The sequence below is a fragment of the Seriola dumerili genome, unplaced genomic scaffold (genome assembly GCF_002260705.1).
Source record: "Seriola dumerili isolate Sdu_G_001 unplaced genomic scaffold, Sdu_1.0 BDQW01000531.1, whole genome shotgun sequence".
In the NCBI taxonomy this organism is placed as follows: domain Eukaryota; kingdom Metazoa; phylum Chordata; class Actinopteri; order Carangiformes; family Carangidae; genus Seriola; species Seriola dumerili.
Genome location: NW_019174786.1, coordinates 141 through 101,197, shown reverse-complemented (window position 1 = coordinate 101,197; position 101,057 = coordinate 141). Strand labels below are relative to the sequence as shown.

General features: G+C 40.9%; 3 protein-coding genes across 4 annotated transcripts; 2 read left to right on the top strand and 1 right to left on the bottom strand.

Annotated features, from left to right (window-relative positions):
* Positions 1-4,264: 4,264 nt before the first annotated feature.
* Positions 4,265-46,456, top strand: rbpj (recombination signal binding protein for immunoglobulin kappa J region). Its single transcript, XM_022764178.1, has 11 exons — positions 4,265-4,400; positions 28,838-28,876; positions 35,878-35,973; positions 38,909-39,074; positions 39,359-39,533; positions 40,197-40,334; positions 40,658-40,770; positions 41,439-41,579; positions 42,023-42,178; positions 42,320-42,423; positions 43,724-46,456. Exons 1-11 carry the CDS (start codon positions 4,381-4,383, stop codon positions 44,046-44,048), a joined length of 1,473 nt encoding a protein of 490 aa, XP_022619899.1. The 5' UTR covers positions 4,265-4,380; the 3' UTR covers positions 44,049-46,456.
* A 3,061-nt stretch (positions 46,457-49,517) lies between these two features.
* Positions 49,518-56,280, bottom strand: cckar (cholecystokinin A receptor). The gene is made up of 5 exons (XM_022764103.1): positions 55,915-56,280; positions 54,990-55,241; positions 51,734-51,995; positions 51,313-51,440; positions 49,518-50,796 (listed from the first exon to the last, which is right to left on the bottom strand). The coding sequence occupies exons 1-5, from the start codon at positions 56,039-56,041 to the stop codon at positions 50,189-50,191; spliced, it is 1,377 nt and encodes a 458-aa protein (XP_022619824.1). The 5' UTR covers positions 56,042-56,280; the 3' UTR covers positions 49,518-50,188.
* A 1,577-nt stretch (positions 56,281-57,857) lies between these two features.
* tbc1d19 (TBC1 domain family member 19) lies at positions 57,858-76,071 on the top strand. Of its 2 annotated transcripts, XM_022764101.1 has the most exons (21): positions 57,858-58,058; positions 58,223-58,295; positions 58,427-58,472; positions 60,071-60,146; positions 60,349-60,423; positions 60,851-60,914; positions 61,979-62,025; positions 62,123-62,233; positions 62,450-62,522; positions 63,607-63,645; positions 66,459-66,571; positions 68,035-68,109; positions 68,298-68,360; positions 71,302-71,386; positions 71,551-71,595; positions 71,896-71,928; positions 72,049-72,158; positions 72,246-72,337; positions 72,916-73,031; positions 73,272-73,342; positions 74,448-76,071. In XM_022764101.1, the coding sequence occupies exons 1-21, from the start codon at positions 57,963-57,965 to the stop codon at positions 74,520-74,522; spliced, it is 1,578 nt and encodes a 525-aa protein (XP_022619822.1). In that variant the 5' UTR covers positions 57,858-57,962; the 3' UTR covers positions 74,523-76,071. The 2 variants fall into 2 exon arrangements, with proteins under 2 accessions (XP_022619822.1, XP_022619823.1); XM_022764102.1 differs by lacking the exon at positions 63,607-63,645 and having other exon boundaries at positions 74,448-76,070.
* The last annotated feature ends 24,986 nt before the right edge of the window (positions 76,072-101,057 follow it).

Here is a 101,057-nt window from a genome sequence, read left to right as displayed (position 1 = left end):
GTCCGCCCAGACGGGGACTCGTATAACTTTTTATGAAAAGGCTTCCCTCTAGTGAAAAGGAGAATGAAATCTGCCGTGCGCAATCCTCAGCAGAATGATTTGAAAAGTGCTATGGTTGCAGAGCTGACATCTCTCCTCGAGTAACAGAGGAAACATGCTGGATTTTGATTTTTCTATCTATCTGTGCTTGTTGTTTCTGCTGATAACCATCACAGTAATGGATTTATGGGCCCTTGTAGCCGTGTCATGCTTGTGAAAGCCCATAATCTAGCTCTATTACAACAATATGAAAGGCTGTAAAAAAAGACTTGCTGTTGATTGATTGCTCTTCATTATAAATTGGGGCTGTTATCAGTTATCAGATGTACTGAGCAGATCATAAAGGCTTTCACTAAACCATAAAGTGCCAGATTTTTTTTTCTAAAGGTAGATGCTACAAAGCCACTGGAGTATAAGTCAATCATATCATATTGCTTATTTTCCAATGTCATACGCAGGCTATGTCAGAGCTGCCAAATAGAAATAGCGTGCCTGTGTAGTTCTCACCCCACATACGTTTGGCAGCTTGAACTTGCTGTGAACCGTACTGCACCAGGAAAGGGGAAACGTCTCTTCCCTTATGCCTCTGTTTCAAAAGACTCAGCTTCGAAAACAGACGTTTTAGTTCCCTTGACGGTCTGCAAACTTATCACCCTGTCATTTTTATTTATTTTTTTATTTTTTGTCAAAGCAGTGAGGCCCTGTGATGTCTTTGGGACCTAATTGTAATGGAAGTCATCTGATGAAAGTGGGAGGCTTTGAACAGAGGGTGAGAGGGGAGTAAAGGTGTGCCCCTCCTGGACTCATCGTCCTCTCCATTTGTCAAACTGTCTGCCCTCATCCACCCCTGGGTTTTCCCATGTGGCCCAACAACAAGACGGATGGATATAATGGACGGATGGACAGAAATGGACGCCCTTCCCTCTGCTGTGAACTCAGACTCACACGAGCCAGAGATGATTAATTTGTGACTTTTAGTCTTGTGATATTTCTCTGGGGGGAATATGATATTATCAAGTGGCTGTGATTGCTGCTAAGCTTGAAAAGTTAGGTTTGTTTACTGCAGTAAATGTATAAGCTGCCAAATTCCCAATTTCCCGTCTCTGTCTGGCACCCAGCCCATTATTTGTGTACACATTTATCAGCTTGTCTGTCTGCTCACCAGTCTAACATTTGACCCAGTGTCTCTCGACCCACCTTGCTCTGTCTGTCACTGGTTCTCAATCTGACTGTACTTCAGTGCGTCTGCTCATTTCAGGAAGTTTCACCACACTCCGGCTGTATCGAATGACTTCGTGTCAAAGAGCTGCTAATCAGGAAGCTCAAGCTGCACTTCCTTAATTGGCTCACTTTCTCCCTTGTTCTGTTTTCACTCCTCAAATCTGAAGATAAAAATAATTCCCCCCCCCCACCCCTTTATTTTTATAATAAGTGCTTGAAGTGTTTCATCTTAGCGGGATAAGCTGGATGTGAAAACTTGTTAATTTCACAATTTCAGCTTAGCCTTCAAAAGATAGGAATTATGGGAATCTGCAACACCAGTCACAAAGCTGCTACATTCAGTGACCCCGTAACGTTTTTACAAATGGACACTGTTTGTATGACAGACAATACATTCAACCCATTGACACACATGTAGTTAACAGTATGTAGGTCAAATCTACATAAAGATAACACAGATGGGAAGGATCTACTGATGAGTGGTGTTTCCACATGGGGACAAGGATCTTTCTTTCTTTCTCTCTATCTCAATCTTTCTTTCCTTCTGAGCCACGAGCTTAAGCAGTCAAGTGAGTGGATTTATAGACCTGAGGCTTATGGCTTAGTCATGATTGCTTGACTTGGCTCTGTCTCTATTAAAATAAATGGTTTTTACTCCTAATGAGAGAGTGCAACACGGGGGAAGATTGAGATTTTTTTTTTTTAGGAGAAAAATCAAGAGCAAGCGGCAAAAAGAGACATGAAAGTGACAAGAAAGGGCTGAAGGAAGCCTTGAATCATGTGTATGAGTGGCCTTTAAAACATGTTTTGTGTTTCAACAGCCAAAAAAAGTCAAAGTTCAAATTATCGCTGTTGTTAAATTGGTATTACACCTCCTCTAAATTTAAAAGGTAACATATCTTCAAAAAAGGATATGTTAAAAGGATCTGTTCTTTTTTTTAAGAAAAGTTCTTGCACTTGTGTAGTCTCTCTCTCTCTCTCTCTCTCTCTCTCTCTCTTTTTTTTCTTTTTTTTTTTACTGTGTTCAGCTGTAAAACACATGAGGAAACTTTATGCTTCCCCATTCAACTCTGAGTGTAACTGGAGGTTCTCCGCTGACTATAAAAAAGAGAGGGAAAGGAAAAATGGTTGAGGGCAGGATGAGGTCCTCGTCTCTGTGTCTTCATACTGCGGGCTATGGGCCAGGCACACTCTCATGCAAAACCTCATCCCTGCAACTCTTTTCTTTCTCCCCCTTTTTTTTCTTCTTCTTCTGTCTTTCTGGCAGAACAGTGAAGATCCATAAAAATGAATTATGCATCTGAAAGATATGAAATGTGTAGATTTACACAGTGTACACTGAGGGAGATCGCATCTGCTACTTTCTACAAAGAAACTATTTGGTGTAGTTGTGCACTGACATTGATAGATCATCTGTTATGGATAGAAGTGGGAAAAATATTATTTCAAGCATTTGAATTTCTTGATTAGTTCTTTAGTCATATTTCTAAAAGTGAACAGAATCGTTTGCTATGTTAGGAAACACTCATATTTGCTTTCTTGTTGAGAATTTGATGTGAAGATTGATACCACTCTCATGTGTGTGTATGAATAGGAAGCTGGAGCCAGCAGCCAGCTAGCTTAGCTTAGCACAAACACTGGAAACAGGGGGAAAAACCTAGCATGTCTTTGTCCAAAGGTAAAGCTTAATAATTTCATTTAACTCTCAGCAAGAAAGTGAATAATACTATTTCCAAAAATGTTTAACTATTTTTTACCCATCAGGCCACATATGTCATGAAAAAAATTATACTTGTACTTGAAAATATCAAATGTATTTAAATGCGAAATGTCTGTGTTTTTATTCAGCTACTTTTTCCATACAAAACAACCACAGGCAGATCTCACACACACACACACACACACACACACACACACACACACACACACACACACAAACATCTAACAAATGAGAGCATTGACTTGCCATCAGTGTGGTCTCGGAGGCCTTCACTTTCTCTTTGAAGCTGGAAAAACTCCCACTTGAAGTCAGTTGTAAGGTGAACAAAGATACCAAACACATTTAAATGAAGGCTGTAGAAGACAACAACACACAAGGGGATGGAGACCTACATGAAGGTTTACGGCTCCCTGACCCCTCCCAGACAAACAAGAATGACCTGACCTGTTTGTAGTAGGGATGATATAGCCTAACACAACTTTTGGAGATCCACTGTGGCTGGGGGAGAAACTGAGGCGGACGCAAACAGAAAGGCTAATAAATCTTATGACACTTTTCCAAGTCCAATCATTTGAAATAATAACCTCCCTTGTACTTTGACTGAGGTTTGGACTGTGAGGAGGGTGGTCATGGGACTCCCCAATGTGATGGCAATGCACTAATCTGCCCTGTATGGCCTATTCACATGTGGACACACCATTGTTTCCACATTCTAAATAGGAACTGCAACGTTACCCGGGGGAATTGTAAATTTGGTCTGCAGGAACCCTCCATTAATTTCTCTTTTAATTTAAAGTCTGTGTGTCCTTGCAGTCTCATCACATCTCATGCTTGTTACCTATATACTATTGGGAAGTAGTCTGAAATAATGATATTTTGGCTGTTATTACATGCATCTGTAAATGCTAAATACTACAGAGACGCCATGCGGAGACAGGACGCATACTATTAAATATATGTGAGCCTGGGAAAACCAAGGGTTTCCTCACCACTAGCGTTTTTCCCCCGAACCTATCTGTGCTGTAATTTATTACCCGGTAAACACGTGGGAATAGTATTTCAGCGCCACATGATAAACAACCACTCCACTTCACGCATATCTCGCGATAGGGGACGCTCCCTCTGTGCTCGCCTATTGTGAGAGTTTTCCAACCCTCGCGTGATCTTCGAAGTTTCCCACGCCTGTTGTTGTGGCGTCTGCCCTTTTCGCTCACTCTCTCTCTCTCTGTTGCTGCTACCCGCCGCCTCCCCTTTTTCTCTGTCTTCCTCACCCACCCCCTTTCTCTCCGTCTCCCTCGTCCCTACACCTCCAGTCTGCTTCTGTTGTCTCGGCGGATTGTTGGGCTGTGGGAGAGAAAGGATATCGCGAGTATTGGAGTTTTGGTGAGAGTTTGTGGAAGATGGCGCCTGTTGTGACAGGGTGAGTCTGAGATTCGGGGTTGGCAGTGGGGAGCGGAGTTGAAGAGAATACAAGTTATTGCCATGAAATAGCTTAATTTTAGTCCGTGTGCTTTAGCCTGGGCACACTGCAGTGTTTTTGCCACTGGTCTAGTCGCTAGAAGTGATTTCTTTGTCTCAATGTGTTTGCGTGCGAGTGTTTTTTTCTTTGCCCAGTTAACGTTACTTGCCCGAGCTGACTGTTGCTGCAGTGTTTTGTGAGCTAGCCCCAGCTAAGCGATACTTCACCCTCGGTGGTCTTTTTTCCCAGACAACGGCGAGCTGTTAGCTAGCAGGCTAGCCAGCGAGCTAAACACAACCACCGAGGCATGTTTTTGAAAACAATTTAATGTTGATATGCCGTCTCTTTCGCTCCGACTGGCTTGCGCTGAATTCACTCGTATGATTCCTGGTCCTGCGTTTGTTGTCGAAACGTGCTCACCAGTTAGCCGGGCAGCACGTTTACGAATTTGATTCATGACTTAACACAGCTAGCTGTCCGATAATGGACGTCAGCTAGCGATATCTGACTGAAACACGTTGCGGCTTTGTGAGCAAGGCATCCTCTCTGCCAGTGTTTTTATTATAATCTTGGCTGCATTTGCTGACGCCGTGAGACAGTTTTCGCTTTGCACGGTGTGCTTGCTGTAAATACTACCACACACAGTGAATAGCGTATACTAAAATAACTGCAGCTCCTTAAGTAACGCTAGACGACTGCGTTGGAAATAGTATTTACTACATAAACAGCGATCTGCCTCTGACCTCTGTAAACAGATGGCTATTAAAAATACCATCCTAACACTGGCTATCCATAGATGTGGAGTGCATCTAAGGACAAAATTCACGATAAACACCCACAGCCATGTGTGCTTAACCCTATCATCACTAAAAGATGATTAAGATCTTTCAGTTTGCCCGAGCCATTGATTTAGTTTCTCATTATCAGTCTCAACGCAATGACCATGACTTTTGCTCCTGTAAAGAACTTGACATTATCTTCCCCGATGGTCTCTAAATATCAGCTGTTTAAATACCAAGACTTGAAAAGCACTTTTTTGTCTTTGTCACATTTAAAGTTTTATCTCTGGGATTCTTGCATTTTCTCAGTTTTAAAGACATCATTATGGTTAGTGCACCTCCAGTGATAGCCCCTAGATAATACATGCGTAATAAGAGGCAGTCAAAGCTTTTAATGGGAAACTACTCAATGTTAACATTTTCAAATTGTGCATTGAATTGATTGGTAGACAATGTCAAGGATATATTGCTTAATAAAGTAGAGCAGTGTTGTTTTTTCTTTTTGTTAGTCGTGCCGTCAGTAATGTGACCATATTATACAGCATAAACAGGCTATACCCTGGACCAAGTGTTGTGTTCAAAAATCCATTTGTATTTTTCTGCTTTGGTCAATCTGTGGAGTAAACCTTGATTAAAATTATTTGCCTACAGATGAGCTAGACACAAACCTATTTTTTGCACTGTTCAGGCAATAATCCCCACAGACAGCTCAGTGGGTGACAGACATTTGCTGGGCTTGTTGGAGGTGTGTGTGGTGGTAGGAGAAGGGGAGGTGGATTTGGGGGTGGGGGGGTGGGGGTGGTTTACTGTGCATGTTCATTTGGGGCTTTCCAACAGACCTGAACTGATTTCAGTTGGGAGGGGGGAGGTATAGGGGGAGGAGGCAGAGGGAGGGAGGCAGGGAGGGAGCAAGTAAGAGGGCAGGCGGGTCAGGTCTGGGTGGCTGGCCACCTGTCCAGATGATATCTCCAGATTCATGTGTGTTTGGCTGTGTGTGTTTTTCGCAAGTGGGGAACAGGGAGTGGGGGTCAGTGTGTGAGAGGAAGATGGGGTGGGTGTGTGCTTGGGCGAGAGAGGTTTAACAGAAAATTAAAGTGCCATACGGGGTCTTTTCTCGCTTATAGCAGGCCATGTACACAATAACGGTTGAGGCCATCAGAGAGGCTGACCACAGCCCTGTGCCCCCATGTACTGTTTGAATGATTCTCACTTTACACAGGGTGGGGCTCCTCAACCACAGGCTTGTTAATGGTATTATGACTCTCTTCTAACAGTATAACAGAGAAGCTGTAGTTGTATGTCTTGCTATTGAATTGTTGATTGTAGCATATACTGACTTCACTGTCTCAGTCGCTAATGTTGTAGGCTTCAGAATTTTTAGGGTTTTGTCATAGGCTGTATTTTTGATCTGTGTTGTTGTATTGTCTTTCTGCATAAGTTGAATTGCTGCTTGAAAGCTATCTATCAACAAACAGTACAAGATCGTCAGGTGAACATTATCCTAAATGTCTGATTGATACAGGAAGTGTAGCATTGCAGGTTGTAGTTACTAATTAATCCGAACATTTACAGTGAACTTTTGTTTTTACGAAGTACTGCACTTCAAAGCATAGATCCTTTCATTCAGTGTGCAACTCTTGTAATTGCCAAAGAGCTGGTGCTTCTCAGCTTGGACTGCAAAACACATGACACACAATCCAAAATCTATATTTTAAGTATCAAACGCTCACTCCCTGCAGGTTTGAAAGATGGTTTGTGTGAAGACTTGTAGTTTGCTCCTTCATGAAGAAGAGCGGCTGTGGTCAACTTGAGTTTGTGTTTACAGTGGATTTCATGGCCATTAATAAAGTGGTCTTTGTTAAGGTTTTCTTGCAACATCTCAAGTACATCTGGTCGCATGGGAGAATCTTCGTTTAAGCTAAACATACATTACAGTATTACAAAAACTTTGAGTAGTGAGAAGAACACAGAGATATAGAACTAGGACTGAAACTGCTATTTTTACTTATTGGTGAATTTCTCCATTAATTGCTTAGTTTGTCACATTCAGGCTGCTTGTTTTATCCATCTCCAGAGATCAGCATATGTTCCAGCATTTAGTTTGAAAAATGTCGATGTATGATTAATCAATTATTAAAATAGCTGCTGATTAATTTTCCCTCAGTCGTCTAATCATCTCGGCTCTAGACACAATTTAGTTGCTGTACACCTGTTCATTTTTGGATGCAGTCTCAACACGTGCAAGGGAAACCCCCTATTGCTTACCACAGTACACAAATCTCTCTCTATTGCCATAGCATCCTCAGAACATTGTAGGTTGCCACAATAACACAAATTGGCAAAAACATCACCGTCACTGTCCTTCATGTAAATGAGAGACAAAAAAAGACAGTGTAGCCTTCATAATTTTCTCTCCTTGCCAGTGAGGAAAATGATTGTGATAGCTCAAAGAACAGCACTGTTCACCTGAGATGATAAAAGCATGAATCACTTATTTCAACACTACCCTGCCTTTGCTGTGCCCCTGAGGGACAGGATTCCATTTAGCTCAACCCCCTCCATCCCTCTGCCAAACAAATATATATATATATATATATATGAAAAAGAGGAACGATGGAGTCTTTCAGGCCAAAAGCCAAGTGTCTCTGTGCTGGTGTAATGATACTACTGAGCCTTTGTTTGAGACACAGACCTTGTGTTCTTGTATTCGTTAGTATGAGTGTATGGTTTGAGCTCTGCGTCTGTGTTGTTGCTGGTCAAGTGAGTGTGTGTGTGTGTGTGTGGAGGAGAGTGAGTGTACCTAGACATAAAAGTTGATCTGTGTGTTTATGTGTGTGTGTGTGCGTGTGTGTGCGTGTGTGTACGTGCGTGTGCGTGCATCCACTCCCCAGGGTCCTCTCCTCTTCCCTGCTTCCCTTTATGAAAGGAGAGGTTCAGAGAGAGCAGCAGATGTCGAAGCCCTGACCTTTATGGTGGCAAAAGCTTAGGCTAGAGTTAAAAGACATGCCGAGTTGCCCCACCCCCCGACCCTCAAAGCAGCCGCCCCATGTCCACACACACACACACACACACACACTTATACACACAATCTGCTACCTTAGCTGCAGCACTGATGGATAGGTTAACGATGGAGATGATACAAGCTACCTGATCTGTGTGTCACCTCAGGATCCTGCAGCCTCCAAAGCTGCCCTATATCCACCCAGAGCTGTGAAAATCTTCAAAGTGTGTGGCGTGTGGGGGTTACAAGCCAGGGGGGAGCTGTACAGAAGTCACAGGCAAAGCACCAAAGCGAATGTGCCCCCGCCAGACATCTTTAGGGGGATTTATTCTCATTCGTACAGTAGCCTATTGTTTTGGAAGTTCATGCATATCCATTACTTCACATGATTGAAATATCCCCCGAAGCCTATAGTTTCATTCAGGGTTCAGATTCAACTTGTTTGGTTGAGCGATGATGGGCCTCTTAAAGCAACACACGCCCTAGTTGACTCAGTGTCTTCATTCTCTTGTTTCCCTCTTCAGCCTGTTTGTGTCTATCTGTCTCAGGGGAACAACCACAGGAGACACCCAGGGGGATAGAAATGCACATTTTTGCGTAATTTGGCTTGGATTGGCGCCAGTTTGGCACTCCTTATTCTTGGTCGTCAGCCACGTGCTCAAGTGTGCAGATACCAACGTAGTATGTCCCTGTACTTTTACTTTCCTCCTGCTCATTCATAGCAAGCAGCTCTCTTTATTGATAATGCATTTTAGTGACCTTTCTCATGTAGAGGCGGTGTTGGAGGGGGGGGGGGTTGTGTTACCTAATTTCTCCCAGCCTGGGGCCTGATAAGGGGGTGAGATGTCTCATACAACAGCCGCGACAAGGGGCCATTTATTTACTTGTGCAAGGCTTGGAATGCATTAGTCTGAGGTCATACTTTTTTAATCTCTGGCTTTTCAAAAAAAACTAGCTGCTGTTTGCCTCGGAGAGGATGGGACGGAACATTCTGATGTAAATCTAAAGCCAGTGTGGTTTTGAAAACAGCCTTGGCGTCATGTTTGATAGAGGCCCAAGTCCTCTTGGTGTTGTTGTTGGCATCGGCTGCACCGCTTAGCTAAGACAGGCGAGCGGACGGGAGAGACAGAAAGCTAACACGAGACAAACGCGACAGGCGGAGGAAATGCGTACCTCTCCGCTGACTCTTGTTTTGGAGCGGCTCGTTGTCTTTCTCGCATTCACTCTCCTCTTCCAAGAGAATTTCCTCAGCCCCAGTGTTCGCCTTTCCCTGCCCCTGTTCCTTTGCTGTTTGTAGTGATTACAGCTTCGCCAAGGGAATGGTGGTTTCTACTGTGTCAGCAGTTTTTGCCCCCGCTGTCCCTCCACATTCAGGATGTTTCATTCAGAAAACATGAGCTGATTCCTCCTGTCTGACTCCTGTTTGCTTTCATTCAACTTCAGTGAACAAACTCTTACCTACTTCCTATGTTGGAGCAGCTGAAATCAAGAGGAAAAAATATTAAACACAGCACCGATGACTCTTGTGTGTTTGTTCCACTCTCCCTTTTGTTTGTCTTTATGTAAAAAAAAAAATCTCCTCAGGGATCACAGAGGGGGATCTTTATTTTTGAAGTTGTCTTTTAAATAGCAGACTCATGCCAGGCCTCTGATATACTGCATAAAACTAGAATATGCTGCTCTAAGCTTTCAGGAGAATCCACCAGAGAGCCACGCTTATGAGAAAAGCTTTATTTTCTTATTCTATTGGCCCTGATAATTACCTTGTTATTCTCAGCCGTGGCAGTGAGGGCTGAGAAGCATTGTTCATGTGTCTCGTTCTGTCTGTTCGCCGACAGCCACACCGGACTGGTTCATCCATTCAGAGGAAGGTTACAAATATACACAGGATCTCCCGTGTTGGGAAAGCCCCTAACAACGCCACCTCCTACGGCTGTAAGCAACTGCCACTAATACTGTATTAGATAAGAAGGGAGTGGCAGGCAGTAAGCCAGCAGTAACCCATTCCTGAAAGAGATGTTGTTGTAGCCTCGGGACTGTTAGTGGCATCATATAAAGGTTGCTGATAGCCACAGAGCAGTATCTCACTCCCATCCTCTGTAGGTAAATGGCTCATGACTCTGCTGTGCTGCTGATGGATCCGTGAGAGGCTTTGAATTGACGTTTTTACAGCGCTATCCTAACTGAGGAGGTTGAGGAATAAGGTTCTATCATACAGATTCTCTGTAATATTTGTCTTTTCATGCAAATCATTTAGCTTATTTTGGAGCAAAGTTGTATCATTACCCTCCAAACCTCGCAGTGCATGACATTCAGAGTGCGTCTTTCATGTTTTCAAACCCAAACGCTGCATATCTGCTCCTGATTTTTGCAAGCTATCCTCCAGGGACATCACTGCTGGCATTTGCCCAGGCAAGTGATGGCAGCCCTGCGGATACAAGCAGCAGCACCCCCCCACCCCACCCCACCCCTTTTTGCAAGAGAGAGAGAGAGAGAGAGAGAGAACAAGAAGGGCACAAGAAGGAGTTATCAAGTGTCAGGAAGATATTCAAGGAAAAGAACAGAGAGTGAGGTTCCAGGAAAGGCAAACTGTTATCTCCAAATGTTTCTTTGCATTGTCTGGTTGTTTAACTAAGGCTGCCGGAGAGTTTCACTGAAGAATCCGCCTGGTGGCATTCCTGTGGCTGTTGACGTCAGGAGGTTTTGGCCTTTGCTTAGAATCACAATGAAGTAATAGACATGTGTGTCATTTTGTGGAACAGTCTATTGATTGTGGTTGAGCAAACAATGCTTTTTTTTTTCTTTCTTTTTTTTTAATTCTCGAAGAGGGGTTTGTTCATGTTGCGGCTGATCATCGTTGCACTTGTGGCTGCAGTTTGATGTTCTCTAGTGTTGCCATCATTTTGGACGCACTGCTGAAGAATGTACGTGAGGTTTCACATGAGCTCATGGAAGGAAACTAACTTGCTTTTTGAAAATATCCAATGGTTTATCCTAAAAAGTCACCAGCAAGGTTTCTCTATTTATCACCCCACTGGATTTATTAGAAATGGACCTCAAGTATTTCAACCTCAACCGCAACTCGCCAAAGTGTCTGGTAGACAAATGAACATGGCTTCGCTTTAATTTACCAGCAGTCAACTAGCGCTCATTATTCACCGAGCTGCAGGAGAATCTTTGTGTTTCATAGCAAATCAGTGTGTGCTTGGTTAAGATTTACCACCTTAAGGACAGAGTAAACTATTTTGGAAAGATAGGGTGTTTTGAAGAGGAACAAGTAGCAGGAACAACAACCCCCTTCCCCATTGTGACAACAACACTGAAACCAGACAGCAGTCTTGAGCTGGCAAAGTCCTTACTAAACTGCACACATACACTCGAGCGTGCAGCAGTCTCTACATTTGGTTTGGTTTGTTGAGGATCATCTCACAGCATGTGGGCTAAAGGTCGTGCCTCACTCTCCCTCTCTCTGTCTCTGCCAGGAATTCTATTTTTTTTTCTCTTGATGCAGCGCAGTCAGTCCTTTGGGTGGTTTTGAGGCAAGGGCAGGGCAAGACAGTGGTTAGTTTGCCTGAGCTGACAGATGTCCAGAGAGACTGGGCTTTATTTTGGACTGTCCCATCTCATAAGAGGCTTGTACACTGGATAGATAGAATCTCATGGCTGTCGAGCTCAAATGATTAGTTAATGAGAAGAAAATTAATTGGCAACTATTTAATTAATTGTCTAAGTTTATTTTTCAGCAAAAATACCAAATATCAAATATTTGATGTTTTCAGCTTCTCAAATGTGAGATTTTGCTGCCCGCATTTTTGTGGTCTTGCATTCTGGTGAATCAAATATTGGAGTTTTATATTGTTGATTGGACATTTAATCCACTACTTGAGAAAATAATCTATGGATAAATCGATTATGAAAATCATTGTTTGTTCCAGTGGTTGTGGCAACCACTTCCTGGTTACAGCTTCTTCAACATGAGTATGTGCTGAAGACATTTGAGGGTGATGCTTTGAGCTCTGAAAAAACTTGATGTGAAATTTTTTCACTGCTTTTGACATTTCATTGACTTAAACAGCTGATTGATTTATTGAGAAAAGAGACGGCAGTTTAATCAATAAGTGGTCATTAGCTGCAGCCATACACTGTTGCATCTGTTGGTAATCATTCTGTTTGTTACACCCACGCTTGTGCCGATATAAGATATTTCTTTTCTATGTATATTTGTAGTAAGAAGCTGCACTGTTGCCGTACATGAGTGCAGAGCAAGCTTGTGATGCTTTAGCCAAAATAGCCAATGCACTGGTTATGTTATGGGGGAAAGTTCCTACTTTGTAAACCCTCCCAAAAAAGAAAAAAAAACATATTCAGTATTCAACTAACGTCATGCTATAAAACACCTGGCTGCTCCGTGGTTGTCATTGGCTTCAGTGAGAAATGCTGACACCTCTGGGTTGTTTTTAGTTTTGGTTAATCAAGACAAAATTACAGGAACTCTTCTGTGAACTGTGATTAATGGCTGGTGAAGATGAATGAGAATGAAACTCAGTAAGGACGCAACTTGGTGGCATAGTTAGTAATAGGGTTTTTCCGCTAGTCTGTGTTACTCTACGCCAAGCCTTGATAGCATGTGTTTCTACTACAGCCTCAGAGCAGAGAAGAGCCTCGCCAGGCCGCTGTCCTGCTAGGTAGCAGGACCAGTCATGGACCAACCGGTGCCCGTCCCCTTCTCTGTCCTCAGTGGCTAAACTGTGCTGTATGGCTGTAACTTGCTAAGTCTCTCTGTGCTTAGCTCCGACACTTTTGTAGCCTCTGCCTGAATCTTCTGTGGTCTGGAGTTAAGTTTCACTCTGTGTTCCTGTTTCTACATCGAGATATCAGCTTCATTTGACCATTTATTGATTGCTTTAAGTTGTATCAGAGCTGTGTTAAATTACTACTAATACCAGTCCTTTACTGCTGTGACTTTTTCACGCTAAAATTTCCACTGGTGAGCTGGTGAATGCTTTTATTGTGAAAAAGTTATAAGAAAGGCAAAGTATAAGCAGAGTTAGCAGGTTAATTTTTTAACTTGCACTATACAGTGCAGTGGAAAAGCACTTGCACTGAGCTAGCACAGCTGAACTGATTGTGGACCCTTATGGTATAGCTCAGCACGACTAACTCCCCACAGTGGAAAAACCCTATAAGACAATCACTTCCCAACAAGCAGACCTGTGATGTCGAGCACCTGCCCTGCTGGAGCTCTCAAACTCCACAAGCTTCAGTGTAGCCCAGCCTGAGTTAGGAAATAGTTTCCATACTAACTTATGTGTATATACTGGTTTTACCATACAGGTGCACCGAACTGTGCCACGAGATTCAGGTGTTTATCAATCTAACACAGTTCAATAAGAATTTGATAGCGAAGGTCTACTACTTACATATCTACTACTACACATCCTTAGTCAGAACTGTGTTTCTGCAGCTATATCTTCACGCAGGCTAACACGGCAGCCGTGTGGTTATCGTCTCCTTTGCTAGAACAACTATCTGCTCCCTCACTGAAGGCTGTTCTGCACAAGCTTCAGTAGTGTTTCTGTGGTCGATCTCGGCTCTTTACAATCCTTCCCCCTGGGTTCCCGCTGCAGCATTGAGTCATCAGCTCAGTAGAAAGTGAGAAGGAGGAGAGGGGAGCGGGAAAGGGTGGTTCATTCAGGGTTCAAGGCTCCCTCGCCTCGTCCCCTCTCTTCTCATTCCTGACAGTTTCCCCCGAGCACATGACCTGTCTCAACCCTAAACCCAGCCGTTCTTGTGGGTCTTTGGCTACAGTCACACTTGTCACTTCACTGCAGTTTTTTGATCATGAATGTCTAATTTTGTGAGATCACATTGCAGGATGTCTTTGCACTTTCTGTTCTCCGTCTCCTGTGGCTGTATTTACTTAAAATGGCTTTGTACAGCTCTTATGTCTTTTTACACTGCTACATTAATGTGAGTGAGCGGGCTTGCAATCACTGCGCTGTTTCCACATTTCCACCAGGTACTTTAGTGTGATTTGTCCTAAAAGGAAATACAGTTGTGGTTGGATTGTGACCCGATTATATATGTTTCCACTCCAATATAAACTAACCACTTCCATTTTTGTGACCTCAGACATGTTTTAACTGCAACCTCACAAGATAGGACAGTAAAAAACATGTTGAATTTAGCATTGACTTATTAGCGAGATTGTGCAAGTAGCAGTAAAGTTTTGTGATCCAAAGATCTGTTCAAGGCTTTTGTTTTCTACACAGTAGCAACAATATTTTTCCTTGACTTAATTACTAAATTGAAATAGGATATCGAATGAGGTTTCTTACTTGCCAAAGCTGTGGGTGAAGAAAGACAAATTTAAGTGGAAAATTCTATTTCCACATGAACCACACAGTTGTTTTTTTTGGCTATATTTGGTATCTTACTGAGAAGAGGAGATCTTCTTCTGTCCGTCTATGTAAACCTGCCTGAGGTGTGATAATGCGGTGCTCTACAGCTTTTAACTGTTTCCTCTATCATCTGTCTGCCTGAACAGAGAACAACAAGCCCACTCATGAATTTTCTCTACCAAAACGCTGTATCCTCGACCAGTTTCATTTTTCTCTCTCTGGGTGAAGTGGTTTAACCTTGTGTTCAGTAATACCACGCTCTCTATTGAATTTTTTTTAAATTGAGGCACATCATTTCAGGGATGACATCTTTGTAGATCCACTGCGACTGGTCAGAAGTCTTAATTTAGGACACTTGTTATCTGAGGACTGAATGGAGCCAGGTGGCAGGCGGTAAAGAGAAAACAGAGTCAGAGCTGCGGGATTCACAAAGGAGACTTCATTAAAGATAGAGCAAGCATCAAGGGGTGTGTATGTGTGTGTGTGTATGTGTGTGTGTGCGTGCGCGTGTGCAAGTCCAGGTTGGCTCCACAGCACACACTGGAAACTTCATTACTTCGTGTTCAGGACATATTATATGTGCACAAGTAATGGAGTATGCACTTGCTCAGTATGTTCCAGCCTCTCCGCCAGATTACACTCGTTAATGTGTACAGCAAGTGAGTGTACGTCTAGATGTCTATTTGATTGTGTGCCAGGCCAAGACGAGTTTTAAAAAGTCTGTCCAGAGAGCTCCATATGGAGCATTGATGTTGGAGAGTGCGGTCAAGAGGGAGCGAGGTGGAGGGAAGGAAAATGAAAGGAGAGAGAGAGAGGGAGAGAAAGAGAGAGAGAGAGAGAACGAGGAGGCCTTTTCTTTGGCTTTTCAACCTCTGTCATTAAGCTCTCCCATGTCAAAGACAGATGGAGCTGGTGCCCTGTGTATGTGTGTGTTTATGTGTGTATATGTGTATGCAGGCACTTGCAAGTGCAGACTGATGTGACCCACCCAACTCTATACACACACACACACACACACACACCCACACACACCATTGAGCCCTGCCCTTGATTCTGCCCCCAGCGGGGCGTCTCAGGGCAGCTACCAGACCTCTGCCATCTGCAGTCAGTCAGCCTTGAGGGTCGGACAACTCATCAGAAGTCAGTTAACTTAGTCAACTGAGTTCTCTGGGTTCCTCCTTGCAACATTAAACTTTTATTTCTTATAAAAGATCATTTTCTGGCCTTTTGTGATTCTGATCACATCGCCCTTCATTCTTTTGTTTCATCTTGCCCTTGTCTCATTTCGACTTGTAAGCTGGCAGCCAGGGTGGATTAATGTGAGGGGAAATGGCCGAAAGTAGATTTAGGGGAAATGTTCTTAATATACTCATACAGTGACATATGACTCAGTTTTGTTCCGCGGTTTGCCACGACAACCTCAAAACAGAGAAATCTCAATGTTTCATCACATTTCAGAGTCTTGCAAGGTCAAGTCCACCAATGATAAAGTTTCAAGTTTTGACTCTGATGAGGTTGACAACTTGTAACAATAACAGTGTGGTAGATAGTCAAGGTATTACTATTGCTCACTTTTGAAGCAGGAAAGACTATTAACAGGTTCCACTAAAGGCACATTGAAAGATTGAGGCTGGATGATTAACTGTTATTAATCATGAGTGCTTTTTAAATCTAGGTTGGAGTCAATTTCTTTGCATCAGGAGCTACCACTGTTACTACTATTATGTGTTTTTATCATATGTAAATCATATTTTCTTTTGGACTGGTCCTTTGTTTCTTCACATCCATATTCTCTCTCTCTTGTGGGCAGTTGTGGATGGTTCGTAGAAACTTTGCTAACTGGCAGGACTGTGAGAATATTCGTAGTGACCCTGCCCTCACCACTCTTGACTGCCTGCAGCGATTGTTGGCGTGCATGGTGGCACATGCCAGGCAGCGGTGCCAAGCACAGAGCGAGCCTCCAACTCCAGCCACGTCTCTCCGTTTTCTTGCTTGCTGTCTTGAAGGCTTTCTGTCCATTCCTTGTCCTCTATTTACGTCTTTCTCATTGTCCTTCTCGCCTACACACACACACACACACACACACCCCAACACTTTTCCAGGGTCGACTTAGGATACGAGTTTATTGCCCAAACTTGGCTGCCTTCACTCGTGACAGTTTTTTCTCAATGATTAAATATGTGCTTGAAAGATGTGTGCGTGATACCCATGCTGCAGGCCACACACAGCATGGCACAATGCTGCGGAGGAAGTGAGTGTGTATTAAAGGAAAAGGCCTGATGTTTGTGCTTGGTGTGTGTATGTGTGTGTATGTGTGTTGGGGCCGTGACATCAGTATGCAGGTATTTTTCAATAGGCTGCCAGGGCTAATGTAGCCAGCAGGCTCAAATTTCCAAATTTCTCCCACTTAGCCTGAAGTCCCCTTCACACAAACACATTCACTTGCTTGGTGAGACATGTTTTTTTTTCCACCCATTTTTCTCTGTCTGGTCTTGAAAGTTTTGAAAACACGTCACACACAGGTAACTCTCAAGGAGCACAATGTCTCAATCCGAGCATGCTTTTGTCTTTCATATCATGCTGATTTTTTGGCACAGCTTCACTGAGTAAGGCATGAAGGCATGCCCTTTAACAGGTTAACCTGGCAACACCAGCACATGAATTCACTTCACTTACTGTGTCTGGAAAATACCAAAAGCTTGTTGACAGATGTCAGTTTATGCTATATGATAGATGGCTCAGTCCTCTTGTTCTCACACATTAACATGAACCTCTCATGCACCTGATTGGATGAATGCACCACTTGCTAGACTGCCATAAGTCTTTGTTTATAAAAAAATATGGCTGCAACTGATAATTTGCATTATTGATTAATCTGCCAGTTATTTTTGCGATTAATCGGTTTATTGTTTGGTCTGTAAAACGTATAAAAAACAATGAAAAATGTATATTGTGGCTTCTCAGTCTCCCAAGGAGACATCTTCCGTTGTCTTGTGTTGTCCGAAATTCAAAGATAGTCATTTTACTATAATGTAAGGTAAAGAAAATCAGCAAAGTCTCACACTTACAACCTGTGATTTAGATTTAATCATAAGCAACTTTGGTTTATCTGTTAGTTCAGTGTTATAGCCACTGATGGTACAGTTGTAGACAAATTGCTCCACATATGTTTAACAGAGAGTAAATAAATTTGCCGACGAGTTTTCTCTTGTAACTCTGTGTATAAGCATGTTGTTTTCAGCTATGGTTAGAGCAGGGTTCATATATTTGGTGTCACTGAGGCGGCCCTTGGCTACAGAGGCCAGTGGAAGCTGCGAGGGAGCATGGTGTTGATAATAAGGTGTACAGCCACTCCGAGGAGTTGTGATATCTGCTATCAGCCCTCAGGCAGGGAAACCAGACACCTTTTTACAGGCCTAATCCCTCATCCCATCCCTCCTCTTTCTCTCACGCTGCTGTTTGTGTGCACTGTCCTGGAGCTCTACTGTATGTGTGTGTGTGTCTGAGAGAGAGAGAGACGAGTGTGTACGTGTCAAATCCATACACGCAGTCAGATATGTGACCTCATATTCACACTTAGCCTGTGTCAGAGTACAGATGACCCACCATGGGTGACAGATGTGTGAAAAAGGGTTTAATTAGACACAGATTGACGCTTACAGTTTTCTTGAGGTTATAACGAGTGTATTTCAAGCGCACTGTGAAAAAAGATCTGCTTTGGACGATCAGAGATAATGACACTGAAGTGGCTTACTTTTTAAAATTAAAGTTAAAATGTATTTTAAAACAAAATAAATGTCTTTTCTTGAATTATAGAGTTATATGATCTAAATCGGCACCCATGCTTTTTATAGACAGAGTTGGCGGATGGAGCTTTTTGCATCTTCTTAAGGACCTAATGAACATATAAGTGATTTCTCCATCAAAAATAAATGATGGTTCTGGTACTGTTGTTTATTGTCAGAACTAGCCTTAGCCCTGTTTGTATGTTAGTATGATCTGTTTCAGGCCACATTCATATGCACACTGGTGCATGAACACACTGCCTGCTAGTTGACCCCAGAGGTCAACCCCTAACCCTTGACCTTGAGCATATGAATGATGGCGTCTGGCGTCTGTGTGTTGTGTTTCAGTCCCCTGGGAATCCCTAGCTCTACAAAGGATAGGTGTGTGTGTGTGTGTGTGTGTGTGTGTGTGTGTGTGTGTCCATGTATGTTTGTCTATCTGCAATCTAGACAAAACATGAAAGTGCTCAGCCAAAGGTGTCACATATTATCATTTCCACAGCATCAGAGATCAAGTTTGAATTATGCTGCCAAAAGGTTTTTGTATGTGAGCTCATTTTGGAGAAACGAATATTTCTGAAGTTGCATATTTCACCAGATTCCAGTGAGCCCTTTACTGTTTTAGCTCTTACTCTACAGTGAAATGTCAAGTTTTTGATCTATCACATGCATTTCCTTTGATCGCTCGCATATTTTGAAATCTAATGGATTATATTTCGCAAATATTACACACCCACTGTGTTCGTTAGAAGTCGATTCTTGAGCAACACAGGAAAGCTCAGTCACTGTACACCAGCTTGGATAAGAGCATCAGCTACAGTAAATGCTTTTATTTAAATTACATTTGTAGTGCAGGCAGTTAGGTTCAACTGTGATCAATCTCAATTTAAAGAACAATTATTTTAATCCACTTAAAACATTTCTTACATTCATATACTACATAAACTTCATGAACTGATGTAGCAGTCACAGGACGAGCTTCTGTGCCTCTTTCTCAACTTTGCCTCTAAAAATGGAAACATGGCCTGCAGTTTCTATGCTGAAGTTGTCGCTGATGTTACAGTGTCTCCATTCCTGTGAGGGCAGACATTATTTCCTGCACAGTGCCTCTCAGTTCCCATGAAAAGGAGTGGTTCCTGTTGTGTTTTTGTATAGCGTTTGGTATTCAATATAGTGTCTATGGACAGATGAGTTGAGGGATTTATGCTCCTCCATCAGGATGGTGTGGTACTAACACACAGCGGCTCTGTATCATTCTCCGATTTTCCCAGCACCTCCTTTTAAAAATGTCAGAACTATGATAAGCCTTGGCTGCTCTCTGTTTTTCCCTGTGTCTGCTGCTGGCAGTGCATGTTGATGGTGAAATAAGCATGAAGGAGGTTGTACAAAGGCTCATTAATCTCCCTTTTAATTATGCAGGGAAAATTTTAATTTCGCAATATTTCAAAGCTATTCTCAGTCCTCCTGCTCACCACAGTTATCGCTCTCCATCGGTATGAAATGCAGTACTTCTATGGCTCAGTTCCTACTAAGGATGCATATTTTAAGCAGTTTATTAACTTAATTGTTGACCACATCAATGGTCAAACAAAGTATTGGTAGTAAAACCATCTGCCCTGCAGAATATGGCCTCGTAAAGTTGATATTGTTAGATAACCATATCTGATCTGACCATATTGTTGCAACCCTGCTGTACATGTGTTACCACAGCATGCCAAAGTTTGAGAAAAGTTAACTTTGCTCCTGTTGATTTATTAGATTTATCAGACATACGCTGGAGCAACAGAGCAAGTGTTTGTGCACTTTTGCATTAGTGTATGTGTCTTTTCAGTCTGGCACAGTGCTGAGGACATGTCAGGGTGTGTATTTTTGGTCTCTTCTGAGCCTTCGGGTGTTCATGTGTGTTTTTTCCTCGGCACCGTTTGGACTGTCAGTCACAGCTGTCAAACACATCCCCGTATGAGCGTCAGGCTGCGTTCACACTCCCTCAATCAACCCCCCTCCCCCGTTGCATTCGCCTGTGTTGACGTGTGTTACATGTGTTTGTGTGTTAGCATGTGGAGGTGGGTGGTCGATGCTCTATTCATAGCAACTGCCACCCCTCTCTGTCACCAATACCTCATATGTCATACTAGGTGTCAAAGAATGATGAGAGAACCCACCCTGTTTTCCCGCCACGCTGCATCCGGAGGTTAATTTTATTCATTCTCCAGCATATCATTGCACTGCAGATGCACTCGCAAAATATACTTATTTTTGAATAGACATCTGAGAAGCAACATTTAATGCCCATAAGTATTTATTCCTGGAGCATGGATGTATAAAATAATAAAGTTTGGATTTCTGCCATAGAGGTGGGTGTGTGTGAGATTAAACTAGAGGCACAGTTGTGAGGAGTAATGTTTTTGTACCAGGTGGTTTTAGAAACTTGACGAACCTTTAAACATGTGCCAACATACAAAGCGAAGGTGGAGTTGGTGTTTAAACTAAAACCGAACATGTTTTTTTGTCATCATCAAACATAGATCTATTGGAAACTAGCTGCTGCCTGATAGCCTGAGTATCCATTTTTGTTTTTGTTCCTATTTTGGAAAGTTGTTGAATTGTTTTGCTAAAATGCCTGTTATAATTCCCTCTGTCCAAAGGTTACATATCCAAATTGCTTGTTGTTGTCCAACCAAGTGTCCAAAATCCAAAGATAATTAGTTTTAGATCATATATAACAAAGGGAAAAACATTTGAGCAACTAGAACCTGAAATCTTTGATTGGAAAATACTTGATTATCAGAAATCACCAGTATCAAAAACAGGGTTCCTGTGCAGATCATTCCAGCACAATAGGAAAAAAAGTGTTTTGAAAAAAGGTTATAAGGCTGCATGCACGTGTGAATTGTTCACGTACCCATGAATTGTTGTTGTCATATTGCTGGCTGTTGCTAACATGTGAAAATGCTTGCCAAAATCTCAAGATCAAATAAAGACATGAGGCCTAAATATGGTGCTGAAAAGGAGAATGTTTATTAATGCTGGCAAACTGAAAATGAAAAGCGTCTTCACCCAGTTCCACACACTCTTCTGGACCACTGGATATCTGTGCCTTGCCATCATCCAGCTCTGGCCCAGATTTGATTAATCTTTTTTTTTTTATTCTAAAAGATGCTTGTCAGACTTGAGCATTTGCGGTTGCATGTGTAGTCTGTGAAACAGGCCTGAGGGCAGGTTGGGTGTGGAGTTTTGCTGTGTGTGCGTTTGAGTCGTATCTGCTGTTGGTTAGAGGTGTTGGGTTTAATAAGCTACCACAAAAATATGCTCCGTCACCCTGTGGCTGCTCTTGTGCTCAGCCTCTGAGAAATTAAAGTGTCAGTGTAGTGTCAGTCTGCACATTTTTGTGTGTGTGTGTGTGTGTGTGTGTGTGTGTGTGTGTACTCTAAAGCAGCCAATATAATAGGAATTGTATTTTTTAAGGGTTTAGTAGGTAAAATTATAAAGATAAACTAATATTGAAAACATCTTTCATATGTTAAATATATCTTGGGAATGCTGGTAATAATGACGATCATTCTTTTGGACTGGTTACATCTCCTGAATGATAAGAATCAATATATTTCAATATTAACATATTAATGCCTCATACTTCCAGTAACATTACAAGCATTTCATTTCTCCCTCAGAATATTGTTGTTGGCAGGATGGAGGAGCTTTTATCAATTTTCCCATGACTCTCAGGTTTCAGTTTTGTTCCAAACAGCATCCAGAACAGTTCGGCTGATGAGGGTAAACCACTGCTGTGAAAGTGTGAGCTGACAGCTTGGGTTTGCAAAATGGAAATATCAGCCACTACTCCTTTACACTGTGAAACACTGTCTCAGATTAATATGTGCATTCCGGTAAACAAAGAGGTGACATGACAGGAATGACTGTTTTACTTTCACGTTGTTCACGTCCCTCTGAATTTTCTGCGTCTTAAAACTTTGAGCCAGTAGTTAACACGCTCGGCGGTTCTGTTGGGACCCTCATTCTGTCAGTCACAAGCCAGCTGAGCTAACAGACGGCGCAAAGAAAGGCGCTTGTGCCAGCCACAGTCTTTAAAATTAAATGGAGAAAAATCGCTGACTTCAGACGGTTGCTGTTTAAAATCTTGTCTTTACTGGGAATGTCGAGTTATACTGAGCCTGTCTTTAAAATATGATGGTAATTAAAACAGTTAACTGCTGTTTACACACTATTGTGGTTGCTTTAAGATAATTAATTGTAGCTTTACATAAATTGACATCTATAAGGGATGATATATACAGAATAAATCATCCTCCATTAACCCTTGAACAGGAGCAGAACTCTTCAGACATTCACGATGAGATGATGAGATCAGATGATAATTATCATTTTAAAATCATAGTAAAATTGAAAATAAAAACACAATGGCAGACATGCTTACTGTTTATTTTTTACTTAAGGCTGCAACTGACAATATTTTGTCATTATCGATTAATCTGCTGATTAATTTTCTTGATTAATCATTAAATTTTTTGTCTATGAAATGTCAGAAAATAGCGACAAAACCCTATGAAATGTAAAAGCATCACATTGTCACATTTGAAGATCTGGAAGCAGCAAATGTTTGTTTGTTTGTTTGTTTGTTTTTGCTTGAAAAAGGACCTTCTGCAGATTATTGTTTTGTTGATTGACTACTTGATTAATTGACTGATCATTGCAGCTGATCCTGCAGTGATCCTGAATTAGTCTGTCTGTCTTGCGGTGGCGTTATGCCACAGCCTCAGCTTTCCTTATCTTGGCTCAGTTTGCTTTGATATTCACCAAATAGCACGTTAACAAGAGTCTCTATTAGAAAATCTCGAGGCCTAAGTGCCAGTCTTTTGCAATGATGGACACATGCATTACACAACAGCCACTCTCAGCGCACCTCTGTAAGCCAACGGTGACGTCACTCTCACTTCCCAGTGAAAGCACCGAGTCAGGACATCCTCTTCCACCACTCACATGTAAATGGAACAACAGTTTGTCCCATCTTCTACCAGCTCACTGGCCTTGGCACACTTTTAATGGCTACACACCATTAGTAACTGTGCCAGGGTAAGCTAACAGTCAGTTGGCTTAGCAGTTTAATGGGCCTATCAGGTTCCTAATAGGAGATTGCCAAAGTAAAAAAAAGAAAAAGAAAAAAGCCCCATTACAGGGTTCATAAACAGACCTGAAAGGGATGAGAAAAGTATGGGAAATTAGTTTTCTAGTTTACAAGTTGTGAATGCAGAGCGGCTGAGGTTTGTGAAGAGGGAGGTGGTTTTGTCTCTGTTTATATTGTCAATCTCTAGAGAACATGAAGAGCACTGCTGCTGAAATTGCACAATAATGAAATTTAGATGTGCTGTAACAACTGGAATGCTTTATCCTGTTGGGTTGATGTGACTGCTATTTGGACGCAGTTGTGTTGGTACAGAAATATTTACCAGTAATGCAGTAATTTTTTTTATTGTTTTATTGTTTTTGGGTTTTTAAAAAAGGCAGAGAAAGTGAAGAATTCATACAGCCAGCAGTTCATTGTGGTGCATCTGAATGTAAAAAAAGATGAGGGTGAGGGAGAAGAGATGATGTTACAGAGTGTGTGCAAGTTGTGCTTCATACAAAAAGACCAGCATAGCCCCATAGAAAGCGCAGCTGAACTTTAAAATGCTTAATACACATAATCGTGTATGGAAAAATAATGCTTCCCCATATTCTCCTTTTGTGGGTTTGGTGACAGAATTTCAGTCAGTTCAACAGTTTTGCATCATGTAAAAAAAAAAAGAATAAAAAGTGCAGTTGTATGCAATGCTAAATGAAAAAGTTTCCAGCTGTGTCATATTATGCTTGTCACAGATATTATGATGAAACATTGCTGTCATGATTGTCACTGTCAAACTAGCAAACTCTTAAAATTTGGTGCTTAGGCTTTTGTTTCCTCGGGTGATTTTTCTTTTTTTCTTTGTTACAAAACTGCATTTAAATAAATATATTTAAAAAAAAAACATTAGCTCTATATCCCTTTGTCAGTCTATCTGTGTCACTCCACCCATTGAAAATGATAAGAGAGACCTGTTGTGAGCTTAATGCACTTGTGACCCCTGTTGCCATCTGTCTTATTATAGGGATATTGTCACTTGTTTTCTCGCTGCTGTCAGGCCACAGTGTCTCTCACCCTCATTGTGTCCAGCGGAATAAGTGATAGTAAGCAGGAGATGAGGAGGAGGAGGAGAAGGAAGGAAGGAGGGAAGGGAGAGTAGTCATAGCGGATGGAGAGCAAATCAGATGAAACTCCTCTTTACACAGAGCTTCCTTTTCCTCCGCCGACCCCCTGGCCTGCATTCACAGACTGTCTGTGTTTGCATTAGGTGCAAAGAAACATCAGTTTTAGTGGCTGCAGTTGCCTGTGTTCGGTGCTGCAGTACACGTCAGAGGTGCAAAGGAAAAAGATGAGACACATTTTGTTTTCAGGCATGAATTTAAGCACGACCCATGTAGCACTTTTGCAGAGATTGAGCTCTCGTTGCTTCACAAGAAAAATGATTAAAAGGATGAAACAAAGTTAGGCAAAATAATAGAACAAAAATCATAAAGTCATTTAAAAAGCATTGCAAAATGATGTTGAAATACAAAAACAAGTACTCTGGGCTTAGGTTACCTTTTGTTTTTAAGTCATTTTGATATTGAATGCAACTTATGACGATTGAAGTAAATCTGAATATAAAACAAAGTCAAAAAAAAAAATCAGAAATTGAACTGTGATGAACTATTTCATGAAAAGTTGCATTTCACTGTCAAGTCCCTGAAAAACTGCAGATGCAACAGTCAGCTTTCTTTTGCCTTTGCAACTCTACCTTTTGCGGTTTCCTGTGTTTGGTCGTCTTCTCTTTTTGGTGTTTTGTATCTACGCTGAGTGTGTTTTTAAAGTGAGCTCATGGAGGTGAGAGGAAACGTGGACCGTGGTTTTTCACAGAACTTGCAAACCCACCTCCTTAACACCTCTGACCGCCTCCACCATTCTCTGTATGCAGCACGACTTCACATGAATTTGGATGTATGCATGTTTTAAATACACACACAAACGCATGTATTCTTAGAAAAAGCGTCTATCATGCGTGGGAATGAATTTTGCTTTGATTTTATTTTTATTTTTTATGATGGATGTTTCAGAATGTTTAAAAAATAGCAAGTAAATGCTGCTATGACTGATTCATGCTCCTTGTGTGCAGACATGGCTCCTTGTTCTCTGACTCCCCCTATTTCACTTGCCTTTTCTCTCTGTGTATCCACCACTAAATCATCGCACTTCATCTCTGCGTAGATCGCATTCTCCCTCTTCTCCACAACACGCCATCTATTCCTTCTTGCCCCGCCTCGCCTCGCCTTTAATCTCACACTACACTTTTCCCTGCAGTATCCCTTCCTCCATTGCTCCCTGTTTGCAGTGGAGGGGGTGAGGTTTAGAAGGGGAGGAGGAGGGGAGGGAGAAAGAGGGAGAGCCGTCTGGAATCCATTAGCCATTTGAGGCATCAGTGTTTCACTGTGGGAACCTTATTGATTGCCCTCCTTTATAATTATTCCACCTCCACTCCCTCCTTCTGGGTCTTGCACCAATCATGTTTTCAGTTTCACTCGCTTTCTCCTGCCCTTTATTCCCCCTTTGCCTCTTTCTTTTGCTTTTTTGTTTGTTATTTTCATCCCTCAACTTGTGTTTGCGTGCTCCTTTTTTTAATTTCACACTGTGCCTTCCAAAACCTCCAATCAACCGAGTCACACACTGAGTGTTTATTGATGTATTGACATGCAAAGCTACCATATCCTACACAAGGAGAAAATCTGACTTATTCACACTGTATCCTTCTTGCAGACACACACACACACACACACACAACCCCTCTATACAATCACCTCTGCATGCTACCTCCTCTTTATCCCAGCCGTGTGTTATGAGCCGTTTGTTACTGTGGTGGTATAATAGACACTGTGACGAACATACAGTACACAAGATTCATGATTCAATGACTAACGTGGTTTTAGGGTCGGCGTTGAGTATGTTTGTGTCACATGAGTTTGAAAAGCGTTAACTCTGCACAGTCCGTACACTCAGTAAAGAGCTTTAAAGGAAATTTCCAGTATTGTTTTAACCTCACTACAAACCTATGTGCACTGAAGTAACATTGGAGTGATGCTCAGGGAATGTGTCGTCTATGAGCGAGTATTGTCACATAACTGTCACATAATCTCACGATTTGATTTAGAGCTGCAGCAAATACTTTATTAGCAGATTAATCGATAATAAATAATTGTTATTTGAAGCTTTAATGAAATCAAAACGATAAAAAACTGGCACAACTTCCTGGCTCTTCAGGGCACTAGGTGTCAAACATGGATGTTTTACAAGCCATTCGCTCATGTTTTGAATCAACATAACTGGCTTTGATACTTAAATAGCAAAAGAGCATGTGGGAGTATGACACCTTTTTTCTATTTGAGACTAATAAGACTTTAATTGTGTGGTTCATACTGAGCCGAGGGTCATTTACTGAATGGCTCATGACAAACATAAGGTGTGTACTCTTAACACCTGCACTGATGACAGAGAACCTGTAGAAAGGAATAGGCAAAAAGTTGCTATTACATTCACAACTCTCACTAACATTTCACCCTTCTTTTCTCCACTCTTCCGCTTGTATCAGTGGCACATCAACACTGTTTTTTTGTTTTTTTATTTGCACTTTAATGAAACATATAAATTTAAATTTCAGCGCTTTGGTCTTGCTTTACTGTCCCTTTTTATTGCCCTCTAACAGCTTTTACAGGTATTCTTATATTACCTTTTGTGGATATTTTGTGTGTTAGTGCGCTTGTGTGTTCAAGGAAGGCAGATCAGACCATATTTCTTGTAACATATTGTACATGTCAGTTTTTTTACAGACAAAAAAAAAAAGTTGACCAGAAAACAGTCATCCTCAGCTGTGACATGTTGCAAGTTTACAGCCTTTCTCTCTACATCTCTAGGCTGTGGTTTCCTTGTTACATACAACATATGACTAAGAGCTCTCCGCTATGAGTCAACCGCAGTTTACTGATTCATCAGGCTTCCAGCAGGCTGAATTTTTCTGTAAGTTGTCTGTCCACTCTTAGGACAGAATCTTTATGGCAAGTGACAGTATATGGTGCTGTCATGATAATGGAAATTCATCATTAATTGACTGTAATGTCATGAAGATATGAAGCAGAAAGATCCAGAGTTGAGGGGAGAAGACGTCGCAGAAATGTATTAATTCTTGAAAAGTGAAATGAGCCATTATGCACGTGTCTTCCTCCCTTGCTGTATTAATTAAGCATATTAATTGCCCTTGATATTGCAAGATGTGCCACTTTTTTTTTGGTAGTCTCACTTTTAGACAAAATGAATCATTTTCAAACATTTTCATTTTGTATATTTTGCCACACTTCACCGTGACTTTGCATACAAATCCCAGTTAATTAGTTTACTTGTTGTGTAAGAGTCACACCACCCACTGGTCATTTATAAAGACCGGTGACGTGATGAAATTAGTCATATCTTTTAGAACACGGATGCATTTACCGTGTTATATCCCAGCGATCTGGTTTTCAGAAAGGCTGCATGTTGCCTCAGATCGAGTGAAGTTTACCCTCCACTATTACGCACCATTGAACTGGAAGCTGCGTCAGGAAATTATCAAGTCAGATGCACTTGTTCCATTTTTGCAATTCAGATCAGGCACACATGAAGCCTGAAAGCTGTTGCTGTAGTGTCTGCCTGCTACACTCTTAATCACCTTCCACCTGAATGGATCTACTATCATATAGTCAAACAGTGAGGTCACAACCACGTCTACAGTTTATTAGACGTTTAAAGCTGTAAGTTGCAAAAACCTCAATAACCAAGATAAGTGTGTGTAGCTTTCCTCTGAGGCCTCTGTGATCTCAAGGTGTCCAGGCTGCATAGTTGGGGTTCATGTGGTTTGTCGTGTATGAGTTGTCGACTCGTCTGTTGCACTCGACTTCCTGAAATATAATATTAATAGTGTCATATTTTAGTGAAATCTGAAACAAGAGCAGCTGCTCTTCTTTTTTTTTCTGTTAATGCACAACCTGTTTTGACATGCCGTTGATGGGAATTAATCTGAATAAAGTTCAGTGTCTGTACTCTTGCTTTAACCTGCCTGCGGCCATGAAAACAAGAAAATACACATCCTGTCACTTGCCTCTGCACAGAGTCACTACACACTGTCAGGGCCACAGTGTTTGTGTGTGTGTGTGTGTGTACACGTACGTGTTTGTGTTTGTATACGTGCACCATTGTGTAATGCAGTGTTTACTCTGCGTGTGTTTGTGGTCGATAACCAGCCCACTCATGTTTTCTTCTCACTTTGTGTCTTTGCAGGAAGTTCGGGGAGCGCCCTCAGCCACAGCGCCTAACAAGGTGAGTGTGCGTGCACACACGTCCACACAACATAATCTTCCCTTAAGACCTTGTTGGTTGTCACAGTGGTATTTGTATGTCTACCTGTGTGTAGTGTAGACACATTCTGGTGAATACAGTAACAGCACATCTCCCCTAGTAAATAAATGAGCTCCCTTTTTCAAAACCCTTTAAAAGCAGTTGACTATAATGGGTCAAAAAAACGACAAACTCCTCCTTTTATACTTTATAGTATTTAGATGATATTAATACCTCAATTGAACATATTCATGTTGACATCAAAATATTTTTCAATACAATTTCCACCTCCACCTTCATAATCCGACAGGGATTATGAATTTTCTAGCTGTACACAAGGTGTCTTGAAAGGTTATAATCAGAAAAAGGTGTATTACCTTTCATATTTGGTCAATGGGCACATGGCCTTTGGAAAAAAAAAACAAAAAAAAAACATATGCGCAAATCAGAAAGAAATGCAAAGGCATCAACTTCACTCTTGGCCGACCTGTCAGCGTTGAGGAGATCATTTGCGGTGGTGATTTCCAGAAGAGGGTTGATGCAGATTAAGTTAGACATGCATCTGCAAAAACCACAGAATAAAATAGAGCACCGCATGGCTGCATGTTGCAGCAGCAACGCCGACGACAATGCATGTGTAGTTTTAGTCCTTTGCAAGATCGTCCGTACTTTTAGAGTCGAACAGCTGGTATCTGTTGACCCCTGCCACATTACATCATATTTGTTATGCTGTTGATTGTTTATTCGTTAGGTCTCTGTGTAGTTGTTCACTCCAGAATCCTCTGAGACGTTGCTTTAATACGTTTGTGTGGAAATAAACCTCCATGTATTGCAATTGTTTGTAGAGAAACATGCCAGAAAGGCAATAATTCACCCTTCCAGAGGACTCGCAGTCTAAACTTGCACTCCGTGTGCACCGTGCTGAGCCTTGCATTCAGCAGAATTTGGTCGAGCAGCGCTGCAAGTTTTTGATTACTCTGTTCCTCTCAAGTTTGTTCCAAGTCATTTGGAGGAACATTTGGGTGAACAGAGAATGTTGATGGATGTTGTGGCTTGCTTCTGGAGGCTTGTGTGTGAGTGTGTGTGTTTTTTATGGGGTAAATGGGTGTGTGTGTGTGTGTGTGCGTGTATATGCACTTGTTTGCTTGTTGGTGTTTCTCTTTGTTACTGGGAGCGGGCATGGGTTTGCCCGTGTGTGTGTATGTGCTCGTCTTCTGCGTGTGGCGCTCAGCGGGGAAAATGAGGGGTTGCATATTGCCTGGAACAGCCGAGCTTGGTTTTGGAAAAAGGGGCCCCAGCACCTTTTGATGTGTCCCCCTCTTCATTCATGTGCTGCCAGTGCGCTGGCTTGCACTGGCCCCTCCATTTGTCTGATGGTTTCGATGGCCAGAAATATGACGGACACAAAACACTCTTTACCCAAGAGCTGAAAGGCACAACTCCTTAACTGTGTGTGTCTTTGTACCCATGTGTATCGTGGTGTTTTGTTCTTTGTGTTTTTCTCCATAGATCTGCCTCAGTGTCCTCATGTCTGCATGTTCACTCACACCCACCCACTTGTCCCCCTTCCTGCAGCAACAACAGCCCCACGGTTTTCTGTCATGCAGCAGCACAGACGACTAAAATGGTGCGCCGTCCTGCAGGGGCTTTTTAGGGCAGCTAAAGCTCCGGGTCCTGCAGGGCCGCCCTGTCAGGAAGGCTACTCGACTGGAAATACAATACGTGACACACATACACTGGAAACGAGCGCACGCAGACACGCACTCGCGTACACACACACACACACACACACATCTCAGATTCAGACAGATACACATGCACAAATCTACACACAAACCGACACAACACATGAGCATACAGGCTGGATAAGCTGCCTCTTCTGTTCGGGGAGCCGCCCCTTCAAGGGCTTATTCTCCCAAACAACGGAGGAAGGGCCAGCTCTGCAGAATCCATCGCCTCAGATGGAAACGCTCTATAGAAACTGTTTTTTGGTTATCTGCTTCTTTCTCAAAAACTGTAAAATTCAGACAGAGATAAAACCCCAATGACAATTGATTTGGCCCAGGCCATTGTTTGGTCTGAAATCACATGCTTGCATTAAAATTTTCTTGTTCTTGAATTATTTTCTTTTGCATGTTTTCCCTCTTATCTTATTAATATGAAGCGTGCGATTGGTTCAAAAGTGCACCTTCGGTCTCAAATCAACTTAATCTGCCATTCAGCTTTCATTGTATAGACTTTCTAAACGTTTGTTTTTTTTACCTCATTGGTTGTTGATGCTGCAGGCTATTAGACAACCCACACCTTTGCCACTGTGACAGAATGTGCTAGATTTTGTTCTTGTACTCTTTTCAAATAGTAAGATATCAGAGCTGAGATCTTGTAAACGTTGCTGCAAGATTGCAAGATCCTGTTGTTCTGGACAACTTCCTAACAGTATTTTAGAGGCTCACAGGGGATTTCTGGAGGTCAGACGTCAAACATTGAACCGGCACTTTTCTGTTGGTCACTTCATAAATGGAGAAAACCTTTTTGAAGGAGGCTGAGCAGCCTGAAGTGGCTGATGGTAAATGTCTTAACCCAAGCCACGGACCCAAGACACAACGGATGTGTGTAATCTACCTTTTGTGATGCACAAAGGCGCACACTAATTGCAGTCTGATCATCTTAATTGAGCTATTTCACAGTACACGTGTGTATTAGCATGCCTCGCCACTCTGTGTGTGTGAGAGTGTGTGTGTGTGTGTGTGTCTGTGTGTTCACAGGGGGTCTTGTGACGGCTCCACTCTGCTGTAGACGCTGTGGCAGATGTACAGGACAGATGCCTGTCTGCTCCGCTGCATCTGTAGCCTGGCTTAACCTAGCCCCTCCTCTCTCTCTCTCTCTCTCTCTCACACAGACACACACACACACACACACACACTCAGCCGACCCCCGTCGTGCCTGCAGTCGAATATGTCTCTTTTTGTAAATCTGTCTGGCACATTTTTGTCTCACTTGTCAAGTATTTCATTTTGGTTTTCTCTGTTATTCTTTGTTATCTCTCTTCTTTCTCTCTATCTGTACCTCTGTCATCCTTTCTTCTTCTCCTTCTCCTTCTCCTCTTCATTGCGTGATGCTCATTAGCAAAATTTCTCAATCGAAATAAAGCACTACAGAGATGAACCTGCCACTTACATGAAGTTCTCATATCATTTGCTTCTTGTCTATCTTTGTCTGACTCAGTTCCTTTTCTCTTTTATTACCTGCATGTTGCATATATGGCCTGAATAAGCATCTTGTTAGTAAACAGCCACCATCTACAACACAAATCTGCTTGGATTGCAGTAGCTGCTAAACCGCTAGTTTTTTTTTTTTTTTCCTGCTCTGATGCATGGCTGTGATGTCATCGCTCGTCTCTGGTTGCATGCTACTTTTTATATTACATGTGGATGTGGCTTTGTGTGTGTGTGTGCGTGCGCGTGCGTGCGTGCGTGCGTGTGTGTCTTGTTCCGTTAAGATTGAAATGGCCATAACCCTCACTTCCTGCCTCTGATGAAATCAAATGAAATAAGTATTGATTTTCCAGCTTGTATTATTTTGTTAATCACCCTCTAGATATATCCATAATTTGAGTGTTTCAACTTTATCCTATCCTTTTTATTTATATGCATATTTTGATTCTCTTTTATGAGCTTGTTTATATGCATTTGTACGTGTCTGAATTTCTTTCAGCTTGTGTGTCTGCACGCATAGGAAGTTCAGCTGTGCACTGGTCACTGTCTCTCTCACTTCTCCTTCCCGTCTTCAGCGCTCAGGAAGAGATGTAATCTCTATCTGAGAGTGTGCGTGTTCCTGTGTTTCAGTTTGTGTAAGAGATGAGTGATTAGTCAGACGCCCCTGTTATACCCGTCTCTGATCCCTGCTATTATTATGGGTGTCATTGGGTGTGTCATTGCCATTAAGTCATGTTTGGGTAATTGTTTTCCCCCTGTTTTGCATATGTTTTTAATCTCTTGAAATCTTGATTTCTCCCTGATTCTCCCCATCGCTCTTAGATCTGTTGGGAAAAAAAATAAAATCCCCACTGTATGACATGTCGCACCTAAATACTGTGTCTACTTCATCAAATATTTACTTTTATTTTTACACTTATTAAATATTCAAACCCCAATAGCCATGATTTTTAGGGCCGCATCAGATGGAAAGATTTTACATGTCTTGTGCATCATGTTATACACATTTCCCCAAAATGCAGCCGGACATATTTGGTATCTTTGTAAACCTTGGGTTCCCCACTAGAATTTAAAATACAATCCTGTGGGTTTGAACAATGCTTGGCTGCACAACACACATTTGTAAAGAAGGACCCACCACTGGGGTTATGTTATTCATTGGATCACAGGCCATTTGATTATTGCCACATGTTGGGGGCATCTTGGTTATCTTCTCAGAGGTTCTTTTAGTGAACTGTGGTGACTATCAGAACCCCTGTGAGTGATGCACGTCTGTCGTGAGAGGGAATGGTCTTTCCCCGACTCAGCGGCAGTGGGACGGTTTTGCTGAGCTCTGTGACAGTGTTAACCACAAGCTGTCGCACATAACCTTGTGACACGATAGATTCTGGTGTCATAAAGGAACTGTGAGGAAATGTATTTGAATATTTACTTGTGGTTTTTCATCTGAATGTAAAACAACATCGTTCATGAAGCCAGTGGCGTGTGGCTGATTCATCTTTCAACTTCTTTGGGGGGAATTGGCGAATGTGAACAACGTTTGCAAGATGGTGTTGAAATGGGAATGTTAGCAAAAGTGTTTTTTTCACAGCAGCAGCAGTTTAGTTACTTGGTGGTAAATGGGATATATATATATATATATATATAAAATCCTGATTTTGGAAATATACCATTGATATGAATTACAACAGCAATTATTCTCATTATTGGTTAACCCTCCACTCACTGTCTTCATTTCATTTCGTGCTTGTTTTGCTCGATCAGCTGTCTGAAACCCAAAGATGTTCAGCTTACTGTCACATAAGTCAAAGAAAAGCATCGAATTCTCATAACTGGGAATCTGGGGCTATGTAACATTTTTCACATTGGTTAAGATGTACACCAAACAACCATAATATCCCCAGTTTGGTTGATGCCAGGGGCCTTAATTGATCATCATACCTCTGTTTCTACATGTTTCCTGTCTGTATCCCAACTGTTGCTTTCTCATATGACGGAGATGTGGGAAAGATGATCACAGTAGTTGCTGATTAACTTTTTTTTTGTCAATGCTAATATGAATATACGGATACTGATCATGAATAAGAAAGCTTGCGTGTGTGTGTGTGTGTGCGTGCGTGCTGGATGTTACTTTATCTGTGATATCACCTGTAAGACCAGCAGGTCACAGGCACCGTCAGAGATGCCCTGCTGGCCTGCCATCAGCAGGTTTGCACTGTGTGTTCTCAATTTAATCAATGAGAGCAATCAGCTCAGGAGTTTCCCTTGGCTTAGTGTGTGTGTGTGTGTGTGTGTGTGTGTGTGTGTGTGTGTGTGTTGTTCACTTAAGCCCCAGAGAAAGGTTATGTCAATTACTGTAAACAAAAGAAAAACAAGTGAATTAAGCATCCATCAAATATATCAGAAATGTTTTCATCAAACCGCTGCTTTTAAACGAATTTGGCTGAAGTTGCTTTCACCCCTTTCCCTGGCTTGATATAATTTTCTCCATGTGGTGGTTAGATGGTATCAGATTGCATCGGATCAGTTAAATGGCCTCAAATGTTTGGAATTCGAGGATCGTACCTCCATCATGTTCAGTTACAGCTGCTGCCCGTCAGTAATGTAGCAAACACTGAATAAACAACAGAGCATAATTTGCTGTTGCTCTGAGACCTTAATATTCAGAAAAATAATCGTCTCATCACACAGTGAAGTGAGAAATAAAACATTTCCCAGTCCATTATGAAATGGATGAACCGCAAACCCTCTCAGCTACCCCCCCCTCCTCTGTGTGCTCTCCCCCCCCCCCTCTCCCACAGACACACACACTGTGAGGGGCCCCTTGCTTTTCATAACAAAGGCCCTGTCTAACCCGAGCATGCGGACCAGTATTGCGTGGCAGAGTGGAAAGCTGTGTGTGTGTGTGTGTGTGTGTGTGAGAGTGTGTGTGGGAAGCCCTCTGAGCACCCTGGCGTGTCAGGTGTCACCGACATCTGTGCGTGTGCGCAGACTCGGTCGGACTGTGTTAATGTCCGCGCATGTGATGTCTCTTAATTGTGCATCTAAAGCCTGATCTTTGACCCCCGTGCTTCTCAGCTCAGCGTTATCTTCACCGCTCTCCCAAAATATTAAAATACATTTTGGCTTGTTTGTGTAAAGGAGGTGGGGAGTTGTAGGGGAGGCGGGAGGGTTTGGCGGAGTTGACAGAAGTAATTGGAGCGCGGACCTTGCAACATTTTGACACGAGATGAGGAATCTTTGCTGGTGAGCTCAGCTCAGTTGTTTTTGTTTTTTCAGCTCTGGTGTTTTCTTTTCTCTTTTTCTTTCTTTACCTCCCTCTCCCAACCCCTTCTCCTTCTCTGCCTCTCTGTCTCTCCCCTTCTCCCTCGTGTTCCTTTCCCTTGCTTCTCACTGTCCCTATGAGCCGGTCATTAACGGTTCAGCCCACCCCCACCTCAAATGGACCCAGCTGGGGGAGAACATAGCTTTTTGGCTAGCAGGACATGCAAGCTCTGAGGCTTTCCAGAGGTCATTGCAACTGACTGTACTGTGTGTGTGTGTGTGTGTGTGTTTCTAAATGTTCTCATTCCATACTGAACACTTTTCTTTATTTTTTATCCATCTACACTGAAGTGTTGCCTTTTAAAAACCGTCAGGACGATCCGACCCCAGAGGTTTCAACACACACCCAGTGTCACTTCACCTCATCTGCTGGATAACAAAGTGACCTGTTAATGAACCTCTGTCTCTCTCTCTCTTTCTGTCTCCCCTTTTACCATCTCGCAGAGAAGCGATGAGGAATTACCTGAAGGAGCGAGGCGACCAAACTGTCATGATCCTGCACGCGAAAGTTGCACAGAAATCCTATGGCAATGAGAAAAGGTGAGTTGAATATAAACAGCAGCTCCATTTATCAAGGTTTCTCCAGACTCTGCTAATCCTTGGAGGTTCATAGATGGGAAATCGCACAGTTTTACAAGTATCTGAACTCTCTGGATCACTGTCCCATCTGAGATGAACACTGCACAGACTGATTTCTTATTGGTCTTAAAGGAATAGCTCATCATTTTGGGAAATAAAATATTTGCTGTCTTGCTGAGAGTTTGAGAAGGAGATTGATACCACTCATTTCTGTGGGGTAAATAGACTGCAGCTGGTTAGCTTAGCTTAGCATAACTGATTTTTTTGTGCAAATTAAACAAATTTGATACATTTTCAAAGTCTAAAAACAAATTGTTGTTATGTGCCTGACTTGTTCTTGGCCCGGAGCAGGCTGGTAGTTTCCACCTGTTTTACAGTCATAACGCTAAGCTAAACTAACCAGATGCACATACTTTGACATGGAGGGTGTGTGATGTACTACTGTGTGTATTAAGTGCAGCTCTGTCGCTGTGCATATCTTTTGATTGTGCTCTGCCGCAGGGACTGCAGATGAAAATTAGCTTTTCCCATTTAACTCTCAAAATGTTCCTATTATTCTATTCCTTTAAGGTAAAATAAAATGAGGCTTTTTATAATCTAATTTTGACCATTGTCGTGTCTCACTCCGATTAGGATTCTTTGTTGTTTTAACCAAAGTAGAAGTTCAACATCACACGTAATAAAATGTTGATACGATACGACGTTTAATAAGTTTGCCCTCGTCTTCCTTCACCTTTGAGAAGTTGACTCATTCATTGCAAGGATTTATGGTCAGGTTAGTGAGTCAATGAAAAACACACATTCCAGTGTAGGTATCTTGACCCTTCTGACCTCCCATATCATAAGAGGTAAGAGGAGGAAACGAGCGGCGACCCTCGTGTATGAGGCCAGGTTCAGGTGAAGGCCGCAGGGAGCGGGGAAATAGGAGCGATGGCAATACGGGAGATAAATGGCTCCAGGGGCAAAGTCCTGGTGAAACCATGGAGAATTTAGTTGTACAGGTTGAAGGACGAGAGGATACAGGTCTCTGAACTGAACCTGTTGTCTTGCTTTGCTGCAATTTCCATGCGATGGCTATAACAGGTTCTACAGTTCAAAGATGAGTAAAGGGTTATCACTGGCTGTCGCAACCTCTTCTCTTTTCCTCCATCTCTCTCTTCTGCTCTCTTGAACCCTGTCACTCGTCTTTTCTTCCTCAAACCCCTTCCTGTAACTCTGCTCTCACCTTTCTACCTCTCACCAAACTTTTTATAGCCCCCCCCCCCCCACACACACACACACACACACACACACACACACCCCCCCACCTCTTGCTCATTTTGCAACTCTCTTCTGCTCTGTGTTTTCTTGGCCGAGCCGCAGCGCTGCTTGCGATCTCATCAGGGCCCGTCTCTTGGTAAATCAGCTGTTGCAAGCCAACTCACAGACACCTCAGAGACTTGGAGCAGAACGGGAGAAGAAAGACGGAGGGGAGAGAGGCTGAGACTGATACGAATTCCGCAGATAATTTTTTAGCTGTCTTGTGCAGTTAAAGTGACAGCGGTGAGAGGGAGCCCATTCAAACACTCAAGTCACATACGCGTACTTATACAGGATCAGCTCTCAGTGTCGCCGGTTTGTGAGTTGCTCAATGACATGCCAATGCAGGGCTTAAATTTAGGTAAGTATCTGTAGCCAACAGACCATCCAGCCGCACCACAGACAAGTGTCAGAATGAGACTGCTGAGCAAGTCCCAAAGGGATTTCTGCGAGCGTGTTAGTGTTTCAACATCCTTTGGCCTGTAAAACCCCCGCAGAGTTCGCGTGTGTGTGTGCCTGTGTGTGTGTGCGCCTGTGTGTGTGTGCCTGTGTGTGTGTGCCTGTGCCTGTGCCTGTGTCTGTCTCGCACCTTTGATTACTTCAGTCTTATAATAACAGCAGAGCCCAAGAAAGTGGGCGCATGAAGAATGCAAATGTGCCATCTCCCTCCCTTTTTTTTTTTTTCTTTTCTTTTTTTTTTTTTTGTAGCTGCCTTGTTCTGTCTGTGCTGTTTATAGGAGGTGAAAGTAGACAAACACCCACAGAGACAGACACTAGTGTTGCGAAATGGGTCGCTTTCCAGTTCCACACTGACGCACATCGATTTATTTGAAGTGCACTGGTTCACTGATGAGTTGATTTTCACTTTTAACAAGACTGAAGTTGTCATTTCTCTTTCTGGAGTTCTTGTCTTGACATTAGAGACAGAAGCATTTCAAGGGAGAGGGAGAGTCATTGTTAAATGGAAATAAAAAAGTTGCCTTTCCTTTTGAAGTGCTAGTTTATATTTCTCAGCGTATCATTTCCACGCTGGACTGATCACGGTGACATCTGTTAAATTAGGCACGACAGCTTGAGGAAAGAGGGTTTAGTTGAATTGTAATGAACAGTAAGTGGATAAAAGTGTCTGGCTCTTGTTGAAGCTTGGAACAGCTCTGCCCTCTTCTGGTGTAAATGACGAGATGCAAGTTGTTCAGTCTGTGCTATTTAAAGAGGTGTTAAGCCTGTTTTTTGTATTCGTCAAATACAGTGGTTTTGTCCTCTCTCCTCCATTACTGACCAAGAATTTGATTTTCTAGTTAGATAACAAATAATGTATTTTATCCCAAAACCTTCTGAGCATGTTTGCCTGTCATGCAGATGTTTTTCTTTTTCTTTTTCAACCAGGCAAGTGGATTAAAAACATACTTATATTTACAGTAATGGCTGAAAGGTTATATACAGGAGCAAATGAGGTCACAAACATTTGGTATCTCATGTGGCACCTACTTAGCTACTCAGGTGGCTCTACTCAAAATACATAAAACTGCTCGCCTCATTATTACTGAAGGTAAAGAGTGTGGCTTTCAGGGATTTGAATATCTGACCCTGTGTCCAGGTTCTTCTGCCCTCCCCCCTGCGTTTACCTGATGGGCAGCGGATGGAAGAAAAAGAAGGAACAGATGGAGCGAGACGGCTGCTCCGAGCAGGAGTCGCAGCCTTGTGCCTTCATCGGCATCGGCAACAGCGACCAAGAAATGCAACAGCTTAACTTAGAGGGAAAGGTACAACACACACACACACACACACACACACACACACACACTCACTTTCACTCCTTTTATTTACCTTCCTTCACACAGAAACTTACTAGCTACACACCCTGCCTCCAGGCACTTTACGCTAATAATACAGGAAGTCTCTCATATGCCTGCAGTGTGTTTCAAAGTTAATAATTCCAGCTATTTTCTGTCAATGGTGACAAACATGTAACATGTTTAAAAAGCTGCTATTTTTTGACTCTCATCATATATCTCTGTTTTGCTTTTTCTCTGTCATGTCCTCCCAGAATTATTGCACAGCCAAAACCTTGTACATATCCGACTCCGACAAGAGAAAGCACTTCATGTTGTCCGTCAAGATGTTCTACGGCAACAGCGCTGATATCGGTGTCTTCCTCAGCAAGAGGATCAAAGTCATCTCCAAGCCCTCCAAAAAGAAACAGTCCCTCAAAAACGCTGACTGTGAGTTTGTTTTCCCACACATTTTTATCACCTTGTTTTAGACTCATACTGCAAGTCCTGGAGAGCGGAGTCTCTTTCAGAGAGAGCCCCGGCCAAAATGGCGACATAGTTTTGAAACACATCCCAACGCAGACACCTTATCCTAAAGGAAAACCAACATGGAAAGAGCAAAGGATTAAAAGAGGGGAAAAAATGTGAACAGAAAACTGTTAAGAATGGATATAAACGGTATAAAAGCACAAAAGTTTTATAAAAATCTAATCGGATCTTATATTTATAATCTTAATTTGAATTTCAGTCAGAAAGTTTTTGGATATTGCTGATGTATTCACTTATTTCACTTATTTTTTTTAATCTTATATTCTTGTATTAGAGTCTGTCTTTTTTCTAGTTTTGTTAGTATTTTAAATGGACACCAACTCTTTTTCTTTGAAAGGTGCTGGATAAACAGATTAGTAGTAGTATTATTTCCAGCCACTAGAGGGCAGTGTAGCTGCATTTGAGTGTCTGTTAGTTCACATGTAGTACACATGTACTGCGCCCGTCACCTCTAATTTCTCACCTGTTATCACAGTGCTAACACAGCTGACCTGCAAGCAGCATGTCAGCCATGTTTGGGTCATTATGTAAATCTGTCAGTGTCTCGTTCATGTTTGTCCACAGTGTGCATTGCATCAGGGACCAAAGTGGCACTGTTCAACCGGCTGCGGTCCCAAACGGTCAGCACGCGCTATTTACACGTGGAGGGCGGCAACTTTCACGCCAGTTCCCAGCAGTGGGGCGCCTTCTACATCCACCTGTGTAAGTTTTATCCATAAGCACAAACACTAAACAAAAAAGAAAAGAAAATGATTGAATGTATTTAGAGAGGCTTCAAATCATTAAAGAGGTTCAACATGAGTAAAGTGTTGACAATCTGATGACAGCTTGTCAACTTCACGTCTCTCTCTGTCTCTGTTTAATGTAAATATAAATCCCGGCTGTACGTAGTAATTACACAGCTGATTCATCACAGACAAAGAGAGTGATTGATTGACTGAATGTGGGTTTGAGTGTATGGGAAACAGTTGTTGGGCGGCTCGCTGCAGCACTGACTTCTTCTCTCCTGCATCGTGTGTCTCCAGTGGATGACGAGGAGTCAGAAGGAGAAGAGTTCACTGTGAGAGACGGTTACATCCACTACGGCCAGACGGTCAAGCTGGTTTGCTCTGTCACCGGCATGGCCCTGCCCAGACTGGTAAACCAAACGCGCCGTTTGGCATTACACAGATCTACAAGAAATAGAAAGATTACTAAAGGAATAAGATAAAGCTAAAAAAAACATTGTAAATAAGGAGTATTTAAAGGAATAGTTTGACAGTTAGAAAATATAGTATGTGCAGTCCCTGGAAAACCTGCAACTTGTCATTCCTACACGTTTGTTTCTTTAAGGATGAAACAAACAGGATATAACTTGTATAATTTGTGATTGCAGAGGTGCTGGACCTCTGTCTCCTGTCTTTATGTAAAGTGTGTAAGCGTATTTCTGAAAATGTTGAGCTATTCCTTTAACAAAAGGTAACATAAAGACCTTTTTGTTTATCCAGAGAAAGTTCCTCATTTCCATTTATCATTTTAGTCCATTTGCTGTTTCCATTTATTTTAGTCATTAGTTGTTAGAGATTTGATAAAGCAACTATTCAGTTTTCATCTTTCCTTTCTGTCTTGTCTTCATTCCCTCCTTTCCTTCCAACTAATGTGACTTTCTTTTTTCTCTTCCTTCGATTTCTTCCTTGTCTTGTACACTTGTCCTTAACTTCCCCCTGTCCTTCCTCTTGCCTGTTTTTTTTCATACTCCCCTACACACTCTTTCCGTTCCTCCATCTACCTTCGCTAATAGCTGATTTATTGCTCTTTCCCTTTCAGATCATCCGCAAGGTGGACAAGCAGACGGCGTTGCTGGACGCAGACGACCCCGTCTCTCAGCTCCACAAGTGTGCCTTCTACCTGAAGGACACAGAACGCATGTACCTGTGCCTTTCCCAAGAAAGGATCATCCAGTTTCAAGTCAGTGTCTCACCCACACACACTCTACACACTCTCACATCTGCCATCTCTTTTGCTCAATTCGGGGTCGAGGTCATTACTTCCTCAGATCGAGTCAATCTCAGACAGATGATTGAAGATGATTGCTTCAGCATGCTGAAGTAGACAGTGATCTCTGTGAAAGTGAATTTGAGCTCAATTCCTTCATTTATCCTTTGTCTTTATTATTCTGTATGCGGATATTTTAAGATAGTGAGCCATTTTTTCTTTTCTTTGAACAGTGTGTGGTCCACTCTCCTCCAGCGTTTTTTCTTTACTTATTTAGACCGCTGTAAAGTCAAAAGAGTGACACTTGATTGCAGTCCTGAGAAAAGTAGTCATGATTGTGGTGCAATTGTTGGTGGTTATCTCGGCCCCTCATGTGCAATGTAGGTCATATGTAATCATTTCCCCTCTTCTGCTAGGCCACTCCATGCCCAAAGGAACCAAACAAGGAGATGATCAACGACGGCGCCTCCTGGACAATCATCAGCACAGACAAGGCCGAATACACTTTCTACGAGGGCATGGGCCCTGTCCACTCGCCTGTCACCCCCGTGCCTGTGGTAGAGAGCTTACAGGTACACACAGAGAGAGGTGTTAGGATACACAACCCAACAACAGCAGACTTAACCCTTTGTTTTACTTTCGTTGTCCAGTCTGTATCTGTATGTGTGTTTTCTATCAGCACGTTTCCTACAAATTGTCTTCTTTGTGCGCAGCTAAACGGTGGAGGGGATGTCGCCATGTTGGAGCTGACAGGACAGAACTTCACTCCAAATCTTCGGGTCTGGTTTGGCGACGTCGAGGCTGAGACCATGTACAGGTGCGTCTTTCCTCCTGTTTCATGTTTCCTACGGGGTATCTACGACTCAGGTCATTTAATTGCGGTGTGTTGTATTTCTGTCCACCCTCTCTCCTGCGTTTAATGCTCAAAGTGATTTACCAGGGTACTGGAAGGACTTTTCTTTTACCATTTCTTGCGCAAAATAATATAAATAAGAAAATTCCTTTTTTCCCCCATTACCATACAAATTATCCATTACAACTAAAATGAGGATTTATTACATCTTACAGGCATAGAGAGCAATGGGCTTTAGGTTTAAGGAATATAATGGAAATGTGAATAACTTATTGTAATCCAAAGCTTTCAAAATGCCTTGCAGACTTAATGCTGTAGACGCTGTGAATGCGTAATGGGCACAGCCGCCCTAATGCATGTAATAAATACTCATCTCAGCGTTAATGATGTAGCTGGTGCTTAATCATATAAGTCGAAATGTATAATCCTCATTCTCCTTCTCGTCTTCAATGTTTTTGAGTGAGTCAAAAACTTTTTTAAGAGCTAAAATACTTCAGTGTTTCACTTGTAAAATGTCATTATCTTGGTTTTTCCTCTGTCATGCTGAGTTTTATAGCCGAATTAAGTTTTATGTGTTTATCAGTACCACCCACCAAGCAGTAAGTCAGAGACATGGAGGGGAGGACATGAAGGGAGGACACCACAGTGACCAATGACAGTGAAACACTGGGACCTACAGAGATGTTCTGGCCGACGCATGTGTAGACTTATGCGACATATTTCATGTTGTTGTTTTTGTTGGCCTCGCTGACGGTGTAGAGATGAAATGAGACGGAGAGGAATCGGGAATGACTTGCAACAAAGACCCCCCCCCCCAGCCCTACACAAAGTAGGAGCATTAACGGGCACCATGGTGGCGTTACAGTTTATGGTTAATGCCTTAATCCTTAGACAACCAGGGTGGCCAGCACTTCACTTATACAAAATAATTCCCTGTTTTGCTTCGGGATAAATCTGAACTTTTTTATTTTGATGTTAGAATATATTTCAAATGCTGGATTAACCTAAATCAGACTTCACTATCTAGTTCTTTTATGAATAAACCATTTCTCCATTTATTTTCCAGATAATTTACTGTCACCATAATGTTAATTTGTTTAAAAATCACTTATTGCAGCTTTACCTTTTATAAATAATTGAAGACTCATTCTTCAAGTTGAACACAAAAGGAAGCCAGTGACGCTTGTTTTTCATTTTATATCAAAAGCGACTCTCTCAAAGTCTGACATCACTCTTGTTTCTTTCTTCACCAAACGCGGCACAGGTGTGCGGAGAGCATGCTGTGCGTGGTGCCCGATATCTCCGCCTTCCGTGAGGGCTGGCGCTGGGTGCGGCAGCCCGTCCAGGTGCCCGTCACGCTGGTGAGGAATGACGGCATCATCTACTCCACCACACTGACCTTCACCTACACGCCGGAGCCAGGGCCGCGGCCACACTGCAGCGCCGCCGGAGCCATCCTGCGGGCCGGAAACTCCAGCCTGCTGAGCAGCAACAGCCAGGAGGCCGGCTCCGGCGTCTACGGCCCCAACAGCACCTCCAACGCAGGAGTCACATCCTCATCCTCCACCGCCGCAGCTGTGGTCTCCTAACGCACACAGGGGGCCACTCATTACAATATGCCTTGAGAGCAAATATACCAGAAGGTATATAAAGACTATGGGAAATAATAAACAAAAACTGACTCACTCTAAAGTGCTGCGTATTAATTTTGGATACAAAGAAGCTGAAATGGAAAAAATCGGTGGGACAAAGGAGCAAACGCAGGGGAAATCTGAAGGAGTGACATCACAACGTTGTCCGCCAACGGGAATAAGCGAAAGTGCTCCTTGACACGCCCCCTCTCCTGTGGTTACTTTAGGGACCTGCCTATCCAGTTCTGGTGTTTGGAATGAGTGAAGTTCCTGCAGGCTCAGAGCACCAGCACCTTTCTACGGCTGTGAGAATGGAAACCACAACAACAATACATCCACCGTGTACAAAAAAAAAAACAAAAAAAATTGTCTCGAAAGGAAAGTATATTTTTTGCGCTGCCCTGCTCCTCCCCCTCCCCCTTCATTTCCTCCCGCCACTTGTTTTATGATTATTCCTTTTGTGTTTGTGTTATTGTGCATTAATTTGTGGTTTCCTAAAGGGGGCTGGATGTATTGTTGTTGGAGGGAGCGCAAGGATGCAGAGGGACACACATAAAACGTGACGATAACATAGTTTTTATGGACCAAGGATCTTGTATAAGCTTTAGTAAAGGTACATTTTTCTCCATACCTTTTTTGTATTAAACATATAGTACACTTTTGTTACCAAATAGTTTCTATTCTTCCTCTGAGCTTGGGCTTTGTTTTCCCCCTTTGAGGTCCAAAATCCCAACCTGTATGTTATTGCAACCTTACTACAAACGCCTGCTTTTTCAGTCTTTGGATTGAACTTTTGTTTTGATACTCTCACTTTTTCTGTTGGGGAAAATCTGAAGTCTGGGTTTATTTACACAAGCGAAGGTTGTTTTTTTTCTCTTTTTTTTTTTCTTTTTTTCTTTTTTTTTTAAATTGGGGAATAACCTCAGAGGGCCTATTTTTTATCATTGGTTTTTATGAAGTCTTTAAAAAGAAAAGCTTTAAGCAACGCCTCTGCCTTGCCTGCAATACTCTATGTGCGCTATGTCTCCTTTGGAAAATATACACATCAGTACATCTCACATGGAGCCATAGCAATGTTTGCAGAATACATCAAAAAGACTAGACTTCCATGGTTACGAAAACAAGTCGGTTTGTCATTTTCAAACTAATGTAATAAGCGTAGTCATTGACTTAAAAGGATAGCCTTAGTACTGTATATTCTTACTGTGTACACAGTCAAACCAGTCACATATCTAATATCCTGTACCTGTCGCTCTATTGGTCACTGTTAACGTATCAGATAACGTAGTGAAACTTGTCTCTTCAAACTGCACGTAGCAAGGTGTCTTCCAGTGTGTGCTGTAGTTCTGGTGGCATTTAAACTCCAGTGGTTTTCCAAAAAGACGGACACTTTTCAATTTAATGTGGCCTTACTGATAACTTCAGTTACAAAACAAAAAAAAAAAAAAAAAATTCTTCACCTTTTCTCTTATCTGCTGTTTACTCACCTTGGAAGAACCTGTGCGTAGCACAAAAACAAGCTAATGCCTCGCTTCTTATCACAGGAGCTCTGCTGTTTTGAGCTCATTGCTGCGGCTCCAGAACCACCTTGTCGTGCAAAGCAAAGCAGCCTTCTGAAGGATCTCTCAGCCTTCATTTTTGTGGTGTACAAGTACAATAACCCAATTTTTTATTCTCATGCGGTGCCCGGCACCCTTCTCACTTTTGGTACAATGTCTCACGAGCGCTGTAAGCTCCTTCCAGCCTTCTTTTTTAAAAAAAAAAAAAAATCTTGTGTGGTTTATTGTTTTCGCAGAAACAAGCGTGTGTACATTGTAAACTCACTGTCCGAGTAGTTGCACTCATCTGTGTTCATGGCGACCGCGTAAAGGCCTTCTAAATGTGTATTATTGAAGATGTGCATTTCCAAACATAACAGCAATATTGTACAGGTCATTTCATTGTTTTTGTCCGCCTGAGCACTAGTTCACCAGCCAGCAAATATGTGTGCGCGCGCGTGTGTGTGTGTGTATGTGTGTGTGTGTGTGTGTGAGAGTGAGTGAGACTGTCGTATGTAGTTGCTGTAATGGAATATTGAGTCAGACTCGCTCCATTTCAAACCCGCCCTCCAAAAAAAAAAAAAGAAAAAGAAAGAAAACTTGAGATTCATTGGGTTTTTTTTCTGTCTTCCACCGGAATCCAAATGTCTGATAATTGTGGATAAACATTCAGAGGCAATACTTGTGATCTTAGTATTACAGTACAACTGTATACGCTTCCGGGAATAAGAACAACGATACTGTAACTTGAATGTCTGCTTAATGAAGTATTTCAGAATTTTCTTACAAACAAAACCTTGAAATAGGAACAAAAAAGGATTCGCTTGCACCCCCTACAATGTAAAAAAAAAAAAAAAAAAAAAGAAGAAAAAAATTAGTTAGCCCGCCCGTGCGGCTCGCCGCCCGGGCTACCCCATGGCCACCGGTGTGGGTGACCGTATAACTGGCGGGGTGGGGGGGGGTTTCGCACGTGTGTCCGTCATTAATGTTAAATATTTTATATTGTAATATTGATATTTTTTAAATTATTGGTACAAAGTCTCCCCTTGTATTATGTCAAAAAAGAAAAAGAAAAGTGCATTATTGCCCTTGCTGCCTATGTTGGCCTGGGAGTGTATTTTTTTTTTTTTTTTTTTTTTATAAAGAGGCCACTTCCTGTCTGTTCTGGAATCGTGGAGGAGTTGGTGCTGCAGCGGTAGTGTAGCATCAAAACCGAACATTTTGCGCTTCTTCACACTGAACTCGTGACTCGTGACGAGCTGCAGGCCGACCTGAACCCTTTACTCTGCAGGATGGAGGTCACAAAATCTTAACTGTAGATTTTTAACTTGAGTGTTTTTTCTATGTCTACTAGCTCTAAATTCAGCGAGTTTTTAACATAGCCTCTGCATTAGCATCACCCCAACCCCCCAACCTTCCCCTGCCCCCTCGAGCTTGGTTATTTTTGGGTTTTTGTTTACATGTTGAGTCGCCTCTTTTAGGCTAAACAACCCCTGGCTCCTCTTCATCTCCTCATGCGAGTCTGAGCAGAGCAGCTTTGTCACATTTACTCAAGCTAATAAAGGGGGGGTGATGCATGCTTTTTAAAAAAAAAAAAAAAAAATGTGTCGCCTTGACAATCCGAGCTGGTTTACAGTTTATTTTCCTCTTAAAACATCTGGAGTTTTAAGAGATTGGGAGGATACAGTATAACTTGATAACATCCCGTACTCATAAAGGGGATGAACTGTCAAAAGGGTCAAAAAAAATGTTACATGCCTTCTTAACCGCACGCTGTATTAACCTGGCGACAAAGCTTTCAGAGAGAGGGAAAAAAATGCCATCTCATTAGCATTTGCGATGCTTTTACAAAATATCTTAACCGGTTTTCTTTCTCTTTGTGTGTCTGGTCGTAATTGTTTTACTCTTCCAAAAGCAGCTGTTCATCTTCTTCTTTTTTTTTTTTTTTTTTTTTTATAATGAGCTCTGAACAATGTATGTATCCTCTAATATGCCAAATGTCTTTTATAATGTAGTTTTCATGCACTGCTAAACAAAACGGGGCAGAGTGAGAGGCAGCTTTAAACAAATAAAAAAAAAAAAAGGAGTGTGGAGCCCTTCTCTGTCGCACTCAGCCTTACTTCTCCTTAAGACTATTTGGCTGTTTGCACTACAGAGCGCTAACCTTTCTTTTTCTCTCACACATTTCATCCTCACTCTTTATCGTTCATGTTTCTGTATGTACATTTGGAGTTTTCTCACACACCCCTCCCCTTCCTTTTTTTTTTTGTTGTTTTTAACATGCAGCCTGTTGTGCTTAGCTTTGCTACAGTCAGCTCCCTTTTTTTTGTTGTCATCCCCCACCCACCAACCCATCCTCCTCCTCCTCTTCTTCCTCTTCTTCTTCATGTCCTTTTCACTATCTTTCACTCTCACTGTATCTGTGTATTATTCTAGTAAATGGTAAGCAGAGGTGTCATTGTGGTAGTATACTCAGTGCTCAAAGGGTTGCTGATGGTAGAAACCTGTGCCGTTTGTAACATTTAGCAATAACGTCAAAACAAAGGGGACGGTTTTTTGATAACATACGTTAGTTTGTTTTTGTACATATTGCAGCTCCAGATCATGCTCAAATCTGTATGTCATTAAAAGAAGAAAAAAAAACGTGAAAAAAACTTGCAATATTGGCATAAAAATAAGAAATAAAAAAGTGATATAGAATCCGTTTGTGTATGTTTTTAATTGTCATCAGAAGCTGAAGCACGTTGTTGTTTTTTTTACACACTGAAAATGAATAACCTGTTCAGCCATAGTCATCCTTTCCTCCTTCAGGTAAACATCTCCCAGGGGCTGCAGGGTGAAGGCAGGTGGGGCTTTAGGGCATCTACCAAGCCCAAATGGAGCTCTTATCCTTGGGAAGAAGTCCCAGCAGATCCCCCTCCCTTCTGTCTTTCCACCACTTGTCTTGGCTCTAATGCCTTCTGTCCTTCAGATCCACTTTTATTAAAGCCGTTAAAAGCTCCAAGTTGCTCTGCCGCAAGTCTTTGTAGACGCAGTTGCACAGTGGGCATTCGAGGTCTTTATATGGTCAACCAGACATTGGTTACTCATAGATGCATTGTAGGTTTGTAAGAGAACACAATACAATTCCCAGTAGCGCTTTTAGATGTACATAAGAAACCAGTAAACTCGCTGGGATTATGTTTTTACATTCAATTATGTGCCCACGAGTCAAAATACACACAATATCATGCAATCAAACAGAAAACCTAAAAGTAAGAATTTACAGAACAATATTCAGGTCATAGTAACAATGCAACATACAGATACGAAGAAACAAAACAGGAACAAGTTGCTACATTGACGCTGCTATATTTAACAGTATGAATCAGTGGAAATCAGGTGGGTAATGCCGGGAATTCACTCTTTGAAGAAGGGAGGTTACAGGTGGTTAAGGTCCCACAACATGATAAGGCCTCTCCAGTTAGCACACACAGTACAACCCCCCCCCCTTTAGGCACACAGACACACAAACAGTTGGTCAAGGATGAGACAGAACTGTTTGTGCCCCGGGGGGACTGTTTTGAGGACGGTTACGTTGCAGCGAGACAGGCAGCTGCTGCTGAAAGTGCCAAAATGAAAGTTCATGCTTGAGCCGTGACAACTGGACAAACTTCATCTGCTGATTATGATGATGTGATATGACTGAAAAACTGCAGAACGAGGCCCTAAAATGGCCCTTGAGGTGACACTGCTTTGGTAACCGGCGTGACCCCTTTAAGAATATCATCTGGGTCAAGCGTTTTCCTTGAAGCACGATATTGGTATGTAGCCTAATCTTTAAGGGTCCGTTCAACTGAAATCCAAACAGTAAAACAAATATTATATAATAATAATAATAATAATAATAATAAAATAATAATAATAATAATAATAATAGAGTATATTTTCTAATTTCCGTTTAGCTTTGTCGCTCCGATGCAGATATCTATGTTTATATTTGCCCATGTTCTGAGATATCTGCCTTTTGAGATAACGACAATGAGTCTTTCCAGAAACAGCCTTGTTGTGACCAGTTTTTTTTTTTTCTTTCTTTTCTTTCTTTGATTTGCACAGGCTGAACCGTCTGGCACTGATTGGAACGAGTGGAGAGACTGCTGCGTCCCTGTATGGCTGCACTGGAGGTACAATTACAATGTGTTTAAACAGAGTATGAGCAGAACGGTAACCTACATCAATTGTTATTCTGCTTCATGAAAACACTTCCTCTCCATGTCAGACTTGTGGCCCTTCAGGGCTTTATATGATCAGGCATCAGTCAGCCACGCCGGACACTGCAGGCTTTAGGGAAACATCTGGCGCTGTTGATCTGCTGTGACAGCACTGAATGTACACTTCAGCTCCACGGTCATTAACCACTGAGCCCCACGTCATGTCACACTCCAAGCTAAAGCAACATAGCCGCTCATAAACTATAAGCACAGCGAGGGCTTTATGTTAAATCAACACACCACAGATTCCTTACAAGTGTTTGCACTCAGGCTTGTGCTCTCACATACAGACGTACAGGATCAGGCCACTTTAAGTCAGCTCACTCCAAGCTGATGTGCGGATGCCGGTGTAGGTGAAGCGTGTGCTGGCTCCACTTGGCGGGGTATGACCATTCTGCTCAGTGGTCTTGGGCCCCGCTCTTGATCTGCCCGCCTCCCCTTTAGCCGTTCCGCTTCCAGCTGACCTCCCTAAGCCGCCACTTCCTCCACTGCTCCCCCTGAAGCAGCTGCAGCAGCTGAAGGTGGCCAGCATGCCCTGGCGGAAACGCTTGTTCATGAAACAGTAAATGATGGGGTTGACGCAGGCCGAGGTGTAGGACAGTAGGTGGATGAAGGAGATGGGCGCGCCGGTCAGGCGGTGGGCCGAGCGCCGGTCGAAAGCCTGCCACGCGTTGACCACAAAGATGGGAGTCCAGCACAGGAAGAAGAGGAAGACGATGACCAGGAGCATGCGGATCACACGCTTCTTGGCCATCAGGTTGGCTGTAGAGCTGCTGCTGCACACACGGCCCACCATGGGCTTGCTGCTGGAGCTGGGACAGTTGCCTGTACTCATGGTGATGCTCTTCTTTTTAGACGGCTGCACGTAACAGCCGTCACTGTCACCGGGCTTGATGCTGCCAGTGCTGCATTGTCTCTCTGCCAGGGTAGAGAAAATGAAAAAGACTGGAGAGTTAGATGTAATTTCATCAGCAGCATAAAACCGCCGTGACTTTAATAGCTGTGGTGATGTCTCACTCAAAACATAGAAAAATAAAAACTTTGGATATCATAAGTCAAACTTAAAGGATAAGTCTGGTGATATTTTATATTTTTGTTATATTGCCAAAAATCCAATAAAAAGACCAAAACCAAAGGTGACTTATTCCTATTTTTTGAGTCACGATGTTGCTCTAGGTGACATGTTCCTTCATTATGATGAACATTGGCACAGTAGTTTATTTTGAATCCATCTCACACACACTGTCCTGCCAGAAATGATGTGGCATCAAATGCGTATTAATCCACAGCTGAAACTAGTCCCCACCAAAAGCACCACTTACACCTGACTCACATCTGCTAAAAAGTACAGTTCCCAGCAGTTTCAGGAAATTACTCAGCCTGTTTCTTAAAAGTATTTATTTCCAAAGATTTAAGTCCAGTTCATTTTCATACCTCTACTGGATTTCCTGTTGGACAGCTCAAACTTGATGCCCCTGTAGAGCTCCACGGAGATGAGTCCATAGGCTGTCATCATGACGATCCCAGGGATTAGGAAGAGCAGCAACAACAGAGACACATACCTGCAAGGTGCAAATCTTAGGAAGTAAGTCGAGCGTTCATTGTATATATTTTGAATCAATACAAGAATATTTAACCATTGTGTGCTTTTATTTTGAAGGGTCAGATCTGTGCCAGAAGATTTCCCCAAGTGGTCGTCTCTCACCAGCAGCACCAGACTGAGAAAATCAATACAGGGGCCATCTGAAATTAGCAACGGGCTACTTTCACTGCCACACAATCTGAGTGCATCGCACTGTGAACACGCCCTGATGGGAAGGTACGACACTCCCTAATGCACTTATTTTCAGCTCACCAGGACTGCTGGATGATGTCGTTGGGCCACACCAGGCGGCACATGTGCCCAGTGCTGTTGTTCATACGAGTAAAAGGCTTAAGGGTGCTAGAAATGGGGTAGGGCAGCATCATGATGAAGGAAGCCACCCAGGTGGCAGTGATGACCTTGGCAGCGTGGGATTTGGTCTGCCATGTTCTGGAGGTCAGCGGGTTGCAAATGGCACTGTAGCGCTCCAAGGAGATGGCCACCAGGTTGAAAGTGGAAACACTTACTGAGACACCTGCACAGATCAGAAAATCAAAAAAAGAAAAAACATGACCTTCATGTTTAAGTTTCAGTGTTGAGTTGTGATTGGCTGAGATTTTTTGGAAGTTAATGTAAAATACCTTATAAAATTCAAACATACCTGCAACTCTTATTCTGAAACATTTGAACAATAGACAAGTAATAAAAACTGTCAGTTTGAGGAGTATGCTAATTCATGTCCTTACCACTCTCATTAAATATCAAGCTGCAGCCTCTTAGCTTAGCTTAGTGTGAAAAGTATGAAGCTGTAGCCAGCAGCCAGTTAGCTTAGCTTAACCACCACATTGAAAACCACAATGGTTCGTTTGAATTCTTTGATTTTTTTTAATTCAAATTAGACAAATGAGATTTAACATGTCAGCTTTACTTTTGAACCTTTGGACAGAGGCAGGCTAGCTGTTTTTCCCTGTTTCCAGTCATAATACAAAGCTAAGCTAACTGGCTCAGCTTGTTTTGGTATTTCTCTCTCTGCCATAAACTTTATGACATCCAGAATGGTCAACATCCTCACAAAATGTCACTGTGTTTACTGTGATGCTTGTGATGCTATGGCACATTCATGCCACATTGAATTTAACTGCTGAGTAGTGACAGAGCACATCCTGCACTGTCACCAGAATACCGTTAGCACACTCAGCAACAATAACAAGAACTATAAATACATTCATATTATTGCTGTGTACAATCCGAGCGCAGCGACACATAAACAGATAAACACATGGACAAATGAGGTAATAATCTTGGAGGACAGCGCTCTGATCTCACCGAATGGCTAAATGGAGCAACAGGAAGTACGGAGACAAATGAAAATCATATTACCTAGCGGACTTGTAATTGAATGAAAATGAAATATTAGCAAAGGTGCACTGTCTATAATGACTGCACCTTATTACCAAACTCCCAGCAGAGGCTTTTTAGAAGAAGAAACCTGGGGGGGGGGGGGGGGTTATCAAAATCACAAGGAAAGTAAAGCCGGTGAACAGGTGATTCACACCCTCTGACTGAATCACCTCCTTTGAAACTGTCTGTACGGAAGATTTGAAAGGTCGAAATAAATCAAATTAAACAATAAAACAAAGTGAAATACAACACACATTGTCATATGTATTGTGTATATAATCAAATTAAAAACATGTTGCAAGGACAATTATCTAGTATTCAGTCTTTAACAACTGAATGAATTGTTTTCTATTGTGACATAAATTACCTACATTGAAATCATCTCTTTGTTTATTTGTTCTTATTAAGGCACTTTAAATCTGCCATAGGCTGTGACCCATACTACTGACTGTTCAAGAAAATGCTGTGCTGGTAAAAACAAAACAGGTCTGTCCAGTGCCACAAACTCACCTGCTTTCCTCCAATTCAGTTTTCAATTTCGTTTATATAACCCGATCACAAATTTGCCTCAAGAGGCAGTTATAGCTACAGTCTGTACAGCATACACCCTCTATCTTTAAACCCTCGATTCGGCTAAGGAAAAACTCCCCAAATTAACCTTTTAATGGGAAAAATGGAATAAACCCGAGGAAGAGCAGTGACTCGAAAACTCAAGTCTGAGACAAAATATTTCCTGTAGGAGACGAACAGCATGATGGAGCACTTTATGCATCATTTTTTTAAATGCAGGAAGAAGCTTTAAATGAGTCTATTACGACGCAGGAGGAAAGTCAGTGCTGCCTTGTGAAGGTTTAAAGTTTTCTATTTACGCTATAATTGACCACTGAAATGCTGGGCAGCTAATAATAGTTTGATGGTTATGTTTGTGCTTTTTGTCTTTCTCCTCTCCTGAACTGATTTGATTTAGCTTGTCCCTGTTAATAATCCCGTCTAACTCATGGAAGCAGATCAAATTGTGATGTTCACTCGCATTTACATGTGCAGTATTTTACAGATCCCCTCAGGATATGTTTTAGGATACATAAAATACTCAATAATACTCAAAAGAGTTCAATTACAAAGTAAAGATCGATTAAAATTGGTTTCCAAACTAGTTGCAATGTCAAAAACTCTGCACAGTGTAGCTCAAACATGAAATGATCTGTTGAGAGTTCAATTACAAAAATGATTAAAGTTGCATCTCTTTCTTCCTCACTGTAAAGTCCAGACTCTGTTAATATGCAAAGTTTAAAATTTCCACATCTTGTTTGTGTAAGTCAAATATTGGCGATGTCACAACTTTCTGTTTGTATGTATGTCTTCTACAGACTGTATTTTTAATATCCAGTCGGTCATGTCATTCATACTGTACATATTTATGACATTTAGTTGTGGCTTGATCTTTTACACCATCCATCATTGTGACTCAAGACTCAGCTTATACACCCTGTAATTGTTTGTTAATGGGACTTTGAGGATGAATCTACGTTAGAATAGAACAGGAAATTTAAAACATAAAAATCCTAAATACAGCAGCAGGAAAAAACTGGTTCTGCAAATATAGTTTCAGGTAAATCAGCACTTTATGACGATATGCTTTCCTGCGCTGTTTTTAGCTCATTTTTTTAGCTCAAGCTCATTAAAACACCAGGAGCATTTAAACATGCAGGCAAATGAACCTTGCTTGGGACATGGCCTAAGACGACATATAATGCTATTACCAGAGCAATCAAACAAATAATAGTCATCCAGCATGGACGTAGAGACTTGCATCATTTTGCAGCAGGCATGATGGAAGTATTAGGAGATGGAAATGGATTTGGATTAAAGGCCAACAGGGAAACATTGCAGCATCTACTCTACACATTAAACTCAAACATATTTGAGGAATCCTTTACTAATAAGGTTATTGGAAGAAATTAAATATGACATTGTATTACCTTAATCTAAAGTGTTTTCATGGAATATTTAACAACCACTTCTGGGAACTATAAGGGTCATAAAAGTTCTTACTGTAACTGAAGGTTTAAGACCTGAAAAGAAAAGGCTAAAGATGTATCACAATCCTAAAAAATCCTAATCCACTCACCCATGAAGTACATGACCAGCTTGCATATGCCTATACCAAAGATGAAGTCCCTCATGAGGTTGGGGATGAGGGTGAAGGGGATGCAGACCAGGGACACCATCAGGTCGCTGACGGCCAGAGACAGCAGGAAGAGGTTGGTGACGGTCCTCATGCGCCGGTTCCTCACCAGGACGGCGATGATGAGGCTGTTGCCCAGGACACTGAGGAGGAAGATGAGGCTGTAGAGGACGATCCGCACTGTCTGGTTGATATCTGAGAGGAAGGGGACACAGATTGAGGAGACATGCGTAAACTCAGGGTATGTCATTCTTAAAAGGTGACCCAAATATTTTTTGACTCACCCTTTCCCTCTCTTGTTCCCTCACACGCACTGCCTCTGTATTCATGTACACCTTATGAGCAAATACCACTCTAATAGTCCTAATGTAGGCTATACCTAGGGACTTACATACAGTACTTTAATGCTCAGAATTTGCAGGATAGTGTATTTTATCTCCTAATATCACTATAATAATCCTAAATTGAATTTCTTAGGCTGTTGTATCCTTCTTCTTGGGTTTTATGGGCAGGAATGTACAAAGTTTGTGCAATTAAACTCTCTAGAGCCATGAAGTGTAAAATTGCAGTTCCATTCACTTGACATTGGCAGAACTAGTGTGCAGTGACAACATATGTGTCATACTAAGGCACAGCAGAATACATTAGCTTTATGGAGGACCTGAGCCATATGCGTAATGCGCGCTGACGCAAAAAAAAAATGCCCAAAGGAGTCGCTCTTTTGGCACAAATGGCTGCATTTTGATAACATTAGAAATAGCAAGTATCTGAATAAAATCGGCAACTATTCGACTATGATATGTCATAGCATTTGATCGTGATAAAAAAAAAAAACATATCTATAAATATATATATAAACTCGCTGTACCTTTAGGTTCGGGTGAGGGATCCTGCTCGCTCTCGCACTCCGAAATATTCTTGATCCCGAAATTGCACAAAATTCTGTTGAGATCAGTTGAATTTAGGAGAATGTCGTGTATTGTAAACGTCTCCATTTCGCTTTCTCTCCTATAGCCTCAAGTTAAATCAGTCGTATGAACGGCAGTCGTCATGCTCTTGTCAGATGAAAATGTGCCAAAGGACTGAACATATCAAAATTATACATTTACTCTCAGCCGATTTCTTAATTTAAAAAAAGAAAAAAAGAGAAGAAATTAGAGAAATAATAACAACAGTGTTGTCTACAAGTTCCCGTGCGCTCTCTCAGTCTGGTGCGCTTCGCTCCACTAGTGCTCAGTATTTCCAGCTACTGGCCACATGTGGACAGCTCGCATTCTTGAGCGCACAGCCCGCCTTTAGATTCTGTCAGCAGCTCCCTTTTTTTATAAAACACCCGGTCGTAAATCATTGCGGTAATAGAGATGCTGCACAGAGTTAAGTGGGCACTGGATTGGCTGCATTAAGCAGAACCATTCTTCTGGACTCTTTATTAATTTCCTAAATATTTATAATGTCCCGGATCACTTACAAGAGAGGAGGAAATACTGAAGCCAAAATATTCAAGGTGCATGAAGTGGAACTAACATCGTTTCAAATGTTAGGAGCAGTGTTATGTGAAGCATCTTTCTCCATACTTCGCTGCCACGTTTCAAAGCATGGTACTGCCTGCTGTGGCATTTCATGTGAACATGTCAGCAACAATGTGAAAGCTCATTGAATCAAGCTGTAATTGTTCTGATGGCCGGAGAGATACGCTGTCATTAGCGCCCAAGCAACGCCAACTCCAATATGTTCAGAACAAGCACTGAATACTGTCCCACTCCCTGAGAGAGTCAAGCAATAATTATTGTCTTGGAATATATGTTTGATGAAGAAAGGCTTGGGAGTGGTGCTGTGTACATTAAAGAAACATAAAAATACTAATCACTTATGTCAAAAAATATTCATATATTGTCCAAAAAAAGTCAGATCTGTCTGCATCATGTGATTTTTTTCATAAGTGAAATGTGCTCAGACCACATGTGCCTATTATCACATGAATCAGCATTTCACGTCTGAACTCATGTGTGCCAATGTGTGAATGGAAGAGCTATTCAGACACTTTTCTTAAATAAGAGTACCAGAATGTAAACATACTCAAGTAAAAGCCCTTCAAATAAAACCTGAAAATAAAAGGACAAAAGTATTGTCAGCAAAACATAGGCTCCTGAAAGTATCATGAGCAAAAGTAGGTATATGAAAGAGCACTAAAGTAAGATATAGGTTATAATTATACACATTATATTATACACACTGATTCATTTATGTGTAAGTAGCATTTTCATTTTGTAGTGGAGCTAATTGTAACTACTTTATATAATGTTGGGTAGATTAATCTGTAACAATCCATCAAATAATCTGACCACATAAAAATAATATTACTATTGCTGTCAGGTAAAAGTAGTGGATGGAAAAGTAGGCTACAACGTTTCCCTTTTAATGCAGCTGAATAAAAGTAATGGTAATACATAAAGTAAAGCATAAGACTGTGCTTAAATACAATAGTTTTGTAAATGTACTTTGTTACATCCTACCACTGAAATTCGTCCCATGTGAATTGTGTTTCAAATGTGATATTATGTGAGAAATTCATGTATTTTCTTGCATTTAACCTCACAAAAAAAATCACATATTCTTATTAGTTTAACGTGTGGTATTAAAAGAATAATTCTAACCCTTAATTTTTTGGAAGAAATCCAAAATTATGACCCTCTGATTTTGTTCCCGGAACTCATTTTCAGCTCGGAACCGAAGTATCGGGTCCTTGTTTCCCCTGCACGCTCACTGACCGTCCTCAGTTGCTAAGTAACCTCTGCAGAGGAGGGGCGGGGGTGCAGGTGGTGGTGGCTGCTGCTGCATTGCTGGATGCTGCTAGCGCACAGTGAATGAAACTGTGGTGTTTTAGACGCGAAGGTAAACGAACCCTGGGAAAAGAAGATGGACGAGGGCACCGAGTTATCTCTGACCATCGCCCAGATCGTGCAGCGGCTGAAGGGAAGCCATTTACACTCTCAGATAGAGAGCCAAGCCAAAGTGAGTAGGTTAGCATGTGGCTAACGAGCAGGTTGCTGTAAACCTCAGAGTGTCGCGTACACCTGCATTTGTGCTTCTATTTCATCTTAATGCGAGAATACAGCAATGTACATACGTATGAAGTGTCCAGTTTTACTTTGCTTCTTTCCCAATGCAATATTTAGGAGTGTTTACATCAACCTGAGATAAAACTAGAGTCTCTCAAAGAGGACGTACGCAGTTTTCTCAAAACATCAGGTGGGTCATATTTTATTTAGCTCCTGCATCACATTAACAGCCACAGCTCAATCCTCACAGTAATAACAGAAGAAGTGACTTATTATTGTGGTTTTGTCTGTGTGATGATAATGTGTTTCACTGTTTTACAGGCTGGGAAAAAAAGCTGCAGAATGCGGTGTACAGAGAGCTGCACGTGTAAGTTATATCCAGTCTAAAATTGTGTTACACAGACACACTTGTATACGCACAGTAGTGGCACCTATTAGGTTTCAATTCAGTTATTATTGTTGTAACTGGGCCATATCACACTAGTAAATATTACAAATGATGCACGAAATTCTCAACATTTAGTTATTGTAGACTGACATTGTGCACTTAGATCTATAAATACTCTTAGGAATTTTCCCTGTGCATTTCAGGAAACAATAAGAGAGTAAATGCTCACTTCTTTCATTTATTAAGCATGGAAACACTAATCTGCCTCATTAGTCTGTGAGATGCAGAGGAAAAATCTGTCTGTTTTGGCTATTGACCAAATCTTGAACACGTTAATTCAAAGCACAGACACACATCAGCTCACAACCGTGCTCATGCTTCCTCATGCATGTGGAGGAAATTATTTTGATTGAGCTTCCCCTACAACATCTGGGTTAATATGTCTAACACATTTAAGCCCCTTCAAATCTTTTATGCATGTATGTATTTGTGTATGTACACTAAAAGGAAAAAGTATTACGATCCTGATTCATCAAATGTCCACAGAGATGACACATTCCTACTTACCAGCACCATAGCGCTCATCAAGCAACATACTGTATACGAAAAGTATATTAAAAGCTTTTGCACCAACATACGTTCACATACACTCACATCAAGAGATACAACCCAAACTGTGTGATAGAGAGACGACTCAAAACCTCTCTATCATCAAGTAGGAGTTCCCAACAGAGGGGGATATGTGTGTAAGATCTAGGATAAAGCTTATGAAAGTATCGCACATTCTTGGGCGGTGTGTAGAGTTTTTGGTGTTATATGGATCATTTGGATGCAATGTTTTGACAAAAAAACACTGTAATGAAGGCTATGAAGAAATTGTTACCTAGTGATAATCTTTAAACATGGATAATTACACCATAATAATCCAGATTTATGTGGCCTTTTAGGTCGTATCTTTATTAGAATCAAATGGCTAAATAGCTGGAGAACTTGTGTTCCTCAACTACAGTTTCTTACCTTTAAGGGTAACATAACCTCGTTGCTCTCTCGAGGCTCAGACTGAGACATACGATGCTTAATGCTTTGCTGTTAAAAGACGACATATAACACTGACTAATGCCTCGTTTTTGCCATTAGTCAGCCCTATGTGCTCTTATACGTGTTTAGATTAGGTTGGATGTTGTTTAACGCGCTGAGACCTTGAGTCATTCAATATGCCCTGAGCATGCTTAGCGTTGAAAAGACATGAGACAATAGCTGCATTTGGTGGAGACGTGTTGTGACTCATCTGAGCTTCAAGGGCAGGGCACTAATGGTGGCGAACTGCCTTTTTTAAAAAAAAAAAAAAAAGAAGAATAATCAGAACATTTTATTTCCTCTTGGTTTGACAATGTACTTTTATTAAGCACATATCGTTTTGAAAAGCAAGTTGTTTGTGTATGTATTGGCTTCAAACCTTCATATCTGTCAGCCCTTTGGTAAAAACACAGTGGCGTTTTGATGTGTTTACTTGATCAGACCTTCTTCTGTTGTACTGTAATGCTCCTCGCCACCGCTCTTCCATTTGCTTATTCTAGCCAGCTGCCCCCGGGCCATCCCGCGGCTCCTCCAGAGCATCTCAAAGAGCCGCTGGCCTACATGCGCAAGGCACAGGTCAGTCTGTCTCCTCTTATCTCCATCACTCCTCACTTGTTCTTCTTCTACCTCCCCAACTCTTGTCTTTTTTGGCTGCTGAATTCCGTGACGTGGCCTGCTTTTTTTTCTTTTTTTTTTTCTTTTTTTAACAGTTACCTATTTGTTATACAGTGTTTGAAGCCAAATTTGTGTGTGTGTGTGTGTGTGCTTTCTTATACAGGGCAACTGGGAGAAGCGTGTCCTCAAAAGCCTGAACAGCATGAGTACAGAGCTGGGAGTGCCGCTGGCCCGCATGGTAGCTGTCAATCACAGCTTACGTAGCATAATTGCTCTTAATTCAATTAATTCTACTCTTTTATACTGCACAGGGGTTCATAAGATTTGCATTCTTGTCATATTGTGTCATTGTTTTAGCATCATTTTTTGCATAGTGCATCTTAAGCCTGTATCATTTCAGTCCTGCGGCTAAGTTTGACAGCAGCCAAGAGCTAGTTAAGCCCTGTGGAGATAGACTTAGCAATAACCCCTTTAGCTTTAGACTGATAAAAAGCAGGCAGTGCTGTTTGAAATCTGTTTATCAGTATTATTATTCAGTTCTGAGCACATGTGATTTTATTTATGACCAAAGAAGCACATTTCCGATGTGACATTTTCAAGATATGTTCTGTTTTGGCAGTGTGGCATTGGTATGTTGAAATCCGTTCTTTCCGCCCACTCCACAGAGGCCTGCAGTGGAGCAGAAGGAGCTCACCAACAAATGGAATGAGATGGGCACAGATGAACCAGGTCTCAAGACATTACCCAGGGGTTTTGGCCCTGTGCAATCTGCCTTTTATGAAAGATTAGTGTTAATGTGTTGATGTAAACTGCTGCCTCGCTCAGACACTGGTGTATTTAACATTAGCTGATCTCTGAGGGAGATCTACCACTTCATGTTTGCTTAAGCCTGTATATCTTTTGCTCTACTCTGCAACAACATGAAAGGTAGATATTAAATACTAGAGTTTCCACTTGTTGCTCTCTGATTTTTTGTCTATACTGATAGTTACTGGCTTATATTAAGATTCAAATCACAGCCATTGGGCAAGAAAAAAAAAACAATACTTGCTTGGACACACTGATACTAAAACCACAGTGCTAATTATTAGCTGCCTCCTCCAGTGGCGAATTTGATAGTTCTCCTCCCAGCTTAAGTGTATATTAAAAGTAGATTTTAAGGGGAGAGTATGCAGTATATTAATACTTGAACCAACCATTTGCACTTCAAGCCAGCTCATGTACATGGTAATCATGGTGTCCTAACAATGCTATCACAGCACAGCGGTGTATAATAACATTTAGGACTGTGTGCTGTCCCCCGGCTATAAACACTTTGGGCTGTGAATATAGAAGCTGTCCAGACTCCTTGGACGGAGCTGCGATAACGAGCAGGACCCCTCCTTCCGTCCAAAACCTTAACGTGCCCTCGTTCTCAGGATGACACGGCACTTAAATTTACTGCCGTGCTACATAGACGGCAGATGGAAGTCCCACTTAAAGCAGGCTGAATGCGCCTCAGCTGCCCTGTACTTTGCCTTTTTGACTTTTGTAGAAGCTGCCAGCTCTGCCTGCACAAATGGAAGTCAACTGTCATGAATGCATTCAGAAGTAAATCCAAGTTCAAGTTGATGAAATGAACTTCATGGCTGGATACATTTGTGTAGTCTAGATTTTACAGCTGCTAAACCTGTTCCGAAATTGCATATGTAAACACTGACTACATTTGTCATCTGGAGAAGTGTCCTTCGTAAGTGGTGCAATCAACTAATGTTTTATTGAGATGCATTCAAGTGTTTGTGTCTTTTCTGCAGATTTAAGCCGCTTTAGGCCCGTCTATGCCCCCAAAGACTTTCTGGAGGTAAGCAGATTCTTTGCTGCTCACAACATTCAGCACAGTTGCTTGTGTTAAAGAAGAGCAGCGAACTACATGTACTACATTAACGCTTTCTACACAGGTGTTAATCAGTTTACGGAACCCCAACCATGATAGCAGCGAGGACGTGAACGCCAGGAGCCACTGGGGTCTCATCCAGGTTCCCCTCAATGTCAGGGACATCCCACAGCTGGTAGGGATCCCTGTGGATATCTGGTTCAGTTTTATTGCTTGTGTTTGTGTGTGTGTGTGTGTGTGTGTCCATCTGCAGATGTTCTGTCCATTAGCGACCTCACTGTGAGTTCAATGCATATAACAGTATATCCTATTACGCTGCCCCGGAAATGGATGCACAATGGATTTGAAACCTGCCCAAATGTGTTTTTTTTGTTTGTTGTTGAACTCTCAGAGACAGGCCTACTCAGAGCTGAACCTGACCACAGGGCAGTTGGGGATTGATGACCATGCACACATACATCCAGGTATTCACAAAAATACACTTCTTCATGTGTGGTTAAACACAGTTCAAGCACAGTTTAACTACACAGTAGTTAAAGGAATAGTTTTGGGAGCTACACAAATGAGCTTATTCCCCAAAATGTCGAACTATTCCTTTAATAAGTCAGCTAGTTTAGGGGACCAGTGTTCAGGATTGAGGCGGATCTATTGGCAGAAATTGAATATAATATTCATAGGTATGTTTTCATTAGTGTATAATCACCTGAAACTAAGAATCGTTCTGTTTTCATCAGCTCTGAATTATCCATTTGTATCTGCATAGGCAGCAGCACCTCCTCTATGGAGCATGCCATGTTGTACTGCCATCTTTCTACAGTAGCCCAGAAGGGACAAACCAAACATTGGCTCTAGAGACGGCCTTTCGCGTTTTAATGTTACCTGAAGGCCACCGTAGGTTCTCCTACACTGCTAGATGCCACTAAATCCTACACACTGGTCCTTTAATGGTTTCTGCGTACTGTCAAAATCACATGTGGCATGCTGGACATTGCGTCATAGCTGAATAATTGACTGTTGTGATACTGGTTTGGACAGTATATATTTTAAGTGGCCTCTGAAGCTTTTCGAGGACTTTATTCTATTAAATACATATCATGTGACTGGTAATACAATTCCATAAAACAAGTTTGGATCACTGCTTACATCAAACATTCAGCAGCTTTTTAATATCTTTTCATTTGCTTAAAGTGATTACTGAGAAATATTCTGAACTAAATACTACTGAAATAAATGTGTTTACCTAATGAGCACTGCATTTTAATGGTGTTTAAACCACACTGGCCTCGTATCAGCGTGCGCTCCTTTCCTGTGCCAATTGGCTGTCTGGGGTTTCTCAAAACAATATCTCTGTTAAGTTCAGATATTGACATTGTTGCAGTCTGGTGTTTGGGCTTTAAATAGAGTCATATCTACAATCTCTGTGTTTTAAAATCAAAGAGATAACATTAGTTTGAAAAACTGAGCCACCGCCATCCATTAGACCATTACTGATGAATCAGCTTTGTTCTTTCTTTTTTTTTTTTCTTTTTTTTTTTTAACCCTGTGCAGACTTGTTTGAAAACGAGTATGTTCAAATCGGGAAAAAAGGTAAGTGTTTGGTTCTTGGTTTTAAATTGTTGAATTTCTTTCTGTTTGTTCTGATTCTTTAATTGAGGTATTTAAATATATAAATGTGGGCCTCCAAGTACCCGGCACACCTTTGAACCAGAGGCTACCAGGAGTACCATTACTTTATGATTTATCATTATTAATTACTGATCATAAGTATTACTGATTGAGTCAGTATTTGCTCTCTTTAGCTCAGTATTAAGTAGAGGAACCTTAGGCTCCAGTTCCTGCCTTGAGTCTGCCTTGTTTGTAGTTTTATGGTCTATATTTGTATTTAATTTAGACCATTAGAGATCTTGTTTTTATTTTTACATGAAACTTTAGCTTCTTCTCTTCTTTTATTTTAAAAGAATGAAACCTGGAGCTGGTATAAAATGTCAAAAAGTGTGGTGCATGAAAAGATAATCGTATAAAGAGTAGAGGGTATAGAATAGCGGACCCAGTATTCTTAGAAATATAAGTTTGACTCAGTCACTGACCACCACATGTACACAGAAAATACCTAAAGTTAGCTCCTTCCATTAATTAATCCCACTCTTTGCCCTGTCAGGTGCAGTAATCGGTAAGAGGGGCACTATAACTTTTAACTCATTGCTCTGCTATGAACCCAGTGTAAACGCCAACCTCATTATGGACACCAATCAGACATCTATTGACAAGAGTCTGAAAAACACAGGCTGCATTTTATATACACAGCGACAAGTTCCCTGTCCACTATTTCACCCTCGACTGGCTGCGTGTTGGCTTTCAAATGTTGAGCTGTGTTCCAGGCCAAGTGTTAAGTGCACTCAAATAGGAAATTTAAGAGGCGAGGAGTGTGTTCGTTTATGTTATGATTGGCCAGCAAGTCAAGGGCTGTGTGTTTTTGTCTATTGTTGCAAACACAGCTTTAGGGCAGAATGGAGATGTTGAAGAGTTTGCTTCCAGCATGTGCCTGAGTGCTTTTTTGAAAGTTATGTAATAATCCCCATTATGGGAATGTCTATGTTATGATTTTTTAAAAATGTTTATTCATTTTCAGAGGGTAAGATTGAAATTGTGAACGTGTGTTTATGACTGAGCAACGCCGTGAAACCCAAACACATACATGTTAGACTGAGCAACACACCAACGTTTTCAGATTAATATGTGTGTATTAATATGTAGTATTTCTCTCGATTATATGATTTTGCATGTATCAAGCCTCAGCTGAAAGATGTTCTATTTCTGTCCTAATTGATCTTTTCCGAGTCCTCATGTAGAAAACAAACCTCTTCACAGTTTCAGAGTTGAGCCGCCTGCCTGTTGTTTTGCAGTCATTCAAGACATGCAGGTGTTCCTGTTCCCAGGTGATTCAGTTGGCTCTGTACCATTCTGGGTTACTCCTGTCTGTACATATTATGTCATATTGCCAGAAAGTCATGAGACCTTTCTATTGATCGTTGTCGTTCAGATTTCAGATTGGTCCGACTTTTAATTTTCAGGATTTTATATGTTCTTTGCTCCTCTAGATTTTTGTTTTAGCTTCATAGTTTCATACTTTAAATGAGACTGTGTAATTTCTAGACAGTGGTCATGACAATTATGGGATAATGCTAAATGTTAGAATTGTACTTACACAGTAGAACAAGTGGAGTTATAAAGTCAGTAAACTGGCTGAGTAATGTTGCTTAGGCAGCAAAGTTGACCTAATGTTTGCTATCATTAGCTAGCATTTGCCCCGCAAGCCACTGGTCATACCAGGTCAAGCATGACTGTCGTGACAAAACCCCTGAATGTTCTGCATCAAACAATGATGTGTTTAATTGCATATGAATTCAACTTTTTATATGTTATATGTTCTCCTTTCAAAGTCTCATTTTAAGATATAAGGAGAACTGGATATGATGATTATATTTATTATCATTTATTCTGTTGATAACTTTGAAATAATGTATTGTGTCAGAAAAAAAGTGAGTGCCCATTGTAATGTCCCAAAGTGACATGGTCCACAAGGTGATTGCTTTAAATTCAGATTCTAATTAACAGTCAAAAATCCAAAAATATTTAATTTACAATGATGATGAAAACAGAGAAACACAGCAGATCATCAGTAGTGGGAAGCTGAAACCAATAAGTCTTTGGTATCGGTTTAAATAAATAACTTAAAGGAATAGTTCCACATTTCAGGTAATACACTTATTTGCTGAGAGTTAGATGAGAAGATCAACACCACTCATATTCATTCACTAAAAAGATGGAGCCAGCGGCTGGTTAGCTTAGCTTAGCATAGAGACTAGAGACAGGTTAGGTTAGGAACTTTGTTTATGTTATCAGCACCTTTAAAACACATTCACCAACTCTCAGTATCTTGTTTGTTTAATCCGTATGAAGAAGTGAGTATAAAAATGATAAATTGCAGTTTACGGGGGGGGGTTGTGTGCTGGAGTGTTTCTTGGCAAGGAGCAGTGACTTCCTGGAGTCTTGTCATCGCTGTGAGCTTTGCCAGGCAACCAGTGGAGACTCCAGGAAGTCACTGCTCCTGGCAAAGAGTTTGTCCAGCAGACATTGTTACTTTTGGACTGAGCCATGCAAGCTGTCTTCCCCTGCCTCCGGTCTTTATGCTAAGCTAAGCTAAGATATCTATCTCCTGGCTCCAGCTTCATATTTGACGGACAGACATGAGAGTGGTATCGATCTTCTCATCTAAGTCACTGCAAGAAAGCGAATAAGCATATGGGCATGAAGAAAGGTGGACTGAAAAAGCCTTTCTGTTTCATGCATACACCTCTCTTTCTCTCTCCTGTTTTTTACTTTTTGTCTCTTTTGGCTAGTGATTGTGGATCAGGACAGTGCAGCAGCACAGCAGTACAGCAGGCAGGGCTGCTCCACCGGGCTCCGGGCAGACCTGTGGGCCCTCATCCTGAACTCCACTAACCAGCCACCGGTAGTTTCGGCATATACACAGACACACAAACATATCGCTGAATTGCACACCACTCATAAAGGGGCCGTCCACATACGGCTTCAGGGATTCCCAAAGTTGACTACAATCTCAAGTTTTCAGCTGCAGCTATTTTCAGGTCTTTTTTTTTTACTTATTTCATTGGAGAATCCTGACAGCACAATTCACTTGGTATCCTGGCATTCACACTGCACAGTAAAAACCAACATACTGATCACCAGCTGACCTACATGTCCTACATAATCAGTGTATTAGACCCTGCGCTGTTTATCTTAGCTCGCTGCGGCTTGTGCCATGTGTACAGTTGCTAAGATAATCAAATGCTTGCGATTTAGCACAGTTAGCCCAAACAGAGCAACCGCCTGCCTGTGTGGCAAAGTGCTGTGTAAACGCTGGGCTCCAGAGTCTCCTGTTGAGGCAGAGTCGATAAAACAATACTTGTGATAGCAAGATTGATTTCTGAGGGAGAGTTACGGGGACCTGACTGAGGCCTGGAGAGCGTCACCGTGGCTCTGGACGACACAAGGGCAAACACATTAAACAGTCAGAGTTGGCCAGTGACAACATGTGCATTGTCTGACTTTTTAACTGCAGATTTGCCTGCATCTTCAAAATGATGTTTTAACAACCATTGCTTCACAAACATTTTGAAAAGACTTGATGTGAAAACACTAATATTTTGGTAGGCTTATATTTATTCTGCCCTATCTGCAGTTATGGCATGGAAATATTTTACTGAGATAAAGGTTACCAATCCTATGTTGTTTGATAAACTTATTGTTTTTGTGCCTGATTTCAGGTTGATTTTATTCCCTAGAAATATATCCAGGGTGAACTGCTGTGAATCACATTTTCACTTAATAGCAACAAGATATATAATCAACTTTAAATATTTTAGCAACATTTATTTTAACCCCCATCCATTTTTTTTGTCCATATCACTACAGTGGTTTCTCAGCTGTCAAAATGATCTCTGTTTCCGTTCTCCTCACTTCCGCAGCACTGATCATTGCCAAGGTTCTTCACAACTGCCACAGAGGACGTTTTTATTGCTCCGTCCACCCTGTCGACTGTTTCTTACTTCATTTATGATAACCTGTCTAAAGCCGGAGACACATTTGAGTTTAACCATGTGGTCGGAAACACAATACCCGTCCTTAAAGCTTGGTTCAATCCTGCCGTCACTGTCAGGGAGAATACATAATGTTGATTTAAAACTGACTTAAAAGAGGGTGATGGATTTTTTTTAATAATAAGAGAAAACTCCCTTTTACTCACCATATTTATCAGAACACTGGTAGTTAGTAAGTTTGTACAGAAAATTGCATAAAAGATTTAACTTTTTTCCAACAGTGTAATTTGTGAACCACACACACTGGGCTTTGGATGTGATCTACATGCAAGTTACTGTGCACATGAAACATGTTGGATCTTTGCCTTTCCAGGATGTGATGCATTATGAACAACTAAAGGCTGGAGTCATACAACATGACCTGCTGGTGGACAACCTTATCTATAAGGTATCGTTCATGTTTGTGTAACTGCACAGGCAGGATGTTAAAAACAAATACTTGAACGTTGAGTTTTCAGGAGAATTTTATTCTGCATAAAATATGACACCAAAGTTTCACAGTGCCTCTATTTTAACTTTTTTCTCTCCTGATTTATAAGCTGTACGCATAATGTACTTTTCTTCCCTGCCCACCAGGATGTGAAGCTCACCGCAAGTAATGATGACTACTATTTTGTGTTTGAAGATTTCCTCTATCAGGTGAGCTCTCTTTTTTTTTCCCCCATTTCAGCTTCCCACCTCTCATTACTCACCACATCATTACTCCTGCTTGAGGCCACTGAAAACTTAAACTGTCAAGTTAAAGACAGTTAAAAATGCAAATCTGTTTCATTGGGACCGAGTAGAGTGGGTTGATCAGATTTTAATGACTGTAGCCGGGTAATATAAGCAAACCAACCTAAACTGACAACACATTTCGAATCTAAGTTGGTGCTTGTAAAGTTGTGACAGCCACTTTTTCCCACGACAAACCAGTCAGAACACAAATACAGAAATCACTCATGTTTAATTGCTAAAACTAACTGGATAAACTGGATATCATGCTTGGGGCAAGTAGCAGTGAAGGTGGAAAACTTTGACTCTGAAATGATTGTCATTAACTGTTAAAGAGATTTTTTATAATTGCTTTTTATTTCCTCTATTTTATAAGTCAGCATTGCAACATAGTTAAAACCTCGAAAGCCATTTGTGTCTATTAACATGATATTTCCTTATTTCCTGGAAATTAGCACAAGTGGATGTTCCCACTACTTTTAAATACAACCACAGTTCAGAATTAAAACCACCATCACTGCTGTGTCTTCTCCATTCCACTAGATAAGAGCTTAAACATCAATAATGAGTTGTTTGACATTTCAACTTGTGTCAGTTCTCGGTCACGTAAGGGCAAATTACTGTGTGACAGCATTCCTCTTTATCTACAGGTACATTTTCAGCCCTAACAAGGATAGAACCTGTTATTATTAGCTTCTCTGGTTGTCAGTGCACTGTTTGCTGGACCTAAGCTGATAAACACATTAATATACTTGGCAACCAGTTTATTCAGCAGCTGTTAACAAGTCATGCTCCTCGGTGGCTAACCAGTGAGTACACAGGTGTAGCAAGAACAAAGCTCCGGTATCCCTGTCAATATTGACTAATGATAAACTCACTAGGCAGTGAAACAATCTACTTAATGTGGGGAGAGCGTGGATTCACACAGGTGCTATTATGATCTCAAGAAGTTATGCAAGGAATAAAGTAAAGGAAGTTGTCAAAAGCGCTCGAGAAGTGCAATTTGCCAGAAATGTTTGAAGAGCTGTCACATTGTTGCCACTTAGGATGTGTACATTTAGGCTTATTAAAATAAATACATGTCAGTCCAGGAAATAGATGATCAGTGTGTCCTCACCTGCTACCCAGAAAAAAATGTCTGTCAGGTAGAAAGAACATGTACTGAGCTGTGGCAATCAAGGCAAAGTAGCCTATTTACGTTCACATTTCAAATGATATTCAAAGAAGAATAAAGTGAGAGAATGCCTCACAGTATACAATCCATCCAAACAGACAAAAACATTTCAAGTTCAGCAGTAGACCACCCAGTTTCTCTAACCGGCGAAAAAGTGGTCAAGGTCAGACAGGAAGCAGTGTAGACACGCGCAGTAGTCCTCATCTGCTGCCATTTTTCCTATTCTACCATTAACAAGGCTTTATGAATTGCTGACCGTTTCATCTTTGCTCAGACGGATGATCCCCCTCCCCCCCAATGTAATTCATCTTAAGTGGTTGGTGGAAATGAAATCTGTTCCCAAAATGACACAGAAATGGGAGTATAATGGAAAGAGCTCCCACTTATACGGTCATTCTGTGAAATAAGTAGAACTAGTTGAGGTTACTCATCTGCTGTCTGCTTCAGTACATCCTGAAATGCTGGATCCAGGTGTGCTGCTTTAATGACATTCTTACTCAAGAGGCTGCTCAAAGCCATCTCCGTCTCTTGAACAAATAAAAGTGTATTAACTACAGTCGCTTCTGTCCCCTGTCATCAGGAAATGATAATATTACACACTGAGCATGTAATCCATATACAGTGGAAAGAAAAAAAGAATTATCTGCATTTATGCTTAAATTTGTCTTAAAATCTGGTCAAATCTTCATTGAAGTTACTGTAAACACAATCTATTTTAACTGATAACACACAACTCATTACAGTGTTTTTGTCCATATTGAGAACATCATTCAAACATTCAGTGTATGTTGGAAAAAGTATGCGAACCCCCTCGGCTAATGGCATCAACAAAAGCTCACTGGAGTCAGGAGTTATCAAACCTGGAGTCCAGTGAAACCAGATTGGAGTTTTGAGTTAGAGATACTCTGTACTTCTAAAAAGAACATTTATAAATTTTAACCTCGTTATTCACAGGAAGCATCTGCTGATGTGAACCTTGTCTTGTAAAAAAAAATATCTCAGAAGACTTACGATCAAGAATTGTTGATTTGCATGAAGCTGTAAATGGTTTCAAAGTCACCTCAAAGAGTTTGGATATTCATCAGTCGTCAGTCAGACAATCTTGTTTAATGGAGACAATTTATTTCTGTGGACATCCAGCTAAGATGACCACAAAGGCACAACGCAGATGCTTAATGAGGTAAAAAAAAAAAGGAAGCAACAGCTGGCTAACATCTCTGTTCATGAGTCAATTGTATGGAAATCATGGTACCTGGTTGCACTCCAAGCCTCTCGGTCAGAGCCCAGACCTTAATCCAGTAGAGATGCTGTGTGTGATGACCTGAAGAGAGCCGCTCACACCATATATCCATGTTTGAGCTGAAGCAGTTCTATAAGGAAGAATAGTCCATAATTCCTCCTGATCATTGTGCAGGTCTGATCAGCAGCTACCAGAAGAGCTGGTTTGAGGTTATTGCTGCCAAAAGAGGTTCAATCAGTTATTAAACTCACATTGTTTTTTCCCGCCAGCATGGTGAGACTTTAATGGCTGTGTTCAATAAAGACATGAAGAGACATGTTAGGGACATGTTAGACAATGCTTCTTGAGGTTGTAAGTTCATCTGTAAAATTTTAATGCAGGGTCAGTTAATTTAGTTGGTGCGTGTGTGTGTGTTTGTTTGAGCATGTTTAATTCCAAACGTGTGTTGTCAGGTGTTGCTGTGTTTCTCCCGGGACACTGCCGTATTGGAGCACTTCAAATACAACAGCGCCACTCCTCCTAAATCCTACATCCTGGGTGAGATGATTGATATGCCCTTCACCGAGGACACACACACACACACACACACACACACACACACACACACACACACACACACACACACACACACCTAGAGACACGTCACACCACTGGGAAGCCGCAGACTTGGTTATCAGTTTCTTTGTGTGTCTGTCTTACAGGGAAAGTGGGAGATGAGGAGTGTGCTGTTGTTTATCCTCCCAACGGTGAGCCTCCATCTTGACATTAAAATAATTTTTAATTACCTAATATTGAGAGGAAATTTGAATAAATTATTTACGTGTTGACGTGACAAGCTATTTGTTACACTATTCTCTGTATATTTCACGTGAGCAGGCCCAGCATTTATTAGAGGGAGGCTGACATTCATACTTTTTTTATGTGACTATTATGTTATTTTCAATGTGAAAGTTTCAACTGAAGACTAATATATTTGTTGCTCAGTTGCACTGATCATAGAATAAATGTGTATGAATAGCACTGACTTGAAAATCTCATTTGAACAGGTGTAATCCCTTTCCATGGGTTTTCAATGTATGGTGAGTATGTCTTGTACCTCTCAACGTGCTGTGCTAATGCTACTAAACATAGAATTAGCAGGATATAACAGAGAGTACTTGTGCGTGTGTGTGTGTGGATTTGTGGACTGTGTCCCACAGTGGCACCCTTGTGTTTCCTATACAACGAGCCATCCAAGCTGTACAGTGTATTCAGGGAAATGTACATCCGCTACTTCTTCAGATTACACTCCATCTCCTCCTCTCCCTCGGTAAGACAAATCTCAAGGTCAAAATATTGTGTGTTTATGTCTGTACAATGCAGTTTGCTTAACATGGTCACACATGTGCTCCTGCAGGGTATAGTGTCTTTGTGCCTGCAGTTTGAGCGGCTGCTCCAGACCCACCTGCCTCAGCTGTTCTACCACCTCCGACAGATTGGCGCACAGCCGTGAGTAGCCCACACAATGCTGTCACCAGTGGTGGAGATGTGATGCCAATACTGTTGAACAATGGGCTTAAAGGAGAAATTCAGCTGCAGACATTAACTATTTATCTACTCGTACAACAGTCAAAAGAGCAAAACATGACTATTCTGTATTCTTTAATTATAAGTTATAACTATAACAAGTAGATGGAGTGACCATAAATGATGCATTTTGTTGTTTCTTCTGTCATTCTCTCTCTGTTCCCATCTGGGACATTAAGAATAAATGGTATTTCTATGTTTAGCTGTTGGTATAAGGTGCATGAGTCACATCCACCCTGCACAAATGCATTTTATTGTTGAGGTTTTGCAGTTTTGTTGCAGACCTACAGTTGTGAGCTACTGCCATCTTGTGGTGCATACCTGGAATTTTTTTTTTTTTTTTAATTTAAAAAATTGAGAAAAGAGTTAAAAGGGTTTGTGTTACATCTGAATTTCCCTGGTTAGCCCTCAGAGTATTATTTTTGCTTATTCTAGATCTCAGTCTCTTGAAGTCCTCGACAATGTGTTGATGCAAAATCATGTGACGTCTCTGTCCTCAGGTTGCGTATTGCCTTTAAGTGGATGGTGCGGGCCTTTTCTGGCTATCTGTCTACTGACCAGCTTCTCCTTCTCTGGGATCGTATCCTGGGATATGACTCACTGGAGGTAGTTGCAGGTAGGCATATTGCGCTCATACTCAATGAACTGTCTTGACATTTGTCATACAGTGATTATAATATGACTGACACTTGTTGCCTCGTTTTCTCATTCATTCCCTTTGCTTTCCTCCCTCCATTCTCCTCATCCTTCTCTTTCCTCTCTTCTTTCCCCATGTGCGATCCCCCGCCCCTCTCTTATATTACCCCTCCATGTCTTTTCTCCTTCTCTCTTCTTTGCTTACACTCACCTCCTCTAGTCCTAGCAGCTGCTGTGTTTGCCTTCCGTGCCGAGAACCTGATGGAAGTGACGTCACTGGCTTCAGCTGAAGTACGGTCATTTCACATTGGACCTGTGTGTGTGTGTGTGTGTGTGTGTGTGTGTGTGTTTGTGTGTGTGTGTGTGTGTGTGTGTGTGTTGAGTGTGTGTGTTGTGTGTGTGTGTTTGAAGCCCACAACCTGAAAGGCTGTAAATAACCGTTGATGACCAGCCAGTACCAGTAACCCAGTGTCCTGCATTCACATGTCTGAAAAAACGAGACATTAAGAACCCTCACCCTCGTTCTCTGTGCCGACGAGTCCTCTGCCTCCATATCTCCAAATCACTTATAAAGGGACAAGCTTGTTATTAAATCCATTCACTGTCAGACTAGCCATGATAAAGATCAGCGGACATCTTTTGGTGCAGAATCGTGTTAATAACCTTTACCTCTGCAATACAAATTTGGCAAACACACAACTAATGAGTGCATCCAGAATTAGCTTTCTGCACTGTAACTCATGTTGCATGATTACAGTAACCAGTAATGTAATTCTTGTGCATGCTTGCACTGTATACCACACCCTCTCCCATACTGTGGTCCCACTATCATATGACTGAACCCCAGAGTAAACCACACGATGACTCGCCTCTCTCGCTCCCCTTTTCACCCCCCCCCCTTCCCCTGAGGGTGATGGGGTTAAACTACAATGTGACGCACGGGGCGACAGGAAGATCTGCTGCTCTAAGATACTGGCCGGCACTATTTGCTTGCTCATTTACCACCTGCCCTCGGAGAGAGAAGGTATCATAACACACTGCTCCTTATCTTATATTTAGAACCTCAGGCCCAGCGTTGAAATATTAAACCCTCCTTCTGAACATGATAGGGTCCCTAAATTTAATCTTCCACCCATCCCAAAAGGACAGGGTGGGGAGCGGTGTACTCTTTAAGCATGGATTGTCGCTTCCCAAGGATCCTGCATCATCATTATGCGTGTCTGTCTGTGTGGTTCTTTTTTTAAATCCTTAAAGATTTCTGTTGGAAAGAGTGAGGGTGTGCTTTATAGCCCTTCTCGTGGGCTTGAGGGGGGGGGGGCGCTAAGGTAAAATTGCTGTGGTAAGGAGGGTTGTGAATTTAGATGACAAATCTTATTTGTGTTTTGTTTTACTGCAGGCTGTCCTCGCTGACCTTTCAACTCTGAAGGTCATGCCACTCATCCAGATCTTTCTATTTGCCACCGCCATCTGAGGAGCGCCGAGCCTGCAGGACGAGTCGTGGTATGTACATACCACTTGGAGGATAAAGAGACACTATAGAAATACCACTTTGCTATGCCAAAACCACACCAATATGACTAATCATCTATCAAGAAACGCTGGACAATAGTGTGGGATATCAAGGAGTAACAAAGGCAGACCTACACAGGCATTGCACACTTCATCCTGCAGTGGTTAAAGCAAAGCCAAACCCCTCTTTAGCATGTATGTACCATAAATAGTGAATACCCTGTATCATGTTATTAGATATTATACAGTATGTAAGTATAGCCTACAGACCAGTAAGGCTAAGCTAACCTCCATAAGCCATATGCTCTGCAGGAAAGATGATACACACAGCAGTGCTAGGATCAGCTGAGAAGCTCATTAGGAGATGAGTTGCATGCAGCAGTAATTGTATTGCGATAGCAGAGTGCGAGAGAGAACAACAGCAACGTCTCCAAGCTTGGCTAATGAAGTGTTAATTAGCTCTTGCAATTTATTCTGCTCCATGGCTCCTGCGTGTTATAACACTATTAGATAAAGCTGTTGCTGATGAATGAGGAGATTGGAAGCATTAGTCTGTGCCAGCGTGTTGAAAGAAATCATCAAAAGACACAAACTGAATTAAAACTGTATCCCATATGATTAGAAGCTGCTGTGTATACACATAATGTATTGTATTTATGAAGGAATTGCATATTACTGCACTCTTTAGGGACATTTAGCACCTTCAGTGCCAGTATTTATTTATTTTATTTCATTGTGAACATTTTATGGTTGTTTTTCAATTGATATTATGAATTTAAAGCCTGAATGTATTGACCTACTTTGTCCTGTTAAAAAAAAAAGACAGTGTATGTCACCTTATGATTTAAATGCAATCAAATCATTTTTTCTGAATCATTAACAGTACGCTTTGCCAGTCAATGCCAATGTCTTTCATCAAACACATTTTAATGTTTATTGCAACCTTATATAACACATCTTTTTAAATAAAATCTAATTTTGTTGAATCACTTCCTCCACTTTATTCTATTCCATATCTAAAGACTTAGACCTTGAATTGTTTGACAGCTTTTTAGTTAGTCTTATCTCAGTAGAAGCTGACTGATCCTTCCTGCTCCACAACTGAATATTTCTCTCGGTTTATGTGACATGGTAAATATTTGGACAGGGCGTACTGTACTCTGGAAGATAACCATAGGCATTTCTAGAGAAGGCAGAATGAGTAAGTGACAGGTAGCAGCATTGAGGGACCTGAACGTCTGCCCCCTCCTCACAGGCCTCCTCCTACACGTAGCATCTGCTCTATTCCTCCCTCGTTTGTTGGCTGCCTTCCTCCCTGCTGCCCCCTCTGCGGGCTCGTATCGAATTCTGCTGTTCTTCTCTTTCGTCTCTCCCTGTCTCCCGGTTCCTGCTACATCTGCCACCTGTTTACTAGGACTCCCACGGCTGACTCTTTTATCAGTCATGCACCTCCTTTGGCCCCCAGAAGTCTGTTCCTCCTGAGACAGCTATTACTTGCTGTGTAGTTGGCTCATACGGTAGTCCCTCCTGGTGGCTGTTGTACTGCATTGCAGGGTGATGTGTCTTCTGTCCATCAACACACTGAGGCTGGCCATCGCTGAAAGATTTCTCCCTGAAAGCCGTATCAAGTACAGTGAGCTTATTAAGTGTTTGGACGACAGCGAGCTGTTTGATGTTTTGCTTATGAGCTCTCATTACTGACGATATAAAATGACTCAACAACTGTGAGGTTACGTTTTCAAACCATATCAAATTGAACAGTGTAATGAGACAGTTCTGTGTAATGGCTCCCTCCCAGTAAGTGGTGCCAAAAGTATATGGATAGATTATAGTAACAGTACAGATAAAGCACAGATTTTCCTATTTTTCATTTATATGCTTATGAAATATGTATAACAAAAACAAACAAGACTTAAAATATATGTGATAAAATGGGAAATGTTTCAAAGATATCAAGAAAAGATTTAGATGAAAACCCTGGAGTAAAATTCAAAATACTCTACCTGTGGTTTCAACTATCAGAAACATGACTCAGGGGATTTCACAGTAACATCAGCCACTAACTGAGCTGGTTCAATATGTCAGAGCTATGTACAGTAGGCTTCCTGCCAATTCTCACCCTCACTCCTCGGTGCATGCAGTGAAAAAGTAGATGAGGGAGTTATAGGTTGAAACTTGGGCAGGTCATTTCATATGGGGATCCCAGGACAGCTGAGAGTGCAATAAGACATGTAATGAATGCCACATAAAACTGGAAACTGGGATAAATACTACTCCTTACTGTAAGCGATTTAGCCTGAGCTATTTCTTGGTCCATCTCTTGGAACGGATGGAACAGATATGCCGTTTGAATCAATGCTGCTGTCTACAAAGGCACAAGTTTCAAATATCACCTGCAACTAACGATCTTTCAACAAAATCTAACCATCCTGCTGTCTGTGGTCATATTTGTATTTGTTTGGGCCTTGACATGAAAATGTCATGTTGTTCCAACACATGGAAGCAAATAGCCCGATATTGAAATTAACCTGAACTCAACTTGCATGGGATGGCCCTGACAGTCCCCACCCACACACTATGGGGAAACCCTGGCATTCAAGAGTAACATGGTCAACAAGTCTCTGATCATAAGTCCATTTTCTAGCTTATTTAGTTTTTTATTTCCTGAAAAAGTTAGCAAGTGGACCTTGAGCTACCTCTTTCATCAAAAATATTTACATCTTCCAGTATCTCAGTCAATTAAGTGTTGTCTTTCCATTTTTGCCAGTGACATGTATAGTGATGGTTATTATTATTCTTAATAGTAGTGTTTAAAATATTATATAATAATTAGTACTAATAAGTAATTGTATATATATTATTTTTAATGATTTTTTTTCTCTTCTCTCTAAGAAAAGTGCCACACAAGTTTGATTATTATTACTAATATTATTATTAGTAATAATAATAATAATAATAATAATAATAATAATAATGGTAGTAGTATGGGTGACAGCAGTATGATCTGCTGGCTCAAAATAAATCGTAACAAATGGTTTATTCAAAATAATTGTTATTACTCTGTAGTTTCACTCCATTTCCCGCGCTGAGCATCTTCAAAAGAAGCAAAAAGTGGTGTCTGAACCAGCCAATCAGGCTCTGCCATGTTGGGACAGTCCAGCCAATGAGAGCGCTCAGCCTGGAGGAAAAACTTGAATTGCCCGGAGTGGGGAAGTGGAGAACAATGAAGCGGGTATCATCCTCAAGACTGGAAAAAAAAAAAAAAACATAAGAAAAAACGAGAAGTTTCTGAGGAAGATTCCTCTGCTTTGGCAGTGGTTCAAGAATCCATCACAGCCACGGCTACGTCACACAAAAAAGCGGCGCCAGTGAATTGTGCCACCTACTACCCCTGCATGAAACCTGGGGGTAGGAGGGAAGAGATACCCCTGTTGAATTACTTAAAAAAAACAAAAACAAAAACCTCCGGGTGTTAATTAAGCGCCCTCCTCCTCCTCCTCCCCCTCCTCCTCCTCTCCTCCTCTCCTCCTGATGTCAAACCATTTTGCATACTGACTTCCGCCCCGCTCGGCTTCCCTTTCCCCGCTGGTCTGCATCAGCCGGCGAGCAGCTGATATGACAGGAGAATACAGTATCACACCGAGCCACGAAGAGCTGACTTAAAAACTTTTACATGTAGAAAGTGGGCGGATGTCGTGTGCAACTGATACAGGTCGGAGAGGGGATTAGTGAGGGAAACGAAGGAAGAAGAAGAAGTGAATGTAGGTTTTTTTTTTCTTTTTTGATGCAATGGGATTTGCCACTTTCGTATGAAGAGGCGGACCTATGAGACACTGCGAGTTCAATATGCTGAAGCTGTCCCCGGTGTTTGTATACTGTACGTGGAAGTACAGGGACTGTCTTCTTCCAACTCACAGGCCCACGCACGGATTTAACACGAGCTCTTGATATTATTTTTTAAAGCGCACGGATATCCACGGTAGAAAAGCTACTACCATTGTTTTGCGGCTGTTTTTGTTTTGGACAGGGGATTCCTCCAGACAGGCTGCATGTGCTTTGCTCCTTAGCCTGTCTGTATTCACCGCACGGTCGTTTTTCTTTTTGTTAGCTAGTGTACATTTTTTCTATTTAAATGTATAATATTAGATATGGGGGTCTCGCTTGCCGTAGCTCGCGGTAGTCACCCCTCAGGAACAGCAGCCAGTGAACCCATTAGAGGCTGTTAGTTTTTTGTTTTTTTTTTTTATGAAAGGGGTCTTCTTTCAAAGTAGTTTGCCTTGCCCTTGACTCACCATGGACTATTATTTTGTAGGCATTTTTCACGCTCCTGTGAGGTTCACTGTCAGCAATGACTGCTTCTGTTTTAGCTGTTAGCCGGTAGGTTTGCAAACAAGTCTACTGCGGGATTTTTTTTTTTTTTTTTTTTAAGTTGGTGCATTTTCCAGGTGTCTCTTTTTCTCGTGACACCACCATTTCTGTCACTTCTGCTATATAAAAAAAGACTGATAATTTTTTATTTATTTATTTTTATTATATTTTTTTAAAATCTCTGTCCGGCTATTGCACCTGACATATTTCTGTATCATATTTTTTTTTAATCCCGGGATTGCCCCCCTGTGCTGTAAATCTCCATCCACACTCCTAATCCCGGTCCCACGGATACGAAATACTAGATTTTCCACCTCATTTCCACCATGAGTTACATCCACAAGGTGGTGAATGTGTTGCTACGTGGACTCGTCATCTATGCGGTACTGGGCTTGGAGTGCACTTACTCGAATGATCTACCCAACCACTCGTCTGATGCTGCAAATGTAGCCACGACAGGTAAACGCAGTCTGCACACACAAAGTGTTTCCAATTTATTTACGCATGTACAGTGTTACCCCCCCACCCCCCTCCCTCCACCTCCTCTTCCTCCCCTCCCCCCCTTCCTCTTGTTCCCAGTTGGCTTCCACGGGGAAAGCCGAGGAAAGCCCTGCGCAGGGGCTTTTAATGTGAAAGTGATGCATTTTTATGCCGACATGCAGTCACCTTTCTCTATTCCTCCTCTATTCGCCCCCCCTCTGTACATTGCTGAGAAATGCATGACATGACAGGAATGCAGGATGCATCCTCGCAGAGGGCAAGAGTATTTACTGTCATGGTGCTCAATGTCACCAAGGATGTTGACTGAAACACACACAGATTGGATTTGCCCTTTTTTTCCCCTGACGCTATAAATGCATCATTACATACACAGTACACATGCAAGTTAAAGGATAGCAGGTCCCTGCTAATAAAGAAGCCCACCCGAATGCTTCTGTGTTTACAGTGGTGGGTGATTGACTTATGCTGATCATTGCCAGAAGGCCACAGGTAACCCCCCCCAGCCCCTCCTTCCTCCTCCCTCCTCCCTCTGAAACAGCACTATTGACATATTCTGATGAGAGGAGGATTTCCATCTATTTGCATCTGTTTTTAACCAGTCAATATTGATCAGTTGTTCATTTAACAGCCGTTTGTACATGACAAGTGCCTCAGTTGACCAAGTTAAATAAAGACTCATGCATGACACGGAAGCTGTTGACGCTTTGCAACAGGCATGATGTATATGAGCTATTTAGCTGGAGCTAATTTGAAGCAGGTTTTAAAATTTGATTCAAAACAATAAAATAAACAAATAGAAAAGATACATTCAGGATGAAAACAACAGATAGTGTGTGTAAATACATGGTTGTACACATAGTAGCCTACATGACAGTGTATACAATGACACACAGGTGCAAGAGTGTGTGTAAGTCTGTATGTATACACAGTATGTGACCAGTGGATTCATTCAACACCTATTCATTGTTCATATATATGGTATGATTTGAGCCATTGTTTTACATGTGTGCTTAAAACGTAACGTTTCTGATGGTGTGTTTGATAGCATATGTTAAGAGCTAGGCTACTTTAACCCACCTAACTGAATCGGACATTATCAGAGATATCTGAGTCGCATCGTGTTCATATGGTAGAAAGCTAAGGTTTCAGTCTTTTAGTTGTTTGATGTCATTATGCTTCTGCTACTTCCTTAAATTTTCCTCCTTTTCGATGGAAACCTCCTTAACATAGACTGTGTAACTGAGAGTCACCACAGACTGATAGATGATGTCAAACAAAACCTAACGCATCTGTAATAAGCGGTGGATGTGCAAACGGAGAGGACGTTTCTATATATATATTTTCCAAATGACATTCTCGTTAATGTATTTTGACAAGCTTGCAGAGTTGTTTATGGTTTTCTTTTCGCCTTTTGATGCACTTGACAGTTTGTTGTTAGTCTGTTCTCTATGTTTGCTGAGCTCCAAACACGATCTAGGATTTAAAGGAATAATTCAACATTTTTGGGACGAGACAGTTTCTTTCTCTACTAACCTAAAACATGAAATTGGTGTTTTTACACTTTGATTTTTATACAGTATGTATCAAACATATAAGACAAATGTGCTTGTTATTGAGCTTTAGGCGGTTACCTTGTTGGAAAATTTCCAGAGCTTTCAGCTGTATCTCATGACCTTCATCAGGGGATGAAGTTTGCTCTCTTGTCATGGAGTTGACCTTAGGAGAACTAGGGATTATGATCCCTGCCCAGCATATATGATCATCTGTTCCCACATGATCAAAATATTTACTTCATGTGATAGCAGCTGATCGCCATGACAACCGAGCAAACTCCCATCTGCTTATGAAGGCCACAAAATGCGACTGAAAGTTCCAGGAAATTTCCAGCTCTGATAATTCAGACCACATCCTAGTTAGTTAAATTACCAAGGATGAGTCAAACAAGGTGTTTCTGATGCAAATATTAACATTCACCTTTAGTACCATTTCAAGCAAAATCCCATGGAATCCCTTTTGGCTGTTTGCACAAATACAGAATGAGCTCTGTGTTGTACGGCCAACGTTGACAGAACACAATTAGGCGCTGCAACTGAAGACACAAACAGCAAGCCTTGTAAATGGACGCCTGTAGTCTCATCTATATATTTATGTTCATCTAACACATCCACCCTTGCTGGAGAAAGTAATAAACCTCATCCCAGACAGCTGTTAAGCATTCATGACTGTCTGTTTACAAGTGTTAAGCAGCTCCTGAAAATAAACTGGGCATAAACAGTATATTGATTAAGAAGGCAAAAGCACACTTGCCCTTTTCCATGGCAGCGGCACAAAGGTGTAAACTGGGCCAGGGGACGATGTCAGGCCTCTCTCCTCGCGAACAATGAAGTGTAGTGGATGGAATGATAGCGGTGACTTAATACAGTGTCAGTAAACATGACCGCAGCGTTACCCGTTTCCCAGCCAGCTCCCTGGAAAGGTCAGCTGTCTTTTCACTGGCATGGCATCAGGCGAGGAACACAGTAGTCAGTGTGTGTGTGTGTGTGTGTGTGTGTGTGTGTGTTCATGTAGCCCCAGTTTATGCAGTGTTTTCCTAATAGATTAAGTGCTATCTAAGTGAATTTTATGATTTGTATTATTTGTGTTGCTATGATGCACTTAAATGTCCTTATTCTTTATTTAAAATGATACATTCTTTACAAATCTACTTTGAAACAGCTCAGCGTTAAAGCTTTAAAGCAAGACTCTTCCCTCTCAGAGAAGAAATAGCACATTATTCCTCCCAGAACTGAAAAATTGAATTCATAGGCAATCATTTTTCCACCAGCAGGCAGCCTGTTGTAGTTGCTTTTCTTTATTTTGCCACTCTCTTCTTGTTTAAATCTTTACTAGTAACCTCAGTAAGCTGCACCCTTCTGGTTGAGAGAGTTCTGGTTTTTCTTTTCACTGTGAAGTTGCTTCTTTCATTCAGATTCCTTTTATGAATGCTATCATTCAGCAACGCCACTGTTGTTCAGCAACTCCACAATTGCATTGTTTACACCAGAGACCAGCTGATCGCACTGAAGCAGGCTGGCATGGCGACCAGAACAACAGACTTCCCTCTCAGAAATCAGAGCATGCAGAGGAGGGATGAAGTGATGAGGGAAGAAAGCTGGGTCCAGACAACACAGACTGATGAAGAGGAGCGTTATCTCCCTTCTGACATCATGGGTTTTTGTGAGATCACTGTGACACCCACAGTCCCTCCAATCCCTCACTACGGCCGCTAGCTTGTCCATTTTATTGCCCAGAGACGTGGCTTCAGGAAGAAACTGCAGATCACTACCATCAACAGCTTTCAGATGGTTCTGGTGGAAATAAATATATCTGAGGGCGAGCTACATCCAAACTATGATATATGGGGAGTTCTCATGCGCTATCTTGGTTGCTGCTTGGGTGGCACTGGCACATGGGTGTCAACCCGGGACCCATGTGTACCATCACCCGCTGTGTTACCGCTTGGCTCCAGATGCATTCTTCATGACCTCTAGGGACTTCAGCTGGACCATTCTCTCCCAACTTTCACTCAGTTTGTGGACTGCACTACCGGAGGAGATGGGACCCTTGACCTGTTGTATGCTCGTGCTAAAGAGGCCTGAAGATTCTACCTTGCACATTACTTTTTGCCAATTTTTCTATTCACTTACTGTGTATCTATTATTATTATAGCACTTTTTTTACTTTTTTACTTATTTACCTCCTCTTTTCCAACTGTGTGCTGTGCAATAGTAACAAAGCAGTTTCCCTGTGGGGATTATTCAGGTTTTTCTGATTCTGAATAAAATGCACCTTTGCTCAGTTGAAGACACTCTGGGGTTTCGTTGCTATAACCTAAATTGGTCTGATATGACCAGTTGCTTATAGTGGCTACTGTTATGACATTACTGAATTAGTTCACTGACTTTATGACTATTTTCCACTTGTGCAACTGTTACAGTAGCTTAGCATTTAAGCCAGTGCTAAACAGTAGTTTATTGTGTAGCATTGCCACAGCTATTCAACAAAAGATAGATAGTGTTGTTTTAAGGATATGATTCACTATGTTTGTGACTAGTAACACTTACTCTGAGATGTTTTCACATTCAGAAATTATGTTACATCACTGAGTGATTTCATAGACACACACACATGTTCCTCAGTTTGTGTGAGTAATTGTCACGCACATTCAGCATATTGAAGGAATTTCGTGCCCTGGTAATTGAGGTTAGAGGCATGGCTGTTGTCATTGAAGCAGTTTAGGGTTCAAAGCTGCCATTTAACATGCTGTGAGCAGCTAGGGGGTGAGACTGGAGGGGGTTGGGTTTAACATTTGGTGGGTCAGGCTGCTCCTCTGTGACTTAGGAGCTTCAAAAGACCAGGTCAAAGCCTGAGTTTAGTTTCTGAAATAAAGCAGGGGGGCAGTGATGGAGGCTGATTACTTAAGTGTGCAATTTGTCGTATATGAGCAGTTGTCACCTTTGACAAGAACTGAGTCGTGTCAGTTTCCTGCTATATTTGCATGTTAAACTTAAACATAGATATAAAGATTTTATTTAACATACATCTTGATGTAGTTTGTCATAGTAGTTGTTTTGACAGTAGTTAGTAGCTGTTGCTTAATGTGATTACAGCTGGTCTGTGGTTGCAGAAATATTAGCCAACTAACATCTAAACTGAGGTCTATAGAAGGAATTAAAATATGAAATAGATTTTTATCTTCAGGATCGTCCATCATCTGTGAAGACAAAGACAAAGATGAATCAGTCCCCGAAGACATAATTGATGTTGGCGCTACAGATAACCAACAGCACGATCGGAATTGAAGAGTTGTTTTTGGGGTGGTGGTAAACTCATTTTACAGTTCATTTGAGTTAAACATGACGTTTTTGTCCTCACCAACAAATAACTAGTTCCTCATTGTGGGCTTTTTTCATCTGTGGAGAGTTGCTTGTTTGCTGTAACTCTACTCACATGTACTGCAGTATATATCAAGTTGAACATGAGCCTATTTCAGAGTAGGTGTAAACAATAGTTTGTAAGGAAAGAGGAATAGACATTTTTTGACAATCAGCACAATCTGCAAAAATAAATAAATAAATGAAAAAGAGAATGAGGTGTTTGTGAAGGCGGTTGGTTGAGTGGCGATGTGAACGTGGGCTTCTCCTGTTTTAATGGTGTTGTGTGTTTAGCTTGTTTGGCGTTACAACAAACAAAGCCCTTCCCTCTGGCTGCAAGGAACATCTAGTTCTCAAATAATATGCCTGCTGGATGATAGTTGTCTCAGATACAGGGCCCCCATTTAGCATTAACTTTATGTAACTTACAGATGCACAGACTGTCTGCTATAGGTTAAATTACACAGACTCAGATGTGGTAAAGCAAACACGGAGGCGGAGATCTTTCTCACAACCCACTTGTCACGTACTGTGTTCCTCCATGATCTCTAAGTCTGTCAGGAAGATTTAAGGCAGAGGTTGCTCAACTTTGGAGAGAATTTGCTGAATATTATAATTTATATAGCCAAATTAGAGGTGACATTGGATATCTCAAAGCAGAGTGTAATGAATGGATTTGTTTGGAAAGGAGGTTTAGCATTTGCCTATCTTTCCAGTGCTTGCTGGAAGCACAGGAATTTGCATTTTGTGATAACTTCTTCACTGCTGGCCTTTCCCCCGCTCTATCGTACTAACACACATATATGTTTGAGGAAAACCAGGATTTTTATTTACTGTGGTGCTGGTTTTGGGTTTTTTGTTGCTCTGGGTGCAAATAGTGACTTAGTGTCAGTGTGAACGTGGAGTGAGTCATAAGGTCCTGGTTCTGTGGTTAGCAGCTCAACAGGCAAAGCCATTTCCTTTCTCTCACTAGAACAGACTGTTCTGGAGGGTTCCCCATGAGCCAGAAAAATAAATAAATAAAACAAAATAAATGAAATCATAACTTTGTGGTTCAGACCTCCCTCACCAGAACTCTGCAACCACCCTTGAGAACACTTACATCTATGAGATAGGGAACTAAATACACTTTAACTAAAACACCATCTGGAAGTTTTCACACTCTATTATTTAAAGTTGCACCAGTAAACATTTTCATATTAACAATGGATGAAATTATTATTGTATAAATAATAATGCTGCTCTGTATCTGCTTGATTTGTAAATAGGTGACTGTTAATGAAAACAACTGCATCATTTATATGATTATTGTGTTAATAGCTTCTTCTGGTTGTCATCAAATGATTGATGATTGTAAGTTACTGCAGGTTTAAAGCTGCACTTATCAATATTCTTACAGTAACAATAGATCGAATAAGTGTATATTGTGAAAGACTTCACTTGTGGTAATGAACCCACAGAGAATTATCATGTGACTCTTTGGTTTCTCGCAGCTTTAAGTTTTGGTTCACATGTCTATCGGCCGTTTGCCAGCACATTCTCTGTATCAACTTTTTAAGTTGATAATGCTGTATGTCAACAAAAAAATAAATGAATAATGTTTTCATGCAAAAAGAGTCAAAAGATGAGCATGGGTTCAGTTATACATCATTAATAACTTCAAATGAGAAGCCGCTGTTGCATCACCGCTCTGACGCCGCTCAGTTGCTCAGTTGCTCAGTCGGCTTCCCCAAAAGTGGACAGCTGCTGCCCATCTCAATCAGGGGCTTAAGGATCGTGATCCTACCTAATGAGGCCCGTCACCAAACAGACCGACCCCTCCGGTGTATTTATAAAGCCTCTGGTGAAGTTTTCCATGTGCATTTTCCATCATGCTCCCTGTTGTGGTTGCTGCTGACCCAAGTACTGACACTGACGCGGTCGGTTCAGAGTGTTCCTTATTATTACTGAGATCTGTCAGTGCGGCATGAAGCCAGTCCGGCTCATGAGGGAGATAATGGAGCTTTATTTAATGGTTTACTCACTGTACCCACAGTCGCCAGCCACGGCAGAAAGCTGAGACTGGATTTGAAGTCACTAACAGGCGTTGAGCCAATTGATGACCTGATTTACTATATACATGTGGGCATTGTTAAGTTACTAATCTCCATTGAAGAAACTTGTTCTTTTTGTCCTCGGTGTGAATTTAACTATTTTATTGAAATATCTCTTAATCCATATTAAATCGCTTGTTTAAATTTTCTATTTGTCCTCACACATCCTTATTTTTTCCTTAAACACTGCATCAACGGCAAATAACTTAAAGGTCGGACTGAAACAAATGCTTGTTTTACATTCTTGAATGTCTAATGCTCGCACACCAGTGTGTTGTAGATAATTGGTACGCGGACAACAGTGGCAGCCAGCGAGCTGATTCACTCATGCAGAGAGCGCCTCAGTAAGAGATGTAGGTCACTGTACTCAGCTGTACAGCGTTTCCTCCCGTGAGTGGCCTACAGTAGCACAACTGGCTGCCCTCACCCAGCCCGAGAGGGGGGGCGGGGGTCCTGTTGTCCTTTAAGGTGTTGATCCCGCAGTTGGTAATGCACAGGCTGTTGGCTTATGGTGAGCCATTCATGACACACGAGCTACACAAACATGCCAGTTGGCACAAAAACATACAGTAATATACAAATACAAAGACATTATTAGTTCCTTTTTTTTCTTTCTCACTTCCTCAGTCTTTGGCTGTCCTCAGAAAGTGAAAACAGTCAGGTACAAACATATAAGGGCTGGAACTGTTAGTTGATTAATTGGTTAGTCGATGGACAGAAAATGTATTGATAATCATTAAAGTGAGTCTGTTTTTTTAGCTCCTTAAATACGAGAATCTGCTACTTTTGTCTTATTTATATCATTGCAAATTACAGATTTTTTGGATTTGTACTGTTGGTTGGATAAAACAAGCAGTTGGAAGATACCACCTTTGGCGCCATTTTTCACAATTTTCTGACATTTCCTAGACGATGATGAATTAATTAATTGAAGAAATCACTGCTACTTTATCCCTAAATCCTGTTTCAACTCCACATGCTTTCAGAATAAAAGGCTGAGAGGGGTCACAGCTTTGTCCTGTTATGATGGTGGAATCCTGCTGTGATAATACTCGTCACCTTAACACAGGAAGAAGCCAATGCCATGCCCTTCATGGAAGCCTAAAACTGTCACAATGGCTTATTCGCTTTTCATGTCATTTCCTGCCTAAATAAAGCACTTGTTTTTCTCAGTGCTGCAAATGAAATCTTAAATTGTATTTGTAGTGAGCTTAAAGAAATCTAAACCTAAAATATTTAACTCAATCTCTCTTTGTTTTCCAGTGTAAGGCCAACTGACAAATTGTACATTTTAAGGTCAGAGCAATAGGCGAAGAGATGTTAGATGTACAGCCGATTCTCCACTGAAATTTAGGAAAATGGATGTATACGTGTTTGAGAGGGATTTAAAGTTAGACGTTGGGTGTCAGGAGCAGTCCCCTCTGATTTCAGGGACTTTCCATTTGCAGAAGGCACGTGATGTGGTGGCCTTGGTAAGAGGGGCAAGAGGGGCAAGGAGCGGTGTGGATTTCTTTGGTATGCTGTCCCCTCTAAAGTCTGTCTCCACTGATGCTCTGACCTGTGCTCATAACAAACTAATTTACAATGTCATTTACAACTAATTTAAGCAGAAACCAAGCTCAGACGCAAATGTAATTAATTAAAACAACTGGAGACTTGCCCATGTGCTTCTCCTCAAGAATTAACTCAAAGCTGCTATTACAGATATTTGTGTATTAACATTGGGTCAAGTATCCGTGTGTAATGTCAAAGGGGTCGCTCATAGTGAAAAACAAAACAGATAATTACCACCCCTGTCTGTAATTTTCCTCAGTTTCGTTGTCTATCCGCTCATTGTTTTGGTTTGATGTAAACTTGAACATTAGTCAAGAGAAACACGAGATTCAACTGTAAATCAAGCAGTTGAACTGCCCCCCCCCCTTCCCTTGTCTTAATCGGACATTGTAAGACTGTGGAGGTGAGTTGACTGCCAATCTGTCTTAGCGCTGTTAACAGTAGCATGTACTCCGTACCAACAGGTGGATTCTCAGGAGCCACTTGACCTTGACTTGATCCGGACCAAAATGGATCCAGTTTGTGTTACACATCAAAGGGCCTGATAACAGAATGACTTCCTTTTGCTGTCTTGCATCAAGCAAAGGGTCAAAGGTCTGTTAGGTTTAGGTTCTGTTTGGTTTGTTCTTGCTCTGTTTCATGTCACAGATAGTAGCTTATGTTTTGCTGTAAGGTGCAGGCACTTGGTAACGTCAGAAGTGCCTTATTACCAGTAACAAGTATATCATTGTTGACATTTTGTCATTGCGTTGCCACTGTTTATCTTCAACATAGTTATTGTATCAAGTGCGGAAAATCAGCTGTTTCCATTTTTCAAATTGATAAGTGTCGTTAACTACTTTGCTGTTGTCTAAAGTGTGTGACTTATTCTCAGCTTCTTTACTGACGTCCATATTTGCACCATAAAAAAAAAAAAAAAAGCATCAGAATCCTGTCAAACAGGAAGGTAAAAGCTGGCTGAGAGTCAAACCTGCTGTCTGCTGTCAAGTTACAGTTCACTCGACCGAGACATCCCCATGCTAAATGCAGTGACAGAAGTGTCCAGTACCATAAACCTTTTGGTGCCACTTTTCAAAATGAAACTAAGAACCCACCGAGCAGTCAGACGTCAGCTTGTTTTGACAAACCTTGTAGGTTTAAAGGGAGTAATAAAAGTTTGAACATGCTGTTCTCAATGTTCCTTTCTTTCACATAAATGTCATGTTAAATCTCTCTCTTCGAAGGCCATGCAGAGGTCTGAGTGCTGGATTTTGACAGTCCAGATATTTATAATTTGCACGCATCTTCAACCTGGCTCTGCAAATGTAAAAACCAAGAGGATGTAAACATGAGTAGCAATAAATCTTACACCGAGCAAGAGCAGGGCGCAGGATTTTGTTTGTTTAACTCCTCTGCGCCTGCTTATTTTAAAATACAAGTTGCTTAGATTCTTTTTGTTACTGTTTTCTCACTTTTATTTTTTTAGCCAACAAGGTCAGAGAACGTGGGGTACTATACCCAAACAGAGAGCTTCTCAGAAGTTCAGTGGGAAAGTCTTAACCCTCAGCTTTCCTTTCCTGAGGCCATGTCACAGTCCGGAACACTTAATCCCAGCTGGAGTTGTCTAATATGTATCTTCTGTACACTTTTCTGCATTAATAGATTAAAATAATTTATTTTGCCTCCTAATCGTGTGCTGTTCAAAATGTTCAGTTGGTTATGCAAGTACATCAGATCCCATTACGACATGTGGGCCAATGCATGGTGAGTTCTCATCACGCCATTCATTGTTCATTGTTAACTTTTCAAACCAGGCATGTGATCTCTTTCTCAGTTCAGCTGTCTGCTCTCTCCGTCTGTAGACATATAATCCATTAACCTTATATCCAGAGAGCATGTCGGAGGCCAAGCCAGCTAATTAAATGAGTGCTCTGCCTTTTCTTGTCTTTTCATTCTCTCCTCCTACCCCCCCACCCCCACCCCCCACTCTCTCTCAGGCCGGCCGCGTACATCACACATCTCGTGTTCGGGGCTGTTATTGAAACATTCCAGGGACGCCTGGGCGCAAGGAGCGTCTCCTTTTCTGGAAGTTTTTAGATCAGACTTGGTGGGCCTCCACACGTTTTGCTCTAGTTGTCTTCTCCCCCTTTATTTGCCCCTTTTTTTCTTAAAAAAAAAAAAAAAGCTGTGGCCTAAGCAGAGGATTACTGATGCCCATTAAGGTGGTTTAGATGGGTATGGTATATCTCTGTTTCAGTGGAAATGACTTAGTTCAACAGGTCAGGGACAAACAGCTCTGTATCCACATATTTAATTAAAGATAGGAGGGTTTTATCTGGTCTGTATTTAAACTGTTTTAGAGTCTACTACTGCAGCGGTGTGTGAACCTAAAGGTGCCTTTGCAGAGTTTTCTTGTAAACAAACAAAACTTTTGTTTACACTCAGTGTTTCAGAGCTGGAGAGCTTACATGATTCACACCTGATCCAGCTCCAACTCCACCTGTATTGTTTGCATAATCTGTTTTTCTCCTGCATTATTACATTCAGCAAAACGCAACAAAGGGTGGATCAGGTTTTGTTGAGACACGTTGGTGGACCCCTGTAGCTTAGTGTGTGTGTGTGTGTCTGTGTGTGTCTGTGTGTGTGTGTGGTTTTGCAAGACTTTGTTTTAGCCGGAACAGTGTCTCTGCCTCTGTGTAGGTGGCTCTGAATCGTGTACAAAGTGGTTAAAAAGTGGTTAAAAAAAAAAGTTTCAACTGCCTTCTGGGAAATGGGGTAATTATACATCCGTGTTGTTGTGTTTGCTTATTGATGATTTTGCGGTCACACATTCTTCTACCACGCCCCAAGTGCACCCTGGGGAGTTAGAAAGCTCACCTGTCGGCATAGCAGTAGCTCAAGCATAACAAAGAGCCTCAAACGCCTGGCAAGTACGCAGTGCTTTTATTTTGCAAGGGCATCAAGACAGCAAAACCACTTATCTGATTTTTAGATAGAGATATTTGCAGCTATCTTGTCAGATTCTTTCCCTCCTGCTGGTCAACTTCATAAAAGCCACCTTGAGCTTTTTTTAAAAAAATTTTTTTTTGAAGTTTCCTGTGTCACTGTGTTGAATAAGACAACCAGAGAGGTCCATTTTTAAATGAACACTTGTGATCTTTCTATTTTAACAACTTGTGCAAACTGAGAATAAAACACAAACACTTTCTGTATCTTGTTTCTTCCTCCTTGACCAACTACCTCTCTCTCTCTCTGACTCCCTTTGCACAAGCTGGTGGCATTTGTAGCCGGCTAATGATATTTGTGTCTTATTAATGGCTGCTGATGAGCTGAAATGGTAGACTCTCCAGAAGCTTTATTTACTTGCCTTTAAAACTGACCCGTCACTTTGACGTATGACACTGCCATATGGGCACTGGTTTCAGGGGACAAGTCTGGTACACACTGATGTCACATTCCTCCCCGTCTCCCCACTTTCACACGATTTGGAGCATCTCATCGGTGTACTGAACACAGCGCAGTCTGGATTTTTTTTTAGCTGCATCTAAAAGACACACAGTCTTCTAAGTGATCACAGGATATGGTCAGTCATGTGAGGTGCCCTCCAGGTGCAAAGGTTGTCCGCGGTAACTCATGGCTGCTATAAAAACGCAGACATATATAAGAATATACTTAACATCTCATTTATCATCCACATGGTAAATGCATACATTGTGAACGTGTGAAAGCTGACGAGAGTTTGGCGCCGTGCCAGTGGATCTAATGAACTGCTGACATGGCTGACACCCTGTGGTAATATACTGTATGGAGAAAGGTGTGCTACGGTTGCGCTCTGCCGTGCAGGATGGCTCAAGAGCTGAATGACATTCAAGCAGGAGGTCTCCTGAACTCGTCTTGTAACTGCTGTTGTTACATCAGAGCAGCAGGACTCATGTAGCAGGTTCATGGAAGTATCCATGAGCAAGACGAGAGTCGCCAGCGGCTTGGCCTGCAAAACGCAACAATCTGTCCTGGAAATCACAAATTTTATCAGAGTCAGAGAGAGTTTTTCTTTTTTCATTGTTTTATAGTCTATCTAGCACCTTGTGTGTTACAATAATAGAATAAAAAGCGACTTTTCCAGGAAGTCTAAAGGTGAAATTTAATCTCCCATCTATTGACCAATCCTAAACCTCCTGAAAACAAAGTGTACGATGGCTAAAAACAAAATGTACAAGTGCTTGACTTTTCTATAGTGTACCTTTAACATATAGCAACCCTAACGATGCTGCTGTAAATTTCATCTAAAAATGTAATGATGGCAAATATGTTTTTGGGTGCTAATTTTACCTTTTGATCCTGCGTTTATACCTTGATCTGACATTGAGTCGTACAGGAGTTGTAAAGGAACAGGTTCTTGACGCCATTAAATTCATTTTTGTCAACATGAAACATGTCATATCTTTTTACCACCTTCAATATCTCACGGATTCGGAGAGATATTGAGTCTGAAATGACTCACTCTTCCTCAACACTCAATAGTTTTACTCTTTATCTTGAATTAAGATTTTGGACACTTGTGAAAAGGGACAGGTGTAGAGTCACACAACAAATGCTTTGACACTCCAGTGAAATAGCAATGAGTAAGTATAGTGCACTATATAGTAAATCTGTAGTGCAAACACAGCACAGGAAAGCTGTTTGATTTCTTGTTCGTCTGTGACTGGAGCATTGAGCTTAAGGTTATGATTATGATCATGATTATGTAAGTAAAGCTCTGAGCATGCTGTAGCTGCTAAATTATCCACTAATACTGTATGTATCCAGCTACAAGCTTTACATGGGTGTTAGACCAAAGAGGCTGTGTTTGCATGGGATGTCAGGTATACAAGGAAAATCATTCATGAACACATGATGTGGCCTTTAGGTGCTTTCCTGCATCATGTAAACGTTTCATTGATTTTCAAGGCAATTAGGTTTCCACCACAAATACAGTTAGCCACTAGCAGCCTTTGTCTGTGAGGATCTGAGATGTGGTCGCGGTCGTAAGGCTGAAATGCGAAGGGGTCAAGCTTGTGTGTGTGCATGTGATCTGACTCTCATCTGTCTTAGCATGTGGCAAGTTTGCTGACATGTTCCCTCATCTGCTTCCTCATTGCTCCGTCCTGCTCTGCTGGTTGAGTCTGCCGCCACCTGTAATGCCATTCACCACCCCACTGGAAAGGGCGTGCTGTATGTGTGTCTTTGTTGTCTGTGACATGTCTGCTATGTCTGGACTGGGGAGAGAGAGAGAGAGAGAGAGAGAGAGAGACACAATGTCTATGTGAGTATGTGTGAGAGCAGGAAATAGCCGAGGACACTGGGAAATCTTGAGCGGTCTGCAGAGTAAGAAGAGACGGCTTCGGTCCCGTTGGCTCCCCAGAGTTGCATGTCAAACCCATCACATCCTGCTATCTTAATTTCACGTCGACTCTGCCCACACCCCTCCCAAAGCCGGGATACTCTTACACTGAATGTGGCTCCTCGTCCAAGATGGGGCTTGAAATGAGATGTACTCAACCTCCTCCTGGGTAGAGAGCTCACTCTGTGGACTGCCAGGGGCTGACAGGATGTCTCGATGCCCCAAGTCCATTCAGTCCCTGCTGGTGAAAGTCTACCTTCTTTTTTGTTATTGTCTCCTTTTGTGTGACCAAACATCGTCAGGGCTTTGTGTATGAGATTTCATTTATAGTTAGGGTTAGCAAAATAAAAGTCTGATATTTATCTTAGTTGTTTAATATTTTGATGTAGGTGATACTTTTTACTTTGATACATTCCTTTTTCTGTGTGAAATCTGTGCAGACTCTGAAGTGTAATTTTTTGTAAGAAAAAAAAAGTAAAATTTCCTTCATTGTATTTGTTTCAGTTACATCAATGATATAGTGCTGTGCAATTTTCTAAGAAGTCCATCAGATAAAATGGTCCTTGAAAAAATGCAGAGAAACTCAAACAATGTCCGTCAGTTCCTCTTAATATTGCACATCGTGTCTTTAATCCATGACTGTATCATTTTCAAGAAATTATATACTGTATGATATATGATTAAGACTATCAACAGCCCCTGCTTTTAAATTTATTTCAAGATCCTTTCTGTATTTTTTTTTCTCAAAAGAGAGTCAATCTGTGTAAGTTTTATGGAAAAGTTGTATTAGTTGTATAGAAGATACAGTTCTGTCAGTCTGAGGTGAAACAGAGTGTAGAGAAACTCATTTTACTTCTGTGGTCACTTCTGTCACATTAAGATATCAAACCTTGTGAAAAAATGTTTACTGTATCTGACACTTTTTGAATAACAGACCACACACCCAGAATTTAGTGGAGTTCAGGGAGTTAGCTCTTTTGTATCTGTTCAACTGCATAAACATGATGTCTGCATGTCACAAGGGAGCTGGTTCAAGGAAGTCCCCGTAAAGTCACATTAAACACATCAGACAACCACACACTCCTCCTTTTCTGCTTCTCCTGTCACCTACTTTAAAAGCTTTTCGTAAAAATAAAGACAGTGCTGTCTTAATGACATGCATATAGTGTGAAAAAATAAAAAATTGGAAGTGTTGAAATTCACTTTGAAGGAAGCAGCTGACAGCTAAAAGCTTTTGTTATCAGATTCTTTTGAACCAGACCTGCTGCACTCTGTGACAGCTTGCACGCATTTGTGAGTTATAGCAAAGTAAATTACTGTACAACCGCTTTCCTGTTTGTGTTTGCCTGCTGCGAGTGTGTACTTAACATCTGCATGTGTGTTTGAGCAAGGGAGACCTCTGCCATTGTTGAGCTTTTACATCCTGACAACTGGGAGCCTGATGGGTTAAAAATAACCCAGTGCTTTCCAATTTTGTCATCTTTTGGGACCGCTTCTCCCGGCTGTTTTGATTTTTGCGTGCGTCCCCCTGGAATGCTGGGGGTCACCGACAACCACTTCCTGTCACATGGTCCGTACTCAGACATACGCAAAAAATAGGACACCTAGGAAGGAAACGCTTGTGCTGTCATACTTCTGAATTGCGCACCGGGTGGGCCAGCCTAAATACTGTCAGTGAATGACAGCGCTTTTTTTGTTTTATCTCACAATTATCTTATCCTCTGTGAGCTTCAGAAGATAAGTCAGTTCATGAAGGGTTCCGCACACATGTAGAACAGAATTAGGCCACAAGTATAGAAAGAACTGCGAATAAAAAAAGATCAACATCATCGAAAGTTGTTATCAAATCTGACGTCTCTGCAAAACAGAGAATAAAAGTTAAACTGGGACTCACAATAGAATGTGCAGCCATCTGTGTGTATGTGTATATAAAACACCAGTAAAGTATTTGAGTTTTGTGCCTGTTTAAATAACCAAACAGCCGAATAGATATGCATCCTATGCAAACAGCAGGCTATGTAAACTGGCCTGGCAAGCTAAGCAAATGCATTATGTAACTTGTCCTCAAGCATCAGATGCTTTTTGACAGGACACAGATGGACACAGCTAAAATGAGGCTAATCTGGAAGAGCTTTATTATGTTGACAATACTTCCTGTTGTTAATAGATGCACTTTTCCATCTAGGGTCTTCATCTTAGAGAGGCTAAGCTGCAAACTGAAGTGTTGGCAATGTTTTCTTTTGGAGTGTTATATGGTTGAGTTGTTCCTATTTTTGCAGTGCATAGTGTTCAGAGGAATTATGGGATGTGCACATAAACAGTACACCAGACAGTTTGGTACAGGTCACAGAGGGCAGTTCTTAATTAGTGCACAGCAACATGACAATACCAGGAGGGAGCGAGCAAGTGATTTTCTAATTGCTGCAGCTCAGTCAAAACACAAGTCAAATAATTTGTTTAATGCTACCACAGCATCATGTCAACAGGTGGAGATTTTGACCACCTGTATCTGTTTAGACCAGAACAAATGCTCATTCAGTTTGTTGTGAGGTTCAGTCCAGTCACGGCCCTTTGCCAATGCATGGTCTCTTCATTTGACACGGACATCTTCCCCAGTGTCCTCTCATCCAAACGTAGCCTGGGCACACATCCAATCAAATGGCTTCTTGTGCTACTTCTCTGGATTGCCAATTTTGCTCTGTAACTAATTTGTCAAGTTGACAGTAAAAAGATCCAACTTCAAAAACCCACAGAAAAAACCATACGGTGGCCTATAGGCTAGACATGCTCATGCATTTGCTATTTTTGAACATGCATCCAAAAACATCATTGTATAATATGGCATAAAAAGGCAAAAAAAGGTCATAGTATGGTAAGGGATACAACGACATAGTAAAGTGAGGCCTAAACATGTCAAAAAACGTCATAGTATAGTATGGCAAAAAATGTCAAAAAAACACAATAGCATGTTAAGGCATAAAAGGTCATAAAAACATCATAGTAATGTAAGGGATACAAAGACATAGTAAAGTAAGGCCTAAAACTGTTAAAAAACATCATAGTACAATGGTTCATAAAATGGCAAAAAAACGTCATAGTATAGTATGGCAAAAAAGGTCAAAAAAACACAATAGCACGTTAAGGCATAAAAGGTCATAAAACCATCCTAGTAATGTAAGGGATACAAAGACATAGTAAAGTAAGGCCTAAAACTGTTAAAAAACATCATAGTACAATGGTTCATAAAATGGCAAAAAAACGTCATAGTATAGTATGGCAAAAAAGGTCAAAAAAACACAATAGCACGTTAAGGCATAAAAGGTCATAAAACCATCCTAGTAATGTAAGGGATACAAAGACATAGTAAAGTAAGGCCTAAAACTGTTAAAAAACATCATAGTACAATGGTTCATAAAATGGCAAAAAAACGTCATAGTATAGTATGGCAAAAAAGGTCAAAAAAACACAATAGCACGTTAAGGCATAAAAGGTCATAAAACCATCCTAGTAATGTAAGGGATACAAAGACATAGTAAAGTAAGGCCTAAAACTGTTAAAAAACATCATAGTACAATGGTTCATAAAATGGCAAAAAAACGTCATAGTATAGTATGGCAAAAAAGGTCAAAAAAACACAATAGCACGTTAAGGCATAAAAGGTCATAAAACCATCCTAGTAATGTAAGGGATACAAAGACATAGTAAAGTAAGGCCTAAAACTGTTAAAAAACATCATAGTACAATGGTTCATAAAATGGCAAAAAAACGTCATAGTATAGTATGGCAAAAAAGGTCAAAAAAACACAATAGCACGTTAAGGCATAAAAGGTCATAAAACCATCCTAGTAATGTAAGGGATACAAAGACATAGTAAAGTAAGGCCTAAAACTGTTAAAAAACATCATAGTACAATGGTTCATAAAATGGCAAAAAAACGTCATAGTATAGTATGGCAAAAAAGGTCAAAAAAACACAATAGCACGTTAAGGCATAAAAGGTCATAAAACCATCCTAGTAATGTAAGGGATACAAAGACATAGTAAAGTAAGGCCTAAAACTGTTAAAAAACATCATAGTACAATGGTTCATAAAATGGCAAAAAAACGTCATAGTATAGTATGGCAAAAAAGGTCAAAAAAACACAATAGCACGTTAAGGCATAAAAGGTCATAAAACCATCCTAGTAATGTAAGGGATACAAAGACATAGTAAAGTAAGGCCTAAAACTGTTAAAAAACATCATAGTACAATGGTTCATAAAATGGCAAAAAAACGTCATAGTATAGTATGGCAAAAAATGTCAAAAAAACACCATAGCATATTAAGGCATAAAGGGTCATAAAAACATCATAGTAATGTAAGGTATACAATGAAATAGTAAAATAAGGCCTAAAACTGTTAAAAAACATCATAGTACAATGTGTCATAAAATGGCAAAAAAACGTCATAGTATAGTATGGCAAAAAATTTCAAAAAAACACCTGACATATTAAGGCATAAAAGGTCATATAAACGTCATAGTATGAATAGTAAGAGGGATACAAAGAACATAGAAAAGTAAGGCCTAAAACCTGTTAAAAAAAACATCATAGTAAATGTTGTCATAAAATGGCAAAAAACGTCATAGGTATAGTATGGCAAAAATGTCAAAAAAACCAAGCATATTAAGCATAAAAGGTCATAAAAAACATCATAGTAATGTAAGGTATACAAAGACATATAGTAAGAGTAAGGCCTAAAAAATGTTAAAAAAAAATCATAGCATAGTATGGCATAAAAAATGGCAAAAAAACGTCAATAGTAATAGTATGGCAAAAAAAATTCAAAAACACCACAGCATATTAAGGCATAAAAGGTCATAAAAACGTCATAGTAATGTAAGGGATACAAAGACATAGTAAAATAGGCCTAAAACTGTTAAAAAACATCATAGTACAATGTGTCATAAAATGGCAAAAAAAACGTCATAGTATAGTATGGCAAAAAATGTCAAAAAAAACACCATAGCATATTAAGGCATAAAAAGGTCATAAAAACATCATAGTATGGTAAGGTATACAAACGACATAGTCAAATAAGGCCTAAAAACTGTTAAAAAACATCATAGTACAATGTATCATAAATGGCAAAAAAACGTCATAGTATAGTATATGGCAAAAAATGTTCAAAAAAACACCACAGCATATTAAGCATAAAAGGTTCATAAAAAACGTCATAGTAATGTAAGGGATACAAAGACATAGCAAAGTAAGGCCTAAAAACTGTTAAAAAAACATCATAGTACAATGTTCATAAAAATGGCAAAAAACGTCATAGTATAGTATAGTCAAAAAAACACCATAGCATATTAAGGCATAAAAGGTCATAAAAACATCATAGTAATGTAAGGTAAACAAAGCATAGAAAAAAGGCAAAAATGTAAAAAACAAAGCATATAGGCATAAAAATGCAAAAACGTCAATAGTATGTAAGGATACAACGACATAGAGTAGGCCTAAAACTGTTAAAAAAACATCATAGTACAATGTGTCATAAATGGCAAAAAATGTCATAGTAATAAGTATGGCAAAATGTCAAAAAAACACCCATAGCATACTAAGAGCTTAAAAGTCATAAAAATGTCAAAATATGTAAGGCATCAACAAACAGTAAAAGGTCATAAAAACATTCATAGATGGTAAGGCATGATACAACGACATATTATAATAAGGCCTAAAAACTGTTAAAAAACATCATAGTACAATGTGTCATAAAATGGCAAAAAACGTCATAGTATAGTATGGCAAAAAATGTCAAAAAAACACCACAGCATATTAAGGCATAAAAGGTCATAAAAACGTCATAGTAATGGTAAGGATACAACAGACATATAATAAGGCCTAAAAACTGTTAAAAAACATCATATATAAATGTGTTATAAAATGGCAAAAAACGTCATAGTATAGTATGGCAAAAAATTTCAAAAAAACACCATGGCATATTAAGGCATAAAAGGTCATAAAAACATCATAGTAATGTAAGGGATACAAAGACATAGCAAGTAAGCTAAAAACTGTTAAAAACATCATAGTACAAGTTGGCATAAAAATGTCAAAAAACGTCATAGTATAGTATGGCAAAAAATGTCAAAAAAACACCATAGCATATTAAGCATAAAAGGTCATTAAACGTCATAGTATGGTAAGGGAATACAAAGACATAGTAAATATAAGGCCTAAAACTGTTAAAAAACATCATAGTACAATGTGTCATAAAATGGCAAAAAACGTCATAGTATAGTATGGCAAAAAAATTCAAAAAAACACCATAGCATATTAAGGCATAAAGGGTCATAAACACATCAATTGTAAGTACAATTAAATAGTAAAATAAGGCCTAAAAAAAAACATCATAGTACAATGTGTCATAAAAACTGGCAAAAACATCATAGTATAGGGCAAAAAATTCAAAAAACAGACGACAGCATATTAAGGCATAAAAGGTCATATAAACTATCATAGGTATGGTAAGGTATACAACGACATAGTAAAATAAGGCCTAAAACTGTTAAAAAAACATCATAGTACAATGTGTCATAAAAATGGCAAAAAACGTAATAGTATAGTATGGCAAAAAATGTCAAAAAAACACCATAGCATATTAAGGCATAAAAGGTCATAAAAACGTCATAGTATGGTAAGGGATACAACGACATATTATAATAAGGCCTAAAACTGTTAAAAACATCATATAAAATGTGTCATAAAATGCAAAAAAACGTCATAGTAATAGTATGGCAAAAGATTTCAAAAAAAACACCAATAGTATATTAAGGCATAAAAGGTCATGTAAAACATCATAGTCAATGCTAAGGGATACAAAGACATAGCAAAGTAAGGCCTAAAACTGTTAAAAACATCATATTACAATGTGTCATAAAATGTCAAAAAACGTCATAGTATAGTATGGCAAAAAATGTCAAAAAAAACCACAGCATATTAAGGCAAAAAGGTCATAAAACGTCATAGTATGGTAAGGGATACAACGACATAGTAATATAGGCCTAAAACTGTTAAAAAACATCATAGTAAAATGTGTCATAAAATGGCAAAAAAACGTCATAGTATAGTATGGCAAAAAATGTCAAAAAACACCATAGCATATTAAGGCATAAAAGGTCATAAAAACATCATAGTATGGTAAGGGATACAAAGACATATTATAATAAGGCCTAAAACTCTTAAAAACATCATATTAAAATGGTGTCATAAAATGGGCAAAAAACGTCATAGTATAGTATGGCAAAAAATTTAAAAAAACACCATGCATATTAAGGCATAAAAGGTCATAAAAACATCAAAGTAATGTAAGGGATACAAAGACATAGCAAAGTAAGGCCTAAAACTGTTAAAAAACATCATAGTACAATGTGTCATAAAATGGCAAAAAAACGTTCATAGTATAGTATGGCAAAAAATTTCAAAAAAACACCATAGCATATTAAGGCATAAAAGGTCATAAAAAATCATAGTAATGTAAGGTATACAAAGACATAGTAAAATAAGGCCTAAAACTGTTAAAAAACATCATAGTAAATATGTGTCATAAAATGGCAAAAAAAACGTCATAGTATAGTATGGCAAAAAATGTCAAAAAAACACATAGCATATTAAGGCATAAAGGTCATAAAAACTCATAGTATGGTATGGGATACAACGACATAGTAAAAT

Excerpts from the sequence above, each read along its gene's own strand:
- rbpj (XM_022764178.1), top strand. The coding sequence starts at position 4,381 with ATGGCGCCTGTTGTGACAGG. Across the intron at positions 39,534-40,196 it reads GTCCCTCAAAAACGCTGACT|TGTGCATTGCATCAGGGACC; the intron begins GTGAGTTTGTTT and ends GTTTGTCCACAG. Across the intron at positions 40,335-40,657 it reads CGCCTTCTACATCCACCTGT|TGGATGACGAGGAGTCAGAA; the intron begins GTAAGTTTTATC and ends GTGTGTCTCCAG.
- cckar (XM_022764103.1), bottom strand. The coding sequence starts at position 56,041 with ATGGAGACGTTTACAATACACGACATTCTCCTAAATTCAACTGATCTC. Across the intron at positions 55,242-55,914 it reads TCCCTCACCCGAACCTAAAG|ATATCAACCAGACAGTGCGG; the intron begins GTACAGCGAGTT and ends CCTTCCTCTCAG. Across the intron at positions 51,996-54,989 it reads GCTGGTCATGTACTTCATGG|GTGTCTCAGTAAGTGTTTCC; the intron begins GTGAGTGGATTA and ends TGATCTGTGCAG.
- tbc1d19 (XM_022764101.1), top strand. The coding sequence starts at position 57,963 with ATGGACGAGGGCACCGAGTTATCTCTGACCATCGCCCAGATCGTGCAG. Across the intron at positions 63,646-66,458 it reads TGTTCAAATCGGGAAAAAAG|TGATTGTGGATCAGGACAGT; the intron begins GTAAGTGTTTGG and ends TCTTTTGGCTAG. Across the intron at positions 68,361-71,301 it reads TTGAAGATTTCCTCTATCAG|GTGTTGCTGTGTTTCTCCCG; the intron begins GTGAGCTCTCTT and ends GTGTGTTGTCAG.